Source organism: Desmodus rotundus, chromosome 10 (genome assembly GCF_022682495.2).
Source record: "Desmodus rotundus isolate HL8 chromosome 10, HLdesRot8A.1, whole genome shotgun sequence".
Classification (NCBI taxonomy): domain Eukaryota; kingdom Metazoa; phylum Chordata; class Mammalia; order Chiroptera; family Phyllostomidae; genus Desmodus; species Desmodus rotundus.
This window is the reverse complement of record NC_071396.1, coordinates 70,166,577-70,310,755: the sequence shown is the minus strand read 5'-3', so window position 1 is coordinate 70,310,755 and position 144,179 is coordinate 70,166,577.

Genomic DNA, 144,179 nt, shown 5'->3' with positions numbered 1-144,179 from the left:
CAAGATTCTTTGTTAGGGCACTAGGCTTGCACAAATCATTTTCCTTACCCAGATTCTAGACTGGTTCAACCTTTGCTCTTTGTTTAAGACTATTGTGTGTCTGATTTCCAGGGTAGGGAAAACCCATCAGACATTTCTTACATCTCTGCAAGTCAACTGTAAGAAAAGGAATGGTCTTCATCTGGTCTTTGAAAAGGCCCCAATTCTCTGAGATTCTTATGTTAGTTTTTAATGAGGAGGGGTAGAAATCAAAGGAGTAAAAGAGAAAGCTAGAGAGAAACTTGTAGTATGGGAACTAGTGTAAGCTAAAAATGTAAAAATTCCCTGGTGTGAAAGGACTTCAAGGTCTCTAGCCAATAGAAAGAAAACATCTCTCAGTACCCTAAAATGGACATTCTTCACCCAACGACTGAGAAACGGTATTGTATAACTAGGGTAATTTGAGTATTGGTAACATTCAAGTACTCCCAAGAAAACTATTCTAATTTGGTATCGGATATTCCCTCAGTAACATGAAATAATTTCTGACTTTTCCTAAGAGTAGATCTTATTAGAAAAAAGCAAACCAGAACTCTTTCCCTCAGGAACATGCTGGGCCACAGGTAGATGGAAAACACCAAGTTCAGAGCATTGAGATTAAACTGCCCAACCACACAACTCTGTTCGAATGGGGACTTTGTGTTTTCTTGAGAGCAGCAGTGAACATTCTAAGGAAGATCATTTTCTAGACAACCAGTTGTTTTATTTTTTATTTAGTCCATACGGAGCATATAGAATATGGCCCCTTGTTGCCAAGAGTGTGAGCCCCACACCAGCAGCATCACCACCACTGCAGGGCTGCCATAAATGAGAATCCCAGGCCCCACCTCCAAGCTACGGAATCAGAATCTGAATTTTAACAAGGTCATCAGGAGGAGTGCTGACACACTTAAGTTTGAAAAGCATGGCATAGCTAATTGGCCTTGCTCAGAGTCTTGGAAAATTGGCTTCGGTTTCTGAGCTTGCCCCTTCCTAACTGACAAATTGCTTAGCGTGTTTGTACTTCCACTGCCTCACATGTTGGAAAGAGATAATCTCTATTCTTTCTCTTCTGTCTAGTCTTTGTTTTCTAGTCTTCCTTGTATTTCATCACTCATGATTTTTCTGTTTCTGATGTGTTAGCCTTCTCTACTCATTTGTTTTTTACTGGAAGTCTTTACATAAGGACTAAAGAATAGACATGAAATACAGGCATACCTTGTTTTATTACACTTTGCTTTGATGAATTTCATTGGTGTGTTTTTCACAAATTGAAGGAAGGACACTCTGCCAGCAAAAAGATCGCAACTCCCTTCATTGCTTTATTGCAGTGGTCTGGAACCGAGCCCGCAGCATCTCCGAGGTTTGCCTGTGTGTTCGTCCACATGCAAGCATCCCACCCACGCTCTACTTATTCATATGAGTGTGACAAAATAATAGGTTTGTTTAGTGAATATAAAAATTATTTGATATTTACCATATTTTTCAGACTATAAGATGCACTTCCCCCCCAAATTTAGATGGAAAATGGGGGTGCGTGTCTTATAGGCTGAATACAGTGTACCTGATTTGCTGGGGGCGGGGGGTGGCGGTGGAGCGGGGTCATAGGAGGCAGGGGCAGGGTTGCCACTACGGGAAGCCGGTGGCGGCAGGAGTGGGGCGATGCTGTAGGCCCGGGGCTGGGAGGAGGGGGTGTCCCGGTGGTGCAAAGCAAGGGAGGCAGGAGCAGAGCCCCCGCTGCGGCATATTATAGTGCTAGGGAGGAGGGTACAGGTGGTGTGGGCACTCACTTTAGGAGAAGAAAGCCTGCGGCGCCCCTATGAGCCTCCACCACGTGACTGGTGTGTCCCCCCATTAACATCAACATAGGCAAATTCCACTGCAGGGTCACCTGTCAATGTGGCCCTGCAGCTGTTGCAAAACTACAACTCCCATCATGCTTGGACAGGTTGGGATGATGGGAGCTGTAATTTGGCAACAGCTGCAGAGCCACACAGGTTGTGCAAAACTGCTGTCCCCATACAAGAGTGTTGCACAACCTGTGGCCTTCCAGCAGCATATCCCCCCATAACAGAGCATCCTCCACTGATGTTCTCGGCTACAGTGCCCCCATAACTATGAAGGACACAGTGCTGATAGCTCTGTCATTACTGTATTTCGTTGTAGAAAGATACGATAGTGTACCGTAGTCTCCTGCTGAATCTACCGTAATTGTGGGAAGATGTCAAAGCAGAAAAGGATTTCTGTGTTAAAGGATGTTATTCAATATTTTACCACATTTTTTGCTTCAAAATTTTTTTTGCCTATTACAGTCCAGTGTGTCTTATAGTCCAAAAAATATGGTAAGTGCTTTCCATCACATGCCAAAAAGCCTCCCAATTTCTGGGCAACTGAATGAGTTAGCCCAGAATGAGTATGTAACTGGTTAATACAAATTTTGTCTTTCTAGCAGATTCTAACTAACCACCACACTTTGCTTTTCTTTGAAAAGCTAAAATATGACTAATTGATGATATAAAATTATTCTCCTTACATTGTCCTAATTATCATGCTTCAGTTTCCTTTTTATAAAATGCAGGCTTATGCTAAATTATCTCTATGGGCTCTTCTAGCTTCAAAGTTCTATGACTCTAATTTGAGGATTCCTCAGACCAAAACAGTGTTGTCAAATATTAAAAATCAGGGAAATATAATTCCATGTATTCACCTCAGGACTTCCCTTAGATGCATCATTTAAAGAGGAAACATGACCCAAAAGGCCTCCCAAATTCTCATTTCATTCCAAAAAATGTCAGTCTCTCAGAACAAACTCTTTTAAGCAAGCTTTTTAAAAGTTTAATCTCAGACCTTCTTTCAACTCAATTACTTATCTAATTACAAAGGTGAAACATCTCTGTCAATTTTCTAAAGGTGAATATGGATAAAGTTTGGACCCCAAAATGAAATTCTGGGATTTTGAAGTTGATTTTTAAATGAATCTAGACAGCAAATTCAGTTTCTGGATAAAAATGTATTAAAATGTGTAAATGAATCAGTTAGCATTCCTTAAAGATGAGAAAGCCACTTCTATAAATATTCCTTTTCTTGTAAATTCCACATAATTTTCTGAGTATAAATCTTGATGGAGCTGGTAATCTAAATATTGATTCACTGTTTCATCCTGAATCAATCAGAAAAATTTACAAACTTAAAGAATAACTAATACAGGACTTCAGAGAATTCATTAACAACTTCAGAACAGAAATAAATCCTCTTAGAAAATAGAAAAATATGTCAATATTCATATGTTCAGAACAATAGCTTTTAACTCTCAGCATGTCCAGCCATTTCTCGTAGACACTTAAGATGTATGGTTGCAATCACAGCACGTCATATTTAAAGGTTAACCACCAGCATCTCATTAGTTCCTGTTTGCTTAGAGCAACAGTTGGAATTATCACTGCATGAGCTATCCAGGATGAACTTCTTAATCAAAGAGAGCTATCTCAATAAATACAATGTTCTTATTTGATTTCAGGCTTTTCTGAGGTCTCGTCAAGCTATAACACAAATTGTGCTCTCATAGTTTATTACGTCAGTAGCTGAACTCCAGCTGTGGAAAGTACCAAATTCTGTAGTGTATAGAAGATGAGTAAGGAGGTGATATATGCCTTATCCATGTAGCACAATCACCCAGGGTAAGTTGTTACACATATTTTGAATTATTTTCCAGAATGTAGTTACCTGTGGGAATTAATCAAAGTCTCTTACCAATTGACACCAGCTCAGCATTGTATGTGCCTCCTGCAGTTCTGTTGAAACCTTGTCAGTATCAGGTATTATAACCATATTTTAACTTAATATTTCAAAGGTATGTTGCTGAAAAATACTTGTGGGTGGTACTGAAAAACTCTCTGCATAGTGAAACTGTCATTTAAGAAAACACAACACATGATTAAGTTGCCCTTAAATTACTTAGCATATATATGGAATTCCTTATCTTCGAATTATTTAACCTTCTATATAACTGGTGGGTTACACCTTGTAGATAAAAGACAAAGAAAAATGGCTTTTCTCCATTTCCATACAGCAAAAAAAAGCAGATGTCTCCCTCTTTCCTCCGCCAAAGAGGGAGAGATACATTTGCTCCTTGGAGACAGGATGGAAAGGATTCTTGGTTATGACTTTATCCTTTGGGGATTTCAAGAAAATCTCTCCAGGAGCCAAATAGCACCCTTTCTTGGACTTTTTGACCTAGAAATGCCTGCAAGATCTGGGTTTTATCCCTTCTGACATGTAAATACCCAGGGAGATGGCACCCCAGGCTTCCTGGCACCCTGGGGGCTGTAGAGCCTTATTTCAACTGTCACCTTTTGTCTTTCTCAGATAAGAAAAGTTGGAGTGTCTTTTTCCATAGAGTAGTTAACCAGACAAATGGCTACATACTTTCCTCAGGGTAGGAGAAGAGTAAAATGTTTCTAAGGTACAGGAAAGCAGACATTCCCTATCTTTCCATTATATGAATTTCCATGTCTCAGCAGGCTAGGGACTTTTAGAGAACTGAGAACTTTAGGGAAACTTTATTTCCATATAGTATGTAAATTGTTCTTTAGTAAAGCCAATTTATAAGAATAAAGGAATACACTGTTGGTATATGCAATGACATTATTAACGTTGAGAAATCTCAAAAACATTTTGTTGTGCCAAAGAAGCTGTACATGAAAGTGTACATGCTGTGTAATTTCAGAAGTAGAAAATTCAAGAATGGGCAAAACTAAACTATTGTGACGAAAGTCAAAAGAGTGTTTTCCTATAGCGAGGCGGGGATAAGTTGGAAGGGGCACCAGGGAACTTTCTTTTGGCACTAGATTGTTCTATATCGTGATTCAAGTGCTTGTTACATAGGGGTATACAGTAAACAAAACTCAGAAAATTGCACACTTAAATCCAGTATTTCACTATGAAATTTGCCTCAATTTAAAAAGCATTGTACACATATGTTTTTTGTTTTTATGCTGACTACATTAAAATCCTTGGTCTCTAAGTAAAATCCTCTCCTCGCCTATTCATTCTTTGTCCTCAAAATGAAAAAAAAATCCAACAATAGGATGTTGAATCTTTTCTCTATCTACCTGCTGTAGGGCTGCTGAGCCATTGTAACTGCTGTTGTCTATAAGACAGACCAACATGAACTCTGTTTTATAGAGTAAAACTGCCCAAAGGGATACATTAATAAGGCCAGGACTGTGCTCCCAAAGTTCTGATTCCTTAATTGGTCTCACTCTTTTTGACACAAACTATCCTTTAAAGTTTTGTCATGGGGATAAAGTCAGAAGGGATAGAATAATATCTCACATACTGAAGATGTCACCAAGGGGACAGAATGACTAGTGACTATGAAATAAATGACAAATAGCTGAGAAACCAATAAAACTAGAAAACCGACTACAAAATGTCAGCCATGAAACTAGAGTTTTTGATGTCTCCATGGGAAAAACTTAAGAGAATATTTTAACAAACAGGTTCCGAAGTGGTGGCAGTAAACTTACAGATGACTCACATAGAAAAACATAGCTTGTTTATTATGTATTTTTGAAGTTTATGCATTTTAAAATTCAGAGTTTTCTGCAAGTGTATTCATTTTCTATTGCTGTTATAACAAATAACCACAAACTTAGAGCCTTAAAACAATAGAAATGTATTATCTTACAGTTCTGTAGGCCAGAAGTCTGACCTGAATCTCACTGGGCTAAATAAAAGGCCTGTGTTCTTTGGAGTTTCTAGAGGAGAATTATCCTTTCTAGATTTTAGAGGCCACTTTTTTTTTTTTTTCATATGGCCCCCTTCCTCCATCTCCACAGCTGGAGCCAGCAACAGCAGATCAAGTTTTTTTCACTCACTGTCTCTTTGGTCTTTGCAGCTAGAAAAGTCTTTCATTTTTGAGGACTTATGATTTGACTGAGTTTACCTGAATTATCCAAGGTACCCTTGCCTTTTAAGGTTCTTTACCTTAATCACATCTGCAAAGCTGCTTTTGCTGTGTAACGTAACATATTCACAGGTTCTGAGGATTGGAGCATGAACACCGCTAGGGGCGCTATTTTGCCTACCGCGGTGGTTATCAAAGATTTCTTCACAGAGAGGGGTGATACTCAAGTGGGGTGTTAAAGAATGAGTGAAAGGAAAAATGACTTATGGACATGGATGACAGTGTGGTGATTGCGGGGGGGTGCAGCTATAAGGAGACTAAATGGTAATGGAAAAAAACATAATAAAGATTAAATTTAAAAAAATAATAATAAGTAAAGAATGACCCAGATGGAGGGACTGCTTTTACCCTTTCAGCTGAAACAACAACAAAAAGAGAAAATTTACTGCTTTTAGGCATTGATGTCGGGTATCACAGGGCAGGGGATTCTGAAAGTAAGGAAACAAATTGAGAATTAAGATTGCCCTATTTTATGCCTGGAGAAAGATTCCAGGTTGTAGCTCAGGGAGGAAAAACTCAAGGAAGTCTAGGGATCTACATTAGCTGAGACGTTGTGAGTGGGGAGCCCAAGGCCACTATCCCTCACAGAGACGATTACCAGAAAGGAGAGAACCACATAGAGACAGAGCCCCAGATATCTACAGGAAGTCCCCAGGAGTCATCAGCTGAGCACTAATCAGCACATGTGTGTGTGAAAACTACCTGAGGCCAGGGAAAAGGACATCCACAGGAACTAGAGAAAGTAATTTCCGGAACTCATACAGTGCTGAGACCATTTTAAAACAATAACACTTATAGTAGCATCAAAAATACAAAATACTAGCCCTGATGGGTATGGCTCAGGGGATTGAGTGCCGACTTGCAAACCAAAAGGTTACCAGTTCTATTCCCAGTCAGGGCACATGCCTGGGTTGTGGGCTAGGTCCCCAGCTGAGGGTGTGTGAGAGGCAACTGATCAATGTATCTCGCACATCAATGTTTCTCTCCCTCTCATTCTCCCTCCCTTCCCCTCTCTCTAAAAATAAATAAATAAAATCTTTTTTAAAATATATGAAATACTGCCCTTGCAAGCGTGGCTCAGTTGGTTGGAGCATCATCCTGTAAACCAAAATGTTTTGGGTCTGATTCCTGGTGAGGGTACACGCCTAGATTGCGGGACTGGTTTCCTGGTGGTGTGCATATGAGAGGCAACCAATCAGTATTTCTCTCTTACATCAATGTTTCTCTCCCTTTCTCTCTTCCCTCAATTCCCCTTTTTCTAAAATCAATAAGCATGTCTTCACGAGTATAAAAAATACGGAATACTTAGGGACAACACATATTCTGATGAAATATGTGCAATATCTGTACACTGAAAACTGTAAAACACCATCAAAAGGACCTATGAAGGCCTAAATAAATAGAAAGATGCTATATTCCTGGATCAAAAGATTCAACATTGTTTAAGATGTTGCCTTTCCCCAAAATGATCTATAAATGTAACACAATCCTGAGGAAAATCCCACCAGTAATTTTTTGGTAGAAATTAACAGATGATTCCAAAATTTGTGTGGAAATGCAAAAGGCCCAGTGTAGACAAAACAAATTTTAAAAAAGAAGGATAAGTTGGAGGATGTGTGCTAGATTATTACGAGACTTACTATAAAACCGTCGTAATCAAGACACTGCAGTACTGACACAGAGACAGACAAATGAATCAATGAAACAGAAAAGAGAGTCCAGAAATATGCTGACACAGTCAACTGCTTTGTTACAAAGGTGCCAATGAAATGAAATAGAAAAAGATTACAACTATTTCAACAATTAGTGCTGCAATAATTGGATTGTCACATGCAACATAAAATAAAATGAACCTTGAATCTCGCCTAATACCACATACAAAAATTAATTCAAAATCAATCATAGACAGAAATGTAAAGGATAAAAACTACAAAAATTCTAGAAGAAAACATAGGATAACATCTTAATGACCTTAGGCTTGGCAAAGATTACTTAAATCACAAGAAATATAAATGCTAAAAGAAAAAAATCAGTAAGTTGTATTTCACCATGAGTAAAAAATGTTTGTTTTTTAAAAACGCTGTTAAGAAAATTAAAAGGTAGATAGGTGAATCCTCATATTTATTGCTGTATTATTTACAACAGCCAAGGCATGGAAGCATCTTAAATGTCCATCCACAAACAAATGGACAGAGAAAATGTGAATGCACACACACACACACACACACGAGATATTGTTAAGCCATAATAAAGAAGGAAGTCTTGCCATTTGTGACAATATGGATGGACTTGGAGGGCATGATGCTGAGTGAAATAAATGAGACAGAGAAAAACATACTTTATGATCTCAGACAAACACATGAATGAATGAATGAATGAGCAGCAGCAACAACAAAAACAGGCTCATGGGTACAGAGAGCAGATTGGTGGTTGCCTGAGTGGCGGGGGAGCAGCTGAACATAAGTAAAAAGGGTGAAGGGAATCAAAGGTACAAACATCAGGTTACAAAATAAGTAAGTCATGGGTAACCGTACATTTGCTAAAAGAGCAGATCTTAAAAGTTCTCAGCACACACAAAAACCATGTATCGGTATGTATGGTGACAGATGTTAACTAGACTTACTGTGGTAATCATTTCACAATATATACAAATATGAAATCATGTTGTACATCTGAAACTAATATATGCCAATTATACCTCAACAAAAAAATAAATAAAAGATAATCCACAGATTAGGGAACAATATTTGCAAAACATACCCAACAAAGAACTGTATCTGGAATATACAAAAACACAATCCAATAACAAGAAAAACAATTCAAGTGGCCAAAAGACGTGACCAGACCCTTCACTAACAAAAAGATACAGATGTAAGTATACACGTAAAGGTAAACTCCACATCACTAGTAACTAGGAAAATACAAATTAAAACTGCAATAAGATACCACGATATATTCAATAGGCTGCCTAAAGTTAAAAGAAATAAAAATATCAAGTGTTGGTGAAAAGGTGGAGCAACAGGAACATTTAAACACTGCTGTTTGGGACACAAATTACTATAATTATCTTGGAAGAGTTTGGCAGTTTATTAAAAAGTTAAACATACTCCAACCTTGTGACCCAGATATTACAGTCTTAGGCATTTACCTAAAGAAACAAAAGCACACAAAGATTTGAATGTGATTGTTCACAGTAGTTTCATTTATAATAGCCCCAAATTGGAAATCGTCTAAATGTCCATTAGCAGGTGAACAGATAAACAAGTAGTAGGACGTGCATTCAATAGATTATATTCAACCTTTGTTCCCTTTTATGCTACTATTATCCCATTCTTTTTATTCATCTTTATTTTTGTCTATATTGCCTTTTCATGGCCAATTTATGAGTCCAATATTAAAAGCACAGAAACAATAAATGTATGCACACATAGTTATACACACAGAGATAAAAATAAATGATTTTCCTGATTCTAAATATATGCATGTTCATTGTAGAAACACATATATAAAATAAGAAAAGAATCACGCACACAGTATCAGCACAATATCACACCTAAAAGAAATTGCTGTTATTTGCATTTTACAATTCTTATTATTTGATTCTGATTTCTGCTGTTATATTTACTATTAAGTTACAAGAATTGTTAATATTATCCCATAAGTATTTATTTATCAATGCACCATTTTTTGTTCATCTAGACACTAACAAAAATTACAGCAAGAAGTTCCAAGTTCTCCACACAATTCCAGTGAGCTCGTTACTCCATTCCCCCACATATACTCTCCAACTTATTAAAATCAACTGAATGAGAATGAGGCCCCAGTAAATGGATTATAAAATAGAATATATACATTCCCATGAGAACCCCTCACAGCACATTGTGGCATTCCCTGGATCCCTCCTAACCTCAGGCACCTCAAAATGTCCAAACCTCACTTCTAGACACTTTCCCCAGCTGATTATAAACTTTGGAAATCATAGTTTGTCATCATCGAAATTCTTTACATTCTATTTCTCTTCTCTGGATGTTCTCCTAACATTCCTGCTTTAATTTGACCCAGACCCTCTGAGGGCATTACTTCCCCTACATCACTTTCAAATACGGGCTATTTTTTTCTGCCCTGTCCCACATGGTACTGGACTTCTAGGGTTTCATAGCCACATCTAGACCCTTTTCTTTATTTGTCCCCTAAAAAGAATTTGCCACCTCCTTTGATGCTTTTACCATTAAGTTATGCCACCCCACCCCTCAGCACTGCAGCTGTCTCTTCCCCAAGCAGACCCTAAATACCGCCTGGCCATCCTTTCTTCTGTTCTTCAGCTGTCAATCCACATTCCCACTCTCCAAAGGGCCATTTAACATCTCTCCTCAAATCTCCAACACCACTTCCCTCTCCAGACACTCAACTGACAAACTTATTTCATAATAAAATAAAAACAATAAGAAAAGATATTCATCGTTTCTCATCACAAAAATTGCCAACTATATGCGCTATGCTTCCCTGTCTATTACAACAAGCGAACTGTCTAGGATCCAATCTAAGGCCAAACCCCAGGCTACACCACCTCCTCTCACCTACTTGGGGACATCATTTTTGCAGTTAACCTCTGTTTCTACAAATATCCATTGCTCCTCTCTACAGCAATTCTATCCACCAACATGCCGCAATGTCTTTTTTCTTAAACAGAAAACTCTTCCTTTATCTATCACTACCTTCCACCCACTGATTTCCTTTATAGGAAAACTCAAAGAAGGTTATTTTTATTTTTATCTGTTTGTCTTTCCTCCCCCAGCAGGTTATGTAATCATCGCTCCCGATGAAAACAGTTATAAGTTCAACAATGACCTTGCCAAATTCAAGACTCAGCCCAGTGAAAACTCAACTTCTCAACAGCATTTGACTGAGTTGAGTGGGCGGGCCCTCCTCCTTGAAATGTTTTTTTGGCTTGACTTCCCAGAGTCCACACTGTCTTTCTGCCTCATGGGTTGCAACTCTCAGTCTGCTTTTCTGGTTCCCATCTTCTTTCTAACCTCTTAACATTAACAAGTTTTGATGGTCAGCTCTTGAGCCTCTTCTTTATCCCATTTATTCCCTCACTGATTGCATTTAATGCCTCAGGCGTTAGATGCCATGTTGAATGCTTGTAACAATTTTACTCTACTTCTGATCCCTTGCCTAATCTCCAGATTCATATATGTACAGTCTGAGGACCTAGAAAATACGTATCGAATGGTAGTTTCTCAATAAATATTTGCTTCAGGTGTAAATAAAAAGTAAATACTGCTTAAATTATTTAGACCATAACTTTATATCATATGTTAACCTAAAATTTTCCTATCTATCCTTAATATCAAGGTTAGGCACTTCTTAAAATTTGTGCAACAAATATTGTTGGATTCCAATTTTCTCGGCCCCTCGGGGGGCCATGGACTTTTTACTTCCTCTTTTATATCATTGTTACTTCAAATCTGCTTAAGCCTTAGTTTCCTTATCTGAATAATGGGGGAACAACACCTCTGTCATATGAAAGAAATGCAAACTAAGTGAAATGATGAAAACACTCTATGTCTGCATTGCGTTATATGCTCAATAAGTAGTTATTACTACGGCCTCCATGGGATGAATCCTCAACACATCCCTGGTTTTTCCCTCAGTATGAATTCCTAGAATCTAGTTACACTGTCAGTGCATATAACATTTTTATTACTCTCAATACATATTAAATGATTTTTCAGAAAGATTGTATCAGTTTATATTTCCACCAACAATTTATGTACCTGCCACATGATGCTTTTGCAAGAACTATTACCACTTTATATAACTTTAGTTAGCAGTGTTTAAGCAGGATATAATATAAGGCACTTGTTTTATCCAATTTAAATCTAGTTATGGTGCCAAGTTGTTACATGATTTAAATTGACTCTGCCTTGGTTTCTCCATCTGTAAAATGGAGATTAATCTGTAAATTGGAAAGGGAGATATGTAATTGGACTAATCAACGAGTATAGCGCTTTTGGAAAGGTGGAATGCTATGGGACCGTGTGCTTTGATCACACGGTATAGTCAGACTACCCCAATCAAAACCAAGTACTCACTGACAGAGCGCCTTGAGCGCAATTCAGTGCTAAAGGCTGTCAGGGCGGCAGCCTTGTTTGCTTTTCAGAGCAGCTGGCCTCGCTGAATTGCTTAAACTGTACAGTAGTTCTGAAATTATGTTATGTATGCCTGTGCACTTTATTCGTACCAAACCATCTCCATGTTCATCTGCTTAGTCATTAAGCTTTATGGTGGAAGTTGAATGCCTAATGAAATTGCAGTTGTGAACTGTTTTATGGCCTCTAAGAAAATCTCATTTACCACGGAGTAGCTATGAAAAGGTATGAATGACAGATGAAAATGTATAGGATTAGTATAAATGGAAGAGGGAAATTAGTTCTAAGGATACACAGAGAAACGAAGCTGATATCTTTTCCCACCATTTCCTCCACCGCTTGGTCAGCCCCTCCATTCCGTATCTGCTCTTCACTCCTTCATTCGCCTACCCGACAGTCACTTCCTGAACACCACCTGCAGAAACCAGGCCATGGGCTATTTTTTACAAAGATTCTAAAATGTAGATGGGAAAACTGATGTGGCCATAGATAAAATAAGGATGCCTTAAATACACCACTCATATCAATACTTTTGTTTGGAAATCTTACAGGGCATGGTGACTGTAGAGAGAAAATTCCCTAAAATGGGATTCAAAGGGAGCCTGGCACGGCTGGCAGTACTTAGATGAGTTGGAGCTGAGTGCGGCATTAATTAGCTTCAGTGGCTTTTACGTAGTCTGGAATGATGAGTAGATCAATAAATAGTCTGAAATATAGATGTCCTAGGCCAGTTTCCATGATCTGAACATTGATTTTTACAGGTTCTCTGCCTGTGTATGGGTGTGCAGCGTGTGTGCGTGTGTGTTTCCTTCCCTAACAAATAAAAAGCTACAGAAAACTGTAAACTTCCAAGTTTGACATTGATCCTCAAAAATCAGCTAAACTGGCCTTTGTGAGAAGAACCAAGATGGCGGTGTAGGGGGACACACTGCGCCTCCTCGCACAACCAGAACTGATGGAAAATCGAACGGCAAGGAAGTCCGACACCAAGTAAATAAAAAATAAACATTCATCCAGACCGGTAGGAGGGGCAGAGATGGGCAGCCGGGGTGGAGAGGACTCGTGTGGCTGTGGCAGGACCGAGACTGGTGGAGTGTGGGAGAACGGGGCAGGCAGTCTGACCACTAGCAGACCCTGTGGCCCCACATTTGCACAGATAAACCAAGAGGGCCAGACTCAGAGTGGTGGACAACGGGGCAGGCAGAGCGCAGGTAGCACCCCAGAGTCCCACACTCGTGCACAGATAAACCTGGACAAACGTTGGGGAGCGAAGCAGACCATGTAACCCAGGGCTCCAGCGCTGGGAAATAAAGCCTCAAACCTCTGATTGGGAATGCCCGTGGGGGTTGGGGCGGCAGCAGGAGAGACTCCCAGCTCACAGGAGAGGTCGTTGGAGAGACCCACAGGGGCCTAGGGTGTGCACAAGCCCACTTACTCGGGAACCAGCACCAGAGGGGCCCAATTTGATTGTGGGAAGCGGAGGGAGTGGCTGAAACCCGGTGGAGAGTGGAGCGGGTAGCATTGCTCCCTCTTGGCCCCTCCCCCATGTACAGCATCACAGCTCAGCCACCAGTGTTACCCCAACCCAGGGAACACCTAAAGCTCCGCCCCTTAAAGTAACAGACACGCCAAGACCAAAAAAAATGGCCCAAATGAGAGAACACTTCAAAGCTCCAGAAAAAATACAACTAAGCGAGGAAGAGATAGCCAACCTATCGGATGCACAGTTCAAATCACTGGTTATTAAGACGCTCACAGAATTGGTTGAATTTGTTCGAAAAGTAGATGAAAAAATGAAGCCTATGCCAAGAGAAACAAAGGAAAATGTACAGGGAACCAATAGTGATGCGAAAGAAACTGGGACTCAAATCAACGGTGTGGACCAGAAGGAAGAAAGAAACATCCAACCAGAAAAGAATGAAGAAACAAGAATTCAGAAAAATGAGGAGAGGTTTAGGAACCTCCAGGACATCTTGAAACGTTCCAACATCCGAACTATAGGGGTGCCAGAAGGAGAAGAGGAAGAACAAAAAGTTGAAAACTTATTTGAACAAATAATGAAGGAGAACTTCCCTGATCTGGAAAAGGAAATAGACTTCTAGGAAGTCCAGGAAGCTCAGAGAGTCCCAAAGAAGCTGGACCCAAGGAGGAACACACCAAGGCACATCATAATTCCATTAGCCAAGATGAAACAGAAGGAGAGAATCTTAGAAGCAGCAAGAGAAAAGGACACAGTTACCTACAAAGGGGTTCCCATAAGACTGTCAGCTGATTTCTCAAAAGAGACCTTACAGGCAAGAAGGGACTGGCAAGAAGTATTCCAAGTCATGAAAGGCAAGGGCCTACATCCAAGATTACTGTATCCAGCAAAGCTATCATTTAGAATGGAAGGGCAGATAAAGTGCTTCTCAGATAAGGTCAAGTTAAAGAAGTTCATCATCACCAAGCCATTATTATATGAAATGTTAAAGGGACTTATCTAAGAAAAAGAAGATCAAAAATAGGAACAGTAAAAATGACAGCAAACTCACAGTTATAAACAACCACACGTAAAACCAAAACAAAAGAAAACTAAGCAACAACTAGAACAGAAACAGAACCACAGAAATGGAGATCACATGGAGGGTTATCAATAGGGGATTGGGAGGGGGAGATAGAGGGGAAAGTTACAGAGAATAAGTAGCATAAATGGTAGGTAGAAAGTAGACAGGGGGAGGGTAAGAATAGTGTAGGAAATGTAGAAGCCAAAGAACTTATAAGTATGACCCATGGACATGAACTATAGGGGGGGAATGTGGGAGGGAAGGGTGTGGGCAGGATGGAGTTGAGTGAAGGGGCAGAAAAGGGACAACTGTAATAGCGTAATCAATAAATATATTTTTAAAAATCAGCTAAACTGTACAATTAGGCAGATGGCTATAGCATGTAAAAAGTCAGGAATAACAAGTCAGAATACAAAGGTATTTACTAAGGTCACACTTTGTTAAATAATATGTTTTTTTTTCATAAATTTACTTGGTTTTAAGAACAGCACAGACAATGTACAATCTGTTACATTGACTTCAGCACATTATGAGACAAAGTGCTGTTGGGGAAAGGATGAAATGCAGCTGGGAGGTTCTCAGTTTGTGGCACACTACAGAAACTGTCAAAAGCAAATCAATATCAAGCTAGGAGTGTCTAGTTACTTCACAAGGCCCCCCAGTATCAGTGGATACTTTTTACTGACGATTTTGTGATAAAACAAATGTAGCAGTACAATTGTGTGGAGGTTGCCTGTTTGCCCCTCTGGATTTAGTAACCACTGTTTGAAACCTCTCTGCACATCATACTGAGCCATAGGTAGCTGACTGTAATGACCTAAGCAATGGGCTCCCTTGCCTTCTGGCTTCTGGTTGGGAGAGTCAGCAAGAGGATACCCATGTCCCCACGTGCCTGCCTCTGGGGTGGGCCTGGACTGGCTGTACAACTCTACTAAAGAATGCAGCTCCTCTTGGGGGTAGGCACTGGCCCAGGAAACTGACCCTTGCTTGCCCTGCCCCTACAAGCCCAGGGAAGATAATGTTTTCAGAGCCTACTGTTGCTATTCCAGTGAACAATGCTGTCTCTTGTAAATTCCCCTTACCCTGCCCTCCTTTTTGTAAAGAATCCCTTCATTAAACTCTTCTCAGATATTCCATTTAAGTGTGCTAACTCTCCTGACCTGCTCCCAGTCAATGCAATTATTCTCCTGGGCTACTTGTCCAGAAACCCCAGAGTAACCTCTACTTCCTTTCTACTTTGTATCCCACATGTAACTGTTGTCAAGCTCTGTCCATCCTACCCCCGCATGACATCAAATCCACCCTCTTCTTTTCATGTCTATTACAGTAGTTCTAGTTCACATAACCTGATGCTAAGTGATGTAACACATGTAGAAGCACCATCTACATTACAAATATCATTCCAGTATTTCTCATAGTTACTATTATCATTGCTATTGCCCCAGAACTCCTCCCTCTCACTTGTTTTTTACCTGCTCCAGTATAGGACACACAGCGGCAATGGTTCCTTCTCTCTAAAACCCAAATCCAATCATATCTCTTCCCTGCTCTACAGTCTTTGACCCCAATTCTTTAGAATAACCTGAAACTCCTTATTCAGGACCCCAGCAATCTTGCTCTGGTACCTGTTCTTTTTCATCTTCTGCTCTGTTCTGCCTCTGGGCCCTAAACTACCTTGTACCTCTTTGTACATTTTGGGAAGGGCAATCCCAAAATGCCAGACTATATCCACCTCTGCGTCTTTGTAATGTGATCTTCCCTTGGCCTGAAATATCATTTACACTGTGGTCCCAATATTGTGAAATTCCACTCAGCTCTTAGGACCTTTAATGTCAAATGTCACCTTCTCCATGATGTTTTCTCTGATCCCTGGAGGGAACAAAACTCTCCCCTTGCTCCCCTCCCACTGACTTTGTCCTGCCCTCTACCTGTGTATGCACACAGCACATTGGGCCATCGTTATTTATGTAAATGACTTTTGTTCTCGGAGGCATTTCAAACTCCCTGTGAGTAGAAATCATTTGGTCTCTCACATATATTTAATTTCTACCTTTTGTCTCTTCCATGTCTAGCGTATATTGGCTGCTTAAAGATATGTATTAAGTGGATCTAGGTTATGACATATGGTTAGAAGGAATTTTTGTCAAATTTATATATCAAACAGAGTTATAATGCACAGTTAATATAAAGGTTGACAGAATCAAGCTTCTTAATTATTTTGATAGAATAGCTACAGCGAAACTCACAAATGGACATTAAGGAAGGTGAAGTTACGTCTCTGAATGTTAAATGTGTGACCCGGGTCTGGAAAGCCTCGCTGGGGTAGCAGATCGGGTTGTAACCGTGGTTTTTGTGTGTCTAGGAACAATAAATGCAGCCCAAAAAAGTAAGTAAATTACACGTGCAATTTCAGTAAATAATACGGGCTTAGATTACAAGTAACAAGAGCTGTATATCATGCTACACAGTTTAGACTGTATCTTGTGTAAGGTGTTCAGTTGTGGGTGTTTAAAGAAGCCTTTGACAAATTAGTGAGAGTCTGTCAGGGGAGTCCTCACAAATTAACCAGAATATTTTGCCAGAAAGGGAGACTGAAAATAAAGTCCATCATCACCCCTCCTATGTGAGGGCAGATGAAGCTTTGTTGTCCAGAGACACAAAGTCACAGCAAGTGGAAAGAAGTTGTAGGTAGACAGAGTTCAGCTACATCTTACAAAGAACATATTTACAGTCATGAATGTCTATTGGCCATGAAATACTAGAATCGTTTAAGTAGGAGCTTAAAGTTTTGTGTCAGTGATGAAGTCGAAGGAATTTCCAGACTGGCAGGAAAGAAGGGATAGACCACTTTCCACAGCCACTGTCTGATTAACGTGCCGCGAAGCCAGCTCTCACCATCAGTTCCCTTTTTACTAAACCTCATGCAGCTCCATGTTTTCCATGGTGTCAGTTATAAACACATCAGCCTGTAGCTCTCCTAGTCACGCCTATGGAGTAAATCGCTTTCCCCACAAATTCACAGCATGTATCTTTAAAAGTAATAATATCTGTCTCATGCCTCAGTAACATACCAAGATCTTGGGGTTAGTAGTGGTAAAATAATTATAAGTCCTTTCATGTTTACTTTTCTAAACATGATATTAACCAGTGGCGATGATTCATCTTCTGGTAGGTATCCTATAAAGGGAAACATTTTATGTTAAGATTGACAACTTTCCACCTCCTACACCTTCCCCTGTATATCTTTTTACATGGGGTCAACATTATTCAGCTTTCATTTTACAAATATTTACTGTTGCATAAAAGCATCATGCTAAAGGATTGGGGTACAAAAATAAAACATGGTTCTATTTCTCATTGTGCTTAGATACAGTGGAGAAGACAAACAGGAGAGTAAAGCATTACAGTCCAACATGACAAGTGCTAGAGCGCAGAGCGAAGACGGCAGAATGCCTGGGGGAGTGATAGGGGATGGGAGGGTCACCAATGATGTACAGGTTGAAGTCAGTTTGGAGACATGAGCAGACGCTTAGTGGAAGCAAGCAGGAACAATGTTCCGCGCAGAGAAAACTGGGAACTTTTCCACAGACCTAAAGGAAGAGAAGTATTTGGAGTCTATAAGGACTTTTGAACAGCTCCAGCTCTGCTTGAGAAAATGATAGAAGATGAGGCTAAGAGGTGAGCATGGTTTAAATCTCAGAGTCCCATGGGATGTGACAAAAAAATTAAGACTTTATCTGAATTCAATTCTGCCATGAGAGGGAATTGGACACCTCCAGAGGCAGAGGAATCTGAAAGGTCTGTTGATTTTTTAATGAATTGATTGTTTTACTTAAAGTGGTGGGGGTTTTCAGTGGGGAAGGGGGTGCATGGCTCAGGGTGAAGGCCCAAAGTCCTGAATCCTAGCCCGTCAATGCCTGGCCTAAAGCAGCTTCCCCTCTGGAGCCCCTGTGAAGTGCCTGTCCCCTCTGGGCACAGCTGCTGTCCCAGACTCTGAATGATCTTGAATTTCAAGTCTAAAGGGACTTGACTCAGACAGGTTATATGAGGAGAAAAAATTATCTGGACAAGCACAATCAAGGGACACTGCTGCAAATTTCAGCAATTGAGTCAAATTCTGTGGGGCTGGGTGCATAGGAGCTCTCTGCCAGGCAGGAAGTTAGGGGATAACACAGAGGCCATGTGCCAGCACAGCTGTGAGTGCTTCTAGGGCCTGCAAAACAGGGACAAAGAAAATCCTTTTCCCGACTCCGAAGAATGATCTCTGATTGCTTGAGGACTAGAGAGAGAAGGACACCCAGCAGATATTTTAGGCCCTTGGCTTTTGAGGAATTATCTTGAGTGCTCTATTAGGTTATTCTTGAGAAAGTGCTAACCTTGCAACGCAGTCTGAAAGTGCTTGTCACTTAGGAAGACAGCAGGGTATAATATCTGTTTCCATAGACTGGTCCCATGCATCAGCCCTTCAGCTTTTAAACTCTCTCATAGCCTCCCGCACCCCTTTCTTTCCTAGCATCAAAACCAGGCAAAAGGAAGAAGGTGAGAAAAGAAGCAGGTACATTAACTAATATGATGAGCCTCAGCAAAGTGATTCGGGATTTTTGGAACCTGGTTTCATTTCCAATCGTGTTCTATGCTTTAAGTACCAAAGGGAAATACAACCATACTCTTCACATACTATTTGTACCTTATCGGGGCCTGAGAGACAATGGACTCAACCCTTACACGACATGCCCATGTCTCTGAAGCTGGCATAAGAGCCCCACGGATCTCCTGGGCCACCCAAGAGAATCCTGAATCTTGAGCATGACATCTGCACACAGTCCTCCCAAACACTAATTATTATATAAATTTTAATTAGAATATTTTCCTTCTTCAGTGCACCCGCATTTTTTTCCTTGATTGCTCAAAGGTCACTGACAGCACTTCAGCATTCTCATGTTTTCTTCCTACCGTCAGTCATATTTATCAGGCAGACGGGCACTGATGAGTCATAGCAGTTCAGGGCTTTCTTAGTCTTTCCTTTGTCTGCCTGTGCTCTCCATTCCCCCTTCCATGTCTGCTTTTTTCCAGTTTGAAGATCATTCTTCTTTGTGGCATTTCCCTAAGTTAGAAATGATAAGAGGCAGAGATTTCTGTTTTCTCTTCATTGGCCCTAAACTGCTGGTCTATCCCTTGCACTGAATTGTAGATCATCTAAAGCCAGTCAGGGAAAGCCCCCAACATTGCACTTTGCGTCTTGTGGGCTTAATAAATATCCTACTGAACAGACCCAGGTCTTTTGTCTCCAAATTCCGCAAAAACACCCTGGGTGATCAATAAGTCACATCCTTGTGTAAACCCACCTCCTGAGAATGGACAGAACTTGTGACCTGCTTCCAACTAACCATAGAAAGTGTGTTTATTCTTTCATTGGTTCATTTTACTCAACAAACATTTATTGAAGAGCTCCCATGTGCCAGGTATTGAGCCAAGTGCTGGGAATATTGAGATGAAAACCTGGTTCCTAGTCTCAAGGAACTATCTGTTGACAAATTAATCCCAGATATTCCATTTGGCGTGTGGTAGGTGCTGGGATAGAAATAAATGCATAGTACTATAAGAGCGAGTAAGAAGGCCCCTTAACCCAGTTTGGGAATAAAGAATGTTTCTAGGGGACCTATACCTGACAGGAATCTTGAATAACAAGCAAAAGTAAACTTGGAAGAAGGAACAAAGTATAAAAAAGTACCCCAGAATGAGAAATAAAAGAAGCTTTTATGAATAATGCAGGGAAAGCGGCCTATATGACTGGACAGAAAGATGTGTGAGAGAAGACGGAGGCCAAACAAGTATAGACGCAGCCCCCACTGTTGTGAATGGCCTTATCCGACCTGCCTAAGAGGTACCACGAGCCATTAAAGCAAAATCTAAATGGGAGAGTAACATGACCAAATTTACTACAAAATAAATATTTATTTTAAGACTTTTGTCTGCTAATCAAGCTTTATACTCCTCAAGCTTGGGAAAGGTGTGACCCAGGAAAATAAATGGAAAACTGGGGTCATAGCAAGGTCAGAGGTAGAAATTTGGAGTTGTACAGGACAACCTTACATCAGCTCGACGAAGGTAAACACGACAACTGTAGTGACCCTTGGGTTGGGTGAGCCTCTGCTGCTTACGGAACCCTCCCACCTGTAAAAGCACTGAGAACACGGTATCGCCTTACTCTTTGAACAGTAAATGAGCGAACGTCTGCATGTTTGAGCTTATGGGAGTGCTTCTGTTTGGATAGTTTCATTACAATATGCCTAACCGTGCCTCAACGGCAGTGGCAGATGAGACAGTAGAATGGAATGTGGAGTGTGGGTCATCCCCAGAGCAGACTCTTGCTACACTGAATTATTCACTGTCTGTCACTGGGCTGCCGCAACCCTACAACTTCCTATGCAATTACTTTGGGAAAAACTTGTGCAGAATGTTCTGATATAGAGCTTTCAAGACAAATACATATTCTCCAATGAGAAAGTTCAATAAAAACATATGCTATAAAACAAGAATGCAATAGAAATTAGTACTAGAGTTGTATTTCTAGTACACATTATTACTGAAAGAATTAATACTGGAAAGCCAAACAAGCCCTTCCAGTAATTCAAGCAAGTACCAATGGTAACATTTCACTGAGGCCAAGTATTTTTATAATTATAATAGTTTTCTGTGTGCATCTACAGCCTTTACTTTTCCTCTGAACATCTGTCCATCTTTCCAATCAACTCCTAGACATCCTATCACATGCTGTCCCACAAACACACAGGCTTAGCCTTCCAGCACTGATCTTATGCTCCCCCCACCCACCCAACCCCTGCCAATCTTCTTGCAACCTTTATTTTACCTGGTTGCGCTGTCATTAACACGGTCACCCAACCCAGAGACTCCGAAGTTATTCTAAAATTTTTCCTCCTTTCAGTATTCCAAATCTAGTTACCAATGCTACTGATTCTGACTTCTGAATGTTTTTCAGATCTATTTCCCCTTCTGTTTTCTTGTAGTCCTTGCCTCAGATGAGGCTCTTGACACTCTCACCAAGGAAATTGAACATCTCTGTATTCACATTCTCTCCCCTCCTAGTTACCTAACGCACAGCTACCAAAAATGACCTTTAAGAATAAAATTTATTCGTGTCACTCTCCTTAAAATCATTTAGCTATTCTTTATCACATGGGCATGGTATTTAAGTGGGTGATCATTTGTCCGTATTTACCCAAGCTGGACATTGTTCCAGCAAAATTATTAAATAACTCCCTTCTGATACCAAAATTTCCCAATTTTGCCAACTCTGCCAACTCTCCACGGAGTGTAAAACTGCAGTGGTGCTTACGCTTCTATATTTGTGCTCGATGTCCTGAACGGGGGTGTGCGTGCTGCTAAAGCACGGTGGCTTTTCTCATTTGAATATTCAGTCCTGCCCACGTGAAGAGGATATTACGTAGTGTTAATCAAATGGATAGTTTCACTTTCTCACAGCATAGAATACAAATTTTAGGTAAAAATTAGAAACCACAAATATTTGACCTCAAAAACAGAGAGAAAACATTTCATATGAATGAAAGTAACCTCAATATGTGAGCAAACTCACAGTATAAACTTTGTTCAATTCTTTATTTTGGGGATATTAAGTCTTCATTTTTATGAATATTTTTCTGACTATTAATATTTTTGTGATTATTAAGCCAGAGTAATACTAATAGTTTGCAGGGTTTGAGTTTGGGGCCTCTGACAAAGTATTTGCTTTACCCTTCACCTTCAGGAGCATGTCTCTCAATTGCCTGCCGAAGGGGGACTGTGAAAGCTGTTACACCAGCTCTGCTGTTACGGGCCATGTAGGCACACACCTTCAGTTTTCATGGACAAACGGCGAAGGTGAGTATTAACTCATTCTAATTGGTGTTCATCTTACAAAGGCAATGTCTTTTTTCATTCTCTGCAAAACTAAGATTAATGCTCAGTAACTTCGGGGTCAAAGAGCCTGACAAATAATTGGGGATCTCTTAAAGATCATAATTATCACTCATAGAAACCAAAGTTTTTCATGAGATGTGGATAAACATAGCCATGATATAGTCCATTACAAAAGTAATACTGAATTCGGAATTCAAAACCTTTAGTTCTAGGTCTAGGCCTATTAATAGTAATAATAATAGTAAATAATAGCTATCAATTAATGAACACCAAATGTATAGCAGGCACTAGAAAAAGCCTCCATGGGGAAAAGCTAGTCAGTGGGAAAGAGGAAGGGCCAATGAAATATTTCTAGAGGAAGTGAGGTGGAAGTTGACATCTGGTGGGTACGAGATAGTGAGATGAATTTGGGAGGGAAAGGTGGGTGTTTTTGGAAGAAGAAAATGCATATGCAAAATTATGTGCTAGTAAGCATGATGCATTGAAAAAGCATTCCATTGTTCAGTTTAACTCTCAGAATTTCAGAATAGGGAAGTAAAAAATATTAATTAACAAAGTAAATCAGAGGAAGATTATGACTTACCTGACATATATCATGAAAGCAATAAAGAATAATCAAAAATAGCATGGTTAGAGAAAAGTAGAGAACTGACTACAAAAACAAGGATTGCCAGGTAGTCCTGGGACCTAGGTTTTGTTGGAAAGCATAAATGAATGAATTGAACAAGCTCCCAAAATGTGGATTTTTGAGTCTTCAGTGGCTATCCTGTGTGGGGCACATTAAGAAATCAGGCTGTTGGACTGATCCCAAAGTAGACAATGAGCAGGTGCTATAGAAAGGTATTGAGTCAAGAGCATCTCATTTTATTTAACTCTCCTCACATCCTTCACTTAAGACAGAATGGAACTCTCACTCATAGAGGGTGTGCTTGCCCAGTCTCACCGCCTGCACAGGCTGACCTGAAAGAGTGAGCTAGGCTTTTGGAATCCAGCCCACTGCTCTCTGCACTGCACTGCCCTGCCTCTCCATAAGCCGCAGGCTACCAACCTAAACAGAAAGAAGGGGTAAGTGCTTTTGCTCTGTTGCTCTTCTAGGACAACTCTGCTCCCTGTTGTGTAATATAAAGCCAGATAATATGCACAAAGCACTTTAGCCTTTGGGAGAAATCACTAGGCTAATTTAGAGAATATATAAATGGTGTACCAAATTGCTCAAATCTGTGTTCACACAGTGATAAGTTCATTAATGATATATGATTATTAAAACCCATTCACTGTTTTCTTTTGTTTTGGGGGGTTTGTTTGTTTTGTTTGTTTGCTTGTTTTGGGTTCCAGCTGATTTTCATTTGCCTTAGCAGCAGACGCTCTATGCTGAAAAAATGAGGAATGATCTGCAGTGAGGGCACTACAAGGTTTCCTAGCAGAAGCTGTAAGCCAGAATCACACACTCATCCAAGCACAGATTTCATTTCCTTGCTCTTTAGGCAGTGATTTATGCCAGTGGACTAAGGCTACTTTGAAAACTCTGGGAAAAAAAACAAAATAATGTTTTATGATTAGATATCCATTGTAGCCAAGAAATTTAAAATGCCTTAACAAGGCTGTTTCAATTTCTAGTCCATAGATAGGGAAATCAACAAAAATGAATAGCAGTTCATTCACCTTTTGCTTCTGAGCCTCTTGGTAAAATTCTCAGCAGCCATCAGAGTTCATCCAGCTCCAAAGCTGAATAAATTGTGATTGCTGAATTTTTTGGAGGAGTGGGTTTCTGTAAATGAAATAAATGCATTAATTTTTTTAAAAAAGAAAACTTATTAGTGTCTTCTTTCAAGGCCCCCAAATAGGGGCTGGTCTCTATAGGTCCAGGAAAGATGGGGCAGGAATCTAAGGCCCTAGCTTTGCCCTGAGCCCTCTTCCTGGGGCCACCTCTTCCTGGTCTCTCTTCCTCCTTTTGCTGGGGAAAGACAGATGGTCAGGGTCCATTGTGATGTCCTGCACACCTCACCCAGGGGCATGGACACCCACGAGAAAGGCAACCCTAGACAGAGGCCAGTAAGCCAATTCCAGTCAGGACAGGCTCAAGAAATAGGTAGTGCTCAACTCCCTTTTGTCCCTCGTCGAATCCATGAGAAGCATCTATATGCAGGGACTAAATTACCTCTGACTTGTCCCCATGATAAATGTCTGATACAAAATGTATCAACAAAATTACTACCAACATGCTTTTTATATCATTAAGTGATAACTGCATACATTGAAAAAAAACCCACAATCAAATGTATTTTTAAAGGCAATGGGTAACTCATCCATCAATTTTGTCAGAATAATCTATAAAGCTATTAGGTTACAAGTGTTTCTTTTTCTGTTTTGTTTTGGTTTGGTTTTTGTTGTTGTTGTTGTTGTTTTCAGATACCGAGGAAACTCCTAGGGTCTTTACACCATAAGACTAACAGAATTAGCATCCGTTCTCTGTAGCACTCTGTACCTTCCTAACATTGTTAGGGAGACACAATCGTCTGCTGCAAAGCAGCTCATTATTTTACATCGTACAATAGACACTTAGAATGAGACAATCATGGAAAATGAATGTTTGGACAATTCTATCCCATGTCGTCAAATATTAAATTTCCTCAAACTTACTGATGCCTGTAGAAGAATCTGTATCATCTAAGAGAGTGTTATTTGATTTCTGCTCTTTCCCCACTGGTCTGTTATAACCAGTTAAAATTTTTCCCGACCATGTGTTTTTAGTTGGCACATGGTATTCCATCGTACTTAAAAGATTACCTACACAGCAAGCAATTCCTTGATTAAAAAAAAGAAGATGGCACTTCCTATGAATGTAGGTGTTGGGGAAAGCTGGTGTTAGGCACTGTCCAACATGATGTGATGTGAGGTGACCAGCACCAGCTAGGAATAGTTGGTTCTGAAGACGGTCATTCCGAACGCAGTCAAAACCTGAGCTACACTTGCACTGTTACAGCAGCTGGCAGCCGTGCAAGGCCAATGAGCACTGCAACGTGGCTTCTCCAGACTGAGATGTGGTAGAAGCAGAAAATGCACTCTGCACTTTAAAGACTTAGAATGAAAATATTAAAAAAGTAAAATTACTCATTAATAATTATTATACCAATTACATGTTCAAATAATTAAAATTTGGCTCAAGTTAATTAAAATATATCAATTGTACCTGTTTATTTTTACATATTTAATGTGGCAACTAGAAAATTTTAAATCACAAATGTGGCTCCTGTCTGGGGCTCACAATATACATTTATTGGAGAGTGCTGCCTTACACTCCACTTTTGGTTTGTAGGAAATAAAGTAGAAAGATGTTAAACGATATGAAGTGAAAATATTTAGCTAAATTCAAAATGGGAAACACTACAACAGAGCTAATTTTACCCTACGGTAACACCTAGTCTCAATACACTCTCATTGTAACACATTATCACACTAGACCACATGTCTTGCACCTCCATGATCAAAAGTGGAAAGCCCGTGCAAGGACACAAAGTGGCCATCGGGCCTCTTCTGAGAAATCTCTGACCCTTTCCCAGGAAGATTCTGAGTATTCCTCCCCCTTAATGAATACCTTACTTGCCCCTCCCCACTTAATGCCACCCATTAAATGAACCACAATAAGGGAAGCAAATTCCGCTAGAGGAGCCTGTTCTCTGTCTCACTGCTTCATTAATGAACTCCCTTTCACTTTAAACTCTGTGCTGGCTTGTGTTGGAATGTTTTCCTACATCATGCCACGAACCCACAGTGGGTCACGGACCCTCTGGTCCCCAAACCTCAGAATGCTTGCGTCAAAGTTAGGATTCTGAAAAAGTCAGAGGCCTGAAATCAAAAATCTAAAACTAGTCAGTCATTGCAGGCTCTGAGCAAGGTAAGGTGAACTACCTTTTTCTACCTCAAGCTCAAGGAGGAAAAGCCTTGATCTGTACTACCCCCTGAAAATGTAAATGAAAATGGAGGTGTCAGAGGAGAGCTGTGTGTGAAAGACCACAGCGAGAGGTGGAGGAAAGGGGCAGAGACTGCTGAAAGCAACGGGGAAAGTGGCTAGGCACGTTCCTCAAGGCGTTGTCACCAGCAGGCAAGCTGCTTTTCTCGCTGAGCTTAAGAGGCTACAGGTTGTCTGCCAGCATGCTGAGGGTGCTAAGATCTCAAACAGTTTCAAAATTCCATTTACTGGCTGCAAAGAAACAGTGACTACTCCAAAGGTTTCTTCCAGTTTGAGCCTTCTAGGTTTCCTTGCTTCTTGGTCATCACGTGGTATAACACTTGTCAGGGGTGAAGAAGTTTAAAATAGGTCACCCTCCTCTCTGTAAAGAAGTTTAGTTCACACCTGGTAAAAACCACTTATTCATTTTAAAATAGCCTTGAGAAGTAATGGCAGTGACATTGAGGAGATATCCCAGGATATTTTAGGGAGATAAAATGTGTTTTTCTTTAGGAACTTCTCTGAGATCATTATTTTCTGGCTGAATAGTTGTTTGGGTTTCTTTTATTGTATTTGTATTTTTTTTGATTAAGCTATTCCAGTTTTCCAAATTTTTCCCCCTTTATCCCTACTCCGCCCTGCCCCACCAACCCTTCAGGATTCCCACCCCCCTCAGTTCCTGTCCATGGGTTGTACATATAAAGTCTTATATAGTAAAGTCCTATACTATATTTTATCTCTCCCCATCTATTTTAATTGTGTGAAGGAGCTCCACCCGCAGGGCCCCCCCAGCCACCACAAATGAGAATAAGTCTACCAAGACATGATCTGCTTGGGGAGGAAAGTGGCTGATCTCTCAAAGGAGAAGGGCCAAGAGCCTTTTCCTCAATGGGCTTTTATTGGGTTCAGTTTGCACAGGAATACAGGTAAAGCTCATCAATCATTGTCAGGCAGTAAGGATCAAACAATACATAACATATACAAAGAACTCTGAGGGCTTATTCTGAGTCAGGGTCAGTTAGCTAAAGGGCTATAAAACTTTGGGAAACAAACTCATTTCATGCTTGGACCCTTATCAGAAAACTGAGGGCATTCTTAGCAAAGCAGGTTTCACAGGGCTTTATGTATTCTTTCTTAGGCCTGATCACCCCAGGGAATCTGCCCTTTCCAGCACAGGGCTGCACCACCCTTTGTCATTGTTTCAGGCTTAAGTCAGGCAGGGGAAGTAAGGCAACCAAGATATTAGGAGACTTCTTGCAGATAGAATGAGGCATCAGGCTATGTCAAAGCTGAGGGGTGAGGGTCCATCACCCCCTTTTTCCATAGCCCCCAAGTCCTTCCCTGTGGGCCTCTTCATGTCCCTGCTTGTCTTAGGTTGTCCCTCCCTTGAGGAATCTTACCTGTTATTGGCTAACTGGTCAGGCTCAGGGCCAAGCAGGGTGAAGTAAAGTGAGCAGAGGCAGCACCTCTGCCAAGGAGATAAGCTTTGTCTCCTTAGTGGCTTATGGTCCCAAGGTCTCTCACTCAGCCTTAGCCATGGGGGTTTACAACTTCTGAAACCAGGCAGGGCAGTTCCCAACAATTTTATGCCTACTAATTATGCTTCTTCTTCCCTGTACCCTTTCCCCCCTATTCCTCTCTTCCCCCTCCCCACTGAAATCTCCCCATGTGATCTCCATTTCTCTGATTCTGTTCCTGTTCTGGTTGTTTGCTTAGTTTTTGTTTTCAGTGTTTTTCTTTTCTTTTAGGTTCATTTGTTGATAGTTGTGAGTTTGTTGTCATTTTATTGTTCATAGTTTCTGATCTTCTTGTATTTCTTTGATAAGTCCCTTTAACTTTTCACATAATAATGGCTTGGTGATGATGAAATCCTTTAACTTGACCTTATCTGGGAAGCACCTTATCTGCCCTTCCATTCTAAATGATAGCTTCACTGGATAGAGTAATCTTGGATGTAGGTCCTTGTCCTTCATGACTTCAAATCCTTCTTTTCAGCCCCTTCTTACCTGCAAGGTTTCTTTTGAGAAATCAGCTGATAGTCTACTGGGCACTCCTTTGTAGGTAACTCTCTCCTTTCCCCTTGCTTCTTTTAGGAATTTCTCTCTGTATTTAATCTTGGGCAACTTAATGATGATGTACCTTGGTGTGTTCCTCTTTGGGTCCAACTTCTTTGGGACTCTCTGTATTAATATTTTCTACTGAGTAAACTTTTACTAAAATGTTTTACACACTTTGTTACCTATGTGAAAGAAATCAGTATGTCATTGTGGTTATCTGTTTAATCATGAGAGTAAAAGTATACCTTCATGGCATAAGAGGACAAATAAAATGAGTTCTGTGCATAAGTGTAAGAGACTGAATATATTAATGGACAATGGCCATACCATAAATGACAACAGAACTCTGACCCACAACCTCTTTAGCAAAAGGCCCAATCAGTACTTTATCAAAAACTGCCATCGTTCCTATTTTGTGTCCCTGCTTCCAACTCAGATCCAATCAGGGAAAGGCAAATATATACCCCAAGCCAATCAGAAGAAGCTCACTTCTAGTTAGCACACCTCTGGCCTCCCAGCCAACATCTTTCAATCAGGGCGCACTCGAGTCTTCCATTTTTTCCACTTTAAAGCTTTCCCACTCTCTGCCTTTGAGTCTCTGCCAGACACAAGTGACAGTGGCCAACTTCCTTTCTGTAGTAAGTTCTAACTAGTTTCCATTGGCTCTAGCATGGATGGTCTTTGCTTATTTCCACAGATTCCTAAATGTTTCACCAAGACAGTCTGCTCTGCCTGGTGCTGCAGACCTCAGTCTCTGACCAGGTGAGAAACACACAGAAACTTCTTGTCATTTATTTGGTGCTGGCAGCTTGTGGAGGCTGCGCAGTAAGAGTCAGTACCAGATCTGAACTCCACACCTTTTCTGTTGTGATCCTTGGCTATTAATTCTCAGTTTGATAACAGGGTTTTGTTATTGATTCTCATTTGTTTGGCATCCTTGTGGAATGAGGTGCTCCTTTTCATCTTGTTTTTCCCCCTTTGCCCTACTGTCTTGTGTTATACCGTTTAAACATGTTGTTCGTTAGAAGGACAATCACTGGGTAGAACTCAAGCATAGAACCCATAAGCTTGTCGTTCCAGCTGGCCTCACAACTGCTGAGATTGTAGTTCCCAAGGAATCTGCAACCACTTGGACAGACTTTGCCATGAGTCACCAATAAAACTGAATGAGCTTCCTTCCTTTCTCGATTTTGGGGCAGCAGGTCCTGAGATCTTGGCTTGTATCCAGAGAGAGCATTCTCTCTTGTTTTCCACCCGCTGGGGTGGGGCTAGGGGTGCAGGCTGTCGGGTCTATGCTTAGAGGCAGCCAAGCATCTGGTAGGGGTCTGAGACAGGAGTTACACAAGCATTACATTATGTCCCACCTACCATGGCCAGCTCTCATGGAGACGCCTGAGTCTAAATCCTCTCCCCTACCTGTAAATACCCCTGCCTCTTCTACATACTTTCATTATAATCCACATCTTACACCTATCTTTCTAAATGACATAACTTCACCAAGGATGATTTGGGTCTTCAGTGAAAACTCTGGGGAACATTTGATCTGGACAAATGTGTTCATTTGAGAAACACCTTAGGAAAGAAAGGGAATAAGATTTCACAGGCCTAATGGGCAGCATCTTTTAACTGGTATGCAGAGAACTCCAAAGAAAATTCTGGCTCTAATCTTGTTTCAATAAAAAATTCTTTTGCCAAAGCAAATGAGCCAGTTGACAAACTAAAGCAAGAACCAACTAGATTCATTTTCCTGATGAGTATTTCCCCTTCTCGTGCTTCGGTCGCCTCCCCACATCCAGTTGTCTCTCTTCTCTTATTCTTTTGACCCCTCTCCTTTTGCATCTCCTCTTTTTCTCCCCCCACATCCATTCCCCCTTTAGCATTTGTAGATATCATCACAGAAGGAACACTGAGGGAAAGATTGTTCCCCCTTAAAAAAGAAAAACCAAAACATAGAGATATCCCACAATTCAGATCAATGTGGGTGGTCTGAAAAGGTGACAATATTCTGCCTTACTTTTAAATACTCAAGGTGAATAAACTATAAATATAGATGGGTACATTTGTCAATTCCTGATACATACAAACAATATCCTTTCTACATTAAACACTCCTGCCTTTGATCAACCTCTTTTTTGTCAGAGCAAACATACAACAGGTAGTATGTATTCCAAATAACCTATATATTTTCCCTATTTCTAGCCTTTGGATACCTAACTGAAAACATCTCTTCCTTCTCCAGGATTCTACTCCTACAAATTTAATGAGGACTTATTTCAAAAATGGAATTGAAGTATTAAATGTACAACAGAGAAACTATTTCTTGTGGTTGAAAAGGAGTTCCACCGTCAATATCAAATTGTATGCGCTCTAGATACACCGTTTCCTTCTTTGTTATATTTGATGCATTCTCCATATTCAGATCTCAGTAACATATTTGACAGTCTGTGGGCTAAAGTTCCACTGGCATAGGAGAAAAAATGTGGTCACAGCCTACTAAAGTCCACATAGATCATACTGTTACCTAAACTTCCCCGATATTCTTTTAAGCCAAACAAAGGAAGGCTCAAACCTATAATTGAAGGCTTTGTATACTACAGTATACCCTGTAGTAGCACCGTAGTACTTCTATCCTGATGGTATAAAAACCAAACAGATAAAGTCTGTTTTTTTCCTAGACCTCAGAGCCATCAACAAAAGTGTTATCCTTACTTCCCAGCGGTACCTGACTCAAACACCATATTATCGTCAATTCTCCCTCAAGCCACTTGCTGCACCATAATGACTCTCTGCTCTGCCCTTTTCAGTGTGCTTCCAGACCAGGCAGTCAATACCTTTTGTTAGTCTCTTTCAAACACCAATGATGGTGGCTATCTTCCTTACAAAATGCTAAAAGTGATTGACACAACAATTTCTATTTTTTTTTTTAATCCTCAGTCAAGGGAGATAGACATCAATGCAAGAGAAAAGAATCAACTGGTTGCCTCCTGTATGGGCCCAGATGGGGGATGGAAAATGCAACCTTGGCATATGCATTACAGTTGCAGATTTCAACATTCTTCCCTTGGTAATTGATAGAACAGTAGTCAAAAATCAGTAAGGATATACAAAATTTAAACAACATCATCAACCAGCTTATCTTGATAGAAATTTATGGGGCTGATATTCAAGAATGACAGAATATACATTCTTTTAAAATGCCCTTGGTTTGGGTACAGAGACGGACTATACACATGGCCATAAATCAAGTCTGGGTAAATATAAATTTATTGAAATTATTTAACCTATTAAAAAACAAAATCATAATGTATAACCTCTTGACAAAAAGAAACTTCAGTCCTAGATGCCGCCATTCATAAATTTTACCAAGTGTTAAAGAAATATCTAAAGCCAATCTTACATAAAATCTTTCATAAAATGTGAGATGAAAAAAATAGTTCTCAAAATATTTTATGATGCCACCATTATCTGGATACCAAGACCAGATAATATATATTACAATAAGAGAAAACTACAGCTGAATATCTCTTATAAATACACACAAAATTCCTTAATAAGATATTACTAGATCAAAATAAGTAATTATGATAACATAGATTTATCTTAACAAAAAGTTAGCTTAATGTTTGAAATATCAATTATTGCAATTTTTAATTAACAGTTTAAAAATGATTGAAAACATATAATTGTCTAAATAGATGCAGAAAAATTATTCAACAAAATTTAACAACCATTCATGATTCGTGCAAACAAGGAATTAAAGGGACTTTGTCAACCTGATATTCTTTTAACATGTCTATTAAAAAACCCTACAGTAAAGATAATATATAATCAAAAGGGCCAAATACTTTCTAGGATTGAGAACAATGACAGGAGGTCCACTAATGAGTGTCACATACAAAATATGGTACTGAAGTCAACGCAGTAAGGCAAGAAAAAGAAAAGAGGTACACAGATTAGAAAACAAGTGTAAAACTGTTTTTATTTTTAAATAACATGATTAAGCACAAAGGTAAATTCTGAGAAATCTAAGCTAAAACTAGTATTAAAGCTAATAAGCAAATTTAAAAAGGTCAAAATATACAGTCAACTTAGAAAAATAAATTTGCTTATGAATTAAAGCATCGATTTCAAAATAAAATAAAAGTATTACTATAATAGTAGCAATACTATAAAAATCTTAGAAATAAATTTAATAAAATATTTTAAGACTTATTAAGTGACACCTGAAAAACATATATAAAATAAAATATGAATAAAAGGAAATGTATAATGTTCATGGATTGGCAGAGTCAATATTGCTAAGTTACCAGTTCTCCCCAAATTACTCTAAGGATTAAGGATTCAAAGTAATTTTAATCAAAATCTCACTGAAACACCAATCCAAAAGAATCTGTGCACCCCAATGTTCATAGCAGCACAATTTACAATAGCCAAGTACTGGAAGCAACCGAAGTGCCCATCAGCAAACGAGTGGATCCAAAAACTATGGTATATTTACACAATGGAATTCTACGCAGCAGAGAGAAAGAAGGAGCTTATACCCTTTGCAACAGCATGGATGAAACTGGAGAGCATTATGCTAAGTGAAATAAGCCAGGAAGTGAGGGACAAATACCATATGATCTCACCTTTAACTGGAACATAAGCAATAAAAGAAAAAAGGCAACAAAATATAACCAGAGGCATTGAAGTTAAGAACAATCTAACAATAGCCAGGGCGGGGGTGGGGGGTGGGGGCGGGGACAGTGGGTAGAGGGGATTACAGGAACTACTATAAAGGACACATGGACAAAAACCAAGTGGGAGGGTGGAGGGGGGGAGGGAGGTGGGTTCACCTAGGGTGGGGTGGAGGAATGGGGATAAAAGGCATACAACTGTAATTGAATAACAATTAAAAAAAAATCTCAACACGCCTTTTCTAGGCAGAAATTGGCAAGAAGATTCCAAAACTTTTCAAAATTCAAAGTCCCCAGAAAAGCCAGAACAAATTGGAAGACTTTCACTACACGATCTCAGTGCACTTACAATAACTAGCACACGATAGTAATGCATAAAATTAGTTGCATAAAATTAGTAGTTGCATAAAATTAGTATACAGACCAAGAAAGAGACTAGAGAGAGAGAGTTTCTTCAGCAAAGTTTTTGAGGCAAATCAACAGGAAAAGAGTTGACTGTTTAATGAAATATGCTACAATAACTGGTTTTCTGAATGTCATATACAAATATCAATAATTACCATCACCCCATACATAAAAATTAACTCAAGATGAATCATAACCTAGCCATAATAGCTAAAATATAAAATTTCTGGAAGAAAATATAAAATAAAACTCCGCAAACTTGAATTACACAATGAGTTTTTAAAGAGAACACTACAGATACTCAGTACAAAAGAGAGACCCCTGGGTAGTGTGGCTCTGTTGTTCGGGCATCTTCCTGCAAAGTGAAAGGTCGCTGGTTTGATTCCTGGTCAGGGCACATGCCTGGGCTGCAGGTACATGTTCAGCTTAGAACATGTGCAAGAGACAGCCAATCAATGATTCTCTCACACATCAATATTTCTCTCCCACTCTTTCTCGATCCCTTCCCCTCTCTCTAAAAATAATAAATAAAATCTTTAAAAAAAATAAAAGAAAGGAAATCTGATAAATTTGTCTTCATAGAAATTAAAAGTTTTAGCTTTTCAAGTGACACTATTAAGACAGTGAAAATGGAAGCCACATGATGAGGGAAAATATTTTCAGCAGATCTCCCCAACAAAGAATCTTATCCAAAATATTTAGAGAACACTTACAATTTAATCATTAAAATGTAAACAACTCAACTAAAAATGGCAAAAAACTTGAACAGACAAATCTCAAGAGAAGATCTATGAACCTCTGATAAGCAACAGAAAAGATTCTCCTCACAGTTGTCAAGGAATTTTAAATTAATGCCACAATGACATACTGATTAGAGAAGCTTGAACTACAAAGGCTGCCCTCACCAAATGTTGGTAAGGACGTGGAGCAACTGGAACTCTGATTCATTGCTAACTGGAGTATAAACTATTAAAAAACACTTTGAAGGAGTGTTTGTCAGCCTCTTATAAAGTTAAATTTAAATACACACTTACCATATAACTCAATAATTCTAATTCTAGGTGATTACTAAGAGAAATAGAAGCCTATTTCCACATAAAAATTTTACAAAAAGTTCATAGGAACTTTTGCATAGTAGCTAAAACCTAGGAATGACCCATATATTCAACCACAGATAAATGGGTAAACAAATTCTGGTATACATGTACAATGAACTACTGCTCAGCAACTAAACGCAATAACTACTGATATAAACAATAATATGGGTGAGTCTCTAAAACATTGTGCTAAGCAAAAGAAGCCAGACACAAAGAGTATATACTATGTGATTAAATTAATCTATGAACAGAACAGCAAAATTAATCTATGGTAACAGAATCCTGACCTGTGATTGCCTGCGACATGGGAAAGGGGATTTATTATAATGATGTATAAAGAAACATTTTGAGGTGATGGAAAATATATATGTATATATACACACATATGAGGTCTGTCTGGAAAAAGTACATCCATTTTTAATATAACAAGGATGGTTGACATTGATGTAACCTGGCAGCCAAGGAGAGTAGACTGGAATGGGCATGGATGAACAATGATGCCTTCACTGTACTAGTCAGTGGGGGAGGTAGACACCATTGAGTGAGCATGTGTACTGTGTGGCCTTCGCATTCAAAATGACTGAGCAAATCGAGCAAAGAATCTGCATCAAATTTTGTGTTAAGCTTGAACATTCCTCCACAGAAACCATTCGGATGGTTCAGAAGGCCACAGCTATGGCAACTGGAGATAGGCAGCTTCATCACGAGAATGTGCCCACTCATGTATCACATCTAGTGCAGAGTTTTTTGGTGAAACATCAAATCACCCAAGTCACTCCACTCCCCTACAGCTTAGATTTGATACCCTGTGACTTCTGGATTTTCCCAAAACTAAAATCACCTTAGAAAGGGAAGAGATTTCAGACCATTGATGAGATTCAGGAAAATACCATGAGGTAGCCGATGGCAACTGACAAAACTGTGTGAGGTCCCAAGGTGCCTACTCTGAAGGGGACTAAGGTGTCATTGTCCTATGTACAGTGTTTCTTGTGTCTTGTATCTTCTTCAATAAACGTCTCTATTTTTCATATTACATGCTGGATACCTTCTGGACAGACCTCATATATATAACGTTGTGGTGGCATAGATGTGTGCATAAAATTGCCAAAACTCATCAGAAAGCACACCTAAAATAGTGCATGTTTATATGAGATCCTTAAGAACTGTGAAGTGCCTCAGATGTTATTCCACTTGCACAGTTCTGTACAATAGATAGAGGAGAAGGAAGAGGAGGAAGATAAATAGATGGATAAATGAAAAATTAAGTAGCACATATAATGTCATAAAAAGGAGTTATCTGTGATATTCACAAGTGGAATATTAGCCTGAGTAATATTAGTTCCCACACCTAGAATCAAGTGGATGTGTTAAGAACCAATGGAAATTTTTTATTTAAGGGGCAAGTTATACCTTGTACATGAGGGATGGAGAATGATTTCTTTATTTATATACAGGAAGGGATATACAAAGAGGGAGAGGAAACTTTCATCTTCAAAGGCATGGTGGAAAGAATCCCGGGTTCTGACTTGAACCTGTTGGAAAGTCAGTAAACTCTCTCCAGGACACATACAGCCCCAGGTCTCTCGGCTTTTATGACCTGAAAATGGCTCTTAAGAAAATTACGTAATGTTTTTCAAAGACAAACAGAAGGTTTACACACTCTCCCATGAGCACAAATATGAATATATTCTTTGAGATTATTTTCACAAACCTCTGCTTCTGTTCATTTTCTTATGTCACCGATAAGAAATAGCAGTAGAGGTAAAATGTAATACTGTTTGTAAGAGCAAATTGTTTCAAACTTCTTGATCTTAGTTTCTTTATCTATTTAAAAACTGATGAAGAACTTGGTGACCTTGAATAAACTTTAAGCTCTATTACTCCATGATTTTAAATTTAGTATGCTGGTGACTTGTGAAAAGAATAGAAGATTATGAGAATTCTCTTTCCCATTGGATACGTCTCTCTGTGTCTGGAGGTAAATTTCTGTAAATCACAACTTCACAGTTCCCTTTTTAGCCAGCCTTCAGTTAGAATAGGCCAAGGAGAGGCTGCAGCACAAAGAGGAAGTCCTAGAGAGAGATAATAGATTTTCCCCTATTTCTCACCCTGTTTGATGCTTCATATTTGCCAGAAAATGCCTCCCTCCACTTCCACCAAGCAGACCCTATATCCAGTTCTAGTTCTCATTGGGGAGGGTAATGGCTTCTTGATCTGGCTGGTCTCTAAGTACTTCATCATCCTCTCACCCTTCCTACATCTCTGAAAGTGGTTCTTTCATTACAGATTTTTTGTTGAAACATCTGGGGTCGATTCTATTTCCTGCTGAGATTTTTGAAAAGCCAAAAATATGCCATCATTTACATCAATAAGTAGAACAAGAACATCCAGACAGAAAATCAATATGGAAACATTGGCCTTAAATGTCATATTAGACCAGATAAGCATATGCAAGGAAATGAAACTAGACCATTTTATATGATTCACAGAAGACTTGAATGTAAAATCCCAAACCAAAAGACTCCTAGAGAAAATATAAGCAATAAGGCCCCTGACATCAGCCTTGGTGATAGTTTTTTAGATTAACATGGAAGGCAGAGGCGGCAAAGGCAACGAAAGCAAAAATAAACATGTGAGACTACATCAAATGGAACATCTTTTGCACAGCAAATGGAATCATGAACAAAATGAAAACGCAACCTACTTTTTTGAGAGTCAAAAATCAGTTAAGGATTTAATGTCGAGATTACGTAAAGAACTAGTAACAACTCAACATCAAATATCAAGCAATCTGATTTCAAAATGGGCAGAAGAACAAAACAATTTTTTTCTAAAGAAAATACACATATGCTAACAGGTACGTGAATAGATGCTCAACATCATTAATCATCAGCGAAATGCAAATCAAAAACATGGTGATACATCACCTCACACCTATTATCAAAAAGACAAGAAATAACAAGTGTGGTGAGGGTGTGTAGAAAAGGCAACCCCCATGTACTGTTGGTGTGGGTGTAAACTGATGTGGCCACTATGGGAAATAGTATGAGATTTCCTTCAAAAATTAAAAATAGAGCTACCATATGATCCAGCAACATCACTTCCGGGTATTTATTCCAAGAAGACGAAAATAGACTTCTGGTCAAGATGGAGGCATGGGTAGGCATGTTTTGCCTCCTCACACAACCACAAAAAGAATTATAACTGAGCCTCAGTTTTATATATATCTCCTCACATGTTCTTCATGGGTATATATAATGAAAATACTATTTGGAATACCATTCAGTCATAAAAAAGAATGAAATCTTGTCATTTGCCACAAATGTGGATGGACCTTGAGGGTGTTATGCTAAGTGAAATAAGTCAGACAAACACACACAAATACTATATGATCTCACTAGTATGTGGAATATAAAAACAAGAACAAAACAAAAAAACCTGAGCTCATAGACACAGAGAGCAGATTAGTGGTTGCCAGAGGTAGAAGGGAGGGGGTAGCTGAAAAGTGTGAAGGGGATCTAAAGACACAAATGTGCAGTTATAAAATAAATAAGTCCTGGGGATGTAATGTACAGAATGAGGCAATAGTTCTTAATACTGTATTGCATATTTGGAAGTTGTTGAGGGTAAATATTTAAAATTCTCCTCACACACACAAAAAAAACAATTGTAACTGTAAGATGATGAATGTCAGCCAGACTTACTGTGGCAATCATTTCGCAACACATTCAAGTAGTGAATCAAAACCAAAATGAGATAAAAACAGAGACCTGAAATATACGTGCATGTGGGGGCTTGCCTTTTTTTGTCACTGGTAACCCTTATTCCAGCAGGTGAAGGTGCCTGGGACAGCTTTCTAGAGGATGAGACTGTGACAAGGAGCTCCAGTCATCCTTTTCTTCCCTGCCACCTCATGTTTGTCCCCGGACATGTGAGTGAGGCCATCCTAGACCATCCAGTACCAGTCAAGCTGAAGACGACCAGAAAGATCATCTACCAACCCTGGCACTGGGAGAAACAAATAATAAATTGGTGCTTTAAGAAAAAAAATTCAAGTCATTTATATTTGATTTTGAAATACATTTTAAAATGTATTTGTATATTAATTAGTCCAATAGTTGAAAAAACCATAGCAAAACAATCCAAACAATAAGCCTGTACTAATTCAGTAACAGCTACAAAGAAAAATGTTCCACTTAATTGTCTGTTTAATATTCATTCCTGTTCCTCAATCCAAACTCCCAACAATCCATCTTTCAGACTAATACAAAGTATTAGCAGAGATTTACCTTTGAGATTGACACATTCCTTAGTTGAGGGTAATAATTAAATGTTTTGATTTAAAAGGCTTCTCACTAGACAATTGACTGTATTATGGTGTAAGAATAGACACAAAACATTGAATTTTGGCTACTTTAGGTATTACACTCTGCTGGACTGTGTTAATAGAAATTTGAAAACAATGTTTGTTTTACGTTATTCACAGTGGTCTATGAATTGAACTAAAAGATTGGAAACCTGATTTTGGTTCTTGAACTTGAAAATAACTGTGATTAGGGCCAAAAGTTTACTCTCTTGGTGGCTTGGCCTCCTAATCTATAAAAGTTTACACACTGACACCTTGTTGTTTCCAAAATAGCTAAGAAACCTTTCGATTGCTTAGGGGAAAAGTGAACCCGTTCTCCACTTGAAGTTCACAAGGATGAGAATATACTTTCCCAGCGACCCTCCTTCTCCCAGTGACTTAAAAGCACTCCTGGTGATTTCGGGGCCTTGAAAAAGCCACAAGTTTATTTTCACTGAAATAAGACTCTTTGTTCCTAGAATTTTTTTCTTCTTTTATTTCTTCTAAAATAGGCTAAGTAGCCCTTGGAATACAGATCTAAAAGTGATTAAATAATTCCTCATTTCAGCCCAGATTAGTGCAAATACCTGCCCTTTTGATGAAAGGCCTAGAGCAATTCAATGTTTAACTGTTCATTCACTCCCTCAACAAACAGCTTTTTTGAGCTAATCATGCTCTTAGACCAAGGAGCTTTTGAGGAAATTGAAAAGAATTAGACATGACTGGTGACAAAGCACTAATGACCCCAGAAGTGATAAAATAAAAGAAACAAAGTTTGCTGAAACCCAATGAGAGCGCATGGAGTTTCTCAGGGAAGTTACAAGCAAACAATTGCAGATATTTAGAGAGGAAGAGAGCACAGTCGAGTGTATATCACGGAAAGCTTACGGCAGTGTTTGAGGCAGGTCTGGATGGGTGCGTGTGCTTGGGAGAGACTCTGAGGAGGACAAATTCCCTCCCTGGCATCATTCTCCTTACTACAAAACAACAAAATATAGCAAGAGGCTTTGGAAACTTCACGCACTGTGTATCATTCATAATTATTATATATTAATTTTATATTATATAATAAAATATAATAATTATATACATGAATTTTAAAGTATTTTTCCAAAGATATTCCATCATTAAAATAAGTAATTTAACATGTTTTCTTACAAAAATTAATATTTACAGAAACTGGTAATAAAGAGTAAGTAGTTTTGGCATGGGTGCTGCAGTGGACAGGAAAAATGATCACCCATCATTCTCAAGCTTTTCTGTACTCTTTGCTCTGCAGGTGTCTACATTTGTAGCTCCCAAAGTACACCAAGGCACCCAGGGTGTTATAATGAACTCACAGGGTGCTGTGGGATATTTTACATTATTTGAGGGGACCCAGCAATGCTCAACAATTGTTGGACCCCATGCAAACTGCTAGTTCAAGGTAGTTCAGTTTCAATATGAGATTACACTACATGCCTTCTGATAGCAACCATCCTTGCCAAACTGGATTGTTGGCAACTGCTGTGAGAGAAAGCTGGTACTGTATACAAATCAATGTGGAAGGGAAAGTGCCCGATCTGATCCAGGGCTTGAGAAATTGAGCAGTGTCCAATAGATGGCCAATATTCCATTCATAATTTTAGTCATTTAAGAACTGTTTTAAATATATTTTTTCTTTCAAATTTTTTTCAAATGAATTAATAAGTATTAATTTATTGGGCCTAAGTGCTTAGTAAGTGGATCTGCTGTATGTTTCCTTTAGTCTAGGGGACTCAGAAAAATGATGGAACATACTGTCAATAAAGAAAGTTTGGGACCCTGTGGTCTGTGTAACTGGCAAGAGTTAACTCAAGAGTAGCTGTCTTTGCACCAGGCCTGTTTAGGGGTGGAGCCTCTGAGGTCCGCCTGAGAAAATTCTGATCGTGAAAAGTCATTGGATGGTAGATATAATGGTATAAACCAGCCTTTAAAATTTGTTTGCTCTTTTTTGAAATTATAAACTTATTTTGTCAAATGCTTCATTCTGCTTTCTAAAACAAATAAGGAACACCATGTCCTAATGTACATTCTCCTATAACCTAAACATCTTTCCTAAAAGGAAAAGTAAGAAAGAAGGGTAAAAATATCTTCAAATTCATAAATAGTTCAGGTATATATTTCCAGTCCTGGGACTAATGTTTTTGAAGTCTTGGGAAGACATATATGGCTGCCTTCATCCCAGATATAGAAATATTTAAAAGTTATAAATCAAGTCAGCAAACTGTTAAATAAAATGTTTCATGCCCTTAGCATGCAAAAATAATATGGCAATGTTAGGAGAGTCAGCCAACATATAATCAAGCTTCTCTTCCCACCTTGATGTTACGCTACACTTACTGCACTCCACGTGGTCTCCTACAGGACAAGGGACCCTTGCAGGCAGGCATGGACACCCAGCTGGCACACCCACTCTCAGTTCGTACCACTGCAAAAGGCCACTCTTGCCCAACCCCTCAAACCTAGGCTATGTACCACTGCATCAGATCCCTAAGACGGTGGCTTCTGGAGAGATATAAGCAGGTTCTGGAAGTGAGGTTGGCACTATCTGGGCAGGAAACACCAGGTTCCTGGCTACCCATGGTGTAGTCTAGAATGGAGGGAATGATACTATTAGTGGAAACACCCTTGGCACTACAGAATCCTTACCCCATGGAGAGGATTGTACTTGGTGACGAGCCAGAGTGAGGTCCCCTGAATCCAGGATTTAAAGCAGGTGCCTCTTGTGCCAAGTCTGAAGATGATGTTAAAATTTGCTTATTTTCTGGCCTGTCATAGAATTTTAAAAAAAAGAGAAATTGTTCTCAGACACAAACCCCTTCCTTCCTAATCACTTCCTGCCAAAGAAAATGAGTGTTCCTGGTTGCGTGGGTTTTCATTTTTAACATGCAGAAAATACAACATAAACTTGGCAACAGGCAGTACTTGCTCTTCTGTTCTTGTGATATTTCTGGCATCGCTTGGGCGGAAGATGTGTGCCAGATCAGCACTTTAGTCAGCGTGCCTCATACACAGGCCAGCTCACCATGTCTACCTTCCCAGATGCTCTAAGCCTGCAACACAGTTCTGGATAAAAGCAAAGATTACAATCCAAGAGAAACCTTCAACCCCAGGGGGACAGTGTGAGCTCAGGTATTTCCATCCAGGACTGAAGATTCCATTAGGACCGGTTTGCGGCCTTGAGCAATATGTTCTTTAATTTATGCATGTAGTCATTCATTAGGACATTTAATGAGTACTTAATGTGAGCCTGCCACATGGCTAGGCATCATGTAACAGCCATCATCTAAAATCATTCCATGAGTCTTCCTACAACTGTAAGCTGGCATTACTTATCCTGTTTGAGGAAAACTTTCTGCTAATTACCATGATTATCAGTGTTAAGTGATTGTATAATGATACTATCTCACAGTGTCTTTTATGGTTCAGAAAGGTCCAAATAAATATTTTAGATTCCTTGGCCACAATTTCATTTTACATTATAAAGAGATATCGAGCAAATAAATTTCTTCCCACAGCTAATGCTCCAAGGTCACATCATTTATTCTTCTGGCAAAAAAACCAAACAAACAATAGTTCGTCATAGTCTATTTTACTAAAGAATGTACATGTGAAATTAGGGCTCTTTTTATTGTTGGTTTTTGTTTTTGGTATAGTTTTAGAACATTGTGAAAAGTGAAGAGAGGCAATAGCCACATCTATTGTCTTCTAATTTGTTTTCCATAATGTTTGTGGGGGGAAAGAAAGATGTTTTGAATGGAGACTAAAGAGGATGAGTCAAATAGTAAGACTCTGCCTTTCTGCCTTGACACCTCCAACACTGACTGGCTCACATGGACACCGAGTCTCTTTGTTAGGTACAAATTAGGGAAGTGATAGGTACTGGGCTATATTATCATTAGCTTACTGTTCGAACAATGTTAGGTTATAATTATATATTCTCCTATAAGGGGAAGCATGCTGGGATAAGTCACCCTGACTTCCTACTCTACCTGGCAATTTTGTTCCTCATTTTAAATTAATAGGTCGGATGCTTATTTCTATTCTGGACTCTGTGTGTTTTGATACAGTGAATCTGGCAAACTGAAAACAGAAATAATAAGTCAGAATGTCCCAATTTTCAGACCTTAAACCATGATGACCAGGACTAGTAAGTGTGTGCTTGAACCCTGGTGAAATTTTTTTCTGCCCACACCAAGGGAAGACTCACTAAAAGTCTCAGCAGAAGATTTGCATTGATATTGCAGGTGAGTTCAAGGCCACTTCCTGATTGCTCAGCCAGGTAATGTACGCAGGCTGCCTCTCCTGGGACCCTATGATGATCCTACACAGATGCCTCTCTGTAGGCCTGCCTGCACAAGACGTCTGCTTACAACTTCAGCATTGCTGTGGGGTTATCAGAAATTATATTGGTCTTTGATTTTTGTATTGTTATTTGGCATTTTTTCAAATTCATTTCTCTTGACAATATGATCTAGAATTTAAATCCCAATTCAGCATCTCAAATAAGCATGCCACATTTATAGGTGCTGTAGATGTTTTTTGAATGATTCAAATCCAACAGAAGGGAAGGTAGGTTGGGAAAAATACCCTTTCCAATTCTCAACAATGTGAATTCCAACGATAGAAAAGTTGGCAGAAGAATGCTAAATGTCAGGAAGATACATCACAGTATTGGAAACGCAAAAGGCAAAGACCTAATTTGTACAGCAGTGTAACTGAGTGAAGATTGGCACCATTTATTACATTAGTCCTGAAAATCCTGCCTTGAGTTTATGGGCATGAGCCTTACCAGACTTTGGGAAGTCCCAGATTGTTCTTTCTATGATAGAGGCAGTCTGGTGATATGAAAGCATGCAGGGAATTCAGTTTTATTTTCCTTCCTAAAGGGTGAAGTTGAGAGGGCAGCAGTGACAACCTGGGACTGAAATCAGGAGTAGTTTCTGAGCATCTTTAAATACCGTGTGAGGTTACTTTAGATTTTACTCTAAAACTCAAGTGTTCCTATAACACATGAAAGTGCACACACATATCATTTTAGATTATATTTGGACCTTAAGGCGTGAGAAATTAGGGCACCTAGGAAATGCAAGAAAGAGTTACATTGGACCGCTGTGGTCTCCTGCCGAGACTCCCTCCAGAATAAGAGCCCTCATTCCTCCAGACTCTGGCAGTGCTGACAGACATAGCACCCATCTGACACCCTTTGTAATTTACACCAGGCCCAAGAAAACTGCTTCCCTGCAGGTCATGGCCCCTCCCACGGGCAGCTCCCCAGGACTGGTCTGTGCAGGAGTGTGGAGGGCCCTTCCCTCACCATCCCAGCTCCAGCCTCCGCAGAGGATCAGCTGAGGCCTTTGGAGGAACCACATCTCAGTGTAGCCCCTTCCTCTGCCCAGTCCTGCTTCCATGCTCCCCTACACATGGCAAGGTCAAGGCACCACCCAGTAAACTTCCTGCATCCTAGATAACTGATTGGTTTCTGGAGATAGAGCCTCCATGCCTAAAAGAGCGTTTCGAAGCTCTACCATCTCTTTACAGAAAGTGACCCTGTCCTAGTCAGCTCAGGTTGGTATAACAGTGTACCATACACTGGGTGATTAAACAACAGGCACTTATTTCTTACCACTCTAGAGGCTGGAAGCCAGAGATCAGGGTGGCAATCTGGTCAGCTCCTGGTGAGAGCTCTCTTCCTGACTTGCCAGATGGCCACCTTCTTACTCTGTCCTCATATGGCTTTTCCTAGGTGAGTGCATGTAAAGGGAGGAAGCAAGCTCTGAAATGTCTCTCCTTACAAGGGCATTAATTTTATCATGAGGCCTCCACTTTCATGACGTCATCTAAAAGCTAATTACCTCACAAAGGCTCCAGTGGCAAATACTGCAACATTGGGGTTAGCCCTTCAACATATGAATTGGAGGGGAGGGGTGGAAGGAGCACCCAGTCCATGACAGATACCAGCTTCCTATCCCTTCAGAAAGAGCTAATTTCCCCTCACTGAGGTATAGGGTAGCCGTGGTTAAAAGCTACCGCTCTGGAGTTCCATGACATCATGTGCGTGCACACATGTGCGTGCGTGTGCGCATACTTGGGTGTAATCCTGATTGCATCATGTTTGAGTGACTTTGGCAAGTTATTTAACTCTGAGTACAACTTCCCTATCAGTAAAATGAAGTTGTAATAATAGCACCTGCTATGAAAGAGCACCGTGAAGATGTAAAGCTGTAGTCCCAGGGCCTTTTCTCTCCTTCTCTTACGTGAACATTCTAGGGCAGAGACCAAGGGTTTCGATGGCTCCGTGTTTCCTCTACTTGGTGCTATGCCTGATACAGGGTGAGCACTTGGCAATTGATTGTGAAATTGATTCCAAACGGCATGGGGAGACTCCGCAGGAATGAAGGCTATGAATAGAGTTTAGAATTTTGCTGAATGTCTAACTAACAGGCAGCTCATTGTAATAGGCCATTGTCTAGAAGTGACTGAAATATACATTTTTGCTCCTTGATTTCTATAAGCTAACCCTTCTTTTATTCATAACCCATTTGCATTATAGGTTTGTCTGTTTCATTGGTATGCAAACCCTTTAAAATATGGGCGTCCTAGAGAACAATGTTGTTCCAACACGGGCAAAGTACTGTAAACTCGCTGTGTCTCCAACAACACAAATCATGAGAGCTAATTGGTTTTAATAATGTGTTTTAGGTAATTAAGTCACAAAGTTCCTTGAGTGCTGATTGCAGCAGTCATGGCTCAAACGGCAATGGCAGGATTTCAAAACACGGCCTGTCACAAGCCTCCGCCCACCACTCTGTGCCGCCCTCTGGTCTGACACTTGCCAAGTTTCCATCTCAACTGTCAGACATCTCTATGACTCATATTTCATCATAGTTCATGTGTTTTTATTACATCTGCTCTAACCTCTTTGTCTCTAAAGTCTCACTGTGAGTGCTCTGGATACTTTGGCTACAAGTAGACCTCAGAGAGCTCAGTGTCCACTTTGAATATTGAATAGGCAGCAAGAGCAATTCAGGCATTCTTCACCTGACATTTGAGTATTTGTCATTTGTAAAGAAGACAAAAGTCAAGCAACATTCCTTCACTATTAACATTTTGATATGCATTCTTCCTGACAATATGAGATAAAGGTCTTTGGTCTGTGAGCAGTAGCAACAATTCTTGCTCATGTAAACACAACCCAGGACTTAATAGGCAGGGGCTGGAATCATTCAGAGAATCAAAGGAAATGCTCAGCTGCTGGACTTCAGGGAAGAGGGCATCCGTACAGCTCAGTATGAGCACTGAAAGGATATTGAATCTCTAGAGGCCATTGTGAAGCTGGCTCCACTCCAGAAACTACCAGGTTGTGGGGTGACTTTCAGCTTCAGTTTCTGGGATAGAGAGTTTGATTTGGCTAGTGTGGACCAGATACTTTTCTCTAGATGCATCAGCTCAGGCCAGAAGACAGGGAGATTGATAGTCCTAGAGAAGTGCCTACCAAGTCACAGCCCACCACTGGACCTAGTGGGTCTAGTACCGCTGCTGGGTGTTTTTCTTGAAACCCACCCACACTAAGAGCTGCAAGGCAAAGTCAGCGATGGGAAGCCTCAGGCTGTTCCCAGATAAAAAGGGAAATGCTGGGAATACAAGGAAGAAATATCAGATCCACACTTTGTTATAGGCATATATAATTAATTTTATAGATATATTTCCTGATAGTTTTCTTAAGGCAGATATTTAAAAGTAGAGTAGTAGGTCAAAGACTGAATATATTTTTAAAATTTTCAAAGACCCCTCACTTTATATTATGGTTTTCCTTTGATAAAAAATAAAAGGTCCAATGGCTTTTGATGTTACACAGAAAAAAATAGAATGCTCTCATCCTTGACCATGATTCCCCACATAACTTGGTCACTGGCACCTCTGCAACTTCTTCCGTTCCTCCTTCATTTCCTGACCTTCCTCGAGTGAAGCCCTTTCTCCCCCTGGAACTTTCCTCCCTCGGAATCCCACGTGACTTGCTATTTACATCTCTGCTCACAGTAGCTGCTCCAGCACAACCTTCTCACCCACCACACCTAAACTGGCAACCTCCACACTCTGTTCCATTTCTTTGCTTGTTTTTCTTATTAATGACTATCACTAATACCCCTGACACATGATATATTCATATTATGTTTATTTTCTGGACCCCTTTCTAGACTAAAATGGCAATTGAACATATGTTGTCAAATTCCCCTTCAAGAGAGCTATACCCATCTATGCTCCAGCTGTGTTTGTGTTAACCTCTCCAACAAATTATATATATACATATAAATACATAATCACCAATATTTTAAATCAATGCCAGTCTTACCGGTAAAATATCTCTAATTGTTTTTGCTATAGCATTCCTGACAGAAGTCATCTAGTTCCTGCTGAATGCTTCCAGCCACAGAGAGCTCTTTCCATCCACTGAGGGACAATTGCCCCAATTAGAAAGTCAGCACCCTCTCATTCTGAGCCCACCTTGGCCTGTGAACTTTCCTGTGAAATCCTGTTCCAAGTAAATTTGCCCCTTAGCCACTCTCATAGTCAGGGTTCATGCAGGGTGCAGCTATTTCATGTAATGAAGTGATAACATGGGTGTTGAAGAGACTGGGAAACAAGAAGTGCAGTGGAGTTTTAAGAACTTCAGAGCCATAGCAGGAGCTCCTTGTTGCTGTTGCTCAGATCATAAGTTGTATCAGCACTTTAGAGGGGGAGGGCTGAGCCTGATTCTGGTAGTGCTGAAACCAAATGGCTGCTAGAGCCAACTACCACAGAAAGACTGGTGCTGATGGGAACAGGAAAAACCAGGAAGGAAGTCCACTCTCCACTCTTTCCATCTGCCAGTTTCCCTCTAGTACCTGCATTGGCAGGACTTAACCCAAAGTCAGACAGCTAAGGTGGCTGGGAAATACAGTTTGCAGAGGCCCAGCCTCAGCACCATGGAGAAGACAAGGCTGAGTTTTGGTACTTGAGAGAGAACAAATAGAAACCAGCATACACACTATTCCTTCTTTACTTAAAATTGTTCCAGAATAAATAACAATTAATTAGCCATGTTGTTTTCCTTATTGTTATGGAGTCACGATGGATTATGAAGCTTAGGATACAAAGCCAAACAAAGTGAGAGTTCATTTTGATCTCAAATCACCAGTTCTAAGGTTCAGCGTCAATTTTAGACGCACGCTATATCCCACATAAAAGGTGTTAAGGTACAGAAAACTCTGGTGCTGCAATCATTTCAATATGCATTCTCTTCCTCACAATTATATCACATGCAGCTCGGCTAGTTGATGAGGTGACTGGCTCAGATGCATTAGAATAGTTGGGAAGCAATCACAGCCTGATGTTTCCACCTTAAAGAACATGCCTCCCTCTCTTAACAGCTGCTAGCTCTACTATCAGTGATGTCCAACCCAAGGCCCGGGGACCGCATACAGCTCAGGATGGCTATGAATGAGGCCCAACACAAAATCGGAAATTCACTTAAAACATTACAAGACTTTTTTGTTTTTGTTAGTACTTGTGTATTGAATATGTGGCCCAAGACAACTCTTCCTCTTCCAGTGTGGCCCAGAGATGCCAAAAGACTGGACACTCCTGCTTACTTCTTCATTCTTCTGCATTGTTTCTTTCTTTAAAAATAAATAAATAAATAAAACAAATCAAGGAGCATTGCTGGAACAAATACAGGAGGGAATACAGAATGTTATTTTCGTTAATCACGTGACTATCTCTAAAAGCTTCAGAATGGAAGAAGAACACTGAAAGTTAAGCTCCTAGAAGTCTGATCTCAGAAATGATTCAGCATTGGATTTAAAGCCAGTCATCTTTAGCTATATTTCCTTCAAGACCTTAGTTTTGCCACCTGCCACTGGGGCAATTTTTTTTTCTAGGACCTTCATTTGAAAACCTAGGGGAAAATAGAGTGAGCCCAAAGAGTTCTTCGTCAATGTGTGTTTAAAATATTCCAGCTGACAAGTGGTGGCGATAAAGCCTGCGTTAGTCACTCTGAAGCCTGTCAATTCCTCCTCCATTTTTGGTGTACAATCAAAAGAGCCTAATGCCAAGTGATGGAAAGCATTCTTTCTGCATTACCACCATCTGTTTCTTTGGCATCCATCACAGACAGCTGTGTTGCCAGCTTTCAAGCTGTTTATTGGTGCGTCACGTGGAGAAGTTATTGATGGACTGAATGGATCTTCTGAAATTGGACACTTTTGTTTCCCTCTGAAATGTTTATTCAATATCTTGTCATTCTTACAGGATGTTCGACAAGCATTTATTCAATAACTCTACTGACCCCTGACAACAGGACAATTTCATAATTATGAAAAGGGGTCGAGAAAAAACTGTACTGGTGTAAACTCTCAAGCAAGCTATCACTGGAACTAAAAAAGGATCAGAAATAGGAAAAGGAAATGGCCAAGTGAAAAGAAGGATCACCCTGTGAGCACAGACTGAGGAGCTGTGCACACAGGGGTGCAGTGATGCAGGCAGACGGAACTGATTTAAATTTCTGTTATCGTGAAGTTTGTGATAAAAGGAGAATGCTGGGTTTAGGATGGGAAAGAAGAATAAATAAAGAATAACAAAGAAAGAACAAAATGAAGTCTATCTTTAAACAATGGCCATAAACCTATTTTTATTATCTAAAATATCCAAAGCAGATAGGTGCTGAATTCTAAAGGACATATATATGTATTAAAATGTATGTATATGTCAACATATTATAAGTGTGTGTATATATACACATACATACATAATTATATGTATTTAGAGAAGAGAAATATGTATATATTAGAGGAGAGAAATATATATAATTTAAAAAATATATAATTATATATAATTAGAGAAATCTAAGTTATTTGGGTAAACCTCTAATCTCAAAGGTCAACATGAAGATGTGACCCTGGCTGGTATAGCTTAATGGATTGATTGCGGGCTGCAAACCAAAGGGTCGCCAGTTCAATTCCCAGTCAGGGTGCATGCCTGGGCTGCAGGCCAGGTCCCAGCAAGGGGCCCACGAGGGGCAACCACACATATTTCTCTCCTTCTCTTTCTCCTTCTCTTCCCCTCTCTCAAAAAAAAAATAAATAAAATCTTTAAAAAAAGAAGATCAGAAAGTACTTCTGATGCCCCTTAAAATGCCCCTTAAAGTTCACTGTAATGGGAAGATTATCAGATCAGATATAACACAGGTGCAAAAAATAAGTATTTATTACTGATTCAACCATTTGCTGAGCAAGACCCTATTGTCAAGTACTGTTGAAAACAGAGATTAGGTAAATAAGTAAATTTCTAGTCCTCAGAAGTTTATAATTAATTAAAGATGATCAATTATAAAGACACACATATGCATTATGTATAAATACATACACATATACATATAGTTACTATTAAATACTATTATAAAAAATGAATGTTACAAAAAAGGTTACAAACCAATACAAATGAATCAGAGAACCATTATAATTATGGTTCAGAGAAGGTGGCCATTATCCCCAGTTGGATTAGAAAAGGCTTCTTGGAAGAGGTTTTTTCTGAGCTGCATTTTTTTTAAATTATTTTATTTATTTATTTTTTAGAGAGGGGAAGGGAAGGAGAAAGAGAGGGAGAGAAACATCAGTGTGTGGTTGCCTCTCACATGCTCCCCACACTGGAAACCTGGCCCACAACCCAGGCATGTGCCCTAGACTGGAAATCGAACCAACAACCCTTTGATTCATAAGTCGGCACTCAACCACTGAGTCACACCAGCCAGGGCATGAGCTGCATTTTTAATGGACTAGTTAGTCTTCATCGCCATACTCAGATAAATGAGTATGTCATCCCAAAAGATCTCTGAGTGAAGCATGAAGGCAGGAAACCAGGAATTATGTCTGGGATAGCAAATGTCCAGATCGCCTGGAACTGGGAGTGCTTTAAGGGTGAGTGAGTAGTGGTCTCGGACACTAAAATATCCCTTTGAGGGCAGCTCACAAAGGATTTTTGAATGGCATGCTAAGGACTTTAAACCTGAAATTTCCTCAGAAAAGAATGATGTGATCAGATGTGCAAGATAAATTGAAAGAGAGTCCAGAGTCAGGAAGGTCGATCTAGGGCAGTGAGGATAGTCTCTGATTAAAAGGAGTTACTGTTGGAAAGGGTCCAAGAGTTCCTATAGTCCATCTGTTAACTTTACAAATTAAAAAAGCTAAGGCCTAGATGAGTACAGTGATTCATCCAAGTTCAATGAACTAATAATGTTAGATCAGAACTAGAACCTAACTTTTGCTTCTATTTCAAAAAAGGACATAGCAAGGGCTTAACAACCTTAAAGTGAGACAACAAATGGAAGAAGCCCTGTGACAGAGTAAGTGATTGGCCCTATAGACTAATTGAGTATAGGCAATGACAGGCAGAAGTGCTAAGGGACTCAGACATTGTAAGTCTTCCACCTGCCTCCCGGCACTCTCTGCTTGCCTAGGGGCTCTTGCCTCCACCACCAGACTTGTTTGTGCTGTCCACTGGCTAGCCCCTGCCCACCACCTCAACCTACCTGTGCTCTCTCAATCTGCAATTAAAAGGTCCCTCTGGCTCCTCCCTCATCCACAGTGCTGGATCAGTATTCTATTGCAGTGTAGCAAATTGCTACAAACTTAGTGCCTTAAACCAGCACTCACTTTTTTTCTTCACGGTTCTGTAGTTTGTAAATCCAGCAAATCATGACTGGGTTTTCTGCTTAGAACATCATAAGGCCAAACTCCAGATGTCAGCCTGGCTGAGCTGTATCTGAAGGCTCTGAGAAAATCTCCAAGGATGATCAGCATCACTAGCCATCAGAGAGATGCAAATTAAAACCACAATGAGATACCACATCACACTAGTCAGAATGGCCATCATAACCAAATCAACAAACAACAAGTGTTGATGAGGTTGTGGAGAAAAGGGAACCCTAGTACACTGTTGGTGGGAATGCAGACTGGGCAGCCGATGTGGAAAACAGTATGCAATTTCCTCAGAAAACTAGAAATGGAAGTGCCTTTTGACCTGGTAATTCCACTGCTGGGACTATACCCTAAGAATCCTGAATCACCAGTTCAAAAGAACCTATGCACCCCCATGTTCACAGCAGCACAATTTACAATAGCCAAGCACTGGAAGAAACCCAAGTGCCCGTCGGTAAATAAGTGAATCAAAAAACTGTGGTACACTTACACAACGTAAATACTATGCAGCAGAAAGAAAGAAGGAGCTCCTACCCCTTGGGACAGCATGGATGGAACTGGAGAACATTATGATAAGTGAAATAAGCCAGGTGGTGAAAGACAAATACCATATGATCTCACCTGTAAGTGGAACCTAATCAACAAAACAAACAAGCAAGCAAAATAGAACCAGAGACTTTGAAATAAAGAACAAAAAAACTGACAGTAACCAGAGGGGAGGTGGGAGGGGACAATGGGGGGAAAAGGAGGAAGGGTCATCAAGGAATATTTATAAAGGACACAGGGACCATGCCAAAGGGGTGTAGGATCAAGGGCAGGAAGTGGGGATAGCTGCTGTGGGGGAGAGTGGTGGGGGGAAAATGGAAACAACTGTACTTGAACAATAATTTTAAAAATGTGAAGAAAAAAATAAACTTAAAAAAATACTTCACTTCCAAGTTCATTCTTGTTGTCGCCAGAATTCAGTCCCTTGTGGTTGTAGGACTACTTGCCTGTCAGCCAGGGGCCACCCAGTGCCTGGAGACGGCCTAAATCCTTGCCACATGCCTCCTGCATCTTCAGGCCAGCAAAAGTGCATCAGATAGTTCTCATGCCTTGAATTCCTGACTTCCTCCACCTCTCACCTCTGGACACCAATTGAAGGGGCTCCTGTGAATAAGGTCAGGCCCATCTGAATGATCTCTCTATTTTGAAGTCAACTGACTAATATAATCTTGGGAATAAAATCCATCATATTCACGTTCCTGGGGATTATGCAGGTTGTGTGCACCAGGGAAGCTGGGAAATCTTGGGGAGTATCTCAAAATTCTGCCTGCCACACCTTTTCTACGTACAACTGTTTCTTTTCTCTCAGCTAGGTTTTTGGAAACACAATTTAATTCAATCCAGACTAAAGTGTGAATACTATAGCTTCTCTTTATAACTGGTGCTCAAAGACATCTCATTAACTTAAAATGATTTCCTGATGCCATTTCCGTCAGTGGTTTGGGAGAGATTTGAAGATAAGTAAATTGGTAGATAGAGCATGAGTCATGGTTGACCCCCTCGTTCACACCAGCCTATACTCCTAAGCATGAGGGTTTTTACATCTGAGCCAAAAAGACTCGCAGGATTAGTCATCCTGGGTGAGAATTACCAAATCACACTATTTTTCCTCTTCATTCTCAGAGGCTTAGCCCACTGTGTTGCCTCAGCATAAACCAGTTTCAATCCAATTCTCATGAAAAAAAAAGATAACAACCAATCAGCCTGTGGCAACATCCAGCACACTCTGCGTAGCAGGAGCACCATCACGTTGCCAGCTCCTCTATATTCGGCTGTCCTCCCAGCGATCACGTCTATAATTAGTGCTGGCACGTTGGGCCTAATTAGTTATTTCTGTGGCATATGGGCATGAAATGTATGTGTTCCTTTGTCACCCTACTCTACTGTCAAATTGCCTGTAGAGATTTCTGAAGAAAAAAAAATAATACTTAAGCTTACTTCTTTGTCTCTTGTTTTCTAATTCCCTTAGATTCTATTCAGGTGATATAATTATACTGTATCCATGGTAATGCTCATTATCTACATATATAGGTGAAATCTTCGGGGGCTGCTGGTGAAATGATTTTTTTCCTCCTAACTTTGCTTCAATCTGTGAACCGTGAATGACAGAGCAGTTAAAAGTCACTGGTGCTAATTTACCCTTTAGTTAGTATGTCATGTTAATGCTCAGTCAACTCCCAACTGCTTCCTTTTTCTTATGTTTGACAGAGAAATGCATCTACTTTCATCTACATCACAGTGTTGTCCTAATGAATCGCTCAGTTATAATGAATACCCAGACTACGTAATGCTGCTGAAATGGTTGTGATATTTTTAGAAGAGATATAAACAAATTTTATAATTTAAATAATAAATTCCACAAAATACTTCAAACCCGATTAACTTCAAAGGATTAAAGCATTTAATAGAAGTAACTGCTCTGATATCTTACAGTATTAATCTTACAGATTTAAACCTCAAGCCTTATTTTTAACTGCTTTGATGATTTCAGTGCTGTACCATCAATGAGCAAACAGCAAAAGATTTAAGAGTCAGAAGACATGTGTTTGTAAAAGGCAAAAGATTTATATGATCTGAAAAGAAACCAGAGCGTAGAAGACATGTGTTTGAATTTGAACCCTATGACATTCCAACTATGAGACTATTACCAAGTTCTGGCTCTTTGAGTCACTCTTGGTTTCTTTATTTGAAAAATTAGAGTAAAAATAAACTTAAGGGATTCTTGTAAGGATCAGAGATAATGTCACATAGTAAGTGACCAATAAAGGTGTTGACATTGTTACTATTGGAATAATCATATACGGAGCTTTGCAGGAAGACAGACTCTCAGGCCATGGCCCTGAGTTTATGAATCAGAAGCCGCAGTTTCACAGGGTCCTCTGGTGATCTCTGTACATACTAACGTCGGGGACGACAGCGAACCAACCAAACGTGGACGTTCCATTCCAGCCAATTTCATGTTTCATAGACTATTTGTAACCTGTGATTTGATACTAGATCCATTTTAAATTGTTTGCATGTGTTGACAAAATTTAATTGATAGAAATCCTTTTATTTCCACTCCCACACTGACAGAAAAATAAAATAAAATAATACATCTAGAGAGGCCTTAAAGGTCCTTTAGTACAAACCTTATTTGTGTGGACTATGGTACCAAGGCTCAAGGTGATGAGTGGATTAGTGGTCGATCTGGCATCACACTCTTATTGGCTTAAGGTATATACTTTCTAGACCACAGATTTAATTTAGTACAAGGAGGTAAAAAAAACTTTATGTTCTTGGATGAAAGCATCATAAGCCTATCCAGTTTAATTAGTTCATGTACTCATTATTTAGTGATCATTCCCATGCCTATGCTGGAACGGCAGCACACTCACTATCTAATAGGAGCAGGGAGCAAATAATTAGTGTATAAATATAAAGGAGACACATTCATAGAATGCTTAAGAGCTTAGACTTTGGAGTCAAATTGTGGTTTTGCATCCAACAGGAACTTGACTCCATTCTTATTGAGCCTTGGTTTCCTCATCTGTGAAATGGGGCTGCTAAAACATATTTTATAGAGTTGTGAAGAATAAAAAAGACTACTTGTAAAGATGAACATAGAGCAAGGCACATAATAATTGCTCAATAAACAATATCAGTATTTTGTGTTTGCATTATTATTCAGCATGTTTGATGGAATCACAGATATCTAGGGGAAAAAAACATGAACAAGTGTAGCTCACTCAGTATCCTCAATGGAGACAGGCATTTTATATATATATATATATATACACACACACACATACTATTTTAAACGGGAAAGTTTGTCAAAATATAAGAGAAAAAACAATTAACTAGATGTTTAAGAACAGAAACGGTAAGAAGAGAAGATCAGAGTGTTCCAGAATTAATAGCTGCAAAAAACAGGACCAGGGTGGTGAGAAAGAGTAAAGAGCATGGAATTATTAAAATTTAGAAGTTTGGAAGAGGAGGCCTGTGAAACCGGAAGTCAGATTTCTGAGGAGAGAATGCTGCTTGCCTGGTGTGTTTCATGTGGGCATCATGAGGCTGGTTCTGCAAATCTGGGGAAAACTGCAAACAGAATTCACCTGCTGTAAAGAGACAGCACTTCGACTGCTGGTAGCTCAGGGCTACAAGAAACTAAGAGGACACAGCAACCTCTTCTCCTGCCTCTAGACTTCCTGTCTCCTGCTACGGTTCTCTTTGACAACCTGAAGAGAGCAGCTGGCAAAGGAGCACTGTCGCTCACAGAGATGCTTGCAGCATCCCAAAGTCCAGTATTGAATGATGGATTTGCAGGTGAGAGACAACAGCTTCCTAAGTAACACTACAGGTTGATGTAATGCAAAATCCAGTGGCAAAAGCCAAATGAAATTTACCATTTTGAGGGATATGGGAGACCAGAAAAGGAAAATAGTTACTTCCATCTGGGAACATGGTCATCCGTGACCTATGCCTCAAAGAGGAAATGAGAATTTCCTCTCTCAAGTTTCTTCCTCCTCCCTTTCCCTTCCCCAGCTCTATTGCAGTAAATATTTAAAAAATGAGAAACTGGGTACTTGCACATCATTACTCCAGGCTTCCACAAATGTGGCAGATCAATGATCCCCTGAAGCAACAGGAAGAAAAAAATACTATGTACCACATCTTTCCAAAGCAGTTCTTTTCCATTTTTGTCTGGGGTTTGCCTCTGACTGCTCAGGTTTTTAGGAAGGTTCTTGTGATTATATGTCTGAGCAGAGTAACGGGGATCCAGGTAGATTAGCAGTCCCATCAGCTGCACAGAATGGAAGGCACTGGCTAGGATGTGCATCACGCTTGGCTACAGCCTCCCACTGCAACGTGGAGAGTTCTCATTCCACTTGCTGCTGAGTTGGGGCAAACCATTGGCAAACCAAATGCCAGAGCCTTAACTTAAAAAAGATGACAGCTCTTCTCATTCACAAATGGAAGTCAGATACAATCATGACATTAGCCTTTACCTTCAGAAAAAAAGAGATCTTTCACAGAAGGATCTGAGAAAAAAAAAAACTCATTAGGATGTCAACAGGCACCGAGGAAAATTGGGGTGCGGCATCAAAATTCAGGAAAGGGTAGAAGTAATGGTATGTTTACATTTGCCTCACTGTAGGCTAAATGTTACCAGTCTTCCATATTATGCATTTTATTTATATCAAAGCAAGAACTAAGAGGCAAACCATGTATCTATTTTCCAAAGGGGAGAAAAAAAGCCTATGGATCCTTGGTCCTTTGGAATTTTTTTGAGTTGCTATTCACATTAAACAAGTGATACATTTTCTTTCTTATGCTTGAATAGGTGATATGTAGCACCCTCCTTAATAAATCAAATAGACTTTATGAAAAGCTACCAGATTCCAAGTCCTCCCTTTGAACTGAGATCCCATTTATACCCATTTGCTAAAAGCATACCAGAAATATACATGACTACTATGTTATGCAGTGTGTTAGATTACTAGAGTTGCCATAACAAAATGCCATAGACTTTGTGGCTTAAACAACAGAAATCTATTTTCTTGTAGTTCTGGAGGCTGTACGTCCAAGATCAAGGTGCCAGCACGGTTGGTTTCTCTCTGAGGAGGTCTATCTCCTTGGCTTGGTGACAGCTATCTTCTGGCTCTGTTCTCACATGGCCTTTTCCTTGTGTGTGCCCATCCCTGGTGTCTCCTCCTCTTCTTCTAAGGACACCAGTCACATTGATTAGGTCCACCTGAATGGTCTCATATTAACTTAATTACCTCTTAAAGACCATAGCTTCAAATATGGTTAGATTATGAGGTACTGGGAGGTGGGACTTCGAAAGATGGACTTGGAGGGACATAGTTCATCCCCTAACATGTAATGATAAATGTAAGTATGTTAACATAAAAAACATGTCAATTCCTCCTAGTCTAACATACCAGATTTCTATATCATCCAAAAAGTGAAAATGTTAGGGGAGACCAGAAGTCATAGGTTCTTTTTACTGCGTATCAAAAAGCATTCTTGCCAATTAGCTGCCCAGTGTGAATAACTGCTGCCATTTTCATAGCTAGAGAATGGTCAGTACTTCAGAGGAAGCAATCAGTTCAACTGAACAGAACCAATCGCATACAAATTTATTGAAAAGAATCTCCAAATGGAATAGACATATTCATAATTTTCAAAACAAAAATAGAGTGTTATGTCTTTGTCCTGAAGCAAATCATAGTTAAAGTGATATCAACTCCCATTAAATCCATGTTAGTCCTGAGAAATTATGACAACAATAAAACTATTTCCTGATTAAGGTTCTTTTCTTTAATTAATCTCAGTCCTGAAGTGTTTCTTTTGCTTTTTTTGTTTTGAGCAATATTCCAAATCAACTCTTATGAAAACATAAAAGTTGACAATATGGTAAAAAGTTATGACCTTTTATGCACTTTGTATAGGGGGCAACCTATAACAACTGATATTTATAGCATTTTCATTTATGATCCCAATGGACTAGTCACATTTCTTAATACAAGAATGAAAACTGAAATCTTCATGTAACTTTACCTTATGTCAAATGTTCTAGATAGAAAATATTTAAGAAAAATCATCCTAGAGAAATACTTTTCCCTCAGTCAGTAGTTTCTGACTTTTCTTGATGAAATCCCTTGACAAGATGTAACAAATTCTAACACTCGAATGCGTACACTGAAGCATTTGCAATGACGTTTGCACTGAAGTGTGGCTCTGTCCCCACAACTGTGCCACAGGTGACAATAGTCACATACGGTTCTTAAGGAGACATTTTACACATTGTATTATGCAAGTGTTTTGGACAGGAGACCGTCATGAAATTTGAGAGTCCCATCACATTCTGAGTTAGATAATTATTCCACTGACAATAGATTTTTAAAAGAGTACCTCTGAGAGCTACGTAGCTGTGGGTTCATGCCGCCGCCTTGCTGCAGAGGAGGGTAACTATGTACAGACTCTGTTCTTCCCACCTTGCGATTCAAAAATAAACCTCTAAAGAACTTGAATGTAAAAGTATTACCTCAACACTTCATTAATAATTTCTATGCAAAAAAAGCAAGAGAAATATGAAATCACCCACACACAGAGTGCTATATTCTTCAGTTCCTGTTATGTTTATAAAATGGTTCTTACTTTAGAAGGGAAAGAATTATATTATCAAAATAGTATTAAAAATAAGTTAACTTTTGTGTGAAAGTTTCTGGAATGTACCTATTTTTAAAGACAATCAGACCAGAAAAGATTCCCCATCAATTTGTATTCCTATGTTGGATGTAACTTAAATGTGTATATTGTAATTTTGCAACTAATGCTATAATGAAACAATTGTTCTTTTTAATTTTTATTATTATATCACAATAGAGCTTTCTGTATATTAGTGTATATTATTTTGTAAATGACAATATTTTTCTTTGAGACTATTGTCTGTGTCCCTGGCTTCTTTTTCTTTTGTTTCTTTCTTTTATCCTCAATCCCTCCACCCCTTAACCCCCAACCCCAGAGCTGTCACCTGCTCTCCATCTATGAGTCTGTCTCTGTTTTGCTTGTTAGTTCAGTTTGTTCATTGGATTCCACATATGAGTGACATCATATGGCATTTTTCTTTCTCTGACTGGCATATTTCACTTAGCACAATGTTCTCCAGGTCCTCCATGCTGTCACAAAGGGTAAACTTTTCTTTCTTTTTAAGGCCAAGTAGTATCCCATTGTGTGAATGTCCCACAGTTGTTTTATGCACTCATCTCCTGATGGACACCTGGGCTGGTTCCAAATCTTGGCGATTGTAAACCACACTGCAAAGAGCACAGGGGTGCTTATATTCTTTCAAATTAGTGTCTTGGGTTTCTACAGAAAAAAATTAAACTAATTCCTAAAGGTCAAGTGTGGGCTAGTCTGACAGGTCAACACACCTGAGAGCATCTGACATGACGTAGTCTTGGCCAATGCTGGGTGCTTATGGCAAAGGAGTGGGGGCAGAAGAAAAAGAGAGGTCTTCTCGGTGGGGCACGTGAAATCCTGCCCACTTCCCAGACCTCTCACTCAGAGTAAGCAAAAGCTTGAAGCCACAGGAGAAGAGGTAGGAGATGTTCCCCTTCACAATTCCCAGGCAAAAATCTACTACTTCTGAGGGGAAAGTTGCAAGCAGAACTCTTGCCTCTGGGGAAAGAGTAAGAAGCTTTCTTATTCTCAGGATCCCACATGTAGGCAAAGCAAGGGTTGCTGTTTTGAGGAAAAGCACAGGGAACTTTCTCCCACTTAAGACTCCCACAGATACAAAGCAGAGCTTGGTTGCAATGGGGCTGAGGGGATAAGAATGCTGAGAAAGCCCCCCCCAATACACACAGCGCTACATATACACATGTGTAGCTGCACCAGGCCTGCCTAAGATTGGGCTGGACCAGAAAAATCAAGAACTCTGCCTCCACCATGAGCTGAGCACGGAAAAACAAGCCACTTCTAGAAGATGGACAAGAGTGTGGACAGACATCTCCCTGGACGTGCAGATGTGCAAGGATGGAGCAGGAGCCTAAAAAAACACCTGTCCACTTTCCAGATGGAGGAACTTGAATTCTGGGGCTCACTGAAGGTAACTATAACAACAGGAAAACCCAAACCCAGCCCTCCTGATGGGCAGAAAAAAATAAGAAAGAAAAGCAGTGCATATTTCCACTGCCGTTCTTTACAAATTGCCTAGTTTTCAGTAAAAAATTTTAAGACACACAGAAAAGAAAAGAAAATTAAACCACTGACAACAGAAAAAGCAATAAATTATGGTCCCTGTCATGCAAGTACTAGAAATGATATTTAAAATATAAAAACATTACCATGATATGATAATTGCCTTAGGAAATAAGTTCAGATACATATCTTGTCATACTCACATAAATAAATAAATAGAATCAATTCCTGGAAGCATTATACCAATAATGTGCTTGTACTCAGGTAGTGAGATTATCTCTTGTTAAACGTGTTTTTCTTTATATGTTTTAGTCCAGATTTAATGCACTCTTGTCACAAATGTTATATAATAATAAACTTCCTCTAATAAAAACTCTGTATCGCTGTAAAAGACAATTTTCATAATATTTTGTTGTTTAGAAAGAGCTTAGACTGCTTGCCTACCAGAGAGGCTGACAGCACCAGATGTCTCAGTGAAACAGGGGCCACCTGCTAGTGGCCAAAATGTTTAACTGACCTGCAAACTGAAAGGCTGGGCAAACCCCAAACCATGATTTTTAATCTCTTAAGTAATTGTAAGGTTTCTGTAACAATCAACATTATCATTTTAGAGTATATTGCATGGTATCAACACAACATAAATTAGCTTAAATAATATCCATAATGTCAAAAATAAATACCAATTCCTATTTACAGATAAGAAAACAGACATCTAAACTTTAGATATATTTAAACATCAGCCATTATCACACCCAGTTACTATACTTAAAACATCAGCAATTGTCAAACCCAATTAATATTAAGTAAATAATAATGATGACTGTGAAAAATAGCTGTTGTTTACTAATCGTCTTCTATATTCTGGACTCTGTTTTGTTTTAGATATGGTTTCGAAAGAATTCCTTAACTGAGGCTCGGAGAGTTCAATCAACTTGCAGGAGTTTATACAGCTTGTAAGGGAAGGGCCCAGATTCAAACACAGACCTACCATGATGCAAAGCACAGACACTGAAGCCCCGTGTTTTTTAGACATGACATTGAAGGCCCTGAGTCACAGCATTTTGCCAAGTTCCTGTTTATAACATAACCTGAACTATTTAATAAGCTACTCCTGATTTTTGCCATTGCTTTGGATTCTGGTTTGGTGAATCTTCTTTGCTAGCTGGTTTTGACCCATGCCTGTGCAGGCCAGGCCAGTCCTCTGGAAGAGCAGGGCAGTTCTCTAGAGCTTCCCGACCACCAACCAATTTGTCCTGTGTGCACTGGCAGAGTCAGAAAGAGCCCGCGTGTCTGGTTCCTAATCAGCCTGCTTCCAGACCTCCCGCGCTTCCACTGTAGGCTTTAGCTTTCTCGGACAGGAAGGCAGTTATTCACTTTTTGTTGTTTTTGTAGTAAGAAAAATTAATATGATTGGGCTAAGGGATGATGCTCCCCCACATTAGTGAGGGCAGATCTCGCTACTCAGCTTACTGAATCAAATGTTCATTTGTTCCAGAAACATCTTCATAGATATACCCAGAAATAGTGTTTTACCAGATATCTGCACATCCCTAAACCAAATCAAGTTGACACAAAAAATTGACCATCACATCAGATAAATGAATCATGCAGTATTTTTATTTTTGTGACTGGCTTACTTTAATTAGCATGATGTCCTTCAGTTTCATTCATGTTATTGCACATTTTGGAATGCATATATACAGTTTTCTTACATACATTTTCTTATGTACATATATACATTCATCTATTAATGGACATTTAGGTTGTTTCTACATTGCGACTATTATAAATAATGCTGCAATAAACAGGGAAGTGCAGATTACTCTTGAAGATTCTGCTTTCAACTCCTTTGGATAGGTACCCAGAAGGAGGATTCCTGGATCATATGGTAGTATTACATATGTTTAGTATTTTGAGGAATCTCCTTACTGTTTTCCATAGTGAACTCACCATTTTGCATTCTGAAGGAACAGTGTCAGGGAAAGGGACATGGTGGCTATTTAACTATTGTTGGTGAGTCTTAATTTTAAGGTTAAGTCATTCCTAAGTTAGAATCAAAACATGATATGTTCATAATTTGTTTAATTTTAGGTTTAGTCAAAGTGCCAATAAGTTGAGCTTTCTTGTGTTTTTTGTTGGAGAAGTGGGTTGGTACTACACAGCTTCTTCTAATTAATTCTCCCCAGAGGGTGTGATACATTATCCCAAGCAAGTAGATCAGGAAGAGACCACTACTCTGAGCCTGCAAACCCTGTCAGGAAACCAAGTCATCAGAATTCCTGAAGCAAAATTGCTATATTTTTCTGTATTTGAAATAATCTTTTTCTCTCTATGTACTTAAAAAAGAAGTTTCAAATTCTCCACATCCTCTCCAACACTTGTTATGATTTTTTTATACTGGCTATCTTAACAGATAAATTTTAATATATCATTATTGTTTGATTCACATTTCCCTTATGATTAGTTGTGTTGGGAATTGTTTATATATCTGTTGGTCATTTGTACATGTTCTTTGGAGCAATGTTTGTTCAATAACTTTGTCCATTGTTTTCCTGGTCTTTTTTAAAGAAAGGCTTTATTGAGCCAAAAAATGCTAGCTAAAAAGAAGACAGGTTATCATCTTAAAGATCTAGAAAAAGAACAAAAGCAACCCAAAGTCAACAGAAGAAAGGAAATAATAAAAATTAGAGCAGGATTGAATGAAATAGAGAACAAAAAGACTATATAAACAATATAACAAAAAACTGGTTCATTGAAAAAAATTAATAAGATTAACAAACTTCTGACTAGACTAAGGGAGAAAAAGATATATTAACAAAATCAGAAATGAAAGAAGTTACCACAGACACCACAGAGATACAAAGCATCATAGTAAAATATTATCAAAGACTATGAATTTGGTATGCCACCAAATTCAATAACCTAGAAGAAATGAATAAGTTCCTAGAAATATACAACCTTCCTAGACTAAATCATGAAGAATTAGAAGATCTAAATAGACCAATCATCAGTGAGGAAATTGAAGCAACAATCAAAAACCTCCCCCAAAATAAGTCCAGGACCAAACAGCTTCACAAGTGAATTCTATGAAACATTCAAAGAAGATTTTAAATCTACCCTTCTCAACTTCTTCCAAAAATTTGAAGAAGAGGCAATACCTCCTTACACATTTTTGAGGTCAACATAACCCTGATACCAAAACTTGGTGAGGAAAACACACACACACACACACACACACACAAACTACAGACAAATATCTCTGTGGTATACAGATGAAAAAATCCTAAACAAAACGCTTGCAGATTAAATACAACAACACATCAAAAAAGTAGTACATCATGATCAAATGGGGCACAAGGATGGCCCATTAACAAAAGAAAGAATAAAAATCATATGATTTTATTAATTGATGCAGAAAAAGCATTTAATAAGATACAACAACCACTTATGATTAAAACAATAAAATAGGAATAGAAGGAAAGTACCTCTACATAATAAAGGCCGTAAATGACAACCCTCAGTCAATATCATATTCAATGGCAAAAACCAGAAAGCTATTCCTCTAAAATCAGGAACAAGACAAGGATGCCCACTCTCACCACTCTTATTGAACATACTTCTGAAAGACCTAGCCTGAGCAATAAGGCAAGGGAAAAAAATAAAATGCATGCAAATTAGGAAGGAAGAAGTACAAGTATCACTTTTTGCAGACAACATGATTGTGTACATAGAAAATCCCAAAATCTCCACCAAAAAACTATTAGAAACAATAAACAAGTACATAAAGTTGCAGGACACAAAATCAATGTACAAAAGTCAACTGCTTTATTGTATACGAACAATGAAACTTCAGAAAAATAAATGAAAATGACAATTCCTTTTGCAACTTCAACCAAAAGAATAAAATACTGGGAATAAACTAAACAAAGAATGTGAAAGATATACATACTGAAAACTACAAAGCATTGTTAAAAGAGATTGAAAAACATACAACAAAATGGAAAGATATTTCATGTTCATGGATTGGAAGAATCAGCATAGTTAAAACGGCCATATTACCCAAAACAATATACAGATTTAATGTAATCTCCATCAAAATTCCAATGTCACTGAAAGTAACCGGAGGGAAGGAGGGAAGGTGATAATGGGGGAAAGAGGGGGAAGGTTCATCAAGCAACATGTATAAAGGACCCATAGACAAAGCCGAAAAGGGGGGTAGGATTGAGGGTGGGAGATGGCGGTGGGTGAGGCAGGGGGAAGTAGTGGCAGGAAAATGGAGATAACTGTACTTGAACAACAATAAAAAAAAAAGAAAAAGAAAAAAGTGTTCAATTTAAAATAAACATAGTGTTTATCCAAAACTCATCTAGCATATTTCCAGAAATACTTTAATGTACACATTTATTTCCTCATTACTTTTGACAACAGTAAAAAAAGCTGAAGACTATTTATGGCAGAGATTACTAATTTTCTTTCAATACCCATTATCCATTCTTTTATCAGAGACTCCTTATTTTGCCAGATATGGCCACCCAAGACAAAAACAGCATCTCTGTATCTCCACTGCAGCCAGGTCTGGCCATCCAGGATGGACAGGCCACTGGGGTGTGAGCAGAAGAAAAAGTGTGCTATTTCTCCGTGCTTCTCTCCTTCTTCCACTGGCTGGGCTGAGGATGTGAGACTGAGCCATCTTGCTCAGTCAAGATCATGTTGACGATAAGGGCAGCCCGAATATGGGCAGCAACAGGATAGAAAGAATCCCCGTTCATGGATGGCCCTGGTGAGAGGAACCTAGGTAACAGCCCTAAGCTTTGTAGCTTTATGTGACTAGGTAAAAGGAAAATAAAGACTTTACTTATTTGGTTGGAAGTCTACCTTGAGTTTCTATTTTCTGCACATGAACATAAAACCTCTGGTTGTTACCTCAGCTTCTCTTAGAAATTTTTTAATGAATAATTTAATATTATTTCCTCTGTCTATTTCTTTCCAAGGCCCATTCATTTAGATAGTGCTTCTCTAAACTTACAAGAAATAGTGATCAAAGATATTCTATGGTATTAGAATATCTTTGATATTTACCAAGATATTTACTTTTCAATGTCCCTTACAGAAGAAATCTTGTGTCACATTTTCGATCGGATTTTATTTTAGGAAAAATATAGTTTTAAATTACTTTATATTTTTTGAAAAATTAACAGCTGTATGGCAGATTAATTTTTATAGGTACTACCAGGAAACGAAAGGCAATTATATTATCCCAGTATTATAATCTGTTCTAGTCAGTAAAATTTTATTTCTTTCATCTTTACTTTATTTAAATCCATATTAAATGTTTTATTTTGTACTTTGATTTAATCAATAGGGTATTGCAAATCCCTTAGGAATTACGTAGGAAAACATATTTAGTAACTAGATAAATACAGGCTAAATAGTGTACTTTAGACCATAATTTCTATAGAAACCCAGAGGACTGAGAAATTAAACAGTCAGCAAATTTGCCAATATCTGCCCAGAAAACACCCTTACTAAACTGGTACACCATGGGGGAACACATTCTCTCATCAGAACTCTTGGAAAATGTTATATTCTCTATTAATTTATTGAAGAATTGAATATCCATTGATATAAAAAAGATTCTGAGGTCTACAGATAGGATCCTATTAATAAAATATTTTCCTTATTGTCTGTAATGCCTTATTAGCATCTCCCAGAAGTCACGTTTCAGCAAATACATTTTGGGAACAAGTTGAGACAAAGCTTTCATAAAAAAGGTCAAATTTGAGACTGGATATTAAAGGATGCTTAAGACTTACACAAATAATAGAGTCAGAAGAGGGCTGTCTAGGCAAAACAAAGTCACAGATATCCTTTGGGCATCTATAGTACACTTGGTGTGCATAGTAAGCCATATAGTCTTACAGAAGACCGTTTGTGTGGAGTGGGCCCAGCTCCCACTCAGAAAGGCCAGTGGGGAGTGAGGTCCAGCACACAGGACCCACACCCAGGGATAGGTTGGGGTGGGGGGAATGAAGCCCTCATTGTACCTAGGCCACTTTGAGACTTGTTTTTTGCTAAAACTCCCTCACCCTGAATTGAGGCAGCAAATCTTTAAAGTAACTTCCTAAAATCTATACTAAACCTTCCAAGGACCAGTGTAACCAGCTTAACCACTTTTGGCTTTACATTTGCAAATATCCTTCTTCTTTTATGTAATTAGCAACACCCTCTCCTTTGTTTTCTGTAACCGCCTAAAGCATAGTAAATGAGGACCATCCTCAATGTAATATGCCCAGAAAAGCAATAAAAGCCTGTCAAGCCAAGGGTGGAGGCACTCTCCTTTTGAGAGTGGCTGCACTGTCCCTTTTTCCACAGGACTCAGTAGTCCCTGTGAATTTGTCCACTGCAGCCACAACAAACGGATCCCGCCAAGGGCCAGGATCTGCATCATAGTCTTAGTGCTTAAGACTCTGAGGTGCTACGTAATGGACATCTAAATGATTGGCCATCTAAGCCCTGAGAATACACTGGTGAAAGTAGCAACAGAGGAAGCATGGCACACACACACAATGAGGACACAGCCAGCATGTCTAACGCTGAAAGTCAGGTTTAGTGAAAAGTGAGCTGCAAATTGTGGAGTTCACCAACTCAAGGAGACAACACTGCCAGTGAAGACAACAAAAATTGAGATTTTGAAAAGGGAAAGAGAATTCTAGAAGAAAAATTTAACTAAGTTTAGTATTTATTTAAATAGTGACATTTTCTTCATAGTACAAAGTTTGGAATTTCTGTGGTACAAATATATATTATAAAATATTCTCTGTGTTATGGACTACATGTTTGTGTCCCAACCAAAATGCAAATGTTGAAACTACAACTCCCAGATATTGGAAGATGGGGCATTTATCAGAGCAGAGCCCTCACGATGGTATGACACCCTTATAAGAAGTGATATGAGAGAGTTTATTTTTTTTCTCTGTCTCTGACACACGAGGATACAACAAGAAGACCGCTGTCTGAAGCTGCAGAGGAGGCCCTCTACCTGGAGCCAAATCTGCCAGCACCTTGACCTTGGATTTCCCATCCCCCAGAACTGTGAGAAATCAATAATTGTCATTTAAGCCACACAGTCTATGGCAATTTAGCTGCTAAAACTAAGATACCATGATTAAATTAAGTAAAATTCATACATTTAAAAATGTAATATACACAAAATTATAAGATGTCTTGTTCAGTAAAGGTAATTAGCTCTAGTGAAGATCATGGTTTAAAAATGGTTATGGGTTAGTAGGAATCATTAATTTCTTTATGAACCCATAATCTTCTCCAATGGAAAATTGTTAATTCCCAGTGACAGATGTATTTTTAATTGGATTAAAGCAGCTGAAATATGTATAAAGGAAAGCAGAGGCCTACTCAAGATGGACATAAAGACAGACATCATTGGTGAGGTCTTTGTCCCTGTTCAATACAGTCCAAGTCCCCATCAGAGCTCAGAGTGGAAAAAAAAAAAAGATGACTTCCTACTACCCCATACAACTTAGGTCACATGTAAATCTTTATATAGTTATACTTTCCCTCCACACTTTTCCATCAAATTGCATGTACTGAAGCTTTGATAAAGCAGCTGGGTTAAGAAATTAGACAAAAAGTGTTTTGGGGTAGTAATAGCTGAATGTCTAGCCTTCCAGACAGAATAACATTGTCATGAGCCTGAACTATCTCCTGCTAATTGGATGAGAAATGCTGGAATTCTAAGTTCTTTGGAGAGGATACAATAGACATCAGGGAGCAGAGAGCGTATCTAAAGGCCAATCAAGTGAATAGCTGCATTTTTGGACTTATGTCACTGATAGCTGCTTAGTACTTCCTATTCAGCAAACAACCAGAGAGAACACTGGGAACTACCTTTCCACCTCACCTTTTCTGTTCTATAGAGACAGAGGACCACTGTTGGCTAGTATCAACAGAATGGCTATTCCTCTCAGTGCCCTTTAAGTCCCATTGAGCCAGCCCAAGAAAATTCAATTCAACAAGGATACACTTAATACCTACTGGAAATAAGACATTAAACTACTGTTGATAGCATTAGTTTATTAGGGGGTGCAAATATGATAAACCCAGACTAGAAAGCAAAAGCTGACTGCATTCCTGAGGGTCACTGGAGCTTTAATACCTCCAGGGAAGTTAAAATACCCATGGGCATAAGTAGTGGTATGGGAATAAAGAACTTCTCATAAACCAGGGAACTGTGAAGGGGCTGTGACCTTTGTAAAAAGGTGAATGAGAAAACAAAGACAATAAAAATCCTCTGTTGCGGAAGATGGGAAGGAAAACCTTTGTGACTTAGCGTTGGCTGTGATGGGGTGGAGAGTCCTCCTTAATTACTGGTAACGCCAGCCAGCCCTGCCACTGCGCTGGGGTAAAAGGCATACTGCTGCATGGCACTCACACACACAAATCCCAGAATGGAAGTTACGCAAATTTAAGCTGGGCCTCTACTGAAGAGAAAACATCATGTATATATCCTCAAGAGGTAATCTGAAACAAATCATAAGGACGCATCAGACAAAACCTGACAAGGGAATGTTTAACAAGTATGGGGCCTATTCTATTCAAAAGTATCAATGAAATAAAACTTTCCAGAGTTAACAGAGACTACAGGGACATGAAAACTAATGCAAAATTACAAACGTTTTCTTGCTGAAAATAACATTATTGGAACTACTGGCAAAAGGTGAATATGTACTCCATTTTAGATATTAATTACATCAAAGATAAATTGCCTGCATTTGATAGCAGACTACAAAATGTTCTCATTCTTGTAAAAACATGCTGAAATATTTAATAATTAAGGAGCATAATGAATATAGTCTACCCACAAATGGTTTAGAAAATAAGAATAATAAAGTAAATGAAGGGAGATGTTAAGATCAGTGGACTGGGCTATGGGTATGTGGGGATTCTTTGTACTATTTTTGAAACCCTCCTGTAAATGTGAAATTATTTAAATTATTTTAATGGTTTAAATAATAACTTAAATTATTTAATTTTAAGACAATTAAATGGTCTGATTGGTAGCATCTCCAAGTGACTGACTGAAGGAAACTTTAATCCTTTGTACTGAATTTTAATCAGGCCTCACAGGCTCTCGCAGATAAAGTCTCAAAGGACACAAGAGTAACACTCTAAGAATTTATTTTTTAATTAGGAAGCAAGTCATCACAGGGAGAAGCAGAAGAAGCAATAATCGGCAGAGTCAGATCTGTTAGGTCATGAGATGCCAGGGTGACCCAGTGTCCAGTTCACCCAGGACTGAGGCGTTTTCCAGGACACTGAACTTTAGGTACTAAAATCAGGACAATACTGGGCAGACTGTGAAAATGGTTTACCCTAAAATACCAAACATCAATTAAGTATATTTGAAAAGGAGCCATACAGAATTTTTAGAAACAACAGAATAGTAAGTAAAACTGAGAACAAAATGGAAGAGTTAACTGGCAAATTAGAAGTTTGTGGAGAGAGATCTAGTGTATCAGATGATTAGTCTGAAGAAATCATTTAGAACAGAGCACAAATATTAAAGACATGGGAAATATGAAGGAAAAAACAGAGCAAGATGATGCAGTAAGAAAAACAGAGACGTCCAATAGGCAATCTAATAAAGAATGAGTGCCAGTAAAGAAACCAGTTCGATTATTTACAAAGAAGTGAAAATTTCAATGAGGATCAATTTTGTTAAAAATAATAGTAAAAGGAAAACAAGCTGCTGAAAGAAAATTGCTGAAAACCCATAATGGCACACCTGAAGTGATTATCTTTTGTTTATATGGAAATGTCATTACTAGAAGCTCATCACAAAAAGAAATTCCAAAAGACTTACTTTGGGCAATAAAAAAACAATCCCTGAATGAAAGTCTAAGTGCAAGAAGGAATGATGATCAAAGAAATTCCTGAATATATGGTAAATCTGAACACTTTTGATTGAAAAAAACATGGAGACTTTTGTCAAGTCTTTAAAAACACCAGATACAATGTACATAGCGGACAATGATAACATAATCCAGAGGCGGGAGTGATCAGAGGAAACATGTTCCAGGTCCTTGTGTTGTTGTATTATGTTATTAGCAATCATACTGTGTGGTAACAGCACACACATAGGCAGAATGATAAGTGGACTACAGTGTCTAAAAACAAACCCAAATACAGGAATTTATTATGTGATACAGTGTGGTGTCTGGAAAACTAACAGAGAAATAAGCTCTTAAATGATTGGTGTTGGGACAATTGGAAATAATGGAGAAATAGAGGAGTGAATCCTCAGACTCAGGATGAATTACAAATAGATCAAATATTTAAATGTAAGAAATGAAATGATAAGAACGCTAGAAGAAAAGAGAAGATAATTCTTTCCAGTCCTGAGATAGGGAATGACTTTCTACCCATGGCCCAAAACCCAGAAACAATTTTTGAAAGCCTGATGTGTTAAATTTGATAAATATAAAATGCTACATAGTTGAAAAAAGTCATTGACAAATAAAATATTGAGAAAATATATGTACAATACTCAAAGATGAATGGAAAAAACCTCCTAGTATATTAAAAATTTCCTAGAAATTAAAAGAAAAAGATGAAAAACCTGACTGAAAATTAGACCAAGGACATGAAAAGTTAGTTCACAGGACAAGAAATATAAATAGTCCTTAAATGTGAGAAATGCTTAACTACCCAAATAATAGAGAAAATGCAAGATTAGAACTACACCATAACACAATTTTTAGTTATCTGATAAATATCAAAAGTTTGTTCACATGCTCTCTTTATGAACGTAGGAAAAAGTAAACATTCTCATATAGTGCTTATGCAAATGTAAATTGGTACTATTTCTCTTGAGAACAATTCGGGCAAGCTACTAATATATAAAAGATATATAGCTTTTAAGGCTTTACTACTATTTTTGAACATTATTTAAAGAATATATCTGCACATGTACACAATGAATGAGCATAAGATTTTTCATTTCAGCATTATCTTAATGAAAAAGAATGGGAGAAATTTGAATATCTATAAATAGGCATTAGGATAAATGAAAATTATAGAATGAAATATGCACCAGTAAAATAAATGAAGTCCTCTATGCACTGATATGAGAAGTACTCAAAATTTTTGTTGTAAAACAAAATACAACAATATGTATATTATGCAATCGTGTTATAAAATAAATAAAATTAAGGATATAAATTCCTACTTATTTTTATGCATAACAAATCTTGAAGAATGCACAAGAGAATTATAAGAATGGTTATCTGCTTTGCAAAGAAAGAAATCAGGGTGATAGAAAAAATATTTGGAAAAAAGAAGTAAAGAAATTTTAAATATAAAAATAAAAAAAGGTTTACATTTTTGAATTATGTAATACATTGTATATTCAAAGAAATTCTACTTTAAAGGACTTATTGCACAGATTTAGAAAAATATATAATTCAGTGTGAGTCTTATTTAGAAGTGATATGGATATAATGAAGTACGCAGAAATGGTAAATGTAAAAAAGAGAAAAGGATAAGTTTAAGGGGATTGAGATAATATAGAATATGTTCTCAAATCTAAAACAAATTAGAATAAAAATAAAGATACCATAAAATGTCTAAATATTTAATATTAAACAATTTCTTTTAAATAACCCATGATTTAAAGAAGAAATCACATGCAGTTTAGAAAATATTTTAAACTTAATTAAAATAAGTACTTAATATATAAAATTTGTAAAATACAGATATTTCTAATAGAGAAATAAGAGCAAATATTTCTAGGAATAAAATGCAAAAATAAAGCTTTACCATAATATAATTTTTCAAACATCAATGAATTAAGCATTCATCTTTTTAAAATTTTTTTATTGTTGTTCAGTTACAGTTGTCCCCATTTTTCCCCCATTACTCTCCCCTGCCCTTCCCACCACCCACCTCCCACATTCAATCCCCCCTCCCCACCCTGTTGTCTTTGTCCATGGGTCCCTTATACTTGTTCCTTGACCCTGCCCCTTCTTGCCCCCATTATTCCCCTCTCCTCTCCCCTCTGGTCACTATCAGTTTGTTCCTTATTTCCTTGTCTCTGGTCCTATTTTGCTTGCTTGTTTGTTTTGTTAATTAGGTTCTACTTATAGGTGAGATCATATAGGTGAGACCACCTGGCTTATTTCACTTAGCATAATGCTCGCCAGTTCCAACCATGCTGTCACTAAGGGTCGGAATTCCTTCTTTCTTTCTTCTGTGTAATATTCCATTGTGTAAATGTACCACAGTTTTTTGATCCACTCATTTATTGATGGACATTTAGACTGTTTCCATCACTTGGCTATTATAAATTGTGCAGTTATGAACATTGGGGTGCATAGGTTCTTTCGAATTGGTGTCTCAGGGTTCTTAGGGTATAATCCCAGCAGCAGAATTGCTGGGTCAAAAGGCAGTTCCATTTTTAGTTTTCTGAGGAAATTTCATATTGTTTTCCATAGTGGCTGCACCAGTCTGCATTCCCACCAACAGTGTGCTAGTGTTTCCTTTTCTCCACATCCTTGCCAACACTTGCTATTTGTTGATTTGATTATGATGGCCATTCTGACCAGTGTGAAGTGGTATCTCACTGTGGTTTTAATTTTCATCTCTCTGATGGCTAGTTATGTTGAGCATCCTTTCATATGTCTCTGGGCCCTCTGTCTGTCCTCCTTGGAGAAGTGGCTGTTCAAGTCCCTTGCCCATTTTTAAATTGGGTTGTTTGTCTTCCTAGTGTGTAGTCCTGTGAGATTTTTGTATATTTTGAAGATCAAACCCTTGTCTGAGGTGTCATTGGCAAATACATTTTCCCATATGGTTGAAGCATTCATCTTATAAAATTAGGAGAATAATAAATAGAAAATAAGCAGAAGAATGGAAATAATAAAGATAAAAAGAGAAATCAATGAAATAAGAAAGCAAACAAAAATTAAAAGCAATGAAAAAGCTGATCCCTTGAAAAAATTAATAAAATTGCTTAATCTCTGACTAGACTGAGAGATAGAAAGAGAGAAAGATTAAAGAGAGACAGAAACAGAGAGACAGAAAGAGAGGTAGAGAGGTGGAAAGATAGAGATTTGACAATATCAGGAATAACAAAAAAGGCCATCAATGAAGATTTCACATAATTCCAGTTTTGAGTAAAATGGAGTAAACGCCCAGTCTTTGCCACTGAACACAACTATAAAAACTAAACACTCTGCATGAAGCAGCTATATGAGGACTCTGAAAACTAAATACTAGCAGGCTGGGAATAAGACCAGAATTTGAAGTACCAGTGAAACAGCAATGAGTCTACCATTTACCTTCTTCTGTATCCTCAAGCCAGGGCCTGGGTGGAGGGGAGCAAAGTGGGGAGGTGGGGCGTATGGTACATCTGTAATAGTGTCAACAATAAAAGGAAAGAAAGGAAGGGAGGGAAGGAGGAAGGGAAGGAGGAAGGAAGGGAGGGAGGGAGGGAGAGAGGAACTTGGAAGTAAAAATAAACTAAATAAAAGTAGATTAAGAAGAGACCCTCTGATTCTGGCTCAAAGAGCAGGAAAGGGAACTCCTACTTCTCAGAGTGAAGAAACCCTCAGGTTGTCCTTCCTCCATCGTTCCACATCTCAGCCCCCAGCCATCCTCTCATGGTGGTGGTGGCAGAGGCCCCAATGGGACGCTGCAGGAAAAAAAACCTCTGAGAGAGAGGAAACCTCCATTCTGATAGGGGGTGCTATGCTACCAAGATGACAGGGCAAACTACCTTTGTCTCTTTGCTGTCACATTGTTCTCCCATTGCTTTTGCCCATGTCACTTGGGGACAGTCACAAAATTTTGTGGCAAGCAGGATAAATTTCCAGCTTTCTGGCCAGTTAACTGAAAAGGAAAATCCCATATAACCAGAAAATATTAATGAGATAATGGAAAGGGAAGGGTTTTTAAAAGTAATACCGTAAAGTTTTTAATGAACACAGAGTCTCAACCACAAGCTATGAATAAATGCATCTCTTCCTTGACAGCATACCAAAGTCTTTGAAAGCTGAATTAACTGATAAAACAACGTTAAAGTTTCAGAATAATGATCGACTGGCACATACAAGGGACAGATACAACTAATAGTGTAAATGTTTTAAAAAAATGTTTTGTGCTATGACCTTGAGTCTTAGCACAAAAAAAGGCATGAAAATTGTGGTATTAATCTAACTAGGTTGATTTTTCACTAAACTTTATTATGTTCATTGGATTCAAATAGGAGCCTGCATCTTATGACATAACATTCAGTGTCTAAGGCAAAATCAGCATACAAATAACCAGAAAAAGTCTCAACTCACCTTGAAATACAAAAGCAACAAAAGTCAAGGCTGAGAGACAGAAATGTTGGGATTATCTAACAAAAATCTCAGAACAGCTACTACAAAATGCTCTAACAATCAATCATAAACTCTCTCAAAATAAATGGAGAATCTCAAGACAGAAAATACATAAACAAATAGATTGAAAATGACAAAATAAAGAGTCAGTGACTTTAAAGACACATCAGTGGAAACTTTTTAATCTAAATAGAAAAGAAAAAGAATTTTAAATGAACAGAATTTCAGGGACCTGTAGGACAGTAACATTCACTGAAAATATTCAAATAATTAGATTCCATTAAGGAGAAGAAAAAGCAACATTGTGCTGAGAAAAACATATAAAGAAATAATGGCTGAAAATATTCCATGTATGAAGCAGGACAAACTCCTACAGATTCAAGAAGCTCAGTGAACCCCAAACAAGATAATATCAAAGAAATCTATTCCCAGACAAATCATAATCAAGTGCCCAAACCAAAAACATAGCAAACACAGTGAAAGAAGCCTAATATAAGTAATGCATAACCTTTACAGGAACAGCAATTTGAATTACTGTGGATTTCTCATGAGAAGCTCTTGAGGGCAGAGAAATTGGCACAATGATATTTTTTTAATTCTAAAAGAGAACTGTCAACTCAGAAGTATATTTTCAGTAAATATGTCTTTCAGAAATGAAAGTGAAATAAAGACTGCATTAGTTTGTTATGGCTGATATAACACTGTCCCATAAACTGGGTGGCTTAACAACAGAAATTTCTTATAACACAGTTCTGAATAGTAGAAGTCTAAAAACAAGGTGTCAGGAGGGTAGATTTCCTCTGAGAGCCTGGATGAAAGGATCTGTTCCACGTAGGGCTCTTCCTTTGGTGTGTAGATGGCCATGTCCTCCCTGTGTCTCTCCAAATCATTGTTCCTCTTCTGTGTCTGCCTCTGTGACCCAATTTTTATGAGAACATCAGTCATATTGGATTATTGTCCACCCTAATGACCTCATTTTAATTTGATTATTTCTGTAAAGACACCATCTTCAAACAAGGAAACATTCTGATGTACAGGAGGTTAGGACATTCTCAGAAAAAGAAAAATTAAAGAAATTAACTGCTCTAATTAGACCTGCTCTAAAAGAATTGCTAAAGGAACTGCTTTAGACAGAAGTTAAGTAACATTGGAAGGAAACTTGAGATAGCAGGGATGAAAGACTACGTCATTAGTATCTGGGTAAACATAAGAGACTAGTCCTCTCCTCTTTAGTTTTTTAAAATATGTTCGACAGTTGAAACAAAAAATATGACACTGTAGGTTGTAGTTTTTAATATATGTAAGTAAAATTATGACAACTACAGCATGAAGGTGAGAGGATAAAGGAAACTCTGGGTGATGACGTTTCTAAATTCCACTTAAGTTGCAAACCATTGATTCTATGTAGACTGAAAAATTAAGTATTATTATAATCCCCAAAATAACCACCATACCAACCAGAAACGTATAGTCAAAATTACTACATATATTAAAATAAAATGCATTAAAAAATAACCCCAAAGAAAACAGGAAATGTGTAACAAAGGAACAAAGTAAAAAAAAATGATATAAACAAAAAACAAATAGCAAAATGGCAGACCTAAATCAAAATTTCTTAATTTTGTTATGTTTACATATACCAACTTAAATTGTGATAACAGATTTTTAAAACATGACCCTATTATATGATGTCTACAAGAAACTAACTTCAGATGTAAGTAATTTAAAGAAAGAGTATGGAAAAAGATACCATGCAAACACTAAACAACAACAACAAAACTGAAGGTATGATATTAACAAAATGGTGAACTAACAAACCCAAATTCTTGTGTCCCTAAAGAAGCATTGAAAGAAAAACCAGTCTGAACCATCTCTGTAGAATTTCTGAAAGACAAACATTTACTACAACCAAGAAAATGCCCAATAGAAGAAAAACTACCTTCGAAATGAGTGTCGTAATGCTCTTACTGAATTTTGTCTCCCCCTGCCACCAGCATAGTGAGAGAATTGGCCTGAGTGGGTATCAGCCCAATTCCCAGCCCCTATCCAAAAAACAAAACAAAACAAAACAAAAGGTTACTAAGCAGAACTTATTGGTAAAAATTATTGTGTGTAAGAAAGAGAATCTTTTCTAACCTGTCAGATGTGTACATGAAACACTGAGGCAAAGCACTCATTATTCATAACTAGAACTATAGATAGGGAAGGTGGTAGGAACTCCTCATAAATGCTACCTGGTAGACTATAAATCTGTAGATGCCTACAGCAAAAGAATACAGGGAGAGACATACAATAGTGGTCTATTGTAAGACCTAGAGGAGAAGCTGAAGTAAGACTTTTTAAAAATCAGGACATTCAAAACAGCTGGGTATACAGACAATCTTAAAAGCTACATATATGCTTAGGCAATATGCATGCTCAGAAAAGTTCTAAGAGGACCTTAAACTCAGCTCAGGTTGATCTCTGGTCTCAGAACAAGCCTACCTAAGTGATAAATGAGTTCCCCAGCAGAAAGCCAAACTATGAATACCATGAGAAGTGATTATTTTTTCTTTGTTTTTTGGTGTTTATTTGCTTGTTATTTAGTTTGTCCCAGGTCTCAGCATTCAAGTAAATTTCTGTCAAAATTTTAGCTGAGCATAAGCTAAAAGATTAGTGATTACACATTGCAAGCAATAGTATGTGCAAAAAAAGTTTAGAAAAGTCTCAAAGGAAATGGACTACTGCAGCTTTCAATAATCAAAAAAATTGCAAACCCAGTGTAAGAAAGTTCCTCTACAAAATATTAGCAGACTGAGTTCAGTATTACATTAAAAAGGTATTATCAACTGAAATTTTTTCATGGGATGCAGATAACTTAATGCTATATATTGAGAAACCTAAGGATTCCACCAAAAATACTAGAAGAGATCAATGGATTCAGTAAACTAGCAGGTTACAAATTAATATTTGGAAATCAGTTACATTTCCATATATCAATAATAAACTGTCCAAAAGAGAAATTAAGAAAATAATTTCATTTACAATTGCATAAAAAATTTAAATACCTAGGAATAAAATTAACACATGACATAAAAAACCTGTACTCAGAAAAATATATCAAAAAAAGAAAGTGAGGAAGATACAAATAAATGGAGGCATATACCATGATCATGGATATAAAGAATTAACATTGTTAAAATTTCCATACTACCCAAAACAATCTATAGATTTGATGAAATCCCTATTAAAATATCAATGGCATTTTTTACAGAACTAGAACAAATAATCCTAAAATTTGTATGGAACTGCAAAAGACCTTAAATGGCCACAGCAATTTTGAGAAGGAAAAACAAAGTTGGAGATAATATGTTAGCTGATACTAAAAGATACTACAAGGTAATAGTAATCAAAATAACATGGTACTGGCATAAAAACAGGCATAGATAAAAGCAATGGAATAGAGAGCCCAAAAATAAACTCACGCCTATATGGTAAATTAATATATGACAAGGAAACAAGAACATATCATGTGATAATGACAGTTTATTCAAAGATGGTACCAGGAAAGTTGGACAGATATGTGCAAAAAATGAAACTAGACCACCTTCTTACACCATACACAAGAATAACCTCAAAATGAATTAAAAACTTAAATGTAGGACTCAAATCCGTAAAACTCCTAGAAGAAAACATAGGCAGTAAACTCTCATATTTCTCTTTGTAAAATTTTTTTCTAATAAAACTCCTCAGATAAGGGGAAAAATTAACAAATGGGACAACAGAAAACTAAAATGATTTTGCATAGCAAAGAAACCATCAACAAAATAAAAAGACAACTTAAGGAATGAAAGAAGATATTTGCCAAAGTTACATCTGATAAGAAGTTAATATCCAAAATTTATAAAGAACTCATACAACTCAGCACTGAAAAAAAGCAAACAATCCAATAAAAAATAGGCAGAGGACCCAAATAAACATCTCTCCACAAAGGGCATACAGGTGGCCAATGGACATATGAAAAGATTCTCAGTGGCAGCAACCATCAAAGAAATGAAAATTAAAACTACAATGAGATATCAGCTCACGCCTGTCAGAATGGTCTTTATCCACAAATCAACAAGCAACCAGTGTTGGTAAGAATGAGGGCAAAAGAGAATTCTTGTTCACTCTTGGTGGTATTGCAAATTGGTGCAACCAGTAAGAAAAACATAGCAGTTCCTCAAAAAAATTAAAAATAGAACTAATTATGACCCTACAATTCCACATCAGGATCTATATCCAAAGAAATTTAAAATACTAATTCTAAAAGATATAACTACCACTATGTTTATTGCTGCATTATTTAGAATAACCAAGGTATGGAAGCAGCCCAAGTACCCATTAATGAATGTTAATAAAGAAGATGTGGTACGTATATACAATGGAGCATTACTTGGCCATAAAAAATGAAAACTTACCATTTTCTACAATATGGATGGACCTAGAGGGTATTATGCTAAGTGAAATAACACAGACAGAAAAAGATAAATATCATATTATTTTACCTATATGTAGAATATAACAAAGAAAAGAAACAAACAAAACAGAAACAGACTCATAGGTACATAGAACAAACTCAGGTTTCCAAATGGAAGGGGTTGGGGGACTGAGCGAAAAAGGTAAGGGGAGTAAGAAGTACAAATTGATAGTTATAAAATAATCACAGGAATGTAAAATACAGCATAGGGAACATAGTCAGTAATACTGCGATAAGTATGTGTGGTACCAGTTGGGTACCAGAATTACCAAGGGATCACTAATAAATTATATAATCGTCTAACCACTATTCTATATACCTGAAACTGATATAATATAATACTGAATGTCAACTGAAAATAATAATAATAATGAAGAAATATTCCTAATGAATATTGACTGAAAATACTCAACAAAATATCTGAAAACTCAATTCATCAACTTATTAAAAGCATAATACAGGCACAATCAAGTGGGATTTATTTTTGAAATAAAAAGGTGTTTCAACAAATAAAAAGTAATCAATATACACTACATTAACAGAATGGGCGGGGGGGGGGGGCATGGATCCACTAGATTATATCAACTGATGCAGCGAAAGCATTTGAATAAATGTAATACGTTTGTTTGATTACAGAAATACACCCAATAAACTAAGAATAGAAGAAAACATATTAATAGAAGAAAATGTGATAAAGGCCATATGTAAGAAACCCACAGCTAACATCATGCTCAATGGTGAAAGACTAAAAACCTTTCTCCTAAAATCAGGAATGAGACAAACATTCTTGTTTTTACCACTACTACTCAACAGAGTTTGGAAATTCCAACAAAAACAATTAAACAAGAAAAAAAATAAATGAAAGACATTTAAAGGTAAGCAATGCATTTTTATTTTAGTATGTTTTTTCTACATTTGTATTTCATTTTAAAATAAGAAGATTTTTAAAATCAACAGCAAATTGCATTTCAGAGTAAGATCAAATATCTTGCGGAAAACCAGTACCCCCACAAAGAACAGCTAAGAAAACTAGGTAAAATGCAACAAAACCAAAAAAGTTACTCCTGCTTATAGACATTAGAGAATTTCAAAGAAAAATATGACTCCATGGGCCTACACCCTGTAGAGAAAAAAAAACCACACAAGTAAAAGTTTATATTCTGCTTCCGCCCCCCCCCACCCCCACCCCCGCCCCCCCAGAGTTACTTGCCAGTTCTCAGCAGGAACTCAATCAGAGATTATAGTCAGGGGCTACCAATAGTAGGAGACAGAGACATCAGCAGAAATTTGGGAAATCCCAGTGAGCTTTAGAGACAAAAATTAGAGATCAGAGCTAACAAAGCAGCCGTTTAAGGTGCAGGACACTAGTGGAAAAGATATGCCAGCAAGTGAGCCTGGCATTCTAATTCCAAATTCATGAACTCCTCAAAGCAGGAAGATACGAAACCAGGATGCAAACTGCAAAACGGCTGAAGGATGTTTTCCACAAAAGAGACAAAAATTAATAGTCTTCCAAGGAGGAACAGATCTAGTAAGCAAGCCCAGATCCCAGCTTCAAAGACTGAAATTCTAATGGCAAAGAGATACCATTGGTTAACAAAGCCTTACAGAAATTGCAACACACTTGTAGTCAGCTGAAATCTTGATCATATTAATCGAACCTTCTCTGGGACAACTTAAATTACTTAGATGTTTGCTAAAGGACCCAGATTCTTTAGAATTTATCACATGCAGTGCCCAATATCCTGTCATAGATTATAACACTACTTGGAAGCAAAGTGAAAAATCAGACAATGAAAACACAAACATAATGCTCTCCAGGAGAGCATTATGCTAAGTGAAATAAGCCAGGTGGTGAGGGACAAATACCATATGATCTCACCTTTAACTGGAACATAATCAACAAAAGAAAAAAGCAAACAAAATATAACCAGAGACATTGAAATTAAGAACATGGTAACAATAGCCACAGGGGAGTGGGGAGGGGAGAGTGGGGAGAGGGGTCTATAGGAGCTACTATAAAGGACACAAGGACAAAATCAAGGGGGAGGGTAGAGGTGAGGGAGGGAGGTGGGACTGGCTGGGGTGGGGTGGAGGGATGGGGAGAAAATGCAGACAATTGTAACTGAATAAAAATAAATTAATTAATTTAAAAAATAAAAAAAATAAAAACACAAACATAAGACCCAGTTACTTGAACTATCAGACATGAAGTGTTCACTAGCTATGATTAATATAGTCAAAAATAGATTACAACTTTAGAATATAGCAAAGAATATAAAAGAACATAGAAATGAAAAAAGTTCTAATATTCACACAAATAGAATTGCAGAAGCAGAGTGTAAACAGAACAGAAACAATACTAGAAGAGATAATTGTCTAGAATTTTTTTGAAACTGACTGAAGGTATGATGCCATAGTATTAAGAATCCCTGCAGACCTAAAGTAAGAAAGATACAAAGGAATCCACATTTAGAAACGTCAGAGTAAGACTATTGAGAAAATTGTTAAGATGTCATTGAGAAACGCCAAAAAAATCCCTAGAAAAATGGTAAAATACACTATTTTTATGGACAAGAAAAGTCATTATTACAATACAATAGACTTCCCAAAATAACTTATAAATTCAAAGCAATTTCAAACAAAACCCCAGTAGGATATTTCATTCAAGTTGACAAGCTGTTTCTAAGATGTATTTGAAAGAGTAAGGAAATATGAAGACACTGCTAAAAAGAATGAAGTGAAACACTTGTCCTACAACAGATTGAGGCTTTTTATAACACAATGTGGTATAAGCTCAAAAATAGATAAATGACCCAACAGTACAGAAAAAATGTCTAAAATTAAACCCACGTATAAATTAAAACCTGTTTCATTTGAGTGCTATTATGGTAGATCCTGGGAGGAGGAAAATTTTAAACACTACTGGACAATAGGTTGTCCATATAGAAGACAAGAATAAAATGGTAATCTACAGGAAATCTGACAGGAAAACAAATATCAGATGGATTACATTCTCTGAAAAGCAAAACTCAAAGCATATAGGAAAAAAAACCTCTTATCCATATTATAGTTAGTAAAGGATTTTTTAATTAAAATGTAAGAAGCATAAATTCTAAAGGAATAGTCAAATTCAGCTACATCATAATTTAAAAACTATTATTAAAATAATATTTAAACCATTCAAGGACAAGAGAACAACTGGGAGAAGTATTTGCTCCACAGTAACCAATGAATGGGTTATTCATGATGCATATATGTAAGACAGTGAGAAAAAAGAACAAAAGGTATAAATAGGCATTTTACAGATACATAAATGCCCCAAAACAACAACAACAACAAACTCCTTCTCTCATGATAATTGTGGATAAGCCAGAACGGGATACCATTTTGAAGCCACATGAGTAAAACTGAAAAAAGAAGTTTAAGTTTTATAGTACCAATTGTTGCATGAATGTATAGCAAAGGAGACAGTCATATGCTACTGTCAGCTAGTAGAAACTCTCTGGAAAACACTTAGTAATAATTAGTAAAATTGAAGATGCTTATTCCATGGGATCCAGCAATTCAACTTTTTGTTACATACACTCTGGAAGAGGTCTTGCAGAGGTGTATCAGGAAAAATGCATGCATGACTCATGGCAGCATTGCTTACAATAGCAGGAATTTGAAGAAATAAAAAGTCACTTATCAGTAGAATGACTACCAAACAAGCATCAAATATTCATACAACGAAATACTACATACCAGTGAATAGATAGAAATTGGAGCTACATGTATTGACACTGATGAGTATCTCCAGCAGAAAATTAAGAGGGGAAAAGTAATGGAGAATTGCACACAGTATATTTTCATAGTTTAAAATGTTTATGTTGTTCATGATAAGTTAAATATATAGAAAACCTATAAATACAATCAAAAACATGACAAATAAAAATTCAAGATAGTGATTACTTCTGATTGGAGGGATGGATATTCAAATCGTGTACAACAGGCTTCAATAGTGTAATGTTTTACCTCTTAATGTGGGCATTTGCACTAAAAAAAATGTACATTATATTTTTATTTACACTTTCTATATTTGCTATACACCTTCGAGTATATACATGAGATATTTCTAACATATTTATAGAACAAAAATATGCAACAATGACAACTCTTTGTTGTATAAAATATGAAAAAATTCAAAAATGTTTTAAATTAATGTATATATGCAATTATTACTGTGTGCAGGAAGTTCCTCCACGGTAAAACTATATAAGTCAAACATGGATGATTGTTACAAACACTGTATGTTGGCTACACAGCATCAATTCCTTCCTGCCTCATTTCTAATACAACCTCATTTTGTTTTGTTTTGTTTTTATGTCTATATTTAATATTCAGACAGAAAGAAGAACTCTCCATATGATCTCACCTTTAACAGGAACCTAATCAACCGAACAAACAAGCAAGCAAAATATAACCAAAGACATTGAAATTGAGAGCAGGCTGACAGTGACCAGAGAGGAGAGGGGAGGGGATTATAGGGGAAAAGGGTGAAGGGTTTGCAGGAACACTTATAAAGGACATATAGACAATAACAGCGGGGTGGGGTGGAAACAGGGAAGGGAGGTGGGGAGGGCTGGGGTGGTGGGGAGGAGTGGGGGGAAAAGGCAGAAAACTATATTTGAACAACAATAAAAAATGTTTAAAATAAAATAATAAAAAAGAAAAAAGAAAGAAGAACTCTGAATAAGCCCCAGCAACAGTTATTTGAACAAGAGACTAGGTGACATAAGTTGGCCAAATTAATTTTACCCAATCAGACTAAGAGAAGTGCTTATATTCCATGTTTGGGGAGAAGTTTCTTTTCAAAATACATATAAACAAGGAATCATATAGCATCAAATGCCACAAATACATTTCTGGTGACTAAAGAAGGGCCAAGCAAAGGGTAAGACAGATTAGAAAAACCCAGTAGAGAGAAAATACCTATATATTTGAAGACAAAACTTGAACCAGTCCTAATTCCAGATTACTATGTACATGAGATAACCTTGAAGATTAAAGGCAATCTGAGTTGAAGTTTCTGCATTTGCAACTGAAATCAAACTGACTGATAAATTCATTGAGAAGGTAAGAATTAAGACAGGAATGGTAAACAAGTAGGTATGGACAGACAAAGACATGGGTAGGGCATTTTTTGGATGAAAAATACATTTTGAAGTGAACTGAACCTTTGTTACTTTGATTCTGAAGAACTGGCTCTTCTTTGCTCCACTTTAGTTATTCATCCTCAGAGTGAACCCTATTTGGTCACTTAAATAAATGTCAATATAGTCAATGAGTTCATGTGGGCATCCTCCATCCTCCTCTGAGGGTAGCACACACTTTGTAGGAGTAGAAAGAAGCAGGAAGTAAGGATACGTTCTGCCATTTGCCATTGCCATTTATTCTTATTTACATCCTATGATGCCCTTTCTTAACAATTATTCTGAAAATTCAAGTATTTGGATATACAAATGAGAAACTTGTCAACTTTAATTTTATATTTTTAAAAAGTAGACCTGGGACTCCTACTTTGAGAGGTAGTCTTGTATGGCAGTCATATAAACAAAGTTTTGAATTCTAGTCCAACGACTTATTAGGCATGTGATATGAATTGGTTGTCTGATCTCTCTGATATTTTCATCTGTAAATGATGATGTTGTAATGAGATTTAAGATTTCAGTAAGTCAGTATATGTAAAGTACCTACAAATAGGAGGCCCCATATTAAGTGCTATTCCCCTATCTCCTCTTTCAGTTATGAAGGATGTCCTTGGCAAGTTTGCTTTGTAGCACTACCATTTATAAACATAACATCAACTTTGAAGAAAGTGAATGTCACACAATGGATATATATGAGGTGGTTAGATTGACCCATTAGCAGATGAGATTCTCACTAAAATCATTGCAAGTAATATGTGTTAACTAAATAAGCCATCACATTTGCATTTTTAAAGTTATGCAAATATCTGGATCCAAGATGGTAGAGAAGTGGAAGCTACATTAACCTCCTCCCAGGACCAATCTGGAATTACAACTAAATTGTAGAGAAATCATCCAGAATAACCAACTGAATAACAACTGAATAACACTAGCTGGAGAGAAGCCTTATAACCAAGGACAGACAGAAGAAACCACTTCACCACAACAAGACTGGTAAGCAGTGCTGAGGAGGCATGACAGGGATGGCTAGGCTCCCATGGGCAGCAGGTGAAGTTCCAGAGGGATATTTCAGTGGCCATGCCAGGAGAGTGAGAAGTGTGGGGTGGAAACCCCAAGCTGGGTTCCCCAGCCTATAGCACGAGAGCTGGAAAGGAACCCAGATAACATCCAGCTTTGAAAAGCAGCAGGGTTTCTGTCTGCCCACCTGGGAGAAACTGCTGGAGATGCAGGGAGCCTCTTAAAAGGCCAACACAAAATTTCATTTGCAACCACTTACCACGAGCTCTAGCAGAGGGAGGGTAGAGTGGACTAGAGATGCATGAGGAAAGTCCAGAGCTAGTGGCTCTGGGGAGAACTGAAGGAATAGCTACAAAAATCCCTGTGCTGAGTGAGTCATTTCCCACACTTCAGAAGCCGTCTTTCTCAGGCAGAGCACTCCTCTCCAAGTGGCAACAGCCTGAAGGGAAATAGCCCCATCCACAGGAATTACTCTGCCCCATCCTATGGTGCTTAAGCAAGGCTGCTGATTACAGCTTGATTAGATTAACAGCTGATCAGTTTAAGGGCTGAATAGTATAACAGCTAAAAAAGAAAATACAAAGAAGAAGCCAAAATGGAAAGAAAAAGATAAAGATCCCAAATGAAAGAACACAAGAATTCTCCAGAAGAAAAACTAGATGAAATAGAGGCCAGCAAATTTATCAGATAGAGAGTTTAGAATAATGATTATAAGGATACTCAACAGCATGGAAAAAAGACATAGAAACCATACAAAGGAACCAGTCAGAAATAAAGAATGCAGTATCTGAAATAAATAATACACTGGAAGGAATAAACAGTAGGTTAGATGAAGCAGAGGATCGACTCAGTGTTTTGGAAAACAAGGTAGAAAAAACACCCAGGAAGAGCACCAAAAAGAAAAAGTAATTTTAAAAAATTAGGAGACCTTAAGAAACATCTGAGACAACATGAAGCATAACAACATCCATAATATGGGAATACCAGAAGGAGAAAAGAGTGAACAAGGGATTGAGAACATATTTGAAGATGTAATGACCAATGACTTTCCTAATCTGGTGAAGGAAAAAGGCACACAAGTCCAGGAAGCTCAGAGTGTCCCAAACAAGTTGGACCCAAAGTGTCCTACACTGAGACACATCATAATTAAAATGACAAGGCTGAAAGACAAGGAGAGAATGCTAACAGCTGCAAGGGGAAAGCAGGTAGTTACTTACAAGGGACCACTAATTAGACTGTCATCTGATTGCTTAACATTTCAGGCCAGAAGGGAGTGGTGTGAAATATTCAAGGTGATGAAAAGCAAGGACCTACAAACAAGGCTAATTTACCCAGCAAAGCTATCATTTAAAATTGAAGGAGAAATAAGGAGTTTCCCAGACAAGAAAATACTAAAAGAGGTTTTTAACACAAAACCAGTAGTACAAAAAGAAAATGTTAAAGGGCTTGCTTTAAGAAGAAGAAGAAAAAGAGAAAGAAAGAAAAAAAAACACAGGAAAACAGTATAACAATAAAATGGCATTACATATGTATCTATCAATAATCACCTTAAATATAAATGGCTTAAATGCTCTGAACAAAAGACATAGAGTAACTGAATGGACAAGAAAATAAGACCCATAAATATGCTGTCTCCAAGAGACCCATCTCAGATCAAAAGATACTCACAGATTAAAAGTAAAGGAATGGAAAAAAGACATTTCATGTAAATGGAAAATAAAAAAAACTAGGGCAGGTAGCAGTACTTATATCTGACAAAATAGACTTTAAAACCAAGGCTATCGTAAGAGACAAAGGACACTATTATAATTATAAAGGGAACAATCCAACAAAGGACATAACCCTATTTAACATTTACACATCCAAAATAGGAGCACCTAAATAAGTAAAACAAATCTTGATGGACGTAAAGAGAGAGATCAACAGAAATAGTCATAGTCAAGTATTTGAACACCTCATTGATTTCAATGGATAGATCTTCCAGGAAGAAAATCAACAAGGAGACAGTGGTCTTAAATGAAACACTAGATCAAATTGATTTAATTGATATCTTCAGAGCATTTCACCCTAAAAGAGCAGAATATACATACTTTTCAAGTGCATGCAGAATGTTTTTAGGATAGATCACATGTTAGGACACAAAACAAGTCTCAATATATTTAAGAAGATTAAAATTATATCAAGCATCTTCTCCAACCACAATGCTATGAAACTAGAAATCAATCATAAGAAGAACAATGAAAAACACGCAAAGACTTGGAAACCAAATAACATGTTATTAAACAATGAATGGGTCAACAATGAGATCAAGGAAGAAATCAAACGATACCTTGAAACAGATGAACATGATGATACAACAATCCAAAATCTGCGGGACAATAGGAAAGCAATCCTAAGAGGAAAATTCATACCATTACAGGCCTATCTCAAAAAGAAAAAAAAGAAATAAAGAAAAAGGTCAAATAAACCATCTGTTTTCACACTTACAGGAACTTGACAAAGAATAACAAAGTGTAATATGAGTAGAAGGAAGAAAATAATTAGGATCAGAGCAGAAATAAATGAAATATAGTCTTAAAAAATGATACAAAAGATCAATGAATTCAAGAGCTGATTCTTTGATAAGACAAACAAGATTGACACATCTTTAACCAGACTCATCAAGAAAAAGAGAGAAAGGACCCAAATAAATAACATCAGAAATGAAAGAGGAGAAATAACAAATGACACCAAAGAAATACAAATGATTGTAAGAAAATATAAACAATTATATGCCAACAAACTGAACACCCTGGACAAAACGGATAAATTCCTAGAAACATGCAATCTTAACATACAAAAATTAATCAGGAAGAATCAGAGACTCTGAATAGACAGATTACACCTAATGAATTTGAAGCAGTAATCAAAAACTCCCGACAAACATGAGCCTGGGACCAGATGGCTTCACAGATGAATTATACCAAACATTCTGAGAACTAACACCTCTCCTTCTCAAACTATTTTATAAATTTCAAGAGGAGGGAAGGCTCCCAAATACATTTTATGAGGCCAGCATTATCCTAACTCCAAAACTAGGTAAAAACACTAAAATGAAAGAAAATTATAGGTCAATATCTCTGGTGAACATAGATGCTAAAATCCTCAACAAAACATTAGCAAACCAAATACAGATCTGTAAGATCATACAACATCATCAAGTGGGATTAGTTCTGGTAAAGCAAGGTTGGTACAATGTTTGCAAATCAATAAATGTGATTCACCACATAAAAAAGGAAAGTTAAAAACCACACAATCATATCAATAGATGCAGAAAAGCTTTTGGTAAAATCCAGCCCCATTCATGATAAAAATGCTCAGCAAAGTGGGAATGGGAACATACTAAAACATAATAAAGGCCACATATGACAAATCCACTGCAAGCATCATACTCAGTGGGCAAAACCTACAAGTTCTCCCCTTAATATTGGGAACAAGACAGGGACATCTACTTTCACCTCTCTTATTCAACATAAGTCTTATTCAACTGGAGTCCTAGCCACAGCAATCAGACAAGAAGAAGAAATAAAAGGCATCCAAATTGGAAAGGAAGAAGTAAAACTGTCTTTATTTGCAGATGACATGATGCTGTACATAGAGTACCCAAAATATTCCACAAAGAAACTACTATAACTGATAAATGAATTCAGCAAAGTAGCAGGATACAAAATTAATATCCAGAAATCAGTTGCATTTTTATATGTCAATAATGAACTAACAGAAAGGGAAATTAAGAAAATGATCCCATTCACAACCACTTCAAAAAGAATAAAATACCTGACAATAAACCTAACCAAGGACATAAATGATCTGTACATCAAAAATTGTAAGACACTGAAGAAATTGAAGAAGATAAAAATAAGTAGAAGCACATACCATGTTCATGGATAGGAAGTATGAACATCATTAAAATGTCCATACTACCCAAAGCAATCTATAGATTCAACACAATTCCTATCAAGATTCCAATGACATTTTTCACAAGTATTTCAAAAATTTGTATGGAACTACAAAAGGCCCCACATAGCAACAGCAATCCTGAGAAAGAAGAACAAATTTGTAGGAATTATTACCTAATATCAAACTATACTATAAGACCATAGTAATCAAACAGTCTAGTACTGGCATAAAAACAAACACATACATCAACGGAACAGAATATAGAGCCCAGAAATGAACCCACACCTTTATAGTTAACTAATATTCAACAGAAGAAGCATAACCACAATGGGTTAAAGATAATTTATTCAATAAATAGTGTTGGGAAAATTGGACAGATTTTCCAATGAAAAATGTTCAGAAAAATGAAACTAGACCACCTTCTTACACCACACACAAGAATAAATTCAAAATGGATCAAAGAGTTAAATATTTGACCTGAAACCATAAAAATCACAGAAGAAAACATAGGCAGCAAAATCTCCAACATTGCTTGTAAGAATTTTTTATCAGATACATATCCTCAGGCAATGGAAACAAAAGAAAAAATAAACAAATGAGACTATATTAAACTAAAATGTTTTTGCACAGCAAAGGTAATCATCAACCAAATGAAAAGGCAGCCCACAGAATGGGAGAACATATTCCCTGATACATCTGATAAAGGGTTACTATCCAAAATTTACAAAGTACTTACAAAAATCAACACCAAAAAAACAAACAGCCCAATTTAAAAAATGGGCAAAGGACCCAAATAGACACTTCTCCAAAGAGGACATACAGATGGCCAATAGACATATGAAAAGATGCCCAATACCACTAATCATCAGAGAAATGCAAATCAAAACCACAGTGAGATACCCTGTCACACCTGTCAGAATGGCTGTCATCGATAAATAAACAACAAGTGCTGCTGAGGATGCAGAGAAAGGGGACCCATTTGCACTGTTGGTGGGGATGTAGACTGGTGTAGTCACTGTGTAAAGCAGTATGGGATACCTCAAAAAACTAAAAAGGGATCTGCCTTTTGACCCAGCAATCCCACTTCTGGGAATATATCCGAAGGAACCCAAAATACTAATTTGAAAGAACATAAGCACCACTATGGTCTTTGCAGCATTATTTACAATCCCCAAGATATGGAAGCAGCCCAAGTGTCCATCAGGAGATAAGTGAATAGAACAACTATGGGACGATTACACAATGGAATATTACTTGGCCATAAAAAGAAAATTTTACCCTTTGCAACAGTGTGGATGGACCTGGAGACATTATGGTAAGTGAAATAAGCCAGTCAGAGAAGGCCAAGTACTGTATGATTTCACTCATATGTGGAATCCAATGAACAAACTGAACTAACAAGCAAAATAGAGACAGACTCATAGATGGAGAGCAGGTGACAGCTAGTGGCGGGGGGTGGGGAGGTCAGGGGGTGGAGGGATTGAGCAAAAAGGAAAAAGGACTCATAAATACGGACAACAGTGTGGTAATTGCTGGGGGTGGGGAGGTTAATAGGGGACTAAATGGTAATGGAAAAAGAATACTATAAAGATTAAATCAAACAAATAGTTATGCAAATACCTAAGTCTATTAAATTTATAGCAATGTTATTTCTTCTGACTTCAGAAAATAAATTTTAAATGTTTCTTTTAACTCAGATTTGAATGATTCAAAATATTCAAATAGAATTCAAAAACAATGTTCCTATAAAAACTAAAACTCGCAAATCCTTATATTAAATGAGATTTTTAAAAATTTTTATCACATCTACTGTGATGGTCCATTTGATGTTTCAACCTAATTAGGCCTCTATTGCCCAGTCACTTGTTCTAATAGAGGTTAGATGTTTCTGGGCAGGCATTTTCTGGATGTGACTAACATTTAAGTCAGTAGGCTGAGTAGAGCAGATGACCCTGCATGGTAGAGTGGGTGTCATCCACTCAGTTAAAGTCCTGAAGAATAAACGCTGAGGTTTCAGAAAGAAGTAGTTCTGTAAATAATACTGCAGTGAACATAGGTGTTCAGATAGATACCTCTTTGAGATAGTTATTTCATTTCCTCAGAATATACACCTAAAAGTAGAATGTAAAATCTTAAAAATATATATATAGAAAGAGAACAGATTGGGTGTTGCCAGGGCTGAAGTGCAGGAGCTGAGGGGAATGGGTGGAGGGGGTCAAAGGGTACACACTTCCAGTGATAAGATGCGTAAGTTCTGGGCAGGTAATGCGCAGCATGGTGAGTACAGTTAACACTGTCTTGTATATTCGAAAGTTGCTAAGAGAGTAGATTTTTAAAAGTTCTCACCACACACACACACACACACACACACAAGTTGTAATTACATGAGGTGATGACTGTGATGACTAAAACTGTGGTACTCGTATGTCAGTTAAAGCTCAATCAAGCTGGGGAAAAAAAGGAGAAACAATTCTACCTCAAACTGCAACATGGAACCCACCTGCGGATTTGGCCTGAAGACTGGAACATCAACTCTAGCCTGGATTTTGAATCTGCCTGTCTGCTCTACGTATTTCAGACTCACCCACCCCCACAACAATGTGAGCCAGTTCTCTCTACATATATATCCTACTGCTTGTGTTTCTCTGGAGAATTCTAATATGGCCACTGATTCACAATGTGAACAAATCTTGAAAGATAAAGGTACTCTTGATTAACACTGAACCATATTCTAATTTTCTGCAATTAAATATAATTTTTATGGATAATATGGCAATTCTCATGTTGACCACAAATGATACTGATTTTTTTATACTCTATAATGTAGTTTTTAGAAACTCAATACCAAGGAGAAGCCATTCATCAAGTTTACAACTTTTCCTTTGTATCTTTCTTCAGTATCTTTTCTTAAATCTGATTTCTGCAGTGATAAAATACCACAGGCTCTCTGTGGCCAATCATGTCCCACTAGCACATGATTACACTAGCAGCAGGATACTGGTAGCACCTGTCAGATAAGTAACAGTCCTCCAATGATTGTAATTCTGCCTACTGTTTTTTAAAAAATTATTGCTAATCTATGAAACTGTAACATTGAGCCTCTATCCAGAAAAAATAAATTCTAATTTTATGGAGTATACATGAGAATGAGATTTATATTTCAAGGTGTTTGGTGGGTGGAGATTCTAAATAACCATGCCCAAAACCCAAGAAAATAAAGCATTTGCAAAATCCTCCTAAGAATTTACATTTGCGGCCCTGGCTGGTATGGCTCAGTGGATTGAGCACCAGCCTGTAAACTGAAGGATCGCTGGTTTGATTCCCAGTCAGGGCAAATGCCTGGGTTGCAGGCCAAGTCCCCAGTAGGGGGCATGCGAGAGGCAACCACACATTGATATTTCTCTCCCTCTCTTTGTCCTTCCCTTCCCCTCTCTAAAAAATAAATAAATAAAATCTTTAAAAAAAATAGAATTTACAATTGCAGGGGGGAGTGGTGGGGGGAAACGGAAGACAACTGTACTTGAACAACTATAAAAAATAAATAAATACAAATTTAAAGAAAGGATTTACAATTGCTAATTAATTGACAGCAAGATACAAAGTGGGATCTTCCCAAAATTGTGGCACATTGTCAGAGAAAAAAATTAATTAACTTTTACATTTTTATTGAGAAATGTTAAGAAAATTTAAAAGGAGTAGAAATTATAAACCACTTCTGAATAATGGAACGTCTATAGATATCAACTTTTATGTGTGACCTCAACAATTTTTATATCACTCTACAGTTAAAGTAGATTTTATCTACTTAAAAATACCAATAGATAAAGTGTGACCTCAATTAACTTTATATCTTAGTCATGTTAATAGCCTCTATAGTGGTTAGTAGAAACATAATAATTCTTTTATTGCTAGTATTAAATTAAAATTTTGGGCCATTAGAGTAATTTAAGTGAAAATAGATACTGTCAATTGCCATGTCTGTGACAAAATTCCGATATAACCTGTGGGTAGTTTTGGTTTTCTAAGCCTAGTCAATCATCACATCTCTGTGAAATTTTTCCCCTCCTCCGCTGCTAATGTCTTTCCTTCAAATCAGCCACTTTAAATATTTGCCTTAATTTTTAATAGCTTTATTGGGATATCTTTGACAAAGCTCTTCACATCTTGGTTGAACAATTCAAATAAATTTTGTTCAAATTATTTGCCTCCATATTTTCCCTTGTCAATTCATTTTGCACCCTCTAGCAGAACTCACTGTTTTTCTCTAATCTCAGAACAATGTCACTTGTTTCCTCATCAGATTTCCTCAGTTTCCATTGCCCATGGGATGAACTCCTAATTTAGTGTGGCAAACCAGACTCTTCATGTTGGGTCCCCTACTTACTCTGTGAACATCCTGCCAGTGCACGCCAGGCTATGGATATACCCTTCCCCGCAGATGGCAGGCCTTCTCATGCCTCTGAACCTGTGCACAGGATATTCCTTCTGTCTCCCCACCAAATCCTTCCCCACCTTCTCTGATGACAAATACTATTTGTATTTTGAAACCAATCTTTCCTTGACACCCATATCCTAAGCATTTTGCCTGTCCTCTGCATGCCCACAGCACTTTTATTTATGCCACTGTCACAGCACCTATCAAATTGTACTGCAATTCCTGTGTACATACTTCTTTTTGCCATGAGACAGCACATCCCTGATGAAAGGAACTATCTCATCCTTTCTTACGTCCCACCCAGCGGCAATGACCACAACAGTGCCAGCACATAGTAGGTGCTCAATGCTTTACTGTGTATTAATTAATGAAATGACTTTCTTTGAAGTAAAAGATTGCCTCAAGCAAGGAATTTTTGAAGAAAGAATTTAGTATACAGTCTAGATTTTGGCATAAGTTTTTAAATTTTAAAACTAAATATTATTTAAGAACAAAGTGTTCTTTCAGTTCGTTTAATCTGGCCAAATTCACTGCACCATAGAGGACCTGGCCCCTCCACTGTGCTTGACCTGGTTTGTTCATACCTACTGCTCTAACCACAGTGTGATCCGCTGTTCTTTCCTTATGGTATGTTATAGCATAATCTCCAGCATCATAAACCACTCATCCTTGGAAAGATACCTCAAGGTCCATTGTTGAAAAGGCAGATCTCTCTTTCTTAGCTCATTATTTAAAATGGTGGCCCAACTTATAATGTAATTTATTATTTTCTAATTATTGCCTTTTTTTTTCTAAATAAACTCAAATGATCCTTCAGGAATAACTTACACTTTTTACATATTTAAGAAACCCTGTTCCCCTAATCTACATCACACCTAAAATATGCCATCTATGAAGTCTTTATCAAATAATTTTTGATAGATTTTGAATGGAAGAGGTCTGTCCAGAAGGTATCCAGCCATTTATTGAAGAAGGTACAAGATATAAGAAACATTGTATGTAGGACAATGATGCCTAAGCCCCCTTCAAAGTAGGCACCTTTGGCACCTCAAGCAGTTCTCCAAATCAATATCAGCTGCCCCATCATATTTTCCTGAATCTCATAAACAGTCTGAAATCTCTTCCCTTTCAAAGGTGATTTGAGTTTTGGGAAAAACCAGAAGTCACAGGGCGCCAAATCTGAGTACAGGGGAGCTGAATCACCTGGGTGATTTGATGTTTCTTTTTTTTTTCTTCAATTTTAAAATTATTTTATTGTTGTTCAGTTACAGTTGTCTGCATTTTCTCCCCACCCTTCTACCCCACCCCAGCCAAACCAACCTCCCTCCCCTGCTTCCACCCTCCCCCTTGGTTTTGTCCATGTGTCCTTTATAGTAGTTCCTGAAAACCCTTCTCCCCTCTATCCCTTCCCCGCCTCCCCTCTGGCTATTGTTAGATTGTTCTTAACTTCAACGTCTCTGCTTATGTTTTGTTTGCTTTTTTCTTTTGTTGATTATGTTCCAGTTAAAGGTGAGATCATATGGTATTTGTCCCTCATTGCCTGGCTTATTTCACTTAGCATAATGCTCTCCAGTTCCATCCATGCCGTTGCAAAGGGTATAAGCTCCTTCTTTCTCTCTGCTGCATAGAATTCCATTGTGTAAATGTACCATAGTTTTTGGATCCATGCTGATGGGCACCTAGGTTACTTCCAGTACTTGGCTATTGTAAATTGTGCTGCTATGAACATTGGGGTGCATAGGTTCTTCTGGATTGGTGTTTCAGGGTTCTTAGGGTATAATCCCAGCAGCAGAATTGCTGGGTCAAAGGGCAGTTCCATTTTTAGTTTTCTGAGGAAATTCCATACTGTTTTCCACAGTGGCTGCACCAGTCTGCATTCCCACCAACAATGTACTAGGGTTCCCTTTTCTCCGTATCCTCTCCAACATTTGATTGTTGATTTGTTTGTTGGCCACTCTGATCGGTGTGAGATGGTACTTCATTGTGGTTTTAATTTGCATCTCTCTGATGGCTAGTGATGCTGAGCATCTTTTCATGTGTCTCTGGGCCCTCTGTATGTCTCCCTTGGAGAGGTATCTGTTCAAGTCCTTTGCCCATTTTTTAATTGGGTTGTTTGTCTTCCTGGAGTGGAGTCCTGTGAGTTCTTTATATATTTTGGAGATCAGACCCTTGTCTGAGGTATCACTGACAAATATGTTTTCCCATACTGTTGGTTCTCTTTGCAATTTGGTGCTGTTTTCTTTAGGCATGCAGAAGCTTTTTATTTTGATGAGGTCCCATTTGTTTATTCTTTCCTTTATGTCCCTTGCTTTAGGGGACATGTCTGTGAGGATGTTGCTGCGTGGAATGTCTGAGATTTTCCTGCCAATGTTTTCCTCTAGGACTTTTATGGTGTTACAACTTATATTTAAGTCTTTTATTCACCTTGAATTTAATTTTGTGTATGTTGTAAGTTGGTGATCTAGTTTCATTTTTTTGCACATAGCTGTCCAGATCTCAAAAAAACTCTGCATGAGATGTGATGAATGAGCGGGCATGTTGTCATAATGAAGCTGCCAATCACCAGTTGCCCATAGCTGTGGCCTTCTGAATTACCCAAGTAGTTTTTGTAAAGGAATGTTCAAGCTTAACACAAAATTTGATGCAGATTTGTTGTTCTACTCGCTCAGTCATTTTGAATGTGATGGCCACACAGTACACATGCTCACTCAACAGCATCTACTGCCCCCTCTGACTAGCTAGTACAGCAAAGTTGTCATTGTTCATGCGTGCACTTTCCAGTCCACTCTCTTTCACTGCCAGATTACATCGACATTGCACAAACTGTTCTCATTATATTAACAATGGCTGGACATTTTGGGGAAAGACCTCACAGACTGAGAGAATGTATATTTCTTTATTTTTTAATTGTTGTTCAAGTACAGTTGTCCCCATTTTCCCCCACCACTCCCCTCCACCCCAGCCATCTCAACTCCCCACCCTTGATCCTACCCCTCTTTGGTTTTGTCCATGTGTCCTTTATAGTTGTTCCTGAAAACCTTTCCCCCTTTTCCCCCCATTATCCCCACCCACCTCCCCTCTGGTTACTGTCGATCTGTTCTTAATTTCAATGTGTCTGGATATATTCTGTTTGCTTGTTTGTTTTATTGATTAGGTCCCACTTATAGGTGAGACCATATGGTATTTTAAAAAAAGAGAACTTTAAGAAATGCTGGACAAAGGATTTTTGCCCTGAACCACTGTCATACTTCTGCATGAACAGGTCTATAAAGTTAAAAGAAAAGAGAGGAAAGTGCTTAGCTTTCATAAATGTCTGAATTCTGATTCTATTCTTCCTGAACTAGTTCATTTTCTAGTTGATAAAGCCAGCTTGTAGGAAGTAAATACAATTTATTAAATGGAATTTTGTATTGCGTAACAGGTAAGCTATGATTGTAATAGAAAAGTCTCATAGAGGCATAAAATGTAATTTATAACAAATATAAAGGCTCCTGCAGGGATTGAGAACTCTTGGATACTTTTCCATGAACTTATAATAGTCATTACTGACAGCATACACATTTTTGTGAAATCACAATTTAAATCTTTTCCATTATATTCATATACCACATAGAAGAGGCAAACTCAGAAAACTTAAGTTCACACTGATATGTCTTTATCTTAATGAAGGCATTCTTCAGATAGGTGGGAGAAATATAAATAATATGCCAATTTTCTTATATCAGTGTACATATTTTCTAATAGAGCTTTCTTGTTGCTAAGTGTATATCACTATGGCTCATAAACTTGATATGCACAATGAACTTGATATGTGAAAGAAGAAAAGGAAAATCTGAATAATTGTCTCAGTTCTGCCTCATCCTACAGCCTTATGACCTTGGGCATCATATTTGACAACTGTCTATCTTAGTTTTCTTTTTATGGCAAGAGATCAATAAACACTATTTAGTTACAGAATGAATATAATAATATAGTATTAGAATATAAGAAAATAATATATAAATATTCTTATAAAATGTAAGAATACATTAGTAAAACTGTTAGTAAAACTAATATATTTAAATTATTATTACTCAGGCATTTCAACATTTTAATTTAACTCATGTAATTCAGAAGCATGAAAGATGTGACTTTTTTAATTGAATTTATTGTGGTGGCATTGGTTAATAAAATTATAAGTTTCAGGGGTAAAATTCTATAATACATCACCTGTATGTAGTATTGTGTTCACCACCCCAGGTCAAGGTTCCTTCCATTATCATTTATTCATGGTTTACCCTCTCCTCCCTCCCCCCACCACCCTTTCCCTCTAGTGATCATTATACTGTTACTTGTCTATGAGGGGTTTTTTTGCTTAAGCCATTTGCCCTTTTCACCCAGCTCCCCTGTACCCCCCCATCTGACAGTTGTCAGTCTGTTCTCTGGATCTTTGTGTCTGTTTCTATTTTGTTTAATTTTCTTCATTAGATTCAACATATAAGTGAAATCATATAGTATTTATCTTTTTATGCCTGCCTTATTTCACTTAGCATAATGCTCTCCAAGTCTATATCCATGCTGTACCAAAAGGTAAGATTTCCTTCTTTTTTAATGGCTAGTAGTTTTCCTCTGTGTAAATGTACCACAGCTTTTTTATCCAGTCATCTACCCATCTACCTATCAGCACTTTAACTGCTTCCAAACCTTGACTATTGTAAATAATATTGCAATAAACATAGGGGTGCATGTATTTTTTCAAATTAGTGTTTCAGGTATTTTTGGATATATTACCAGAAGTGGAGTCACTGGGTCATAAGACAATTCAATTTGTAATTTGGGGAGTCATTTCATAATTCTTTCTACAGTGGATGCAACAGTCTGCATTGCTAACAACAGCGCACCAGAGTTCCCTTTTCTCCACAGCTTCTCCAACACATGTTTGTTGATTTATTTATGATACTCATTCTAACAGGATTGAGGTGATGTCTCATTGTGGTTTTAATTTACATTTCTCTGAAAATGAGTGACATTGGGCATCTTTATATATGTCTATTGGTCATCTGTATGTCCTCTTTGGAGAAGTGTCTGTTTGGGTCCTTTGCTCATTTTTTAACTGGATTGTGGGGGGGTTTTGGGGAGGGGGAGAGTTTGGTCCTGAGTTTCATAATTTCTTTATAAATTTTGGATACCCCTTATCAGATATATCTTTGGCAAATACATCCTCCCATTCAGTGTGTTGTCTTTTCATTCTATTGATGGTTTCTTTTGCTGGGCAAAAGCTTTTAAGTTTGATGTAGTACTTTTAAAAATTTTTTTCATTTACTTCCCTGGCCAAGGAGATATATCTAAAAAAATATTGCTGCAAGAAATGTATGAGATTTTACTGCCTATGTTTTCTTCTAGTGTTTTTATGGTTTTGAGTCTGATGTTTAAGTCTTTAATCCATTTTTAGTTTATTCTTGTGTAAGGTATAAGAAAGTGGCTTAATTTCATTTTTTCCACATAATTGTTTAATATTTCTAAAATCATTTATTAAATACACTGTTATACTCTAGTTTCTCTTCAGATCACATAAATCTTTTTCACCTTATTGAATACACTATTGTTACCTCCATTGTATGTTCTTGCCATTTTTGTCAAAAACTAATTGACCATAAAAGCATGAGATTATCTCTGGGTCTTCTGTTCTGTTCTTTTGGTATATATGTCTGTTTTTATGCTAGTATCATGCTGTTTTTATTGCTCTGGTCTTGTAGTACAATTTAATATCAGGTAGAGTGATTTTTTTCCAACTCTACTTTTTATTAAGACTGCTATAGCTATTCAGTGTCTTCTATAGTTCCATATTGACACAGATCCCGGCCAGCAGGATCTGTTGTGGTTGCAATATTCAAATACATACGGACTACAGAAATCCTGTGGAGGAAAAGGGACGGTGTGACCACTCTCTCAAGAGGAGACTGCCTCTGAGCTCCTAGGCCACTCCCTCAAGAGGACAGCGCCCTGACCCTTGCCTTGACAGGCTTTTGTTTTTCTGGGCACATTACATGGAGGATGGTCCTCATTTACTATGCACAGGTTCACCACAGGCGATTACCTTTTAAGGAGGACAAAGGACAGAACCCTGCTAATTAATGCAAAGAGAAGGATGTTACAGCTCAAGGAGGAAGCTGGTCACACTCTGTACTTGGATGGTTTAGCACAGACTTTAGGAAGATGAAGATACTCAGTAAACATTTGCTGCCTCAATTCAGGGTGAGGGAGTTTTAGCAAGAGCAAGTCTCATAGCAGTCTAGGTACAATGCAGGCCTGATTTCCCACTGGAGAACCAATCCATGGACGTGGGTCCTGCCCACCAACCTCGCTCCCCACTGGCTTTTCTGAGTGGGGGCTGAGCCTCATTTCCCATGCTTGGAACAGTTCCCCACATCATATAAAGTTTTGGAATACTTGTTCTACTTCTGTGAAATATACCATTAGTACATTTATAGGAATTGTGTTGAATCTATAGACTTCTTTGGGTAGTGTGAACATTTTAATAATATTGATTCTATTCATGAACATGGTATATGCCTCCACTTTTTTGTATCTTTCTTGATTTCTTTTTTCAGTACCCTATAATTTTCTGCATACAAATCTTGTAGCTCTTTGGTTAAATGTATTTCTAGGTATTTTATTTTTTGACTTTACTATAAATGGAATTATTTTCTTAGTTTATCTTTCTGGTAGTTCATATTTTATGTATTAAAATTCCACCAATTTCTGAATGTTATTTTGTAGCCTGCTAATTGACTGAATTCATTTGTCAGGTCCAGTAGTTTTTCAGAGGAATCTTTAGGGTTCTCTACATACAGCATCATGTCATCTGCAAATATGACAGATTTACTGCTTCCTTTCCAATTTGGCTGCCTTTTATTTGTCATTGTGTCTGATTGCTGTAGCTAAGACTTCCAGTAATATGTTGAGTAAGACCAGTAAAAACAGGCATCCTCATCTTGTTCTAGATCTTAAGATATTATAGTTTTGGCCCATTGATTACAATGTTGGCTATGGGTTTGTCTTATATAATGTTTATTACATTGAGGTATGTTTCCTCTAGTCCCACTTTGCTGAGAGTTTTTACCATAAAAGGATGCTGGATTTTTTTTTTTTACAAACATTCATATATTTAATTTATTTATTTAGTATTTTTATTGATTATGCTATTACAGTTTTCCCAATTTTTCCCCCTTTATCCCTCCTCTGCCCTGCACCTCCCAACCCTCCTGCATTCACCCCCCATTAGTTCATGTCCATGGGTTGTACATATAAGTCTTTTTTGAGTTCTGTTTCCTGTACCATTTTTTATCTCTCCCTGTCTATTTTATGCCTACTAATTATGCTTCTTCCCTCTACCCTCCCCATTATTCCTCTCTTTACCCTCCCCACTGATATCCCCCCATGTGATGTCCATTTCTCTGATTCTGTTCCTGTTCTACTTGTTTGCTTAGTTTTTGTTTTCATTGTTTTTCTTTTCTTTCAGGTTCATTTGTTGATAGTTGTGAGTTTGTTGTCATTTTACTGTTCATATTTTTTATCTTTTTCTTAGATAAGTCCTTTTAACATTTCACATAATAATGGCTTGGTGATGATGAACTCCTTTAACTTGACCTTATCTGGGAAGCATTTTATCTGCCCTTCCATTCTAAATGATAGCTTTGCTGGAGAGAGTATTCTTGGATGTAGGTCTTTGCCTTTCATGACTTCAAATACTTCTTTCCAGTCCCTTCTTGCCTGCAAGGTTTCTTTTAAGAAATCAGCTGATAGTCTAATGGGTACTCCTTTGTAGGTAACTGTCTCCTTTCCCCTTGCTTCTTTTAGGATTTTCTCTTTATATTTCATCTTGGGCAATGTAATGATGATGTGCCTTGATGTGTTCCTCTTTGGGTCCCACTTCTTTGAGACTCTCTCGGCTTCCTGGAAGTCTATTTCCTTTGCCAGATTAGGGAAGTTTTCCTTCATTATTTGTTCAAATAAGTTTTCAATTTCTTGCTGTTGTTCTTCTCCTTCTGGCACCCCTATAATTCAGATATGGAGTATTTCAGGTTGTCCCAGAGGTTTGTAAGACTCTCTTCACTTTTTCAAATTCTTGTTTCTTAATTCTTTTCCTGTTGGATGTTTATTTCTTCCTTTTGTTCCATATCATTGCTTTGAGTCCTGGTTTTCTTCCTGTCACTGTTGGTTCCCTGAATATTTGGCTTTATTTCATTTTGGGTATCTTCTTTTTTTTTTTTCATTTTTTTGACCAAGTTCAATCAGATCTATAAGCATTTTGATTATCAGGGCTTTAAATTCTCCATCAGATAGGTTGGCTACATCCTCATTGTTTAGTTCTCTTTCATTTGAGCCTTATTTCTTTGTCTTGTTGCAGTTGATAAGTTGTAATGGGGCGGGGCTTTAGGTATTCACCCGGGGCAAGGCAACCCTCCTTGCTGCGCTGCCACACTGCCTGTGGAAGAGGGGCCAGAGAGGGAACAATGCAGCTAGCCTGCTCATCTCTAGCCCACTTTCTGTCTTGTGTGAGACTGGGAGTTTCTCCCAATGTAGCAACCGCCATATCAACTCTGAGTCTGTTTCCCCTTAAAGTCAGCCCTGCCCATGCAGCCTGAAGCCAGCCCCGTCCGTGAAGTCCCTCCCCCCCAAACCCTCCCAGCAAACTGCCCCCACTCCCCTGGACTCCATGCAGTTTTTCTCAGCCAGCTGGCCCTCACAGTCTGCAGCCTTACCAGTCTGGTTGTTCTGATTGATTTTTTCTTTAATTCCTAGATTGTCAGAGTTCTATGCAGTTTGACTTTCTGGCTCTTCTGGTTGTTTATTGATTTTAGATTGGTTGTTATCCTCCTTTTGGTTGTGCGAGGAAGCGAAGGGTTTCTACCTACGCCTCCATCTTGACCAGAACTCTGGATGCTGGATTTTATCAAATGCTTTTCTCCGTATCTGTTGACATAATCATGTGGTTTTATTCATTTTGTTTATGTGGTATATCATGTTTATTAATATGCAGATATTGTACCAAGCTTGCATACCCAGAATAAATCCCAGTGACCATGGTGTATGCTCTGAATGTACGGCTGGATATGGTTTGCTAATATTTTTCAAGGGTTTTAGCATCTATATTAATAAGGGTTAGTGGCCTATAACTTTCTTTCTTTGAGGTGTCTTTATCTCATTTTGGAATTAGGATAATGCTGGCCTCATAAGAAGAGCTTGTGATTGATTTCTAGTTTTACACCATTTCAGTTCTAGGATCTGCTTGATGGGACTTTAATCATCTTAATTTATAGAGACTTGTTTTGTGTCCTAACATTTGGTCTATCCTAGAAAATATTCCATGTGCACTTGGAGCTAATGCATATTCTGCTGCTTTGGAGTAAAATGCTCTGAAGTTATCAATGAAATTCATCTGATCTAGTGTGCTCTTTAAGGCAATTGTTTTTCTTGTTGCTTTTCTGTCTGGGAGATCTATCTATTGATGTCAGTGGGGTGTTAATGTCCACTACAACTGTACTAATATCGATCTCTTCCTTTATATCCATCAAGATTTGCTTTATATATTTAGGTGCTCCTATGTTGGGTGCATAAATGTTAACAAGGGTTATATCCTCTTATTGGATTGCTCCCTTTATCATTATGTAGTGTCCTTTGTATTTTATTATAGCCTTTGTTTTGTAGTCTATTTTGTCAGAAATAAGTATTGAAATCCCAGCTTTTTCATTGTTTGTGTCTCTTTTGTTTTCTGATGGGTCTCTACAAGAGTTTTCTTAATCCATTCAGTACCCTATGTATTTTGATTGGAGAATTAAGCCATTTATATTTAAAGTGATTATTGATAGGTACATATTTGTTTTATTTTTTAAATAATGTCCCTTTTTATTTCTCTTTTTTCCTTCTCCTCTGCCTCCTCCTCCTCCTCAGGCAGGCCCTTTAACATTTGTTATAATATTGGTTTGGTGGTAACAAATTCTTTTAGCTTTTTCTTGTCTGGGAAGTGTCTATTTCCTTTTTGAATTTTAAATGACAGGCTTGCTGGGTAAAGGAATCTTGGAGTAGATCCTTGTTTTCATCACTTTGAATATTCCATGGTGTTTCCTTCTGTCCTAAAATGCTTCTGTTAAGAAATCAAGTCACAGGCTAATGGGAGCTCCCTTGTAGGTAATTAAATGTCTTTCTCTTTGCTTTTAAAGTGCTCTCTTTGTCTTTAACCTTTGGCATTTTAATTATGAAGTATCTTGCTGTGGGCTTCTTCGAGTTCATCTTGTTTGGGACTCTGTGCTTCCGGGATTGTGTCTTTTTTTTCCTTAATCAAGTTATGGAAGTTTTCAGTCAATATTTTTTCAAATAGGTGCTTGATATCTTCATTACTCTCCTCTCCTTTTGATACCCCTATAATGGAGATGTTGGTCCACTTTATGTTGTCCCAAATGTCCCTTAAACTATTTACAATTTAAATTTGTTTTTTCCTGCTCTGATTGGGTTTTTTCTTTCTCCCTTGTCTTCCAAATCACTGATTCAATCCTCTGCTTCTTTCAACTTACTGTGTTTTCCTTCTAGTGTATCCTTCATTTTAGATATTGCATTTGTTATTTCTGACTGGTTTTTTATTATGCTTTCTATATTTTTTATGCTTACTATCATTGTTTAAGTTTTCATTGATTTTATCCATTCTTCCCCTTAGTTCCTTGATATCCTGATAAACATTGTTTTGTACTCTATATCTGGTACATTGTTTGCCTCCATAAACAAAATAATGTGAAAATACCAGGATACCCACTCTCAAGTAGGAAACAATAACAAAGATAATTTTGTGTGGCCTAAAACAGATTTGACAGGGTAGACATCCACGGTATATTATGGCAATGAAATCTGGCCAGAAGTATCTTTAATGATAAAAGTCAGAGAAAACTCAAGAATATTTAAATCTACTGATAATTTTAAAATAATTTATTTGACTATTAAAAACCATCATTGAGATACTATTTTGAAAATTTAATAATAATTTTATACATTCTTTCAGTCTACTTGGTGGTAAGTACAGCATCACTTAACAATTTAAACAACTTCAAAAAGTTTTTTTTATTGTGAAGCACTGAAAGTGTTGAGCACTGAACACTTTCAAGAAAAACACTACACTGTACACACAATGAACAATACTGAAATGCATTAGATATGGCATTGTATCTTCAATCCACTGAACTGATATGACCTTGAAAATGAGCTTACAGATAACCTCCTACTTTAAAAGAATATTATCATTTGATAAAAAGCATCTGTATTGTGTTAAATGCATGCAACTGAGAGTAAATAAAATTTTATGAATGAAATGTAATTTACACAGTATGAGAAACAAAAATCATTACTATGTTTTCAATAATTACATAAATTATAATTTTTTTTTCAGATAGGCCAAGCTGCCTCTTGACCAATATCAGTATCAATAAAATCAAGAAAGACACATATTATGTACTTTGCAATATAATATAATAGAAAGTACATACTACCACCATTTATTGGTCTTCAAAATATAAAATGAAAAAATCATCAAAGATTTTATTATAGTTATCAAAACACAGAATGTCAATGGTATCAGCCTGACAATATAAAAGTAAAGTATGGTCTTTACACTCTGAGAAATGGAGGAGGATAGGTTAGCTGCTCTGATGCCGTCACATTAAGGGGATTGCCTGAGGAAGTGGAGGGTGCTGGGTGGAGGGAGGCAAAGGAGGAAACATCAGGACAATTGTAATAGCATAGTCGATAAAATATAATTAAACAAATATATATATAGTCTCTAGTTCATATAAGCAGCTGAGATTTCAGTGCATTATTCATGTTTACATATATAAACTCAAAAGTCTAAAAATAAATATACACCTATTTAGAGAAGAGAGAAGGGAAAGTAAAGATTATCTGAGCTAATTCCCAGAAATCACAGCCAAGTCAAAAGATAATGCCTAAATCAGATAAATTCAGAAATAGTACTGTAAGTATGTTCTCAAGGTAAAATAAAGCCCTTCATAAGTCAATGTATGAGAGCTGATACACAGAAAAGCTCCATGTGTTCTCTTTGAGCAAAAGGGCTGGCGAAGGCAAGGAACTGTTGCTTTTTTCATTATAATCCTGTATTGGTTCTGTACTGCTGTGTAATTCCTATAAACTTAGTGGCTTAAAACAACACCTATTTATGAGTTTACAGTTGTACAGTTTGGAAGTTCAGGCATGCTGTGACTAAATTCTCTGCTCAGGGTCTCAGTAGACTGAAATCAAGACTTTGATAAGGCCTGTGGCTTTCATCTGGGTCTCAGGGTCCCTTAAGATCACTTTTTGTTGGCAGAATTCATTTCTTTTTGGCTATGGGGCTGAGGTCCTTGCTAGGTGTCAGCTGGGGGCTGCATTGAGCTTCCAGAGAAACCTTGCATTCCTCATCACATGGCCCCTCCACCTTACAGCCTAGACACCAAATCCTTCCTGTGCTTTGAGTCATTCTGACTTCCTCTATTGCCGCCAGCTGGAAAAAATCCCTGCTTCTTTTTAAATTTTTATTTTACTGCAATCAGAACACTGAATATGAAATCTACCATCTTAACAAAATTTTAAGTGCACAATACATTACTGTTGACTATAGTTACAAAACATTGATACAGGAGATATCCAGAGATTATTCATATTTTCAACTGAAACTTTACCCCCATTGATTAGTAACTCCCCCTTCCTCCCCCACTGGTAGGCATGGCTCAGTTAGTTGGAGTGTCATCCCTTATACCAAAAAAGGTTAGGAGTTTGATTCCCAATCAGGGCACATACCTAGGTTGCGGGTTCACTCCCAATTGGTGTTTCTCACATCAATGTTTCTCTCTGTTTCTCTCTCTCCCCCACCCTCCTTCCTTTCCTTTCTCTCTAAAATAAACATATTTTTAAAAACATTTTAAAAAGAAAAGAAACAGGAGGTTCTTATCAGAAGAAGAAATAACAAAGAGTAGGGGCTTTCCAGGGAAAAGTTCACGGGAATAAGAACTTTAGCTTGGATATGACCATAGACCTAGACAGGGTGTCATAAGATTAGGTTGGCACCATGATCATGAAGCCAAGTTGGAGGTGCCGTGCACTAGAGTTAAGAAAGTCAAGGGTGGGCCATTGATTCAAACACTGAAATTTAAAAAAACACATAGTAGGAAGAAAGACCTAAATAGAGCGGTACCTTGGAAAAGAGGGAGTTGCAAGAAGGAGAAATGGAATGTGCATGCAATGAAGAGGAGGATGCTAAGGATTCTTAAGTACTTTTGTTCACATTCTGTCAATGCTATGAGATAGGTAAGTGATCAATATATTGTTTATAATTTTTCAGATGAAAAAGTGATGTTCAGAGGCTTTTAAGAAAATTTACTAAGATTACACCCTTATTAAGTGACAGACCTAGTACTGCACAAAGCCTTCTGATTACAAATCCAGTAGATAATCAGCACCAACTTTATCGAAAAGTTTTTTTGTTCTGGATGAGAACATAGGTAGCGGGATAAAAGCTAAGAATCCTTTCTGGAAACACGATAAAAACAAAAAACTTTTCTAAAAATAATGAGGCCTACACTGACATGTGCTTTTTTCTTTTAACTGAAAGCTACTACATTGATGTTTCTCTAATGAGGCGCAACATAGCCATGCCTGAAATAACTTTGGGTAATGAGATGACTTTCATTAATCTCTTATGCAAGAGTCTGTTCATTAATTAGGTTGGACAGCACAAAAGCACAAACAGTGACACTCCTGTTTCAGAGTGTCAGCCAGAATCTAATTAGAAATTAGTGGCTGAAAGGACTGAAATATTTCTACTTACCTTGATACTGGCTTAAAGGTACTCAGCTATTATAAATCATTTCATGTTTGAGACAGCATGGGTAGGGGAAGCCTAGGGTGGAGGGGTGGGGGTAACTGGCAGATCACACATCAAGGTCAGGGCTAGCTTTCAGGCAGTCTCTTTTAAACTCTCCAAAGATAAAGAGGATTATTCAGAAAGTAAAGTAACAAAATCATCACTTTACCTTTCTTCTCTCTCTATGGTCTTTTCCTTCCCTGCCCTCCTTTACACACACATGCACACACAAACATACACATATGCACACAAAACCACCACACACACGATTCCGAAGCTGTTTATAAAACTACATGTGTGTGATAACATGGTTGCTTATATTTTTATTTAGCCAATCTTTTACTCCTTCCAAATTCTAAACTGTGCTAGAAGATCATTAAGAAGACAAGACAGAACACCAGTTCGACCCAAGAGCCAGTCCCAGGCAATTGGAGGCTCCTCCCTCTCCTACTGGACTGGGTATGTGCCTGAGCCCTGTTAAAGCCACCTGTGTGTGACTGACCCCAGCTAAGGCCTTTATATAAACTTTTAAGATTTGACAGGTGGGTGCAGAAATCTACTACTACTCATCTTGAATCTTCCCAAGACAAGCCTCATAAATAAGTTGCCTTGTTTATTAATCCTGCCACTTATCAGTCTGGGTGGTTTGGCTTTTTCTTTTTTCTGTCCTTTTTCTTTTTTTTCTGGTCCAGCCATGTATCTTTTTTTTTTCTCCAATCTCTCCTTGCCCTCTGCATATGGGGCTAGTTTCAGAATACATCCACAAAGTTCCTGGGAAGGTTGTGAAGGAACCAACTGACAAAACAGCCAATTTCATTTCTCTCTCTCTGCCTTTTTCCCCACCATAAAAAATGCCCAAAACCACTTTTCAGTGAAATTTCCTAAACACTTATTCTGTCAAAATCCTAAGGATAAAATTTCTGTTCTGCAGTGTGGAATAATTAGTGAGTGATTTTAGAGATCCAGTAATTCCATTCAATGTTCAAGAGTAATATTTTGAGTAATAAACATTTCAATATTATCAATGACCTTTATATAATTTTATATCAGTTGGATGATTCCTTTCATGTAAATGTGTTATGTAATATTACTTTGTTTCTCAGCTCTATATGGCCTCACATTTGCCTTAATATTCTTTTCTAAATCAGTTCAATGGGATCTAGTTTTCAGCTCTTTGTCTTGAAATCATAAGACAATATATTAGCCTGTAAACTATATCCCACTAGAGAATCTCTGTAAACTGAATTACGTAGTATGTCTTAGGCAAGAATTGAATTATTTTGTAACTTCTTATTACTTTCTAAAGAAATGGGGCATACAAAATGTCTAACTTTGCTCAAGATAAATGTTTATTAAGTGAATGACGTGACTGAATTGGAAGTTTCACCCACTGCCATGAAACAGAGATTTAACAACTTAGAGGAAAACCCAGTGATCTTTTCCCACCATTAGTCTAGACTAAGTTTCCTCTTTGCTCAGAAAGCTGGATGGTGTCTCATGCAAATAGGGGTAGTAGTAGGAGAAAGGCAGATTATAAAAGGGAGATCAATACTACCCAAAAACATACATGGAAAATTTACCCAGAGAAAGTGCCCTGCACAGAGTAAGATAAATGAGAATATATGTGAAGCAAAATGAACTCAAAACAGAATGCGAAATTTTTAAAAACCAAGTCTAGGGAAAATTTTAATTCCCATATATTGTCTTGAATTTGAAAAGAAAGGGTGAGATGAATGGTCAGTCTGTGAAGCTTTGCCTTCTCAATTCTTTCTACTCAAATTCTTAAGCAAGTATCAATTCTTAAGCAATACTTACTACTGATAATGGCATTACTGATATGTATTCCTCAGTTGTCCCTTTTCCATGGATTAAGGGAGTAAGATTTGGAGGCAATAAAGAGTTTGTTTAGTCTACCCTGTCTGTAAATAAAGAACTTGAATCCTTGAGAAAGGAGTGGCCAGGTCAAAATTATATAGTCAAGAGAAGCCTGCCCACCCCCAGTGTTATCTTTACCCTGGAATGATCGGATCAGATCCTGTCTTTGATCTCTGGGCTTGATCCAAGGCTGTCCTGTTCCTGCTGTGATATAATTGTTGATCTGCTAATCAATCTTTGTCATAGAGTCTGAGCTCTTCAAGAGTAGGAAATGTCTTTGGACTTTATTTCCAGCTTACCTGCCTGGCATGGAGAGGGTACACAACCATCAAATTCGTTTATACTCATCCCAAGTGAAATTTAATTCCACTTCTAATTTCAATACTTAGGAACGTGGGTCTACCTATATTCCAATTCATATTTATTCTCCTTCAATTGAGTCCTTCCACCTCCCAAGTCTACCTCTCATCTTACTATCTCATTCATGCTTGGGCCAGCCACATGACTTCCTTGAATTAGCCTGTTCAGCTGGCTTTCAGATTCTCTTCCTTTGCTCAGCAGAGGTCCTAACATGTGCTCACCAAGTCCTCTTTCTATTTTCTCCTGGACATACAGCTACCCCATCTTTCCCAAACTTCCTTGAACTTACATAATGTTACATGGTTGAGATCTGGCCAATAGAGAGTCAAAGTGATACATGTCACTCCCAGGCCCAGTCCCATAAAAACATCCAACATGATTCTTTAAGATGAATGGAAAGAATTCTGGAGAATGCAGAGGATAGGCCATGAAGTGGAAGGAACCTGGATATCTGAGCTATTGGTTCCAGAGGAAAATTGACCAGGAGAGTCATTCAGCCAGGAGCACTGTGTAGAACTGGTACGCAAATGAAAAATAACTTTCATTGTCCTAGCTCACTGAATTTTGGGGGTTGTTTGTGGTAACAGTTCATCTACATATTTAATATTCTCATGCTGTTCCTTCTTTCTGGAATGTGCATTCAAAACTTTTCTACTTGACAAAGACATACTCAGCTTTCAAGATTTAGTCCAGGGGCAAATTTTTACATGAAATTTTCCTGACAATTCCTTTCTTCTCCTCCACACCCCCTGCAAACCTACTATATCCTCACTTTATTTATACTTCTGCCCCACTCTGAAGCCAGTATTTTCAGACCCCTGCAAAAAGCAGAATGCTTAACCCATAATAAATATTCAGAAGATACTGAATTCATGAATTAAAGAATTAATTCTTTGCACAATTTCTTCCCTTCAAGGTTTTTGAATTGGACTCGGGAAAAATCCTTTACTTTATTATTATTACTTTTCATTGTGCTCCATACCTACTACTTTCACACCAAAGATGCTCTTCCCTATTTACCAAGCTGTCACCAATTCCCTCTTAGGTTGTGGGAAAAATGAAACTACTACAGTCATATAGGTGGAAATAATTTATGGTTGCAACATGTATGCATTTGCTAAAAACAATTTATAAAACTTTCCAAATCAACTAAAATCTGGGCCTATGTTTCCAGTCATTAAACATGGAAAGATATTCAGCATCAGTGATTCCTGGAGAGCCTCCTCACTTTGATTATAAAAGTGGCCCAGGGTCCCAAACAATCCCCCAACTTGAGAAGTCCTTGTGCTTTCCCATGGGAGCACTAAGCTGGTACTGCTCGGCCCTGTGGTGCAATAGAAGGCAAATCTGGGGCCACTGATATTAAGTCTGGTTCCTGTCTGTGCATCATGAACAGAAAAATCTCTCTCCTGCTTCCTGAATTTTTTTCATAAAACATAGCCAACCAGAAAACAAGATACAGCTCATTCTACTAAGTAGTTTTCTTGCCAAGAAATATTTATAAAATATCCATTAGAACATCAGTCATGCTAACATTGTGGCTTAGGATAATCATTTTACCTCTATTTTATAATTTATTAAAAAGCTGAAAAATAAAGGGGGAATTGGAATGAAGGGATTACAAGAACACAGAAGTTTTCTGGAAGCAAAGTTAAACTGTTTGACAGAAAGAAAGTGGCTTATCTTTAGTCAAAAACAAGTAAAGAGTAACAGTAAAAGCATAGTTCAGAGCTTTTGTTATTATAATACAGATATTTATAAGAAGTCTAAATGAAGTGATATTTGTTCTATCTTGACATATAACCTCTTCCTAAGGGAGAATAAGCGTGAATTAAAGCACAAACAAATAAGAAATATAAAGCAACCCTGACAATGGCCTTTTTGTGTAAAACTCACCATCTTCTGGTGCCTTGTTTGACCTACCAGGTCCTATGCTAAGTGCTGACATGCAAAGATAAATAATAGATAATTCCAGCTCACAATTACTTTCAAATCAATCTTTGAAGATAAGATAAATACCAGTATAATAATCTAGAAAGTGATACTATCATAGAATAGAGAACTCACAAGCAAATTACAAAAGTGATATAGAAAAGATTCAGCATTTTTGAATAAAAGGAAAAGTCTGATGTTTCTTTCACTGCTGCTGCCTGCAGAGGTTTTTAGGTAGTTAGTTTGGTTGGTTGGTTGCCTTTACTGTCTTTACTGTGAACCCATCAGAATTATATTGTCTTATGTCATGCACTTCTTCTGGAATTAGAATTTTTGACATTTATATTTTCAATCCACACATGGCATATGAGTAAAAACCAAATTTCCAAAATGAGTAACAAACACTATTTGCCATCAGATATTTTAAAAAGTACACTCACCACCACTCCAGTTCTTACATTCTAGCTTGAGCACATTTCCGCTAGAACTCAACATTTTCAACCCATCTGTGTAGTTTGTTTTTTACTGTTGTCTTTAACTACTGAAGTAATGTTTGACTCTAATAGAAATTAGTGTCTATGAGATATTAAACATGAAATGTTCACGTGAGAAGAGCAGCACTAGCAGAATAAATAATTATCGAACTTTAAAATGTATCAATTACGATTATTTAGCCTGAGGAACAGATGAAAACACAATGAAAAATAAACAAACAGAGCCTGAAAGACATGTAGGATACTATTAAGCAAACCAACATCTGCCTAATGAATACTGCAGTAGGAGAGGTAACAGATAAGGGGGAAAAATCATATTGGAAGAGACACTGACCCCAAAATCCCAACAGTTTATGACAAACCTTAACTTACACATCCAAAATGCTCAGCCCACACCAAGTAGTATAAACCCAGAAAGATCTACACCTACGTGTGCTGTTGAAAGAGAAAGAAAGAACATTGAAATCAGTGAGAGAAGTAACCTGTCATCCAGGAGAAATTGTCAAAAATGATTTCAAATCAGAAACCACGGAGGCCAGAAGGCAGGATATAATACACTAACAGGGCTAAAAGAGTGTAAAACAGGAATTCTACACCAGTAAATCTATCTTAAAACACAAAAGAGAATTTAAGACACTCCTAGATTTGGGAGAAAAAAGAATTTGTTACTAGCAAGCCTACACTATAAAATATACAAAGGGCATCTTTAAGGCTAAAATAAAAGGACACTAATTAATAACTCAAATTCACAAGAAAAAAAGAAAAGCCCTGGTAAATATGACAATATAGTGCTTCTATGAACATGGGGGTGTACATATCTTTTTGTGTTGGTGTTTCAGGATCCTTAGGATATATTCTCAGAAGTGGAATCACTGGGCTGAAAGGCAGATCCATTTTCAATTTTTTGAGGTAACTCCATACTGCTTTCCACAGTGGCGGCACCAGTCTGCACTCCCACCAACAGTTCAAAAGTGGTCCTCTTTCTCCACATCCTAGCCAGCACTTGTTATTTGTTGATTTATTGATGGTAGCCATTCTGACAGGTGTGAGGTGACATCTCATTGTGGCTTTAATTTGCATTTCTCTGATGATTAGTGACGTTGAACATTTTTTCATGTTATAGCAGCACTATTTACAATAGCCAAGATCTGGAAACATCTTCAGTGCCTATCACTAAGTGAGTGGATAAAAATGCTATTCTACATTTGCACGATAGAATACTATGCAGCAGTAAAAAAAGAAGAAACTCTTACATTTTGCAACAGTATGGATAGACCTGGAGAATACTACACTAAGTGAAATAAGCCACTCAGTGAAAGACAAATACCACATGATCTCACATATATGTGGAACTTAGTGAACACAATAAACTAACAAACAAAATAGAAACAGAAGCATAGATACATGGGACAGATCACAGCAGCCGAAGAGGAGGTAGGAGGACAGAATGAAAGATGGTGAGGGAATTAACCAAGGAACATTTACCATAACCCATGGACATAGACAACAATATAGGGATTGACTTAGGGAGGGTGGGACTGGGTGGAGGTAGGGACAAGGAGAAAAAGTGGGAACTGTAATAGCATAAACAATAAAAATAAAATTTTAAAATATGGTAATATAGGTAGATCTAAAAGGCAGCATAAATGTATTTTTATTTGTACTTTGTTGCCCCTTCTATCTGATTTAAAAGACAACTGCATGAAACAATAATTATAAAACTGTGTTGATGGCTCATGTTATATAAAAAGGGGAATGTGTACAACAATAACAGCACAAAAGAGACAAAGCTATTTGTGTGCTGTTATATGTGAAAATCTGAACTATGTTGTTATACAGTTCATTGAAATGCCCGAGGCAGCCACTGAGAAAAAAAACTTTCAAAAATTTAGTAAGAAAACAATAAAGGAATTTAAATGATTCAATATAGAATATTTCTTTTAAGGAAGGCAAGTATGAGAAAAGAGAGGAACAAAAAATAAAATGTAAAAAAACCAAATAGCAAATGGTAGACAAAAATCCTATCTTATCAGTAATTATGAAACATATTTGGGTTAAACACTTCCTCAAAATGCAAATAATTGTTAGACTGAACTTCTTAAAAGTATAGGCTGTCTACAAGAGATACACTTTAGATCCAAAGCACAAAGACATTGAACATAAAAATACATGTAAACAATAACCAAAAGAGGACTTTAGTAGCTATACTAACACCAGACAAAACAATAGACTTTAAAACTAAATTGTTAACTGAGATAAAGAATAACATTTAAAACACAATAAAGATTAAATCAAAAATTAAATAAAGATATGCTATGTAAAAATAAAAATAAAAGCATCAATCCATTAAGAATGACAATCATTAACATATATATATATACACCCAATGTCAGAGTCCCAAAATACATGAAGTAAAATTTAACAGAATTGAAGAAAAAATAAACAATTCAAAATAATGGTTGAAGACTTCAATATTCTCCTTTCAATGATGGATAAAACAACTGGCGAACAGATCAGAGAGCAAAAATATTTGAACAGCATTATAAACCAACTAGATCACAAGACATCTACAGAACACTCACCAGCAGAGTGCACATTCTTCTCACATGCACATGGAACATTCTGCAGGTGAGGACTCTTACAACTCAACAGTACAAAGACAAATAACCCAATTTTTAAAATGGCTAAGGGATTTGAATAGACTTTTCAAAGGAAGATATATAAATAATCAATAAGCACATAAAGAGATGTTCAGCATCATCAGTCACTAGAAAAATGCAAATCAACCACAATGAGATACTAATGCAAATCCACTAGGATGGCTATATTTTTTTTTTTAAATCACAAGTGTGTGTGAGGATGTAGATAAACTGGAATATTCATATGTTGGTGATGGGAATGTAAAATATGGCAGCATCTCTGGAAAACAGTTCAGCACTCCATTAAAAAGTTAATCATAGAGTTACATATGTCCCAAAAATTCTATTTACCCCAAAGAAATGAAAACATACGTCCATACGAAAACTTGTACATGAATGTTCACAGGCTGGCGCTCAATCCGCTGAGCCACACCATCCAGGGCTCCATGAATGTTCAGCTTAGCATTATCCATAATAATAAAAAGTGGAAACAACTCAAATACCTATCAGTTGATGAGTGGATAAACCAAATGGTACAACCATACAATGGACCATTATCCAGCCATAAAAAGAAATGAAGTACAGATTGCTATAAAATAGATGAAGCTCAAACACACAGTGCAATAAGCCAGACACAAATATTCACATACTGTATGACCATTTACATGAAAAAATCTAAATTCAGTAAATCCATAGAGACAGAAGCAGATTAGTGGTTGGCAGGGGTGATTGGTGCGTGGGGTGGGGGAACAGAGAGTGACTACTGAATGGACATGGGGATCCTTGGGCATGATGGAATGCCCCGGATTAGCTTGTCATACAACTAACTGGTCACACAACTTTATGATATACTAAAAACTTTGTGGCATAAACTTTTAAAGGGAATTTTATGTTGTATGAATTATATCTCACTTTGAAAGTATTCACGGTTCTGCTACTAACAAATACCACTAATAAAATTCTGGAAATTTGAAATTGCCATGTAAAGAGGAAACTACCATGTATTGGGTACCTGGTATGTGCCTGGCATTTCACATACATTGTCTCCTTCAGCCGTCGTCATCATTCTTGCACAAGTACACTGGCATTTCACGAGATAAAAATAACTTGATCAGAGTCATATTACTAAGATGTGAAGAGGTAAGTTTGAACTTAGGTTTCTGATTCAAAATTCTCTATCGTATGCCCCAAAACTTATGTGGCTGCTAAGGAGCAAATATGCTCATACTGTCCTAATTAGGACCAATAACAAAATAACAAATAACAAAAGGTTTCTTCATCTGCCAGCTATGAAAACTGAGGTAGAGTAGTAAACAGCAAGAAAATGCCAAGTCAAGAAAGGGCTGCCCAGTTTTTTGGTTCTGCATCTCTACCAAAGTTGTTATAATCAGGCTGGTGATTAGGAAGCGGAGTGAAACAATGAGTTAGAAGCGGGGGCAGGACAATATTCCCCATGCAGAGTTGAAAATGATTTTGCAATTTTTCTACTTTATTTCAACTGCACCTAACTGTCATTTGTAGTAATAAAACTTTCCTCTGACACCCAAAGCTCCCAAATGTTTTACAACTGTCTTTTATTATTACAGTACTCTGCTTCTGCAAATAAACACATTGATTACTTGAACTGCTCCATCCAATGAGCAAAGTAAATTTTGGAAAAGTCAGAGAAAGGCCAGGCCTGGCATGGGTATGTACACAATCAGAAGTTACAGAGAGAAGGTGGAATGGATTGTTACAGATTCAAAAGGGAGCTGGATACCAGCTGTGTTTTATGCTTACACACTTGGCTGCCTGTGGATGGTAAACTGAGAAATGGGGGGTAGGAGTGGGAAGGAGACACTTCACTTCCTCATATACATTAAATTTTAACCCTGTGAATGAATTACCCACTCAATAAATGGTTATTTAAAATTAAATTTGTAATGAAAAAAAAATAGAATGCTATATTTTGGAAAAAGTCCTCAGATTCCTTTGAGAGTGGCAGTTTTTGTTCCGAGCCAAGCTGTGGGTGTGTGTAATGAGGGGCGGCAGTGGATGGAAGGAGAGCTGCCCTGGCTCCAGGCTGTGAAGGGCAAAGAGCTCAGATGAGGAGCCAGTCAGATGGGGGACGAGAATTCCCCTGACTGGGAACAGGAGAGCCCCTGGGAAGGCATAGAGAAGGTGGCGCGAAAGCTGTTCTGCTCTTTCTAAGAAGTGTACTGAATCTTTGAGCGCTCAGACCGTGGACACAGGCAGGAAGAAAACAGTTATAAACAAGCCTTTTGACAGTTTTCTGGAAATAGCAAACAGGCTGAGAACTCTCTTCCCAGGGCCAATAAAATAGTATCAAAAAAGCTTAAAAAGAAACAAAGGTGTTGTACTGACTTAATAACTGATGAAGCTTTTGAAAGACATCAATCAGCCCCCCAAAGGTGGCTAAACCTGTGAAATCTGAAGGCAAAAGCCCGGGGACAATCCCAGTGCTGACACATATTACTGAGCAACCTCAAGACAATTATTTAAGTCCTTTGTGTTTCCATTTCTTCATCCATAAAAATGGCAAGAACTGTAAGTTGTTATGAGGGTGATTACCAGACACTGTATTAAGACTAATGGAGGTATTAGCAGTGGCTCTAAACTTTTTCCAGCTATAAAAAATACTATGTATAAATGAAATTTCACTCAAAGTCTCAGTAAAATAGATAAAAGTTTAATTTTTCTAGTTAAGTGAGGGTTGGAGAGGCAACTAGTTTTCCACTAGGACTCTGAAGCACAATTTGAAACTCACTATCAGATTTCTAAAGCTCTTGTAGCACACAAACTTCTATATGTCTATTTCCGTGGTTTCACAAGTTGAGTCCTTCCCAGGCTGCACTTAAACCACAACTAGATTAAACAGTGATTGAATACATTAAATATTATTGCTCTTCTGTCTTTCAAAAATATATTGTTTGATTGCTAATTAATATTAACAATTATATTTATTTTCTCACTTTTAATTCCCTTTAATAAAATTGGCAGCACAATGTGGTAATAAATGGTAACTGTTGCTCAGTCTCAGGGTAAAGAAGACAGAAGGGAGGGCTAGGGACTGTGAGTAACAGACTCATAGATGGAGAACAGATGACCGATAGTGTGGCGCGGGAGGTGAGGGGGTGAAGGGATTGAGGAAAAAGGACTCATGGACATGGACAACAGTGCTGTGACAGCCGGGGGGGGGGGGGGGGTAGGGCGTATAAGGGGACTAAAGAATAATGGAAAAAATACAATAAAGATTATATTTTAAAAAGCTAATTAACAAATAGTTTCCAATCAGGGCATTTTATCCTGCTGAGAGAAGTTTTGATAAAAGAATTCTTTTTTTTTCAAAAAAAATACAATAAAATATCCCAATATGGCAACACAAATCTGTATTCTCACATGGCAGACATCTCCTCTGGGAACAATTATATTTAATAGAAAATACATGTAATAATAAAAGAGAGCTATTAGTTCTCCTCAGCTTACTCCATGCCTTTATCTCATGAGTCTCAGATGATAAATCCAAAAACAGCAGGCTAAGGCCTTGAGGTCTGAAGTCAAAACTGCCTGGGCTGGAATTTCAAGGAAACTAACCAGCGCCACACAGGCTACCCTTTGAGAACCCCAATCACGGCTGATGGCAACAGTCACAAAAGCCTTTAAGCTAAGTGCCTTTTATTGGTCGTATGCCTGCATCTACACCGGCAACATTCAAGACAGCAAATTACGTGAGCTACACAAAGTCTTATATTTAACAACCAAAATATTTGCTTCCAACAGAAAAAGAGCTTTATTTAGTATTACTAGAGGCATTTCCATGTGTTTTTTATTACTAATAAAATTTTTGGGGGTCTACAGAGGCACACAAACATTTTATAAATATCCTGAATGGCATCTCTAGGAGAAGCCAGTGCAAATGTTCTGGCAGTTAAAGTTATTTAAATGCTTTGGCATTTTCTATGAAAAAATAACTTTAAAAGCTTTAAAAATATACATATACACTTAACAATGCAGGTATGGTAGTTAGTGAGTGTGGGGGGTGGGAAGAAAGAAGGAGAGAGGGAGGGAGAAAGAGAGAGCTCTCAAAATTTTGATTCCTTAGAAAAATCTAGTACTCCAACTATAGATGAAAACCACACTTAATTTAATAAATGAGAAATAGCTGAAGATTAGATTTTTCTAGGCTTCACTTTCTATCCAAATAATGTATATTTGAACATACATGTCAAAAACTACTTTTCAGGAAATAAAAGAAAATTACTTCAAGTAGTTTTCACTATTTTTATTTGTCTCCCATGTTTTACCCTTTGGGTTAGAAAATTTGTTCGTTTGTTGCCAATCATGTCTTTAATTACTATCACATTCCATTTGTGAATATATTTATTGAACTAAAATAATAACTCCTTAACTTACAGATATTTCATGCAGGTCAGAAGCAGTTACCAAGTACTTCTGGCAATCAGGTGTCCAGATGTCCATCATGTGGGGGGAAGATCTCACTGTAGCAGCTGCTGCCTCTGACCTTGACATTCAGAGACAACGTTCCCAAAGGTGTTCTACTTTTTAATTTTTTATAATGAAAGCAACCCATGACTTTCATTATTGATAAAGCTATTAGTCATAGCACAGATGCATCTTGGAGAGATGAATTATAGACCCTGAATCCTACAGCCTAACACGTGCATGTGAGGAGAGAAGCACACTTTCTCAGCCTAGTTGATAGATATTTTCCTCCTAGCTATCATGACAAAAATTTGAAAAAGAAGGAAGGAGGTATATCATAGCTGTTTTCTAAAACAGGTAATAATACAAGCAAGTGAAGGCAAGTTTCTTTCCGAGGTTATGATGCCCCCAGAACTTTCCTTCCAGTTGTACATAGCTTAATTACTATTTTAGTAAATAAATTCCCCTAAGAAATTAACAGAGAACAAAAGAAACATCAGAAGTAATTTGAGCAATGTATTTTGTGACTGATTTTTGAACAATAGGGTGGTGTAAAAAGATGACTACAAATGTGTTTGCTTCTGAGAACCACCTGAAGAAGCAGAAACAATGTTTCATATCTAAATGTAACCTGGAGTAAGACTTGTTGCCCTCATCCCCAACCAAATTGCCCCCAGGCTCCTATGTAGTGATTCCAAAGCTACCATTGCTAATTTAGTATCCCAGGAATATAATTTCTCATTGTACAACACCATGCCAATGATATAGGGAAACAGAAGAGGGTAAGGTCCTGTCTCTAATGAATTTTGAAATCTCACCAGAAAATTCAGGGGCAAAACACACCTGAGTTCCAATCTGATTATCTCAGAGTTCAGAAATATCTCCTCAATTAGGACTTTTCAGTCAGGTGAGTTGTACATTGCTGCCAATAACTCTACTCCTTTATTCTTTTTTCATACATTTTTTTCACCTAAACTGTGAAAAATAATCTCATAGCATTTTCCCATAATTATATAATCCTTTTGGGAAATTCTTTACTATTATCCCCTACAGCCCCATGAGCAGCTTCTTGCAGAAGAAAAAAAATGGTTAACTTACTAATGAAGAACTTAATATAAAATATACCAGTCCTCTATAAATAATTTAAAAAATCAGCCTAACATTTACTAATGCTTCCTATATGCTAGGTAATGTGCTCAGCAGTGAGGCTGTCATAATAAAGACACATTGTCCAAGGAGAAGATGGGCAGGGAGGATGACAAGGCAGGATGGTCCGGTGGGTACATCAAGTGCAAAGCCATGGAGAGCTGCAAACAATTCCACGTGTCTGGAGTATAGGATGTTGTAGAGTAAGTGACATTAGACAAAGAAGAAATATATACACATTTAAGCTTATATATACATGAAAAATATTTGAGAGGACCACAAGAAACTTAACACTACTTTGCCTGGGGAAAGAGTACTGTTTATCAGGGGTGGGCAAGAGTCTGCATTTGTGTGATTTGATATTTTACGCCATATATTTCACTTAAAAACTAATCATTAAATTACTCATCAGATGTTTCATTCATATCACTTCTGCAATATCATGAAAATGAATTTTCTAGAGAAGAGAAAAAGGTATATGCTGGGTGACAGGGAAACAGGTCAAAAAGGATAGGAATATCCTATGGGCAACAGGAAATGCAGTAACCAGGAACATGTGCTATGATTACTGGCTCGTGGTTAGGGCTGAGTAGTGCCTATTAATTTGGAGGAAATTTTCTCCCTGATTAGCTGCCAATCTTGGTATGACTGTCAGCAAGCAAGTGGTCAAGGAGTAAACTCAAGGACAAGAAGACAGTTGTGGGGATCAGAGAGGAGATGTAATAATTCATCAAAGGATTTTCATTGCCTAAGAAAGTGGTGCCAATAGAAGAGTGATGAATTGAGTAAGCAAAGGCTATAAATTGTAAGGATGCCACAGAATAGTGAGGGAAGGAGTGCAAAGAGGAGAGGCTTTGGTCAGCCAAAGAGACAAGATTTACTGTTTCAGAGAGGAGAGCGGGAGATGGTAGCTGAAGTGCCACAAAGGTAAAACTTAGTAAGTCAGGGAACTTTGAGTCAACAACAGCTCTGGTGGTTTGGACAGAAAGGTTGCCTAGAATGATGTTAGGATGTGGCATTCCCAGACCACGTCCATAAAGAGGTATTCTTTGCAGCAGATGGAATAAATTCATCAGTGGCTGGGCCAATTCCGATAAAGTCCAAATGGTTTGGTGAAATAGTGAAGGAGAAAAATCAATCTATTTTAATGGAATATACATGAGAGAGTAACTACTTGTGGAAGTTTCTAGGAAGACTTGCCAAAGAGGTGATGTTTGAGGCAGATCTTGAAGTTTAAGTAGAAATTCAACAGGCAGGAAAAAAAAAGTGGGAGTTTATACCCTGAAAGAAGGGTATGAACAGAGGCTGGGTTTTCTGTTTCCATCCAGCGAATTACGTAGACTGAAATTTAAGTTCCGAAAACTGCTATTTCACTCTGTTACACAAGCAATTTTTTGACTTGTCTTTTCATTTAGGAAAATTGACCGTTCCCTTCATACTAACGTAAATAAGTCATTACTCACGAGATTTGTTTAATGTTCCCAATTATTTTGATTTGTTTCTTTTGCCCATGGAGACAATAGCCCAGCCTAGTAACTCTGAGGGAAAATTCCTTAAAATGGCTGCAAATTATATAATGAGTATATTATAAATGTTACTCAAATGATTAGAAATTGAGTTGTTTGCTTTTTTGAAATTCAATATCCAAGAAGTGTCTACAGTCCTCAGGGGGTAAGGCTTTGAAACATACAATTTAAGAGACACTCATGTATATAGTTTGGGGGACCCGCCGCTGATATATACACTCATGTATATAGTTTGGGGGACCCGCCGCTGAGTTGGCAGGTCAAAATAATTAGTAACACACATCTCCAGCAGCTCTATAAATCAAGATACATTACGGAGATGTTTCCTGCTCCAAATGGGAAAATACGAAATGTCTTCTGAGGATATTTTTTAAATTTTGATAAGGTATACAATTCTTAGCCATTCCATTTCACAAGTAAAGCTTTAAATAAATAGAGGAATAAACACATAATTGTCAGTCATAAATAAAAACCCCAGCTATGAAATTATCAGACATAGGTTTTGTTCTGGCTCATCCTCCTGATTCTTAAGCAGTATGTTAATAATAAAATAAATAAAATGAGTTTTCTTTGCCACTTACACAACACAAAGTGTCCCTCACTTTTGACAAGGAACTAATTATAACTCTCTTTAAAATCACTAGTAATAATTCTCAGATATTTTATGCAAATTAATTCTTTTTTTTGTAGTTTACTAAAATTTGATTTATTTGAGCCTTTTTTATTGTTGTTCAAGTACAGTTGTCTCCATTTTCACCATCCCTGCCTCCCACCCTCATACCTACCCCCTTTGACTTTGTCCATGTGTCCTTTCCACATGTTCCTTGATGGCCCTTCCCTTATTATCCCCTATTATCACTCTCCCCCCTCCTCTCTGGTTGCTGTCAGTTTCTTCTTTATTTCAATGTCTCTGCTTATATTTTGCTTGCTTGTTTGTGATACATTTACACAATGGAATACTATGGAGCAGAAAGAAAGAAGGAGGTCCTACCCTTTGCAACAGTATGGATGGATGTGGAGAGCATTATGCTAAGTGAAATAAGCCAGGTGGTGAAAGAGAAATACCATATGATCTCACCTATAAGTGGAACCTAATCAACAGATTCATTTTCTGTGCTTTAAGTTAGTTAACCTTGGCCTCATGCTCTTTGTCTCTCCACTCCAAAACAAACAATCTAATTCTCAGACGACTTTCAAGCCACTGACTAATTCCGCTGATGGAGAGAGGGAGGACATGAGATCAAGTTTCTGCCTGAACACACTTGGCATCTCACTAGGAGAAAACAGGCACAAACTATGTAGCCAGTGAAGATAAAACATAAGTGCTGTCACAATCAACGTGTATGGGAACATGGAGAAACAATTACTGAGCCTGAGATTAAGGATCAAAACAGGCTTTGTGAAGGAAAGATATTTTTAGTCAAACTTGAGGACATGTGTACATTCAGCAAATTAAAAGGGAATAGAGAACAATCCAGGCTTCTGGGCTGAGTGAAGGAGGAGGATTAAAAGTACAGGCAATATGAGAAAATAGTGGGCAATAGACTGAGATTGCTCAGTCTAAGACTGTATGTATCTAGAAGAAGATATATACATGTATACACATATGGGTACGTATACACATGTATACATACACATATATGAAATTATTAAGATTTAGCTTGATAATATATCAGAAAGACCTTGAACAAATTTCTAAGGAGTTTGGACTTCAATGTAAAAGCCCTTATTACGGTGTACAAACTTGGAGTACAAGCATAATCTGACCTGGCAACTGGTAACTTATCCTCTATGAAAAAGTTTGTGCTTTATAGTTTAAAAGATGATTTAGGTTAAGAAGACCAAGACATCAAAACAAATGGAATGTTTCAACAACTGACTTAACAAAGGGACTAAATAGTAATGGAAAAAATACAATAGAGATTAAATCAAAAAATTTTTAAAGAAATATATTTTTTAAAAAGAGGAGACCTAGAAAATAAAGAGCAAAAAGTAGATATTATCACAAGTATATCAATAATTACATTAAGTAAATGTCTACAAATCCAGTAAGGCAGGGGTTGTCAGAACTGATTTTTAAAATACATATAAAGATATACATGGTATAAAAAAAATGGGGAAAATACAGGATGAAAGCGCAAATCAGAAGGAAACTGGAGAGGTTATCTTGCTATCTGGTAAAGCAGATTTTAGAACAATGAGTACTACCAGAGATATAGAAAAACATTACATAAAGAGAAAGGGGTAAATTGCTTTGCAATTTTCTTGAAATTGTGTATGTGTGCACCTAATAAACAAGATTCAAAATATAAATATATATATACAAAGAAAAAATGGGTTAACTGAAAATATAAATAAACAAATCCAGAAGTACTATAAATAAATAAACACATTCTGTAAGCTATTGATAGCATAGATCAATCAAAATAATAAGAAACAATATAGGAAATAACAGAACACATATTATTTTTAAGTCTCTAGGAATATTCACCAACATAGGTCAGTATCTGAGTAATAATACAACTGTTAATAAATATGAAAAGATTAAAATAATGCAAAGTAAATCTTTTAACAATAGAATTAAACTACAAATGATAAACAGAAAAATATATCTTAGGAAAATTAACATGTTTCTAAATAATTAACAAATCAAGAAAGAAACTATGAGAGAAACAGATAATATTTAAACATAAATAAAAATAAAATCATGACAAATAAAAATTTGTGATTTGTCTTCAGAAAAAATTTATAGCTTTAAATATTGGTATTTTAAAGAAGATCTCAAAATAACAATCTAAGCTTACCATTTAAAAACCTAGAAAAAGATATCAATAAATGTGGAAAAAGCATTTGATAAGGTACAGAGCCCATTTATGATAAAAATACTTAGCGAAGTGGGAATAGAGGGAGCATTCCTCAACATAATAAAGGCCATATATGAGAGATCTACAGACAACATTTTACTCAATGGGAAAAAACTTAGAGCTTTCCCACTAAGATCAGGAACAAGATAAGGATGCCCGCTTTCACCACTGCTATTCAACATAGTATTGGAAGTCTTAGCCACAGCAATCAGACAAGAAAAAGAAATAAAGGGCATCCAAATTGAAAAGGAAGAAGCAAAACTGTCATTGTTTGCAGATGACATGATAGTATACATAAAAAACCCTACGGACTCCACCAAAAAACTACTTGACCTAATAAGTGAATTTGGCAAAACAGTGGGAAACACGGTCCATACTCAGAAATCAAAGGCATTTTTCTGTACCACCAACAAAACAGAAATCAGGAAAATAAATCCTATTTGCTATAGCAACAAGAAAAATAAAGCACCTAGTAATAAACCTAACCAAGGAGGTAAAAGAACTGTACTCAGAAAACTACACAACACTGAAGAAAGAAATTAAGGAAGACACAAACAAATGGAAGCATGTACCATGCTCATGAATTGGAAGAATTAACATCATCAAAATGTCCATACTACAAAAAGCAATTTATAGATTGAATGCAGTCCCTATTAAAGTACCAATGACATATTTTGCAGATATAGAACATTTCAGAAATTTATATGGAACCATAAATGACCCCAAGTAGCCACAGAAATTTTGAGAAAGAAGAACAAAGTAGGAGGGATCACCATAACTGACATCAAACTATATTACAAGGCCATGGTAATCAAAACTGTCTGATACTGGCACAGTCTGGAACAGACACATAGATCAATGGAACAGAATAGAGAGCCCAGAAATAAACCCAAGTCTCTATGGTCAATTAGTATTTGTCAAAGGGGGCAGCAGCATAAAATGGAGTAAAAATAGCCTCTTCAACAAATGGTGTTGGGACATCTAGACAACTACATGCAAACAAATGAAACTCAACCACCAACTTACATCATACACAAAAATAAACTTAAGATGGATAAAAGACTTCAATATAAGTCATCATAGCATAAAAGTCCTAGAGGAGAACATAAGCAGGAAAGTCTGAGATGTTCCAGACAGCAATATTTTCACCAATATGTCCCCTAGAGCAAGGGATATAAAAGAAAGAATAAACAAATAGGATTTCATCAAAATAAAAAGCTTCTGCACAGCTAAAGAAAACACCAGCCAAATGAAGAGGGAACCAATTGTATAGGAAAATATATTTGACAATTATACCTCAGACAAGGGTTTCATCTCCAAAATACATAAAGAACTCACACAACTCCACACCAGGAAGACAAGCAACCCAATTAAAAAATGGACAAAGGACCTGAACAGACACTTCTCCAAGGAGGACATACAGAGAGCCCAAAGACATATGAAAGGATGCTCAGCATCACTAGCCATCAGAGAGATACATAATGAGATACCACTTAACACTGGTCAGAATGGCCATCACCAACAAATCAACAATAAGTGCTGATGAGGTTGAGGAGAAAAGGGAACCCTAGTACACTATTGGTGGGAATGCAGACTGGTGCAGCCACTGTGGAAAACAGTATGGAATTTCCTAAAAAAAACTAAGAATGGAATTGTCTTTTGACCCAGCAGTTCCACTGCTGGAATTATACTCTAAGAATCCTGAAACACCAATCCAAAAGAACCTATGCACCCCAATGTTCATAGCAGCACAATTTACAATAGCCAAGTGCTGGAAGTAGCCTAGGTGCCCATCAGTAAATAAATGGATCAAAAAACTGTGGTACATTTACACAATGGAAGACTATACAGCAAAAAGAACAAAGGAACTCCTACCCTTTGCAACAGCATGGATGGAACTGGACAGCATTATGCTAAGTGAAGTAAGCCAGGTGGTGAAAGACAAATACCATATGATCTCACCTATAAGTGGAACCTAATTAACATATAAATAAGCAAGTACACTATAATCAGAGACACTGAAATTAAGAACTGACAGTAACCAAAGGGGAAGGGGTGGGGGGTCATGGTGGAGTGAAGGGAAAGGGTTGTCAATGAACAAGTGTAAAGGACCCATGGACAAAGTAAAATGGGGGTAGGATTGAGGGTGAGAGGGGCAGGGGAAAGTGGTGGTGGGAAAATGGAGACAACTGTATTAAAAAATAATAAAAATGATTAAAAATAAAAAAGAGATGTTCACCATCATTTATCATTAGAAAATGTCACATTAGAAGCTTCATAGTAAGAATGTGATGACACATTTGAGTAACAATAAGGAGAACAATGTGGCTAGAAAAGGCACAAGGTGAGAGTTGTAGAAGAATGTTTTAAAGTGAAGATTTTATTATTGTTCAACAATGGTGAGACCAACAGATCAGAAGATCACTACCACTGAAAAGATAGTTTGTTACTCACAGTTCCCAAGAAAAGGGGGCATGTTATACTATGCAAGGCTACATGGTAACCACCAGGGACAGTTAGAAGGCAGACAGAGGGAGATAAAAGCATAGGCAAGAGCCTTTATTATAGTTTCCAAAAAAGCAAAGGTGAGACAGGGTAGGCGTGGCTGGGATTGGCTAGTTTCAATAATTTCAGTGGGACCTGGGGTATAGGTTCCAACTTACATGTGTCTGGTACATGGCCCTGGGGTTGTTAGGACATATGGATAGTAGGTGGTTAGGGTGTGGGCTCTGCATTGACTAGTTTTTATATGAAAGATGTGCTCACAGATGAGTCATTTGTTATCTCCAAGAACTGGCTACACTTGAAAAGCACAGTCTATCCCTGGTCATCAAGAACTCGGTATCTAGAGCATCAAGAATATAGAAACATTTATAAATAATACAGAAAACATGGTCACAGATAAGGGGTGAGGCAGAGTGAAATGAGGAGCCATGGAAATGTTCTGATCTGACTTAAGTTTTTAAAACATCATTGCGATTGCTTTGTTGAGAATAGACCATGGTGAACCAAAATAGAAACAAGATGTGCTCCAGGATGTGGCATAATTGAGCTTAATATTTAGCAGTAGAGGTGGATAGAATTGGCAAATTTTTAAAAATATTTTGAAAGTAGGACAAAAGTATGTACTGAGAGAGATTAGATTTTGAATTTGAAAAGATTTCAGAAAGAATCCAAGCATTGTGGTCTATGCATAGGAAAGGATGCAGTTGTTAACTGAGATGAAGAAAGCTGCAGGCAACACAAGTCTGTATTTGGACCTCTCAAAAGCAGATCATGAGACAAGGACGAGATGCTTACATGACAGGTGATCCCAGGAACCAGGAGTGAGGGAGTAGAGTTAGACAGGTAATGGGGCTTGATTCCAGTGGGATCTCTCAGAAGCCTATGGAATGCTTCCCAGAACTTTGTTTGAAATACGGAAACATTTATCCACCAGCTCCCAGTCTGCTGCTTGAGGGTTCTCCCTAGGATCACTCACTTCTTGGATGCTCCAGAGCACAAAATAAGTCCCTGACATGCTGGAAAAGGCACTAGGGTGAATGGAAAAGGAATGGCACCTGTATCAGATGGGCTCTGTCAGTGCAAAATAAGTTTGAGAAGTAAACTTGAGCTCACATAAAACTGTCTACCAGCTAAAATTGAAATCAGAGACCTCTCCTACACAATTTAGAGCTGCAGGTCACCGATGGACAGGGTAAGTTGGACATTCAAGTACAAAGGTCAGATAGACAGTTGGATATCAAGACTGGAGTTCAGAGGTAAGTCTGAAATGGAGATATAAATTAGGGAACTGGCAGCCCATAGATGGTATTTATAGGTATGGAACTGGAAAGGATCAATCACCCAGTGAACGTATGGAGAGATGAAAAAGAGCTAGAAACAGAGACAAAGAGAGAGTACAAAGACTATACTTTAGGACACTCCAAAATTAAGACATTGGGGAGAAAAAAGGTATCAGTAAAGCAAGGTAAGTAGTGACCAGGGAAACACAAACAGAGAGAGAGAGTAAGAACATGGTATCCTAGAGCCAAATCAAGAAACAACCAAGAAGAACAAAAAAGATGGACTGTGTCAAATGCTCTGGTAGGTCAGGGATTATGAGACTAGAAGTTGTCATTGCAAGGTCACAAATGAGTTCTCTGAAGCTAATGGTGTCTCCCAGTATTTCTTGATATTCCCTTAGAATAATTAAAACATTAATAGGTAGGCATTAACCTCCCTTCCCCATCTTTCTCAAACACTGCTCGGTCAACTGGTATATATAAAATTACCAGCAAGCAATGACAAATTACAGGAAAAAAAAAAACAAGGCATCATTTCTAGGCAGAGTTAGGGTAATAACTCTTCTTTCTCTAGATTTCTTTTTTTTTAATGAATGTAGCAGCTTTATTTTTATTTTTATTTTTTTACCATAAGATGTACTCCTTTATTTTTTGATTTAATCTTTGTATTTTTTTTCCATTACCATTCAGTGCCCTTAGACTCCCTACCCCAGCAGTCACCACACTGCTGTCCATGTCCATGGGTCCTTGTTCCTTTTTGCTGGATCCCTGGGCCCCCTCACCTCCTTCCCCAGCTCCTCCCCCAGCTGTCAGCCTGCTCTCTATCTATGAGTCTGTCCCCATTTTCCTTGTTAGTGCCATTTGTTCATTAGAGTGCACATATTAGTGAAATCACATGGTGTATTTCTAATTAAAATATCTCTTTTGCCCTGGTTGGTGAGGCTCAGTGGATTGAGCACTGGCCTTCGAAACAAAGGGTCGCTGGTTTGATTCCCAGTCAGGGCACATGCCTGGGTTGCCGGCCAGGTTCCCAGTGCCAGGCACTCGAGAGGTAACCACACATTGATGTTTCTCTCCTTCTCTTTTTCCCGCCCTTCCTCTCTGTCTAAAAATAAGTAAATAAAATCTTTAAAAATATATCTCTTTTAATGAAATTATAATATTCATTTCTAGAAATATTATTTACATGCATATCCATATTCATCCTCAGCATAAAATATATTTGTATATTATACTACAAAATTCAAAACTCTGGGAGTGATTGTTTTAGCCTACAAAACTGAGTATCAGACAAAACCAGATTTATTTAGTCAGGAGTTATACATGATAGCTGGGAGTGGGAAAAGCAAAACAATGTCTGTGTTGGTGAGGAGAATGGATTCAGAAAACAGAAGTATTCTTCCATTACTTTTCCTTAACATTTTAACGATAGTAGAAGAGACATTTATATTATGCAATTTATAGTTCACCTAAATAAAAAATAATAATTTTTCTGAAGTGCTAAGCTTGTTGAAGAGTTTGCTATTACAGGAGACTGCTATGAAGCCTCTGACACCTGCTGGTTTTTTTACTTGCTGGAAGATCTTTATTACTTCTCACTTCAGAGCTGCTTGTTAAGATGCTGCTCACTCTATCTTTTTTATACCATTCTATCTTTTTTTCTCAATTATGCTAAAAACTCAAGGATTTAGAAATTGTAATAAGCATTTCTGTAATGACAGACAATTTCCCTCTTCTTCAGGGTCACATTGCTGTCTTTTATCCAACTGTTTAGGGTAGATCAAGGGTGTCAGACTCATTTTCACCAGGGGCCACCACATCAGCCTCGCGGTTGCCTTCACAGGGCCGAATGTAATTTTAGGACTGTATAACTGTAACTACTCCTTAACTATGGGCAAGGAGCTAGGCACTGCCGTCAGGTAGAAACAAGGTGCCTGGCTGGATAAAACAAGGTGGAGGGCTGGATTTGGACCAAGGGCCTTGTGTTTCCCATCTGTGGGATAGATGCTTAGCTCAGCTTTTCTTTAGAGATACAAAATTTTAGCCTTTATTTTTCTTTCAAATTTCCAATGTGATGTGTAACGTGTATATTATTTAGTTGTTAATATTTCCTAATGTATTATGGTATCTTTGACCCACACATTTTTGTGTGTTCTTAATTACTTTTAGATACTGATTTTTAACTTCATAACATAGTGCTAAGGTAATATGAGTTTTATAATATTAATTCTTTGAGATGCACTAAGGCTTGCTTTATTGCCTAATATTTGGTCAATTTTTGTGCATGCCCCAAAAGAATGTATATTCTGCAGCTGCTGAACGTGGTAACAAATGTGTTCATTACATCACATTCATGTACTTCTTTTTAACAAGTGTAAATATTGTTGCTGATTTTTTTTAACTTTTTTCTATTGTCCTGAATTAGACTTTTTTTCATTCAATTAAATGTATTGGGTGACATTGGTTAATAAAACTATATAGTTTCAAATGTACAATTCTATGATGGATCATCTGCATATTGCGTTGTGTGCCTACAACCAAAGTCAAATCTTCTTCCATATATTTGACCCCTTTTATTACCCCCACCTCTTATCTCTGGTAACCACCATACTGTACCTGTCCATGAGTTTTTATTTGTTTTTCATGTTTGTTCATTTGTTGCTTTTGGTTTTATACCCCACATATGAGTGAAATCATGTTTCATGACTTTTTCTGCCTGACTCACTTTGTTCAGCCTGGTATTCTCCAGATCCATTAATATTGTCACAAATTGCAGTATTTCATCTTTTCATATGGCTGAGTAGTATTCCATAGCATACATGCACCACATCTTTATCCAATCATCTATTGAAGGACGCTTTGGTTGTTTCCATGTCCTGGCCACCTTAAATAATACTACAATGAATATAGGGGTGCTGCGAATAAATGTTTCCAAATATTTTAGGTAGGTATCCAGAAGAGGGCCTGCTCAGTCATATTGTAACAATTAATTTTTTGAGGAACTGCCATACTGTCATACTGTTTTCCATAGTGGCTGTACCAGCTTACATTCCCCCCAGCAGTGAATGAGGGTTCCTTTTTCTCCACAACCTCTCCAACACTTGATATTACTTGTTTTGTTGATAATAGCCATTCTAACAGGTGTGAAGTGGTATCTCATTGTAGTTTTGATTTGCATTTCTCTAATAGAAATAAACATCTCTTCATATATCTGTTGGCCGTTATGTATGTCTTCTTGGAAGAAGCGACTGTTCAGGTCCTCTGCCCATTTTTTAGTTGGATTGTTTGTTTGGTGTTGAGATCTGAGTTATTTACACATTTTAGATACTAACCCCTTGTCAGAGTTGTTGTTTGCAAATAACTTCTCCCATTTAGTTGGCTGCCTTTTTGCTTTGCTGGTGTGGTTTATCTTGCTGAGCAGAAGCCCTTTAGCTTCATATGGTCCTATTCATTTATTTTTGCCTTTACTTCCCTTGCCTTTAGAGTCAAATTTATAAAATCCTCTCTGGAACCAAGGTTTTTAAATTTAGTACCTATCTTTTCATCTATGTAATTTATTGTTTCAGAGCTTACATTGAGGTCTTTGATCCATTTTGAGTTATTTTTTGTATATGGGGATAAAGAGTAGTCTAGTTCCATTCTTTTGCATGTGGTTTTCCAATTTTTCCAGCACCATTTATTGAAGAGGATTTATTTTCTTTAATTTTTATCTCCTTTGTCAAAAATTATTTGCCCATATACATGTGGATTTACTCTGGGCTATCAATTCTCTTCCATTGGACTGTGTGTCTGTCTTTCTGCTGATACCATGTTGTTTTAATTATTGTCATTTTGCAGTATAATTTTAAGTCAGGGAGCGTGACTCCGGCTTCATTCTTTTTTTTCTCAGAATTGTTTTGGCTAATCAGGGTCTTTGTAGTTCCATACAAATTTGATGATTTTTTTGTTCTATTTCCTTGAGAATGCCATTGGGATATTAATAAGGATTGCATTAAATCTGCATGCTGCTTTGGGTAGTATGGCAGTTTTAACTATGTCAATTATTCCAATCCATAAATATGGAATATTTTTCCATTTCTTTGTCTCTTTTTCAATCTTTTTCTCCTACTTTAAATAAACTTTTTATTTTTTAATTACAGTTGATATGTAACATTATATTAGTTTCAGATGTATAATGCAGTGATTAGACATTATATAACTTACTAAGTGATCACCCCAATCAATCTAGTACCCGTATGACACCATACACAATTTTTACAAGTAAACATCATCAGAATGAAAAGGGAACACACCATATGGGAAAACATATTTACTAACAATACCTCAGACAAAATATCTGATCTCCAAAATATATAAACAACTCACAAGACTCCACTCCAGGAAGACAAGCAACCCAATTAAAAAATGGGCAAAGGACCTGAATAGACACTTCTCCAAGGAGGACAAACAGAGGGCTCATAGGCATATGAAAGGATGCTCCACATCACTTGCCATCAGAGAGATAAAAGTTAAAACCACAAAAAGATATACCATCTCACGCTGGTCAGAATGGCCATCACCAACAAATCAACAAAGACAAGTGCTGGTGAGGATGTGGAGAATAGGGGACCCTGGTGCACTGTTGGTGGGAATGCAGACTGGTGTGGCCACTGTGGCCACAATACAATACTGTTTACTATATTCCAAATGATATACTTTACATCCCAGTGACTATTCTGTAACTACCAATTTGTACTTTACTGCCTTCACTTTATTCACCCATTCACCAAACTCCCATCCCATCTGGCAACCACCAAAATGTTTTCTGTATCTATGAGTCTGTTTCTGCTCTGCTTGTTCATTTATTTTGTTTTTCAGATCTCTTTTGTCTGGTGTAAGTATTGCTACCCCAGCTTTTTATTTATTTGTTTGTTTCCATTTTCCTGAAGTATTCTTTTCCAACCCATTTCTTTCAGTCTGTGTGTGTCATTCTATCTAAAGCAAGTCTCTTATACACAGCATGTAAGGGTCCTTTTTGTTATCCATTCATCCTCCACGTGTCTTTTGACTGGTGCATTTAATTAACTTGCTTTTAATATAATTGTTGATAGATATTTACTTCTTGCCATTTCACTATTCATACTTTTACATTTTTTTTCTTCTTTTTCTTAAATGAGATCCTTTATCATTTCTTGAAATACTGGTTTGGTGGGGATGAACTCCTTTAGCTTTTTCTTATCTGGGAAGATTTTTATCTGTCCTTTGATTCTAAATGATAGCTTTGCTTGGTAGAGTAATATTGGTTGTACATCCTTGCTTTTCACCAATTTTAATATTTCATGCCAATCCCTTTTTGCCAGCAAATACTTTTCCTTTTTTTTCTGGTTTTTTGTTATTTTATTTTTTATTATTGTTCTATTACAGTTGTCCCACTGATCCCCCATTGCTCTCCCCTTCCTCATCCACCTGCATTCCAACAGTCAATCTCCACCCTGTTGTCCATGTCCACAGATCATTTATACTTATTCTCCAACTAGGCCCTTCCCTTTTTTCCTCCCCTATCTCACTCCCGCTCCCCTCTGGTCCCTGTCAGTTTGTTCCTTGTTTCCATGCCTCTGGTTCCATTTTACTTGTTTGTTTTGTTCATTAGGTTCCTGTTATAGGTGAGATCATATGGTATTTGTCTTTCACTGCCTGTCTTATTTCACTTAGCATAATACTCTCCAGTTCCAGCCATGTTGTCGCAAAAGGTAAGAGTTCCTTCTTTCTTTCTTTTGTGTGGTAGTCCACTGTGTAGATGTACCAGTTTTTTGATCCACTCATTTACCGATGGGCACTTACACTGTTTCCAGCACTTGGCAGTTGTAAATAATGCTGTATGAACATAGGGGTGCATAGGTTATCTTGAATTGGTGTTTCAGAATTCTTGGAGAATAATCCCAGTAGTCAAATTGCTGGGTCAACAGGCAGTTCTATTTTTAGTTTTTTGAGGAATTTCCATACTGTTTTCCACAGTGGCCGCATCAGTCTGCATTCCCAACAACAGTGTACCAGAGTCCCCTATTCTCCGCATCCTCGCCAGCACTTGTCTCTGTTGATTTGTTGGTGATGGCCATTCTGACCAGTGTGAGATGGTATATCTTTTTGTGGTTTTAACTTTCATCTCTCTGATGGCAAGTGATGTGGAGCATCCTTTCACATGCCTATGGGCCCTCTGTCTGTCCTCCTTGGAGAAGTATCTGTTCAGGTCCTTTGCCCATTTTTTAATTGGGTTGCTTGTCTTCCTGGAGTGGAGTCTTGTGAGTTGTTTATATATTTTGGAGATCAGATATTTTGTCTGAGGTACTGTTAGTAAATATGTTTTCCCATATGGTGTGTTCCTTTTTCATTTTGATGACGTTTACTTTAACTGGCAGAAGCTTTTTGTTTTTAATTGTTATTGTTATTCAATTACAGTTGTATGCCTTTTCTCCCCATCCCTCCACCCCACACCAGCCGAACCCACCTCCCTCCCCTATCTCCACCCTCCCCCTTGATTTTGTCCATGTGTCCTTTATAGAAGCTTTTTAATTTGGTGTAGTCCCATATGTTTATTCTTTCCTTTATATCCCTTGCCCTAGAAGATGTATTGGCAAAAATATTGCTGCATGGGATATCTGACATTTTCCTGCCAATGTTTTCCTCTAGGCCATTTCCTCTATGGTGTCATGGCTTATGTTTAAGTCTTTTATCCATTTTGTGTTTATTCTGGAGTATAGTGTAAGTTGGTGATCTAGTTTCTTTTTTATTGCATGTGCAATTCCAGATCTCCAAGCACCGTTTGTTGAAGAGGCTATTTTTACTTCATTTTATGCTTCTGCCACCTTTGTCAAATATTGATTTACCATAGAGATATGGGTTTATTTCTGGGCTCTCTATTCTATTCCATTGATCTCTATGTCTGTTCTCATGCCAGTACCAGACTGCTTTAATTACAGTGAACTTGTAGTATAGTTTGATTTCAGGTATTGTGATCCCTCCTACTTTGATCTTCTTTCTAAAGATAGCTGTGGCTATTTGGGATTGTTTTGGGTTCCATATAAATTTTTGAAAGATTTGTTCTAGATCTGTGAAATATGCCATTGGTATTTTAATAGGGATCATGTTGAATCTATAGATTGCTTTGGGTAGAATGGATATTATAATGTTGGTACTTCCAATCCATAAACACAGTACATGCTTCTAATCGTTTGTTCTTCCTTACTTTCTTTCTTCAGTGTTCTCTGTTTTTCTGAGTACAGGTTTTTCTCTTCTTGGTTAAATTTATTTCTAGGTACTTTATTTGTCTTGTTGGTATAGTAAATGAGATTCTTTTTCACAGTTTCTGTTTCTGATATTTCAGTGTAAGTGTACAAAAATGCCTTCAATTTCTGAATATTGACTTTGTAGCCCACTGTTTTGCCAAATTCACTTATTAGGTTGTGTTATTTTTTGGTGGAGTCTATAGGGTTTTCTATGTACGCTATCATGTCATCAGCAAACAGTGACAGCTTTTCTTCTTCCATTCCAACTTGATGCCCTTACTTCTTTTTCTTGTCTGATCACTGTGGCTAGAACTTCCAATACTATGTTGAATACAAGTGGTGAAAACGGACTTCCTGGTCTTGTTCCTGATCTTCGCAGGAAAGCTTTAATTTTTGCCCCATTGAGTATTATGTTGGCTGTAGGTTTCTCATACATGGCCTTTATCATATTGAGGTATGTTCCCTCTATTCCCATTTTGCTGAGAGTTTTTATAATAAATGGGTGCTGTGCTTTATCAAATGGTTTTTCAGTATCTATTGATTGATCATATGATTTTTGTATTTCATTTTATGTGATGTATTACATTTATTGATTTGCAAATATTATACCATCCTTGCATCCGGGGATGAATCCCACTTGATCATGGTGTATGATTTTTTTAATGTATTGCTGGATGCAGTTTGCCAATACTTTGTTGAGGATTTTGGCATCTATGTTCATCAGCTATATTGGCCTATAGTCTTCTTTCTTTGTTGTGTCTTTACCTGGTTTTGGGATTAGGATAATACAGGCCTCATAAAAAGAGTTTGGGAGTCTTCCCACTTCTTGGATTTTTTAGAATAGTTTGAGAAGTATATGGGTTAGTCCTTCCCTGAATGTTAGATAAAATTCACCTTTGAAGGCATCTGGCCCAGAGATCTCACGTGCCTGGAGTTTTTGGACTAGTTTCAATTTCGCTAATTTTTATCATTCTACTTAGGTTTTCTGCTTCTTCTTGATTCAGTTTTGGAAGATTATATGTTTCTAGAAATTCATCTGTTTCATCTAGGTTTTCCAATTTCTTGGCATATATTTGTTCGTAGTAATTTCTTACAACCCTTTGTATTTTGGTGGTATCAGTTGTAGTCTCTCCTCTTTCATTTCTGATTGTGTTTATTTGGGTCCTCTCTCTTTTTTTCTTGATGAGTCTTCTTAGAAGCTTGTCGATTTGTTTATCTTTTCAAAGAACCAGCTCCTGGATTTATTGATCCTTAGAATTGTTCTTTTAGTCTCTATGTCATTTAATTCTGCTCTGATATTGATTATTTCCTTCCTTCCACTTACCCTGGGCTTTGTTTGTTGTTGTTCCTCTAGTTCTTGTAGATATAGGGTTAGGTTGTTTGTTTGAAATGTTTCTATCTTTTTTTGGTAGGTCTGTATCACTAGGAACTTCTCTCTCAGGACTGACTTCACTGTGTCCCATAGGTTTTGTGGTATTGTGTGTTCATTTTCATTTGTTTCCAGAAACTTTTTGATTTCTTCCTTTACCTCATTCTTAACCCATTCATTATTTAATAGTATGTTATTCAGTCTTGATGAATTTGAGTGTCTTTGAGTTTTTTCCTTTAAGTTGGTTTTTAGTTTCAAGACACTGTGATCTGAGAAGAAGCTTGATATGATTTCAATTTTCTTCAGTTTGTTGAGGTTTGTTTTGTTACCTACCATGTGGTCTCTTTGAAAATGTCCCATGCACATTTGAAAAGAATGTATATTTTGCTTCTTTTGGGTGAAAGTTTCCTTGTATATCAATTAAATCCATTTGATCTGGAGTATTGTTCGATGCCACAATATCCTTGTTGATTCTTTGCTTTGAAGATCTATCCATTGTTGACAGTGGGGTGTTAAAATCCCCTAGTATAAGTGTGTTGCTGTCTCTATCTTTCTTGAACTTCTCCAAGTTTTTCCTTATATATTTGAGTGCTCCTATTTTGGGTGCATATATGACTATAATCTTTATGGGTTTTTGATGGATTCTTCCCTTGAGTGTTATGAATTGTCCTTCTGGGTCTCTTTTTATGGCTTTTGTTTTGAAGTCTATTTTGTCAGATGTAAGTATTGCTACCCTCACTTTTTTTTACTGTCCCTTTGCTTGAAATATTTTTTTCCAACCCATCACTTTCAATCTGTGTAGGTCTTTTGTTCTGAGGTGGGTCTCTTGCAGGCAGCATATGTGTGGGTCATGTTTTCTTATCCATTCAGTTACCCTACATCTTTTGATTAGAGTATTTAATCCATTTACATTTAAGGTTATTATCAATAGGTACTTATTCATTGCCATTTTACTACCTTTGTACCTTTGTTCCTCTCTCTCTCTATTTTTCTTTCTTTTCTTAAAGCATTCCCTTTAGCATACCTTGTAATGCTGGTTTGGTGAAGGAATATTCTTTTAGTCTTCTTTTGTCTGGGAAGCTCCTTATTTTGCCTTCAATTTTAATTGAGAGCCTTGCTTGGTAGAATAGTCTTGGTTACAGGCCTTTGCTTTTCATTACCTGGAATATTTCTTGCCATTCCCTTCTGGCTTGTGGTGTTTCCATTAAGAAGTCAGCCACTAGCCTTATTGGGGCTCCTTTGTATGTTACTTCCTGTTTCTCCCTTGCTATCTTTAAGATTCTCTCTTTGTCTTTGAATTTTGCCATTTTCATCATGATGTGTCTTGGAGTGGGCCTCTTTGGACTCCTCTTGATTGGGAAACTCAATGCTTCCCATACTTGTGTGACTTTTTTTCTCATCAAATTAGGGAAGTTTTCAGTCATTACTTTTTCAAATGGGTTTTCTATGCTTTGCTCCTCTTCTCCTTCAGGTATTCGTATGGTACAGATATTATTATGTTTCATGTTGTCCTGCAGCTCCCTTAAACCCTCTTCCTTCTTTTTTCAGTCTTTTTTCATTTTGTTGCTCTGTCTGGGAGTTTTATCTACCTTGTCCTCCAGCTTACTTATTCAATACTCTGCTTTATCTAGCCTGTTTTTAATTCCTTTTACTGTGTTCTTCAATTCAGAAATTGTGTTCTTCACTTCCTCCTGGCTGTTATTCACAGTTTCTTTGTCCTTTTTCATTCTGATATGGTTCATAGTAAGTTCCTTGTAGCTTCCTTTTAGTTCTTTGTAGTTCTCACTGGGCTCATTGAGCTTCCTTATAACCATTATTTTGAACTCAGTGTCTGATAGTTTACTTGCCTCTATTTCATTTAGCACTCTTCCTGGGGATTCCTCTTTTCCTTTCAATTGTGGGTTATTTTTTCTCCTAATTTTAGGTATTATTCTTGGGTTTTTTTCTGTTTCTTAGATTGATCTGCTTTGACTCCCTGTCTTCATGATGTGAACATCTATGGTTAGAGACCTGTGGGATTCAGTGGTGCAGTCTCCTTGGTCTCCTCAATTTGATGCTCTTGGGGTGCCCTTTATGTCATTTATGTCAGCTCTCTGGTTGCAGTTGGGTTTCGGTTGTTGTTGGGTCATTCTTTGGTGGGTCCTTTCCTTTGGCTGGCTAGCTGAGAGTCACTCCACCCACTACGTCTTGATGCTGTTGTACAGATGCACTTTTTCTTTCTGGATCTGCCTCTGGTGATGTCAGATAGCATCCCAGTCTGGCCTTAGGCTGCCTGTTTGAGACTACCAGGGATGCATATTCTCTGGCTGACTCCTTTAGTTGTTAACCTAGTCACTCTGTAATTAGCAGTCAGGCTTAAATACCACAGGATGGGGCAGAGTAATTCCTGCAGGTGGGGATATTGCTTCCCCTCAGGCTGATCCCACTTGGAGGGGAGTGGTCTGCCTGAGCAAGATGGCCTCCTGTGGTATGGGGAATGACTCAGAACCAGGATCCTGGCAGTTTCTCTCTCAGTTCTCTCCCCAAAACCTCTGTCCCCAGTCTCTCCTCAAGCATCTCTAGTCCACTCTACTCCCCCTTTGCCACAGCCTAGGATAAGTGGCTGCAAATGAAACTTTATGTGTTGGTCCTTTAAAAAACTCTGTTACTCCAGCCATCTGTCTCTGGCAGAGAGAAACCCTGCTGTTTTCCACAGCTGGATGTTCTGTGGGTTCTTTTTGGGCTCTGGTACTATAAGCTGTGGAACCCAGCTTGGGGTTTAGATCCCACACTTCTCAGGAGGAACTTCCCAGCTGCTGAAATATTCCTCTGTCACTTCAGTTGCCACCCATGGGAGCCCAGCCAGCCCTCTCACATGTCCTCTGCACTCTGTACCAGTCACTTTGTGGTGAAGCTGTTTCTTCTGTCTGCCTGTGGTTATAAGGCTTCTCTCCTGATATTGTTCACTTGTTTATTCCAGACGATTTCTTTGCAGCTTATTTGTAATTCCAGAGTTGTCTTGGAAGGAGGTTAGTGTAGCTTCTACTTATTCCTCCACCATCTTGGATCTCCTGTACTGGGTTTGGAGGTGCCCAGGAGAGGCCAAGCTGCCCTACCAAGGCTCACTGATGCTAGTGCTGGTACTGGAGCCACTTAGCAAGAGGCATGTAGCATGCTGAGGCCAGATGCTACTTGTTTGAGAGATTTTAGAAATATCCAAAGCATGAGTCAAACAGGTCATTTGTATGGAAAAGTTACTAGAAACAGCTTCAGTGGGCCTATAATTTGGGTGGATTAGTGTTTCAAGGAATGACTAAGGACAAGGTGAACCTTGTGAGCCAGGTTGATGAACACTCAAATATGGTGTGGGCCTGCTGGCTTTTGGTGGGGAGGGCCCAGAAAAGGAACAATGGCCTCTGCCAGCCCTTCAGTCCTGGAGAAAGCTGTCCCTCTACCTCTTGCCTCAGTGGTAGACAACTCAATTTCTTTCCATGTGTCCCTGCTGCCTTTGAGCTGCTGCCTGAGTGCTGGAGCTCAGAGTGAGTGAGTCTGAGTAAGTTCATGCATGGACCCTTTAAAAGGAATGCTTAGGACTCCAGAAGCCCTTTGGCTAACTCACCCACAATCCTAGCAGGTTTTTACAGCCACAAGTTATGGGGACTCCTCTTCTTGGCACTAGAACCCTAGGCTGGTTGGTCTGGTGTGAGGCTGGGACACTTTTCTTCTCAGAGGGGACTCCTGTATTGGAGATATCCTTCCCTATTTTTATATGTCACATATGGGTATAGAAGCAGCCAGTTAGGAGTCTCCACCCCTCATACCAGTCTCAATGTGGCTTTTTCTTTATATCCTTAGCTGTAGGATTTTTGTTCAGCTAGATTTCAGGTGGTTCTGAATGATGGTTTTTCTATAGTTTAATTATAATTTTGATGTGGTTGTGGGAGGATTCAAATACCACATTTACCTACACCACACTCTTGACCAAAATCCCCATCAATCTCTTTCAATAATGCTTTGTAGTTTTCAGTGTATAGGTCCTTCACATTCTTTGTTAAGTTTATTCCTAGATATCTTATTCTTTTTTTGCAGTTGCAGAAGAAATTCATTTTTATGAAATTTTATTGTTAGTATATAGGAATGCAATGTATTTTTATACATTGATTTTGTATCCTGCAACTTTACTGTATTTGTTATTATTTCTAAAAGTTTTTTGGTAGATACTTTATGGTTTTCTATATAAAGAATCATGTTATCTGTAAAAAGTAACACTTCTACTTCTTAATTTCTAATTTAGATGCCCTTTATTTTTTCTATTGCCTGAAACCTCTGGCTAGGACTTCCAGTACTACATTGAATAATAGCAGTTAAAGTGGACATCCTTGTCTTGTTCCTGATCGAAGGGGGTTCATTCCAAGGACACAGGGTGATTCAACATATGCAAATCAATTAAGGTATTATACCACATTAATAAAATAAAGGAGAAAAATCATATGATCATATCAATAGATGTAGAAACAAGCATTTAACAAAATAAAACATCCATTTATGATTAAAACACTCAATAAAATGGATATAAAAAGAAACTACCTCAGTATAATAAAGACTATATACAACAAACCCTCAGCTAATCTCATACTCAATGATTAAAAAAATAGATATTCTTAATGCCTATCTTCAAGGTGGAATGGTTTATTTTCCCCCACAGTGTTGTTACTTTTGCTTTATATGTTTGCAGGCTTTGTTGTTGGAAATGTACAGCTTTAGAATTATTTTAACATTATGAAATAACATTGATTAACTCACGTGATGCTTCTGTCTCTTGTCTATTTTGTATGACATTAAAAGGCTGCAATCAATTTCCTTTTTTATAATTCCCTTGGCACTTTAGACCTAAGAGTGGTAACAGTTCCCTTCTGTTGCTTGCCTTGGGGTCATGAGCTACTGCTTATTTGTTTCCTTTAAACCTGTCTGCACCTTTGCAAATACAGTCAGACATCTGGATCCATGGAATCCACATCTGTGAACTCAACCAACCACAGATCGAGAATATTCAGGAAAAAAAATGTTACATTGTTGCTGGTGTGTACTATGTAGTTAGACCTATGATAATTGCATTTGTACTGAACATGTATAAACTTTGTTTTTCTTATCATTATTCCCTAAGCAAGACAACATACAATAACAACTATTTATATAGCATTTACATTGCATTAGATATTTTGAGTACTCTAGAGATGATTTAAAGTATATAGAAATACATTTTAGTGTGTTTCAGTAGATAGTTCACTTTTATGACTAAGTACTATCCCATTATAAGGTATACATCATTCTGTTTGTCCTTCCATCAGTCCATGGAAATTTCGTGTGTTCCCACCTTTTGTCTATTATGAATAATGCTGCTATGAACATTCACATACAATTCTTTAGTGAACAGATATTTTCATTTTTGTTGGGTAAATATCTAGGATGGATATGGGTTGTATGATATGTTTATATTTACCTTTCTAAAAATAACTGTCACTGGAATGGCTATAATCAAAAAGATAATACAAGCATTGGCAAGCATGTGGAGAAACATGGAAGCATCATATGGTAGAAATGTACAATGATACAGTTACTTTAGAAAATAGCTGGACATTAATTTCAAGATAGTTGTGAGATGAAGGTTCTGTAGTGTAAAGGAATCTTATATATTTTAACCTAACCTACTTCCCATGCACACACAAATGCACACACACAAGATCACTAAATACTGCAGAATGAAAAACTAGAACTAAAACACTCTCTTAAGTTTTCACTATCAGACGATGAATAGTATAATAACAGCCTCTACTGGAATAGTTCTACTACATGGCCTGTTTATACTCACATCAAATCAAGATGTCAGATGGCTACTAAGAAAACAGGCATGACCTTGAAGTGATAGTCTAGCAAATTAATACTTACATGGTTTCAAATTTTTCACCTCAGATTAATCAATGACATAAACTAAAATTTTATTTATATTTTATATACTATTATTCAGTTGTTTCCTCCTTATTATAAGAACTTAAAGATTTTATCTTAACTGTACCAACATAAGTTTAGAAAGCTCTAAGCTATTTTATATACGCATAATTGAGGTTAACCTGTTGAATTTTTCTTGGGGAAAAAGTCTAGTGTCATTTTCCTGTGATTTAAATAGTCACTAGCCTGGAGAAGTTTATGTCCTTGAACTTGAAAAGTGATATCCTTTTATTATCATCATTAACAACACTATAATTTCTATGTAAGAGTATCTCTAAGTGGTTTCTGATCAGTAGCAGCACTAGTTAGCGAGTGTATCAAAGGTTCAATTTACTTCTGTCACATTATTCTTCTGAGAATTATTCATTCACTCAGAATCTGTGACCAAAGAATTGAAGTAGCTTAAAAGTCTCAGTGTACTTTTTCTTTTCATTGATTGTTTTCTGTGACAGACACACACACAAGCACACACATGATTTCCCTCTATTACCAAACTCTTCT